The 144,179-nt window shown below is 35.1% G+C and overlaps 7 protein-coding genes and 1 long non-coding RNA gene across 11 annotated transcripts in view; 5 read left to right on the top strand and 3 right to left on the bottom strand.

Annotated features, from left to right (window-relative positions):
- LOC132044919 (G-type lectin S-receptor-like serine/threonine-protein kinase At4g27290) overlaps positions 1-5,825 on the top strand; it is a 9,249-nt gene extending 3,424 nt beyond the window's left edge. For 2 of the 3 annotated variants that reach the window (XM_059435456.1, XM_059435455.1), the window contains one exon: positions 5,378-5,825. In XM_059435456.1, the coding sequence (XP_059291439.1) occupies positions 5,378-5,674 (297 nt within the window). In that variant the 3' untranslated portion in view covers positions 5,675-5,825. Of the gene's footprint in view, positions 1-5,147; positions 5,233-5,377 lie in introns of those variants that run through there. The other variant, XM_059435457.1, reaches the window with a different exon arrangement.
- Positions 5,826-36,161: 30,336 nt separating this feature from the next.
- Positions 36,162-37,198, top strand: LOC132044924 (G-type lectin S-receptor-like serine/threonine-protein kinase At2g19130). The gene is made up of 3 exons (XM_059435461.1): positions 36,162-36,657; positions 36,862-37,014; positions 37,131-37,198. Exons 1-3 carry the CDS (start codon positions 36,162-36,164, stop codon positions 37,196-37,198), a joined length of 717 nt encoding a protein of 238 aa, XP_059291444.1.
- Positions 37,199-37,209: 11 nt separating this feature from the next.
- Positions 37,210-37,981, top strand: LOC132044920 (G-type lectin S-receptor-like serine/threonine-protein kinase At4g03230). 2 transcript variants are annotated; one of them, XR_009412306.1, is made up of 3 exons: positions 37,210-37,344; positions 37,423-37,632; positions 37,737-37,981. XR_009412306.1 is itself a non-coding variant. In XM_059435458.1 (3 exons), the coding sequence occupies exons 1-3, from the start codon at positions 37,219-37,221 to the stop codon at positions 37,833-37,835; spliced, it is 309 nt and encodes a 102-aa protein (XP_059291441.1). In that variant the 5' UTR covers positions 37,210-37,218; the 3' UTR covers positions 37,836-37,981. The 2 variants fall into 2 exon arrangements, 1 of the variants encoding a protein (XP_059291441.1); XM_059435458.1 differs by having other exon boundaries at positions 37,423-37,506.
- A 10,131-nt stretch (positions 37,982-48,112) lies between these two features.
- LOC132044918 (cytochrome b561 and DOMON domain-containing protein At3g25290-like) lies at positions 48,113-54,298 on the bottom strand. Its single transcript, XM_059435454.1, has 4 exons — positions 53,825-54,298; positions 52,349-52,798; positions 50,633-50,896; positions 48,113-49,233 (listed from the first exon to the last, which is right to left on the bottom strand). The coding sequence occupies exons 1-4, from the start codon at positions 54,026-54,028 to the stop codon at positions 48,943-48,945; spliced, it is 1,209 nt and encodes a 402-aa protein (XP_059291437.1). The 5' UTR covers positions 54,029-54,298; the 3' UTR covers positions 48,113-48,942.
- A 10,742-nt stretch (positions 54,299-65,040) lies between these two features.
- On the bottom strand, positions 65,041-67,926 carry LOC132044923 (xyloglucan endotransglucosylase/hydrolase 2-like). Its single transcript, XM_059435460.1, has 5 exons — positions 67,895-67,926; positions 66,366-66,597; positions 65,647-65,700; positions 65,178-65,296; positions 65,041-65,095 (listed from the first exon to the last, which is right to left on the bottom strand). Exons 1-5 carry the CDS (start codon positions 67,924-67,926, stop codon positions 65,041-65,043), a joined length of 492 nt encoding a protein of 163 aa, XP_059291443.1.
- Positions 67,927-67,943: 17 nt separating this feature from the next.
- On the bottom strand, positions 67,944-107,537 carry LOC132044922 (protein NUCLEOLAR FACTOR 1). The gene is made up of 26 exons (XM_059435459.1): positions 107,300-107,537; positions 91,940-92,147; positions 91,730-91,830; positions 90,758-90,881; positions 89,781-89,869; positions 84,946-85,135; positions 83,748-83,883; positions 82,355-82,478; positions 81,031-81,131; positions 80,786-80,917; positions 79,112-79,192; positions 77,865-78,046; positions 77,065-77,137; positions 76,564-76,623; positions 76,411-76,449; positions 76,233-76,321; positions 75,974-76,038; positions 75,788-75,834; positions 74,627-74,686; positions 72,232-72,303; positions 70,081-70,110; positions 69,887-69,981; positions 69,665-69,770; positions 68,662-68,724; positions 68,506-68,568; positions 67,944-68,369 (listed from the first exon to the last, which is right to left on the bottom strand). Exons 1-26 carry the CDS (start codon positions 107,535-107,537, stop codon positions 68,295-68,297), a joined length of 2,643 nt encoding a protein of 880 aa, XP_059291442.1. The 3' UTR covers positions 67,944-68,294.
- Positions 107,538-117,829: 10,292 nt separating this feature from the next.
- Positions 117,830-120,048, top strand: LOC132044921 (uncharacterized). The gene is made up of 2 exons (XR_009412308.1): positions 117,830-117,903; positions 118,497-120,048. It is a non-coding gene; the product is annotated as an uncharacterized LOC132044921 (long non-coding RNA).
- Positions 120,049-128,844: 8,796 nt separating this feature from the next.
- On the top strand, positions 128,845-132,562 carry LOC132044925 (xyloglucan endotransglucosylase protein 1-like). The gene is made up of 3 exons (XM_059435463.1): positions 128,845-129,159; positions 130,915-131,108; positions 131,915-132,562. The coding sequence occupies exons 1-3, from the start codon at positions 128,890-128,892 to the stop codon at positions 132,294-132,296; spliced, it is 846 nt and encodes a 281-aa protein (XP_059291446.1). The 5' UTR covers positions 128,845-128,889; the 3' UTR covers positions 132,297-132,562.
- The last annotated feature ends 11,617 nt before the right edge of the window (positions 132,563-144,179 follow it).

Genomic DNA, 144,179 nt, shown 5'->3' with positions numbered 1-144,179 from the left:
CACTAGGTTTTAAAGATGAGCCAGATTGTACTGCTTTATCCTAGATAACCTCTACTTTCGTACTTGGTGAATGTTCTCATCTCTATAATAGTAAGAACAAAAGGCAGAAATGTCGGCAACACTTTCAAGTGGTTGTACTCAACATATATATTTTTGCGTTAGAATGTATTAGACCTTAGCAATCAAGTAGAGGAGTAATTCGATTATTCCTGATGCCTTCAAATGTATAATATTTTAAATTCTTATTAGCACTATAATTTTTCTTTCTTATTCAAACTGTTAGCGCCCGACCTGGGCACCCGTACGTACCAAAAGCCCAAAAGTAGTAACTCAAGTATCTAGAAAAAATTGGGCAGAGTTTCCTCTGTTTTTCTTACTAACCAAAATTAACACACGCAAAATTACCAACAAAGGCCCTCAGCCAACATATCCACACATATATAGGCGAGCCGGGCAAGGCCGCCGTGGCGGGGGAACCTCCTAACATATCACATATACATACACTTGTACGACATAGCTATAACCCACATACATGTCTACAGGCCTCTAACATACAGAACAGAATCAGAAGACGGGACAGGGCCCCGCCGTACCCAATTGACCATATGTACAAAGCAGACGAAACAACAAAAGATGTATACCAAAAATATCAGCTCCGGATCAAAAGGAGCGCTCTCCAACAGCAGAACGGATATCCTACGCTGGTGGCGTGTCACGCGGTGCGTCTGTACCTGCGGGCATGTAGCGCAGCCCCCGAAGAACAGGGGGTCAGTACGGAAGTGTACCGAGTATGCAAAGCGGAAAAGTAACAAGTATAACCGTAGTCAAGAATAAGAGTACAGACATATAAGAGACAAAGCTATAGCCAGGATTCGAAGTACAAAAAGTAGTACCTTGTCCGAGACCTCAGAAAACATAGTGCCAAAGGATAAGTAATGCACATCAGATCATGTAACATCATATGAACATATGTCGTGTCCCGGCCCTCTGATAAGGGACTCGGTAGGTGAAATCATGCATAGCAAAATCATATATCATATGTACGATGATATAAAAGTGTCCGCCCTTTATTAAGGGACTCGGTAATATGGAATCATGCATGTCGAAACACGTATCATGTATACATAACGTGTCCCGCCCTCTACTTGCGGGTCTCGGTGAATGATAATCATGTGCCGTCCTGGCCACCATCCGTATCATCATATCATAATCATACAAACAACGTGTCCCGCCCGCAAAGTACGAGGGACTCGGTGAATAATCTGAAGAAGTGCGCGCGAGAACATGTCCCGGCCCGGGCTCGGTGAAAAGACATATCATAACTTGCACGAACAGAGTAATACAGAAACATATGCATATAAGTCCAGACTTAATAGACAAATCAATAATAAGTCATAATTCGTACCTTTCGGATGTCGTAACGGATTATGTCAAAACGAATTTTGAGATTTGTTAAATGACAAGCAAATATATCACAGGGCTTACGGAATATTCAGAATGATCGTTCTTTAACAAATGGAACACTTCAAATGACATATCGCTACAAAGAAATCGGACGACGATCATAATGTATATGTAGGCCCTTTTTGGGGATGGCACGATCACTTATATCGAATCATGTTTCTGGGATCATAACACTTATCAAAATATATCATAGATTCGTCGTATCTATCATTTGACAACGGTACAATGATCACAAGATTCCTTTAAGTATTGCATAGAAATAAGTCAATTAAAACCATAGTAAGAGGTCTCGGGTCAGTGGGCCCACCTCGGGAAAATCGAGGTGGTGAACTCAAATTATGGATCATAAACCTTATGGAATCATTCATGAGAGTTTGGGACAATCCGAGTCCATTTGTGAAGTTTACACACACGTAAGCCACTTTGATGACAATTTATGAAGAACCTATTTCAATTGCGCTGAAGGAAATGGGGCCAATTTCAATCTCGGGTTTCGAGTGACAGAGTCATATCTAAGGCTCGCGTCCAAGCCTAATACGTTTAGAACATGCCAAAGAATGAAAGGGGAGACTTTACATACCTTCCTTGCCCTTTACGCTTGCTAGAACTCCAATCTCGTTTCGTCAAAAATCTTCTCTTCCAACTTTCACTCGCCACAAACGTCGCTTTCTCGCCAAACTAATTATACCACGTTGACAAGCGTCTTGAACTTACTAGGAATTCAAGGAGAACAAGATTTTTGGATGCAAGTTGATGGACTTGGAATTTTTTTTTTTTCTTTCTCTAGCTATGGCCGACGGCCTCTTTAATTTTTTTGCTCTAGATTTCTTTGGTTTTCTCTTGAAGTTTCTAAGGGTGAACTCCTCTTATATTAATTAGTCACATGCTTAGCATATGACTAATTCCATGGGTCAGACGTGCCACTTGGCCGGCCACCCTTCACTTTGGGCTTCAATTTTTTTTTTTTTTTTTTTTCCCAATTCATTATAACTCTTGTTTTGCAATTCCCGAAATAAATTTTCAAAATTTCAATTTTTCCCTTAGGCCTTCTCCATTGTTTCCCGCATTCAAGTTTCCATAACCGGCATATACATATTAAGAGAAATCCAACATGACCTTATTCCTTACAAACCAAAGTTAACTCCAAGCTTTCCAAATACGCAAAAATGCCGGATGTAACATCCTCCCCCTTTAGAACATTCGTCCTCGAATGTTGAATCAACCTCGTGGTAAATCAGGATAGGTCGGGGAGGTCCTCTTACCAACTACCTACTTGTCCAAACTATGCAGGAAAAAAACATTGAGGAAATAAACAAGGAAAGGAGTTGCAAATAATTAACAAAACTGCAAAACAAAAGCTTGAAGTAGTAATCAACAGAATGTAGAAAAAGGTAGACGCGATTGATTCACCAGTGCATATGCGTTTTAACAAACTGTATTTGTTTAAAGCCACCTTGTTGAAACTTTTATCACTAACTTAAATCTCAAAGTGTTTGTTTCCAATTTGATTGGACAAAGCCATGCATGGCTGATGATTTCTTTCGAGTTCTTTCAAGATAACTTTTCCAGGAACTTAGTGATTATACGTTAGCTGTCCAGAGGCAATATAACACTAAACAAACAATGGCAGGATCCATTAATCGAATTTGATTGGAGGGAATTTGATATGTAATATTTCTCACTCATACCTGTTGTCTGTTTGTCGAAGTCAGACAGCTTTGAAACTTGCTTTCTGTGTATCTTTTTAATTTTATCACTAAATTAAGTTTCAATTGTTTGTTTACAGTGTGATTTGTAAAAAGCCGTGTCTGGATGGTTTCTTTCAAGATCTTTTTAAGAAAACTTCTCCAGGAACTTTGTAATGATACATTTTGGCTGTCCAGAGACGATAACACTAAACAAAACATGGCATGATCAACAACAACATACCCAGTGTAATCCCGCAAGTCGCGTCTGGGAACGATAGGGTGTAGGCGGACTTACCCTTACCTTTGTGGGGCAGAGAAGCTGTTTCTGAAAGATGCTCGCTCAAATGAAAAGAAAAGAAAAAGAAAGGAAGAGAAAGAGAATTTGAAGCAGGTTTGGAAGAAAAAATTATGACAGCAAAATAGCAAGATACTAGGAAATAAGCAACAGATAGTAATAGACATAGAAAGAAGATAGTAAAACGTGGCACGATCTATTGATCCAATTTGTGTGAAGGGATATTAAATCTATCAATATATATATAAAAAAAAGTTTCTGACTTACCTGTTGTCTGCTTGTTGAAGACAGACAGCATTGAAACTTCACTGCTTTCTTTGTATATCTTTAGATAAAGAGACATGGAAGGAAGTTTCACCAAGTCTCCTTTTTGCCCTTCTCTGCAGTCTGTCTGCCCTGTATATGCAACAGGTATAAATTAATTTTCTTCCCACTACATGCAAAGAAAATTTAACCTGAAAAATATAGTACTTCTCTATTCCTTTTTATTTGTCCCTTATACTAAAACTAGAATTTCGTTTTTACTTGTCCATTTTAGCAAATCAAGAGAGATTTTTTTCCAATACTACCCTTATTATTAAGTAACTACATAAAGTACTAATAGTCAAACTTAGATTTTTAAAACGTAATTAACAAGGTTAATTTGATAAAATAGACCCTTAGTAAATACTTTCTTATGGGGAATATCAAGTCAACATGCGCCATGGTAAAAAGGAACGGAGGGAATAATATGGATCGAGGGGAGTAATATGCATAGTCCCAAGACATTAGAGTCTTTTGTAACTTTGATTTGCTGCACTTGAGCTAAGGGTCTTCCAGGAACAACCTCTCTACCTCCACGAGGTAGGGGTAAGGTCTGCGTACACTCTATCCTCCCCAGACCCCACTTGTGGGATTACACTGGGTATCTTCTTGTTGTTGTTGTTGTATTTTACCCTTAATGATATGATTCTATGGCCACATAAATAAAATGTGATGGCATATTAAGATCACAGTTCTAAAAGTATTCTTTCTTTTCTAATCTCAGATATGTGAACAAAGAATGAAATGGTTGGAGAAGGGAAAAGCTTGGAGACTCTTAAATTTGTCATTTTAATTGGCCGCCTCTATAGTTCCTCCACCTAACTTGAAACAATCAACATAAGTCAAGAATAAGAAAATTTGACAATCTTAGGAATAAAAAGATCATGTTACTGAATTAGGAGTTTGACATATAGAAGAAAACAAGACTTGAGGAAAGTAAAATGTCAAAGAAGATTGCTTGACTGCTTTAATTTAGTTGACTCCAAAGAAGAAAAAATCTCCTTCCATCAACACTTCCACACATACCGTGCAAGATGGACCACTCTGTCAATTATTGGATTGGAAGAAATGTTATGACATCATATTGGGCATTGCACGAGATCTTGCTTATCTTCACCACGATTTTCGACTACGGATCATTCATAGAGATTTAAAAACTAGTAACATTTTACTAGACGAGGCTATGAATCCGAAAATTTCGGATTTTGGCTTAGCAAGGATTGTTGAAGGAACCGAAGCAAATACAAGGAAAGTGGTGGGGACCTAGTAAGTAGGATATCCCTAATTCATATCGTTTATTTCTTGCAAATGATCCTAACAATAGGTGTTTGGATTTTCATGTCGCTTTTGGTAAAATTCTTATACTTTATTACACTTGTCCATATGTTGTAATCTAGTGGCTATATGTCTCCTGAATATGCATTAGGTTGATTGTTTTCCATCAAGTCAGACGTATTCAGTTTCGGAGTAGTCGTTCTTGACATAATCAGTGGAAGAAAGTATACGTGATTTTACAAATCAGAAGAAGCCTTAAAACTTGTTAGGTTATGTAAGTGAAGAAACTCAAACTTATTTACTTTTGTCCTTTTTGCTAGTCTTGATATCTAATTGGAAGTTATCATCACAGGCATGGAGATTGTGGATAGAAGATAGGGTGATACAATTAGCAGAGAAGTCATTACTTGAATCATGCAATAAAAGTGAAGAGATAAAGTTTATCAATGCGGCACTCTTGTGCGTACAAGAAGATTCAAATGACCGCCCTAACATGTCAGATATCATTGTAATGTTGGTAGGAGAAAATATGTGTCTTCCTAGACGTAATCGGCCAGCTTTTGTAATGAGAACACACACTTCTAGCACATCGTCTTCTTCCTCCAAAGTCTCTAACAATCAAGTGACAATGTCTCTAACAATCAAGTGACAATCACAATAGAAGGAGGACGATAGTCAAAGGCGGAGCCAGTATTTTTATTTTATGGATTCTAGACTACAATATATTTTGCATACTGCGTTATGAAGATCATTTGTACATAATAAATGTATTTTAACACAAATACAGAGTTTGAACTAAAGTTATTATATTGGGGAATCTTAGTAGCTCAATTGGTTAGCTGTCTGAACTTTCACCTCGTTGGTGAGGGTTCGATATACATTTACCTTCTTTTTGCATTTACCTTCCTTTTTTTTAAAAAAAAAAAAATCAATAATCAAGCATAGATCATATATGAGATAAATTCTTCCTATATGCATATAAAACATATACATATTTACAAAATCACAGAACTTAGGATTTTAATTAGAATTAGATTTTGATTGAACTGCATTTTTTATCCATTTTTTTTAAATAAAAGAAAAATATCTCTATGAGATCACGTAGTTAGGATAAGTTGCATCAGTTTGATGTGAATGTATGTATGTATGTGTATGTATATGATGTACGTGTGAGGGGATGGGTTAATACATGATTCTTTAAGTCGCGTAATAAAATTTTGTTTTTCTTAATTATGTAATTGCGGTGTAAATCTATTTAATCACTTTTTCTCATTTTTCAATTTTTTTCTTTTCTTCATTGACTTCTCTTTTCTATTCATCAATCTCCAACTCACATTCTTCATCCCCTAAATAAGTTATATTCCAGAAAAGTCACATTAATTACTTCCAATTTATTCTTGATTATTTCTGCTTCTTCTTTCTTTCTCCTTTTTCGGGAGTGTAATCATTTTTGTAATTGCAATTTTTAAAAAAATATTTTAAATCATTAGCTATATTGGATTGAGCACTTCTCATGTAGTTTGCAATATATATGTCAATTTTATCTTAACAGTTATGATAAATCTTTGCTCAAATTCATATCGAAAATTAAGTATTATGACCCTGATACTTCAAACCTTTCCACAAATTGGAACGGAAGGACCAACTTTTTGGACAAAATGACAGAAAAAAATTGCAATAGATAATCTAAAAGAATATAAATAACAATCACTTCTCCTCTGTCCTCTAGATTTTGTTTGTTCTTTCTTTTTTTTCTCCCTCTTTTCTCTTGTTACTTCTTTTATAGTAAATTTTTTTCTTTTTTCTCTCATTTTTAGTAGAATCCAAAGTTACAAAAAGAAAAAAATACTCAACTTCAGGATACTTGCTATGATTATTTGTATCCTATCGTCAAAAGAGAAAAAAAAAGTATTTTTTTATCCTACAAATAATATGCAATCCAATCTTAAGAAGAAATGAAACCATATTTACTATGTACAATGTAGGAATCACAAGCAGCAGTGGAGGCTTCATACTTTTTGTTAACCACTTTTATTGACCCAATTGTCACGTCCTTAGTCTTCAACTAAGCGCACGTGCGGCACTTGACAAGTCGCTCACGTTCTTGCACAACTTGCTCACGATCTTGCTATGCCAAGTCAGCCAAGTTTACTACACTCAAGATCGCTAAGGGAATAGTAATGAGAAAGACAAGAGAAATTTGTTAGAAGGAAACTTTTTATTATAGAAGACTTGATTGATTTTGCTTGATGGTTTTTTACAAATGTATGCCCTCTATTTATACTACTCACCTAGGGGCTAATGGGTAAATAATAATTGTTACACAAGTCCCTCTATATTTACAAGTAGGTCCTCTCTAGAATTCTCTACATGCCTAGAATATTCTAAGGCTTCTCAAGAAAGTCTTCCTAAATATTTTATAAGAATCTAGAGTCTCTCCAAGAAACTCTCCATGGCTCTAGAATCTTCCCACAAATGCTAGCATCTTTGCCATGTAAGCATCCACATGTCTAAAATATGTGCTTATGTGGCAAGATGACTTGGAAGGTCATCACATTCTCCCCCACCTGATGTTGCGACGACCGCGGCGCATTGCTGCAACATAAACTCTCGAATCTTGTCCTTAAATTGCCACAAGTCTTCGTATCGCTCCCATGTGGCCTCCTCCGTGATTGCCCCTTCCAAAGGGACCAAAAACATGGTGGTGGCTTTCTGCCCTTGTCTTCGCCTGGCCTGGTAATCAATGATAGCCTCAATCTCCCGATCATGAGAGACGGTAATAGTAATTGGCGCCCAACTCGACTGACCTCGGCTGGGATCATCCTTGTCTTCATGGTATGGCTTGAGCACGCTAGCATGGAAGACGGGGTGAATCTTAAGATGAGGCGGTAACTCTAACTTATATGAGATCTTGCCCACCTTGGCAACGATCCTAAACGGACCCTCATACTTCCGTACCAAGTTCTGGTGCATGTCCCGTAGTGTCTTAAACTGCCTCGGATTAAACTTCACCAAAACCGTGTCCCCAACCTTATAATCTGTGGGACGACGCTTGCGGTCGGCAAACTTCTTCATCTTCTTTGCTGCCTTGTCCAAGTAGGACTTAGCAAGGTCAAGCTGCTCCTCGAACCCCTTGGCCATATGGTAAGCCCCCAAACTCTTCCTCGAACGCCGCGGTAGTGAATGTGGAGTTTGTGGTTGTTGGCCTGTGGCTAGCTCAAATGGTGTCCGACCCGTGGACTCACTCCGTCGGTGTTATGCCAGGAGAACTGGGCTAGGTCTAAGAGCCTTGCCCAATCCTTCTGATGTGCACTCACATAATGCCTCAAATAGCACTCCAATAAAGCATTGACCCGTTCTGTTTGTCCATCCGTTTGCGGGTGGAAACTAGTGGAAAAGTGCAGCTCCGTGCCAAGTATGTCGAACAACTCCCTCCAAAAGTTCCCAGTGAAGCGGGGGTCTCGATCACTGATGATATGCCTTGGTAAGCCCCAATATTTCACCACGTTCTTGAAGAATAGTTTGGCGGCTTCCTTAGCTGTACATCCTGGTGAAGCGAGCATGAAAGTGGCATACTTCGAAAATCTATCCACTACCACCATGATAGTTCCATAACCGTCGGACTTCGGTAAACAGGTGATAAAGTCCATAGTCACGCTCTCCCATGGACGCTCTGCTATTGGTAGTGGCTCCAAAAGTCCTCCGGGCTGCCTTTGCTCAACCTTGTCTTGTTGGCACACAAGACAAGTCTGCACATAACACTCTATGTCCTCACGCATGCGCGGCCAATAATAGACCGACTCAACCAAGGCTCTAGTGCGGCGTTGACACAGGGTGACCGGCCCATAAGGTGTCGTGGCTCTCCTTCATAATACGTCGCCTAACATCTCCAAACTTCGGCACGTATACTCTCCGACCTGTGGTGAGCAATATACCGTCTTCCACCCAAAAGCGCCTCGTCTTCCCCTGGGTGGCTAACTCCATAAGTTGCTTAGCTGTGGGATCATGTTGCATACCTTCCTTTATAGCCTCTCGGATATCCCAACTTGCTGAAGTAATGGCAGCAAGCTCGGCCTTTCTACTCAAGGCATCGGCTACAACGTTACCCTTACCCGGCTTATACTCCAACACATAGTCGAACTCAGCTAAGAAATCTTGCCACCTAGCCTGTTTTGGTGTGAGCTTCTTCTGTGTCTGAAAGTAGCTAGTGGCCACATTGTCAGTCTTGACCACGAACTTCGACCCCAGCAAATAATGTCTCCATGTGCGAAGACAATGCACAATGGCAGTCATCTCCTTCTCTTGCACCGTGTAACGCCGCTCCGTATCGTTCAACTTGCGGCTCTCGAACGCTATGGGATGCCTATCTTGCATCAGGACACCCCCAATGGCAAATTCAAAAGCATCTGTATGCACCTCGAACATTTTGCTAAAGTCGGGCAGCGCTAGAACTGGCTCCTCTGTCACGGCTGCCTTAAGGTAATCAAACGCCTTTTGGCGTTGCCCGTCCATCCCCATGATTTGTTCTTCTTTAACAACTCGGTCAGGGGTGCTGCCTTACCTGAATAGCCATTGATAAAACGCCGGTAGTAGTTAACAAGGCCAAGGAAGGATCTCAACTCGGTTACCTTTGTAGGTGCCTCCCACTCTTGGATAGCCCGTACCTTAGCCTCATCCATGCGTAGCTCGCCATTGCTAATGACATGGCCCAAGAAGTGCACCTTGGATTGTGCAAACTCGCACTTTTCCCTCTTGATGTATAGCTCGTTCTCTCGCAAGACTTGGAAAACCTTTCGTAAGTGTTCCACGTGCTCCCCCAGGTGTTGCTGTAGATGACTATATCATCCAAGTAGACTACCACGAATCCATCCGTAGGGATGAAAGATCTCATTCATGAGAGTGCAAAATGTAGCGGGTGCGTTGGTTAAGCCAAAGGGCATCACCAACCACTCGAAGGCTCCGTACCTTGTCACACAAGCTGTCTTTGGTTCGTCCCTTTCTGCAATCCGAACCTGGTAGTAACCCTTGCGAAGATCCACCTTGGTAAAGTACTTGGCTTGTCCAAGTCTATCAAATAAGTCGGCAATGAGCGGGATCGGGTACTTGTTCTTTACTGTGACCTTATTAAGTGCCCGATAGTCTATACACAGGCGCAATGATCCATCCTTCTTCTTTTGAAACAACACCGGTGCACCAAAGGGTGCCTTCGATGGGCGAATGTGGCCGGCATCTAGTAGCTCCTTTAGTTGTTTCCTAAGCTCCTCCAACTCAGGCGGTGCCATGCGATAAGGGGCGAATGCGGGTGGCTTGGCCCCTCGGCTCCAACTCAATCTTATGATCCACCTCACGTCTGGAGGCAAGCGCTAGGTAGCTCATCGGGCATGACATCCTTGTTTTCCTCGAGCAACTTCTCTATGCAAGGCGGCGTGTCTCCCGCGGCCCCTTGTATTCTTCCAAACTTGCAATGGTTGCCATGAATGTCGGCTCTCCTTTCTTAAGACCTTTGATTAGCTGCATAGCTAAAAGTTGTGTTTGGCCCCTTGTATGCGGCATGGTCACTGTAGGCACCATGCAAGCTCCTTCTCGCTCCAAGACCAAGAGACGTTTGAGGTAGGGGTCGATTATCGCATGGCAATGCCTAAAGAATTCTTGCCCCAGAACAATGTCAAAGATATCCATAGTAGTGGCGGTAAAATTTGTCGTACCTTTCCAGTCGCCCAATTTGACACTAACGCCATTAGCTACACCACGAGCATTTTCTGGCTTAGCATTCACGATCTTAACGAGGGTGTTAATTGGAGCGAGCTTCAACTCTAGTCTCCTCATTGCGGCCTCAGTCACAAAAATTGTGAGTCGCTCCAGTGTCCACTAAAGCACGAGCGAGCTTGTTGTTGATGGTGAGATCCACGTATTGATTTTTATTCTCGTCGGGTTGGATAGGTTGCTTCTTGCCGCCGCCACATATTCTTATCATACCTAACTGTGTGGTGCCTGAACTCTCTTCTTGCGTCTGCTCCTTTTGTTTACGGACTATTGCATTGAGGCTCTTGAAGTCGGGGCAATTTCTGAAGCCGTGTGGTCCTCTACATATGTAGCATCCCTTTTTGTCGATATGCGCCTTCTTCTCGGCATAGCCCTGATGACCACTTGACTTTTTGCCATCGAACTTGTTGGCATTTTGAGTCCTGGAGTAGTGTTGTTGAGAGTCCTTGTTCTTACCACGGTCTCCCCCACCTTTGGCATTGCCACCCCTTGACTCATTACCTTTTCCTTTGTCGTGTTTGTCATGCTTGAAATCCATCAAAGACTCGGCCTCCACTATGGCTTGGTCTATATCCCTGACTTGCCGGCGTTGCAACTCTTGCTTAGCCCAGTTCTGCAACCCGTCCATAAAGTGAAATAACAAGTCATCGCTCGTGAGGTTGGGAATTTGAAGCATAAGGGTGGTGAACTCCTTGACATAGTCGCGAATGCTCCCTGTCTGTTTCAACTCTCTAAGTTTGCGCCTTGCCTCGTACAAGACATTATTTGGGAAGAACTAAGCCCGAACTCATTCTTGAACTGATCCCACGTGTTGATTGTGCATAGACCTCTGTCAGCATCGGCGACCTTTCTTCTCCACCATAGCATGGCAGTCTCTGTTAGGTACAACACAGCGGTGTTGATCTTGGCCTCATCGTCCCTCACTTTGCCATGCCTGAAATAGTTCTCCAAGTGCCAAAGAAAGTTCTCCACCTCTTGTGCATCACGAACCCCTTTGAACACTGGTGGCTTGGGAGCCTCGATCTTAGCTTCCCTCGTCACAACAACATTGTTGGCTGCCTCGGTCACGCCAACATTGATCTGCTCTTCGAGTGCCACTATCTTTACCTTCATGGCATCGATAGTACTCAACGCCTCCATGAGTCTGCACTCTAAGGCAGTGATGGTTTGCTTTACCTCAATCTCAGCCTGCATATGCCCTTCCAAGTCATTTCGGATGCTTTCAATCTCTTCAAGAGTATGCCCCTCAAGAACGCTAAGAGTGCCCTCCACCTTGCCCAAACGTTGGCCAAATATGTCGATGGCGTCCATCCCCACGTTAACCTTCATAACCCACTCTTTACCGAGCGAGACGTCCTCGGACAGGACCTCCACGTCATCCTCGCTCGCCTCAGTGGTAGATGGTTCTTGGGATGTAAGCCCTTCATTTGGCACAACCTCTGGCAGCACCTCGTGGCTCTTGTTGGCGGCATTCCTCTTTTTGTTATGACTCTTCTTGCCAGCAGCATCCTGGATGACGTTGGCTTGGGTTTAGCAAATGTTGATTTCTCCTTCGTTTGCCATTCCCTTAATCACAACCTTCTCTCTGATACCACGTTGTCACGTCCTTAGTCTTCAACTAAGCGCGCGTGCGGCACTTGACAACTCGCTCACGTTCTTGCACAACTTGCTCACGATCTTGCTATGCCAAGTCAACCTAGTTTACTACACTCAAGATCGCTAAGGGAATAGTAATTGAGAAAGACAAGAGAAATTTGCTAGAAGGAAGCTTTTTATTATAGAAGACTTGATTGATTTTGCTTGATGGTTTTTTACAAATGTATGCCCCTCTATTTATACTACTCACCTAGGGGCTAATGAGTAAATAATAATTGTTACACAAGTCCCTCTATATTTACAAGTAGGTCCCCTCTCTAGAATTCTCTACATGCCTAGAATATTCTAAGGCTTCTCAAGAAAGTCTTCCTAAATATTTTATAAGAATCTAGAGTCTCTCCAAGAAAACTCTCCATGGCTCTAGAATCTTCCCACAAATGCTAGCATCTTTGCCATGTAAGCATCCACATGTCTAAAATATGTGCTTATGTGGCAAGATGACTTGGAAGGTCATCACACAATGTACTAAAGTTTACATTGGTTGGAACTCTTATCGAGTTCTTATAATATAAAATTCCTACAACAAAAAATCAACAAATGTCAAGAATTCATTAGTTTTTCCGCATAACTAAAAGATTCAAAGGAATATCTTTCAATTTTTTTAACATAACACGTTTAACGTAGTTAAGGTTCTTTCTAAAAACGAAGCCCCATATTCAATTCAGGTAGAATTACATATCGCGTGCATCAAACACTTCATACAAAAAATTAAAGGGCCAAAATACCTCATCTCTTGCCTGAGAAAGAAAAAAGGAAATAGTCTTCGTGGTCAGCCTATAACGACATGTTTATTGGGATAAGGCACTGTTACCCCCCTGAACTATGGTCACAGTTGCTATGACACCTTACCTTTTCAGGTGTCCTATTACCCCCCCCCCCCCCCCCCCCCCCACCAAACTTTTTTAAAACGGAATAATTACGACCCTAAGTGCTGACGTAGTAAGGAGAGTGAGAAGCATAAAAACTGACACGTGTCATTTTTTAATTGGGTACTTCACATTTAATTACACCTAATTAATTATCATTAGAGCTTAAAGTTTTTCCTAAACTGATTTTTTTTTTTTTAATGTGGAAAACTGATTATTTTTTTCTAGGAAAAATAGCTACAGTGCACCCTAACATTTGGCTGGATTATTTATGACACACTCAACCTTAATGGGTGACCTACTACCCTCCCCCCCCCCCTGCGTACCTATTTATAGTGTGTTTAATTGGCCATTAAAATGTCACCCCTAGTTTTTTAAAGTCAGGTGCACCCCACACACCTAAGAAAAGACTAATACACCCTTACCATTATAATATCTGCCCATTTCTTATTTTCTTTCCGTTCTTTAACACTTAGACGAAAAACACTCCAAAAAAACGAACCAACTCTCTTTCAAATCTTCACATCATCTGTGTATTTCTTGCACATTGTAGTCAAATCATCGAGTTTGGGGTTTGAATTTTGACACATTTTGCACTGAAGACACTAGATTTTGCCTCTTTCATAACTTAATGTATACAAAAATTTGGGGAAAATTAGAAACCCTAACGTACTAGATATAAGAAAAAAAAAATGAAAGAAGAGGAGAAATTTACTCAAGTTTGTAACTTACCTCTTGAATCCATCCTTTAATTCGAAGTTAGGGTTTCAATTTTTTAAGCTTCAATGGAGTTCCAATCGGGTAATGTGGTATTGAAATGGGTCAATAATAGATAAATTGAGGGAATTAAAAAAAATAGCCGTTCGGAGGGCCAGGTGGCAAAAAAAAGGGGGTCAGCCGAGTTTAATATGCACCTGTGCGTGTCCTCACGCTCATGTCTAGCTCACCACAAAAATGCCAATAAAACACACTATAAATAGGTACAGGGGGGAATAGGTCACCCGTAAAGGTTGAGTGTGTTATAAATAATTCGGCCAAACGTTAGGGTGCACTGTAGCTATTTTCCCTTTTTTCCATATATGAAAAAAGAATCTAGTTTTTCATATTTAGTTTTAAAAAACGGGTTTTCCACATTTTTTAAAAAAAAAAAAAAAAAGTTTTTCCAAATTTTATAAAAATTCAATTTTTTTCACATTTTGACAAGAAAAAGCACTTTTTCCAGATTTTTTTTTTTTAAATAATCCAGATTTTATTTGAAAAATAAAAGTGTCCTAAAAAAATAAATCATGAAAATCTAGATTTTTTTAGACTTTTAAAAAAAATCCAGTTTTCCATGGTTAAAAAAAAATCCCTTTTTTCCATATATTAAAAAATTCATGTTTTCAGATTTGTTTTTTTACCAAAAAAAAAAATCAAATTTTCATATTTTTTTAAATATTCATTTTTCATTTTTTTTAAAGAAAAATTCAATTTTTCAAATTTTAAAAAATTGCCACATAAACGAAAAAAATAAAAAAATAAAAAAATAAATATACATGTGGCAAAGATATCGAAAATCGAAAAACTGAACCGAACTTCAAAAATCGAAACCGAAGGAACCGAACCGAACTAATTTGGTTCGGTGTTCGGTGTCCACCTTCAAAAAATCGAAACCGAAATAGCCGAACCGAAGTTTGATAAAACCGAACCGAAGAATCAAACCCCACCGAAATTTAATACATTACCCAAAAAAAATTAAAATAGTCCAGGCCCCTTAAGTTTAAGCCCAAAAAAAAACCCAATTATAACAAGCCCTCTTTTGCTTTTGTATCCCTAATTTTCCACTTCAGTTGAGAAAATCAAATATCCTTAACAAAGGAAGGTGACTAAGATGTGTCTTTTAGGATTAATGTATGTCCTTTATGTGTTTTCTTAGTTATTCTTACTGTATGTATATAACACTTAGTAATCTTATATCATGGTTATGATTTTCTGTTCTTGTATATCCTGTTTGTTTGATTTTGATTTCAATTTATCAGTTTTATATTGTATTGCTTTTGAGACTATGAATTAGTATAAATGGAATCGCTTCTAATATCATATCAAAAAAACCGAATTGAAAAAATCGAAACTGAACCAAACTTCAAAAAACCAAAACCGAAAGAACCGAACCAAACTAGTTTGGTTCAGTATTCGGTGTCCACCTTCAAAAAACCAAAACCGAAATAGCCGAACTGAAGTTTGCTAAAACTGAACCGAAGAACCGAACGCCCACCCCTAGTTTCAGGGTGGTAACTATTCCGTTTTAAAAAAGTTCAGGGGGTTAATAGCACCCCTGAAAAGGTAATGTTTGTCGTAGCAACTGCGGCCAAAGTTCAGTGGGGTAATAGTGTCTTATCCCCATGGTTATTTATACAACTTCAAAAATAATAATGTCAATGACTGAATAATTAAACTAAGAATATAGGTCATCAAACTTTTTACCTTCATTCCTGGAATTTTAAGCACCTCCAAAAGCCTACTGCTTTGTGACATAGTCTCTCTTTGAGTTGCATGCATGTATAATGTTTGTTAAAATCTTTAAGTATTATGTTGAAAAAAAAAACTAATTAAAGGAACCAAAAAGGAACACAACAATCTAAAATTTGCAATAGCACCAAAATTTAACAGAATTGATACATTTTGAAACTATCCAAAAAAGGGCATGCCCATATGCCATAATATTATCTACTTGATCCACCGGAAGTTCTATCACCGGATGAACAATTTGGAAGTGAAAGACTACTGTAGGAAGAAAGGGAGTGGCAAGAGGAGGAGACCTTAGAGCCATATATATTTCTGCATTAATGTAGTGTTATTGCTTAATAACTTATCACTAAATTACTGAATTAATGATAATGACTTTTGGGTTTTCTAAACTGAAAAAGTTATGAGTATTTAAAAATTAAGATAATGTAATTACCAAATTTTTTTAGGTTTCTAATATATTATAAGTAGGAAAAATTAAGAAAAATGTCAAAAATTTGAGAAAAAAGATAAATGTCAATGAAGGCCATAGAGAGGTGTCACATCACACTTATGAACATTTTAAACTTTTTCTCTCTCATGGCTCTCGGCGCATGTTAAGCTAACGTATGCTGATCGGGTTTAGCCATGGCAAGGAAGAAAGCAAAGCAGCAAAATCAACCGCCGCCTGATGGTGGGGGACGAGGAAGAGGGCGGCGACGGCCTAGAAAGATGCCGCTTGCTACTTTTGTAAGCTCTGTGGATGCGGGTAAACAACCGGAGATTACTACACCTCTTCAAACACCGGAGAATACTGGGAGTGGATCGACCTCAATGGGGTTAACAATGGGCATTCAGAAGAAATTAGTACTCAATGAACCACCGTCACTTGAGAAATCAGACAAGTCGAGACCACTGAGCCCTAATTCGAACACTGTTACAGTGGATTCAAGTGCTATGCGAGTGGAAGTAACAACACAGGTGGTAGATGCAAATAACCCAGCTACAATTGAGAAGGAACAGGTAATTTTGGACCAAAATCCTAAACACCTTCGACAAATTTGTTTGCTAAAACGGGCTTACTGAGAATGGTTTGAAATTATCCTATCTGTCATCTCTAATTGTTAATGGTAAAGCCATTTCCAAACTGGATAAGGAGGAAGTGGAACAAGAGAACCTCAAATGGAAACAAGCCCTAATTGCTTATATTATGGGACAAGTCCCGGGATACAATGCTATGCATAGATATGTAGCTACACAATGGAATGGTGTTGCTGAACCGAAATTGTATTTGCATGAAGATGGTTATTATATAATCAAGTTCCATTCTATGGAAGATATGCAGTAAATCTTATATGCAGGACCTCACTCCATTAACAATAGACCAATTGTGTTGAAACCTTGGAACCCCAAATTTGATTTTACAAAGGAATTCTTGACAAATATTCCTTTATGGATCACATTGCCCAAACTGCCTATGAATTGTTGGCGAACAAAATCTCTTATTAGTATTGCTAGCACTCTTGGTAATCCCATTTTTGCTGATGAATCACTTGCAAAAAGACTCGGATATCCTTTGCAAGGATGTTGGTGGAAATTAATATTACAGCTCCTATGGCTGATGTGATAGATGTTATGGATCCGGATGGGATAATCTTTCAAAAAAGAGTGGACTATGAGTGGAGGCCTAAGTTTTGTGGCATTTGCCATACCATTGGACATGTGTGTCCCCCACCTAAACAACAACCTGTTAAAGCACCAAGAGCTCAACCTTAGAAGAAGCAGGTGAGGAGGGAACCACCAAAAAAAATGTTCCAGTTGGCAGTTTAAAGGTATTGTTCCTGGGATACAGACTTTTCAGAATCCTGGAGAGATGGCAAGTACTTCTGCAACTTATAAGGAAGAGCTGACTAGTTCAGTAATCCAAAATGAGGAAGCTGCTCCAACCCCTAGAGAGGCACCACTAGCTGGAACTCAGGAGCAGGGTATAGTAGAAGATATTAATGAGGAGGATCACAATGCTGAATATATGACAGAACCTAACTGGAGGGGAAAGAGAAAGTCCAAGGAGAATGTCAACTCTCTATCATTGGAACATTTTCCCGTTTTATCAGCTACACCAAGGAAGAATAATAATAAAGGTGGGGAAAGTGGAAATTGGGTTGGAAGTCAAAAAAGTCAGTTCCCCCAGACAAAAGTAAGGGGATTACTCCTAAATGACTTGGCTCTTTTGGAATGTCAGAGGAATAAATAAAAGCTACAAGCAGAGGGAGTTAAATATATATCTTAAAAAAAAAAATAGACTATCTGGGTTGATAGAAACAAGGGTTAAGGAGCATAAGGCTGTGAAGATTCAAAAAGCAGTGGTTCCAGGCTGTGAGGTGATAAGTAACTATCATGGGGCTCCAAATGGTCGAATTTGGCTTACTTGGAATCCACAATGGTATCATATTCTTTTGTTATATAGTGCACCACAATTAGTGCATTGTCAAGTTCAGGGGAGAACATATAGCTTTACATGTATACTAACAGTGGTTTATGGCTGCAACACTAATGAGCAAAGGAGGTGTTTATGTAGGGAGCTAAATATGCTATCGCAGGGGATCGATGGCTCATGGCTTATCTGTGGAGACTTCAATGCAATTTTATACTCTAAGGATAGATTGATGGGTTAGCCTGTGCAATTAGGAGAAACAAAAGAGTTTGTTGATTGTATCCAGGAAATTGAAGTTACTGAACTCATGTGGAGAGGGGAATATTACTCTTGGAACAACAAACAGCTGGAGAATGATAGAGTCTCAAGTCGAATTGATAGGGCTTTTGGAAATCATGATTGGATGATGCAATGGGGACATATTCCTACCGATTATGATGCACCAAATATGTCTGATCACTGTCCGATGCTACTATCCCTACATATATCTCACAAGCTTATTAAGGCCCCCTTTAGATTTTTTGATGTGTGGAAGGATCATAGTTTCTTTTTAACAATTGTAGAGCAGACAGGGGCAACAACTCTTGCATACCACAAGATGAAGAATGTTTGGTCCAAACTCAAGGCCTTACAAACTCCACTCAGGAAATTAAATAATGAGCACCATAGAGGGGTGGCAAAACAAATCGAACAGGCTAGACAAGAACTGAATCACACACAACATCTGATGAGGCAACAATGCACTGATGAACTTGTGGAAAAAGAAAAGGTTACACGGGTAAAGTTGGAGAAATGGGTGGGTATTGAAGAGAATATTATGAGACAGAAATCTAGGGCTAGGTGGATAAAACTTGGGGACGCAAATACCAAGTATTTCTCTACGGTTATAAAAGAAAGATGTCACAGGAAACAGATCCTAGAACTGTACTCAATTGCTGGGACTAAATTGCAAACTCCATCAGACATTAAACAAGAAATAATTCAATTCTATAAGGGACTCATGGGGTTGATTAATAATACTTTGCCAGCAGTGAATGTACTTATCATGAGACAAGGTCCAAGATTAACTCAACAGCAAAAGATAGAGCTATGTCTACCAGTAAGTGAATCAGAGATTTGGCAGGGGATTAGTGATGTTGACAATGAAAAGGCCCTTGGAATTGACGGCTATAATGTAGGGATTTTTAAGTCCACTTGGCCTATCATAAAACTGGATGTGATACAAGCTGTCAAGGAATTTTTTGACAAAGGGAAAATGTTTAAACCAGTAAATTGTACAAGCATCACCCTAGTGCCAAAACTCTCTAGTCCGAGGACTACCAAGGACTATAGACTTATCGCTTGTGGCACAGTTTTGTACAAGATCATATCCAAAATACTTGCATCCCGAATGCAAAAAGTGATTGCAAGTATTAACAGTGAAGCTCAAGGTAGTTTCATCCCAGGGAGGAAAATTGCAAACAACATCATATTAGCCCATAAATTGGTGAAAGGTTATGCCAAGAAACATGTATCCCCCAAGTGCATGATCAAGATAGACCTACAAAAAGCATACGATTCTATTGAGTGGATTTATATGGAACAAATGATGACTGAGGTAGGTTTCCCTATGCAATACAAAGATTGGGTGATGGAATGTGTTCGGACAGTAAGCTATAACATCCTTATAAATTGGGAGATCTCAGAACCATTCCCAGCAGCTAAAGGACTTAGATAAGGGGATCCGCTATCTCCTTTCTCGTTTGCCATATCAATGGAATATCTGAGCACGTTGTTGAATCAACCAATCTTCAAGTACCACCCTAGGTGTGCAAAGCTTGGGATCACTCACCTTAGTTTTACGGATGATTTGTTGTTGTTGCTAGAGGAGACTACGATTCTGTAGTGGCACTCCATAGATGTTTCACACAGTTTACTGAAGCTTCAGGACTACAGAATCTGGATAAAAGCTCGGTATATTATGGTGGGGTAGCAATGGAAGAGAGGGCCAAGATTTTGGGCTTCTTGAAGTATAGCGCTGGAGAGTTACCATTTAAATACCTTGAAATTCATTTATCTACAAAAAAGCAATATATGCTACAATGGCAGCCTCTGATTGACAAGATCACAGCAAAGATAGCATCTTGGACATCCAAAAAACTATCTTACGTTAGACGAACACAATTGGTACATACAACTATTTTTGGTATGCAAGCATATTGGGCACAGCTATTCATGATCCCTACCAAAGTAGTCAAGTTAATTGAAGCCTATTATAGAAGCTATATCTGGTCTGGAGGGAAGCTTTGATAGCCTGGGAAAAAGTGTGTACTTCAAAGTCAGCAGGGGGCTGAATCTTATCAACTTAGGCTTGTGGAATGAAGCAGCAATCACATCAACATGTCGATCTAGTTCAGAAGAAGGATAAATTGTGGATAAAGTGGATTCACACTTATTATATTAAATCTCAAGGTTTATGGAAGCACCAGTACTTAAGCAGGCTTGTTGGGTAATTAGGAAAATCCTGGAAACTAGAAATCACTTGGCCTTGGTTCCAGTACAACAAAAACTGGACAGTGCATCACTCGATCAATTTAATTGCAGTTTCTGGGGGTTATGCCAAGATTTCCTTGGGTAAATTTGATCTTTAAGAACAATGCAAGACCAAAAGCTATCTTTACAGTGTGGTTAATGGTACAAGGGAGATTGCTCACAGTTGATAGACTTGCAAAATAGGGAATTAAGGTTGACTCCTAGTGTATTCTATGTAATCAAGGTGATGAAGATAGAAACCATTTATTTGTTACATTTGATTTTACTATGAACTTGTGGAGCAGAATTTTAACATGGCTACATGGCCAACCTATCAGAGCTCACAACTGGGAACAACATTATCAATAGGCTCTCATGAATGCTAAAGGGAAGTCTAGAGAAGCTCGGCTATTCAAATTAGTGTATGCTGAAACTGTGAACAGCCTATGGATGGAAAGGAATATGCGGAGATTTGAATATATAAGCAACACCGTGGAGAGTATAGCTAAGTCTATTGCAGTTGTTTGTAATCTAAGAGCCCCTAAGAGAATCAGCTGTATATTACGGCATTTGTGTTTCTGAGTTGTCTGCCAAATGGATAGTGGCAATACAGGGTACTGATGTTTGATGATTTAGATAGCTTAGATGGGTATCCAGGCTATGGTTTTGTAAATGTTACACTTTTGGTATGAATAAAGTTCTTTATTTACCAAAAAAAAAAAGAGGTGTCACATCACCTTGTCTATGCCTAGCTTTATATTATACTAGGTAATTAAGCTTATGAATGGTGCTTCCCTAATATCCGAATAAGGAAAATTAAAATAAAGGAAAATTCTTGGAAAAAATAAAATTATTTAGAACAATATTTTTGGACATAAATTAGAGGGTTTGGCACTGTAATATGTCTCAAGAAGCTCTAACAAATAATTGCAAAAGTATTATTGTCATGCCCCAACTCGGGAACGTGCGAGCACCTACCATTTTCCCACCTCGGTAGGCAGACCCATCCCTTAACCAATACCCAAACAATAAATGAAATCAACACCCAATAATGATGTAAATAACTTCGACATAAATAATAATATAAATAAGTCTGACATAGAAGTAAAATAAGTGCGGAATAATACATGCCCAAATGAATCTGGTCTAAGTCGTACAAGAGCTACTACATAGATGAAGCCTGAATACTTAATCTCACAGGTAAATACTGTCTCAAGGATAGAAATAAGACAAGTAGTGAAAGAGTAGCGATCCGGGCTGCGGATCCTCCAAGTGCTCATCCTGGATGCTAGTGAACTAGGCCTCGGGATCAGTCACGAGGGGTAGAAGTCTCTCCAATAGCGTACTCTGCACTCATAAAAAGAGTACAGCAAGGTAGCATTAGTACAAAACATGGTACTGAGTAAGCATCATAGGCCGGCAATAGTTAGATCACGCATGCAAACAAGGAAATGGAAAGATAATCATGCTCACATATAGATACAAGTCAACAAGTCCAAGTGGTACAATCAATTACCAAACAATGTCTAAAATATTTCACGAATCCAAACATAACCAAATAATCACCCAATAACTCAAATATCAATGAAGATCAATATCAATCCAAATGACAATAAGAACATATCATGTGAAATGCATATGAAATGCAATGCAATGATACACACATGCTCTGGGAGGATGATGTCCACTACGACAAGCCATGACCCACGGGGACCGCTAAGTCCATGTACCACCATTCCATATCACACAAAATTCTCTAAAATCACCCCTCCATCAAATATCATCACGACCACTCGTATCACACAAAGATAGAGAGATAGCTACGCAAATATAGAAATGTCGCATGAATCATACTTACCTCCGTCATCACCATCTTCCAATATCAAGACCAAGACATGTATATATTATGGATACGAGAAAGTATGTCATGCAACGAGAATATCATAAATAACATATGGATTCCAACTAATTCGTAAGGATGTACCATCATAGTACAAGTATCACATGAATCCGTTCCTTCCAACCAGTTTCCCATAATACATGAAAACCACCAATTCATATAAGAAAAGCCTAGCATAAACCTAAGGATCCTACAAGCCACGTGCGCGAACACACAAGTCACACAAGAGTACTAACCTAAGAATTTCATCCCAAACTTCATACCTGAAGGTTCACACGATGTCTCCAACAATTCCCTAGTACTATATACGAGTCGCTAACTGAAGTCTAACCAAGGAGGTCAGCCATAACTATTACACCTCAAAATTTCGGGTTGTTGCACGGTAAATAGACTAACGCAAGTTAAGGTGTATATGGTATCCCTATAAGTAAGAAGGGATACTTAATGATTCTAATTAAGATTCCAAAGACATTTGAGGAGAGAGAAGAAAGCTTATTGGAGAAAGTTAAGGTAGAGAGTGTCTTACCCCGTGTACAAATGTACCAACAGGTATTCCTGGTAATTTACAGGATTATAAGTTGAACGGATCGAATCGACGAAATCTGAACTGAATTAGGAAATTCTGCAGAACACCAGTCACTGTCGACGGGTCGTCAACGCGTAGTACACCAGCGCCGCGCACCGTCCCCGTGTTTCGCAATCGCAGACGGCGTACGTGAGTCGATGGAGCAAGTCGACAGACCGTCAACATGTCGACGGGTCATCGACCCGCTCGTCGAACCGCTTCACTGGAACTTTCCAGTTTCAGATATAAATAGACGAACCATCCTCTTATTTTTTCAGATTTCACTCTCCCACAAGTCTTGAAGGCTCTAGAATATTCCCTCCATCATACTAACATAAATTCAAGGTAAATCAAGATTAAATACCAAAAATTAGTAGAATCAAGTGCAAGGATGCTCTCTAGGGTTTGTGGAAACCAAGAATCTCTTTTAGTGTCTGGGCTTTTCTCCAAGTGAAGTATTTTCATCCAAAGTCCACTCCTACATCATCAAAGGTGAGTTTCATGTTCATTTCATGTTATTAAGAGTATTGAGGGGTTGAAGGACTTAGGTTAGAGAAGAAAGTAGAATATAATATGGAGAAAATGGTATTTTGAGTAGTAAATTAATGTGAACTATGATTCTTAAGTATGAGATGAGTATAATCTTGTCATAAATGATGCTAATGACGATGAGGAAGTGTTATGTGAAGAATAAATATGATGTTGTAATATAGTTGTATGGATGATTTTGAAGGGAATTTGAGAAGTAAACAATGTTTAACTTGAAGACTCTATTGATTATGATATAATGAGTGTTCTTATTGATGTTTGGGAGTTGTTTATTGTATGGGGAAAGTTGTAGAAACAAAGGAGGTGTTGCCCAATTTTCGTTAGTCCTTAGTCGTTTTAGCCTAGACTTAAGCGTGTTCCTAATGATCTAAACTTAGTACAAATTCTCTTAAATGTAGAGTCGTGAGCTTGGAAGGGAAGCATTTAGTTGATAAAGTTAAGGAGACGTAAAGGTATGTAAGGCTAGTCCCCTTCTTTCAAAGGCATGACTCCTATATTATGATTTCTTCTCTATATTTCCATAACCTTCTTACATCCCAAAGGATAGAAGTTAAGGATTCTTAAGAGCTTCTTATAAGATAGAGATGAGATATGTTCTATGATAATAATGCTTTCATGAGTTTGATAAACCTATTTTTATGATTTCATTGATGTTACTTCTTGTTGTTGTCTCACCTCATGATATTAGTTCTTCCAAGGTGAGGCATAACGATGATGATTATTTCATAATGTAATCAGAGGTTCCCGACCTTACGTCACTCCGATAAAGTTATAGACTTTACTTGAGCTCCCATGCATGCCTCATATTATGTATGTGATTTACACCGTGCCTATATGGCCGGGCAGTCACCACTGCGACAGGCGTAGTGGGCAGTTATGATGATGATTACACCATGTCTATGTGGCATCGGCAGACACCGCTAGTGGGCGGCTTGAGATGTTTATCCCAGACGCAGGCTAATGATGATCACACCGACCAGGCAGTTTATATATATGTATGCATGATATGATGTTTCTTGTTAGCATGCATGATTCTGCCTTAAGAGGCAATCAGTTACAGGTTATCTCTTCAGCTCATGTTCTCTTATTTATTTATTATGTTGATTTACATGCCTTACATACTCAGTACATTGTTTGTACTGACGTCCTTTTCTTTTATGGACGCTTATTTATTTATTATGTGATTTACATGCCTTACATACTCAGTACATTGTTCGTATTGACGTCCTTTTCTTTTATGGACGCTGTGTTCATGCCCACAGGTAGATAGGGAGACGGTGCAGACGCTTAGGAGCCTACTCAGCAGATTTGCAGGAGCACTCCACTATTTCGGAGTCGCCGTTTCTTGGTATATTCTTTTATGTATATATTGGGGCATGGCGGGGACCTGTCCCGCCCTCATGATTCTAGTACTTCAGTTAGAGGCTCGTAGATACTTATGTGTGGGTTGTAGGTGCTATGTGACCTCTTCAAAGGTATACTCTGTGCATCATTTTTGTAGTCTCATGGACTTATGCATGTATACATGTTTTGGGAGATATTTGGAGATTGTTTCATGATAAGTCTTGCGTCGAGGTTTATATATGTCCAGGTTGAGTATGATAGAGAGCATAATGAGTGGTGCTCAGTAGTCAGCACCTGGTACCCGTCATGGCCCACTAGTTGGGTCGTGACTATAACCTACCTAGAGTGCCGAACAGGAATCCCAAACAAATCACGCGAGCGCCTTTCCCTTCCTCAATGCCTCAAAATACTCAAGGTCTATGTATAACGTAATCTAGATTAGAAAACATGAAGAACGATACCCATATTGCTAGGCTTCTAATTTGGTCAACTTAAGCCTATGGAATTTGGGAAAATGAGCCCATAAGGGCAAAACGGGAAATTCGAAAGTGAAACATGCAATTCAAGTCTAAGTAATCAAAAACCCACCAATCAATTTCTAAAACAACTCAATATTAAGCAAAAATCATATTTAAAGTGAAACCCCCAATTTTGGGTATGAACCCTAGCTCTCAATTTCATAAATTGGTTAGTAATACTGAAAGATTCATGATTATATAGCTGTTAGCCTTCAATTCCATACTAATATAAGTTTATTCCATCAACAAATCAAGGTTTGATAATCAAAAGTTCATTCAAGAAAGAAACCTCAAAAACCTTCTTTAATCTTTATGTTATCGGAAGACTTTAGCATGAATTCGGGAGTTTCTAAGGTGGATTATGAATCATAAATGAAGAATAGGGTTAGATGAACTTATCCCAATGAAGCATTGCCTCAGAATCTCTTGTTTTGCTATCAAAATAGCTCTAGAACCGAGAGTAATGAATGAGGAGTGATAGGGTTTTAAAAAGAATTTAAGGCACTTAAGTCCCGATCGATCACATACGACGGTCTGGTACCGTTATTTACGGCGGACCACGCCGCGGTGACATGACCGCTACGGCGGTCACTCATAATTAATCTACACTGCTATAGCGGCAGGGCCATCGCCCCGACGATACCGCTGTAGCGGTACTGGTACCGCTGCAGCGGTACTGGTGCCGCTGCGGCAGACATCAGTCACCAAAACAGTATTATTTTTTACCATTCTCAACCCAAAATCCGACTATAACCCGAGGCCCCACAGATACAAAACAAACATGGAAACACGCATAAAAAAGCGCTACGAACTCACCTGTGACCTCGGATTTCCTAACGGGTGTCTGTTTGACCAAGTCAACCCCCAATACCCCAAAACCAACTTTCCAACCCAAGTCCCAAAACGCACTTAATGTATTGGGAAATGAATCGAACATACCCGCAAGTCAAAAATGACCATCTGGACCTCTCGGAATCGATGAATTTTTAAAAAGGGTCCGTTTATCCAAAAGTCAACTTTGGGTCAAACATTTTTTGCTTTAAGGCTTATTATCACAAAACCAAGCTAATATTTACCTAATGACCTCGGAAATCGTACCACTTGTCCCCGCAAGTCTAGTATAAGCTAATGAAGCTCGAAAAAAGGTCAACAAGGTCAAAAGTACCGTAACGGCCAAACGGGTCGTTACATCAGATACCAATTAAAAAATTGCTCGTTCTCGAGCGACAAGGAAGCGGAACGAGGAAAAAGTACATGAATCAGCGAACAACTAGGGATATTTCTCGCGTATATCAGACTCGGTCTCCCAGGTAGCCTCCTCAACAGGACGATGCTTCCATTGAACCTTCACAGAAGCAATCTTCTTAGACCTCAACTTCTGAACCTGCCTATCCAAGATTGCTATAGGCTCCTCCTCATAGGTCATATTCTCATCGAGCAACACTGAATCCTAACGGAAAATGTAAGAACCATCAGAATGGTACTTCTTCAACATAGATACATGAAATACCGGATGAACACCGGACAGGCCTGGTGGCAAGGCCAACTCATAAGCAACATCTCTAACTCTACGGAGAATCTCAAATGGGCCAAGATACCTCGAACTCAACTTGCTCCTCTTCCCAAATCGCATGACACCCTTCATGGGTGAGTTCTTCAGAAGCACCTGCTCGCCCACCCCAAACTCTAAATCTCGAACATTCCGGTCCGCATACATCTTCTGTCGACTCTGAGTTGCTAGAAGCTTTTCCTGAATAAGCTTCACCCTGTCCATGGACTCTCTCAACAAATCTGTGCCCCACAGGCAAACCTCAAATGCATCAAACGACCTTGCTATAATTAGAAATAATTTAACTTTATGAGATGATTTATAGCCACACAAATATCTAAAGCTTGTTTTGGACCACACATTTCAAAAGTCTTCCTATATTTCTTAAACTTTGTGCCAAGTCAAACTAAGACAATCTTTTTTTTGGGGGGGGGGAGTAGGTGATTGGGTATATGTCAAGTTGCAACCTCACGGACAGTTGTCCCTCAAAGGTCACTTTTTTCAGAAATTGTCAACAAAGTTTTATGGACCTTTCCAGATCATTACTAGGATGGAGAGTTGTTGCATAAACCTGAGCAACCCCCCCCCCCCCCCCCACACACACACACACAACTTCAAAAGTCATACATTTCCCAATTGAAGAGGAAGTTGGGCAATCACACTGCCTCAGTCCACCTTGTACACTCTGACTCTGGCCATGTTGTGATGGCACCTGCGTCTATTTTGGCTCGGTGGATAGCTCGTAAAAGGGGAAATTAAGGCTGTTACTCAAGTTCTTGTCAAGTGGCTGAATGCAGCTCCAAAGGAAAGCACTTGGAAAGACTTACAAGATTTCAGATTCTTTAGGACAAGGATTGTGCAAGGGGAAGGCATTGTTATAGCTTCGAAACTATAACAAGTATTAAATTTGTTTACTGAATTAAGAATGTGTAACGGTAAATTTGGAAAAAGAATAGAATACTTCTTGATGGACTAAAACCTTAGTTATTTTGGACCGGAGGAAATATTTGTTTTGTCTCTTGACTATATAGAGATGTAAATAGGGATCCTGTGCTCACTTTTCAGATCGTAAATCAGAAAGCTAATTCATTTTTTCTCTCTTATTTCCACTCTCAATTCGAGTGTTTGTTCAGGAGCTACTGAGCTTGTTCCTTAGAATACTCTCTTTTCTTTTTTCATTTTTGGGCTTGTATCATTTTTCCGCATAATAATATGTACGTATTCTTCCCCTTTGATAATATGTACGTACTCTTCCCCTTTGACCTCTGGTTTGCACTTTAGACCAATAATAATAGAATTTGTGTTATTTATTACCAACACACCACTAGTATAATTTCACTCGTGTTTTTAGTTACACTATTTTTATCAGGTTATTGTTAATCATTATTACTAGGGGTAGAAATAATTTGGATAAAATTGAAACTTAAAATTTTATAAAAATATTTTGTTTGAATTTTCAGATTACGCTTTGGGTTTTGAATTTAATATTTAGAAATTTCAAATTTGAATTAAAGAATAAATTGCATAAAAGTTTTTGAGTAAATGAGCAAATATCAATCTTTTCATATATTGAGTGTGTAAAATGGGAACGCTCGAGAAACAAGTATTCCTACGTTGGGTTGACTTGAAATTAAGGTTTTGACTTATATACAAGGTAGTGTAAAAGAAATTTACACAATTAAGTATTTGCGCATGTTACAGTAGGTAATTTCTCTTATTTTTCACATCACTAAGTACATTCTTATAAATAATTAATTATAATATTTTTTAAGCGACATGATAATATAAAAATTCTATTAGCCATTAATATATACTCTTTCTGTCTTAATGTATGTGAAGGTATTTGATTAGGTACCGAGTTTAAGAAGAAAAAAAAACTTTTAAAACTTACGATTTAAAATAAGTCATAGAAATTTTGTGGCTATAAATTATCTTATTAAGAGTAAAATGGGAAGTGTAAAATTGAATATAAAAAGGGATATATTCACCATTGCGTGTGCTTTTGGTACAAAAATAAATAAATAAAGAAAATTTGAGTATGGAGTAGATTATATGTGCACTAATCTATCAACTAATTAACGTACCCCAAAGAATGTGGTGCAATGGAAGAGGTTGTTCCTCCCCAACCGTAAATTCCTGATTTGTTCTTAGTATGGAAAAAACCTTGATAGGGAGTGCTTCCCCACAAAAATGAACCCTACGCGGCCGGAATCCGAATATAGTCGGATTTCAATGTGTGAACCGACAGGGCAGATCTAGGGCCCGCCGAGGGTGTTCGGGTGAACACCCTCGGCAAATAATTATACCGCATACATAAGGTATTTTTTTTTTCATTTTTTATGTACATATATGGATTTTGAACACCACAAAAAACAAGCGAAGAGGTTGGTTCAGTGGTTTAGGCACCTTGAGGTTCCAAGTTCAAATCCCAGTCACTACATTTTTATTTTTCGAACCCCTCAGTGAAAATTCTAGATCCGTCACTATGTACCAAACACGGGGTGGGAAACTAAGAAAAACTAATTACCTTACTAGTTACTCACTAACTGCTAATTGCCTTGCTCAAATTAGCTTAGTCCAACTTCACTATCACACACTTCGTAACACAACTTGTCACTCTGACATTTGCAGAATTGCCCTTCTTTTGGGGTGGTCTTTAAATTTTGCCCCTCAAATTGCTGGTCTTTAAGTTTTGCCCTTCGCCTAAAATCTATGGGTTCCGGATTCGAACCCCCGCTCAGTCAAAAATTTTTTAAAAAAAATCGCAAGGCAGAGTTTGAATTTCACTCTACCCCCTCCGGCAGACTTTTAGTTATGCTTAACCAAAAGGCTGCCGGAGGGGGCAAACTTTTCCTTGAGGCGTATATTTTATTTCTTTTTACTTTTCAAGACAAACTTTTAGTTACGCCTTAAGGAAAAGTTCGCCTGGGGCATACTTTTAGTTATGCCTTAACTAAAAGTGACATAACTAAAAGTATGCCCCATAAGACATAACTAAAGGTATGCCCCATAAGTGCTAACTTTTCTTACAAGCATAACTAAAAGTTTGCTTATACAAGAAAGTCTACGTGCCTTATGGAAAAGTCATTCATGAGGATACATTCGTTGCATGCCAACTAAAAGTCGCCTTTACGGCATAACTAAACTATGCCTTAAGAAAAGCTCGGGCTACGGGCGTACTTTAGTTACGCCGATTCAAAGATAATCCTTTAGTTTTTCCTTAAGAAAACAGCGGATTCAGATACACGCCTCCTAAATTTCGCTTTTTGAAAAATTATTTTTTTATTTTACGTTCGACAGGGGTTCGATCTGCACCTCAAGTATTCGCCCACCCTTTCCAGCTAAGGGCAAAACTTGAAGACCACAAATATGAGGGCCAAAATTTAAAAACCACAAATATAAGGGGTAAAATTTAAAGACCACCCCAAAAGAAGGTAATCCGCGCAAAAAAATGTTTTCTCTTCTCTATGATAGATAGGTGAAGTATTCCAAAATAACCGGCCCAAGAAAATCGACACATAGGTCGAACAACCCCATACCAATCTCCATTTTAAGCATTTTTTGTCAGTGAGAGATTTGCCTGGATTCCAAAATTGATTTGTATCAAGCAAAAAAGAAAAGATGGAAAAAGAACTTCAGTTGATTGACCTGAAATATTGATGCCAAAAAAAGCTCATTATTGTGTTCCTGTTTAAAGAAACGCGAACATTTATCTGGACAGTCTCCATCAGCTGCCTAAAAATTACAGTTCTTAGTCAATTACACAACTGACGTGGCTTTCTCCGTTTTTACAAAATCAGAAATATGACAAGACACTTTTTTTGACTGCAGTAACTCCATGGAAGAAAAGTCTGAAAAGAAATTATTTAATATTATTCTGGTACGAAAAGTAGATTCAACAAAGAAAGTTCCATTTTTATTTTTAAACTACATAGAAGCATGGGATTGAACCATGCTTCGCCGTCCGTTTTCACTAAAAAAAAAAAAAGAAAGAAAAAGAAAGAAAAAAGTGTGGGCCCCAACTAAACATCAACCAATATTAAAAAAAAGTGTGGGCCCCAACTAAACACCAACCAATATGAAAAAAGAAAAAGTAGAACCCACCATCTCCAAACTCACGAAAAAAAAAAATGAACCCCATATGAACAAAATCAAGCAATATAAAAAAATGATTCCCATAAAAAATTTTAAAAAAAAAGTGGAACCCACCATATCCAAACTCACGGGAAAAAAAAGTGAACCCTATATTAACAAAATCAAGCAATATAAAAAAAAATGAATCCCATATTAAAAAACAAACAATGTCAAAAAAAATTATCCCATATTAAAAAATCAAACAATATTTATGTAATTTCCAAAGTATCTCATTAAATCAATAATGATGGATTCATTACCACATGCGTATCAATCCATTAGTGGGAGCAAATGAAAATATTGTACAGCAACATACTTAAAATACTTATATATTAAAATAAAATAGAGTTTAATTACTTTTTCATTTTTTCCTTACTCTAATAAATGTGAAAAGATATTAATGTCATAAAACAAAAAATAATATTAAATGGAGATCAAATAATTAATAAGATAAATTAGTAAAATTATAATTCTAATTGACGTTTCCTAAAAAAATCGTGCAAAAAAAAAACATGACAAGTAAAATGAGTTAAACCAAAAATATTTACCAAAAATTAAAAAATAGTAGTTCTTCATTTAAATAGAAAATCAAATTTCTACTTTGTTTCATTTTAAACATGTAAAATTAATATAATAATTTGAATTAGAATTAGAATTATCCAAATCAAAATTTGATAAAAAATAATAGGTATTGTTTAGGCCCAATCTACATAAATTAACAATAGAATATTTTACTATATAGAAGCATGGGATTGAACCATTCTTCGTCGTCCGTTTTCACTAAAAAAAAATAAAAAAAAATGTGGGCCCCAACTAAACATCAACCAATATTTTTTTTTAAAAAAGTGTGGGCCCCAACTAAACACCAACCAATATTAAAAAAAAAAAAAAAAAAAAAAGTGGAACCCACCATCTCCAAACTCACGGAAAAAAAAACTGAACCCCATATTAACAAAATCAAGCAATATAAAAAAAAATGAATCCCATAAAAAAATAAAAAAATAAAAAGAAGAAAAAAAAGTGAAACCCACCATCTCCAAACTCACGGAAAAAAAAAAGTGAACCCCATATTAACAAAATCGAGCAATATAAAAAAAATGAATCTCATATTAAAAAAACAAACAATGTCAAAAAAAAAGTGCATCCCATATTAAAAAATCAAACAATATTTATGTAATTTCCAAAGTATCTCATTAAATCAATAATGATGGATTCATTACCACATGCGTATCAATCCATTAGTGGAGCAAATGAAATTATTGTACAAAGAACATACTTAAAATACTTATATATTAAAATAAGATAGAGTTTAATTACTTTTTCATTTTTTCCTTACTCTAATAAATGTGAAAAGATATTAATGTCATAAAACAAAAAATAATATTAAATGGACAAGTGAAAATGAGTTAAACCAAAAATATTTACCAAAAATTAAAAAATAGTAATTCTTCATTTAAATAGAAAATCAAATTTCTACTTTGTTTCATTTTAAACATGTAAAATTAATATAATAATTTGAACTAGAATTATCCAAATCAAAATTTGATAAAAAATAATAGGTACTGTTTAGGCCCAATCTACATACATTAACAATAGAATATTTTACACCTTTAAATTAATCGAATTAAAATTCAAAGTATCATTTGATGCTTAAATATTGCTATTGTTTTATCTCAAAGAGAGAGAAAATGGTTTCTTTTTAAATAAGTCTATTAATAAATTTTTGTCAACTTTGTATTCGTAGCAAACACTAATATAATAAAGTTTTGGATACGGACAAACTACAATGTTCTATTAATCGTGTTTTGAACAATATATATATATATATATATATATATATATATATATATATATATTATATATATATATATATATATATATATATATATATTGCCATTTATAAGTAAGATCGTCGTCCGTCCTTTGGTCCCACTTTTTTATTTAAGGGCAAAAAAAATCCTTTGTGGTCCCACCCACTTTTTTATTTATGACATTTTATACTTTATATTACCAACTCTTTTAAAAAGTAGATAGAAATATTTTATTATATTTCTATTTTTCTACTATATGTAAAGACGGTTTACCCATCCATGCTTCATCGTCAGTCACTCTTAAAAAAAAAAATGCTTCTATATAGTTAAAAACAAAAAAAAAGGAAAAAAGTGAACCCCACCCTCTCCAAACTCATGGAAAAAAAAAAGTGGACCCCATATTAAAAAAAAAACCAATGTCAAAAAAAAAAAAAAACGTGCACCCCATATATTAAAAAATTAAACAATATTCATGTAATTCCCAAAGTATCCCCATCAAGTCAATAACAGTGGATTCATTGCTACATGCGTATTAACCCATTAATGGGAGCAAATGAAATTATTGCACAGCAAAAAACATGGACCCCATATTATTATTTTTCTTCAAAGTGTTTAGTAGGCAAATACATACAATTTCTTTTCATTTCTTATATTAGCCTAAGATCTAATCTAGATATTTAATTGCTGTATTTGCTATTCTGCCATGTCATTTATTTGTTATGATTACTAAAATAAATATATTTAAAATATTTATATTTTAAAATAAGATAGAATTTAATTACTTTTTCATTTTTATTCTTACTCTAATAAATGTGAAAAGAAATTAATATCAAATGGAGATCAAATAATGAATAAGATAAATTAGTCAAATTATAATTCTAATTCACGTTTCCTTAAAAAAATCATGCAAAAGATAACATGACAAGTAAAATGAACTAAACTGAGAATATTTACCAAAAATTAAAAAATAGCATTTCTTCGTTTAAATAGAAAATCAATTTCTACTTTGTTTCGTTTTAAGCATGTAAAATTAATTTAATAATTTGAATTAGAATTATCCAAATCAAAATTTGATAAAAAATAATAAGTATTTTACACCTTTAAATTAATCGAATTACAATTGAAAGTATCAACTGATGCTTAAATATTACTATTGTTTTATCTCAAAGAGAAGAAAATAGTTTCCTTTTAAACAAGTCTTCTCTTTTAAAAAGTATTAATGAATTTTCGTAGCAAACACGAATATAATAAAGTTTTAGATACTTGAGCACAAAACCCATGCTTCGTGTATATATATATATATATATATATATATATATATATATATATATATATATATATATATATATATATATATATATATAATCTAGTACTATCCAAACACAACTACATATATATGTATAACTATCAACTTAGAGTAAAGTGGAATGTATAAAAAGAAATTTTCTCTTAATAAAACCATTTTAACAACTGCTTTAATGGGTGAAGAAAATCAAACATGGATATATATATATATATATTATTACTATCCAAACACAACTACATATATATATAGATATACTATAATCTAAAGTGCACACAGGCCATCTAGTAGAATATGAAAAGTACCAAGTAGGACAAGGATGACTATAACGACATTCTTGCAATTGGAGAGTATTTTGTGTTCTTTGCATGTTCAACTTTGGCATCAACTTAGAGTAAAGTGGAATGTATAAAAAGAAATTTTCTCTTAATAAAACCATTTTAACAACTGCTTTAATGGGTGAAGAAAAATCAAACATGGATATATATATATATATATTATTACTATCCAAACACAACTACATATATATAGATATACTATAATCTAAAGTGTTGGGCCGTCCGCAGAACGGGCACAGGCCATCTAGTAGAATATGAAAAGTACCAAGTAGGACAAGGATGACTATAACGACATTCTTGCAATTGGAGAGTATTTTTGTGTTCTTTGCATGTTCAACTTTGGCATCAACTTAGAGTAAAGTGGAATGTATAAAAAGAAATTTTCTCTTAATAAAACCATTTTAACAACTGCTTTAATGGGTGAAGAAAAATCAAACATGGTTAGGAATAAGGATCAATCATAATAGAAGGTTGATATTGACAGTTGGAAGACTAAGAAAAGTAATTTACTACAATTAAAGTTTGAATTTAGATGAAAGATAATTTGACTCCCAAAAGAGAAGTCTCCTTTCATCAAGAGCTCTACCAAGGACTCTTGCTATCTTTTCTTTTAACACCATCCATTCTGCCAACAAATTGTGCAGCCATGGAAATGAAAAAGAGCTATTCAATTCTGATACTTCATGCTCTCCATCGGAGGGGACACCATTTCTTGGAATGAATCTCTTTCTTTTGGCCAAATAATTGTCTCTTCAGGTGGGATCTTTGAGCTTGGTTTCTTCAGACCTGGTAACTCTTCCAAATATTACATAGGCATATGGTACAAGAACGCTATTTTATCGCAAACTGTAGTTTGGGTAGCAAATAGGGATAAACCTCTTGATTATGATGCTGCCAATTTGACAATTATTCAAGGCAACCTGGTGCTTCTCGATAGACTTCAAGGCTTAGTTTGGTCAACAGATATTGCGAGGAGTATAACTTCAAATAATTCAGTCATAGCAGTTCTTCATGACGATGGAAATTTGATTTTGAGTGATATGTCAAATTCATCAACACCCTTACAACTTTGGCAAAGTTTTGACTACCCAACGCAGACATTTTTGCCTGGTGCTAAGCTTGGATATGACAAACGTACACAAAGAAAACAGGAACTGATTTCATGGAAGAATATGAACGATCCGGCACCAGGATTGTATTCTGTGGAACTGGACCCAAAGCATGTTCAATTTGTTATAAAATGGAATAGGACTACAGAGTATTGGGCAAGTGGTTCATGGAATGGCCAAAGATTCAGCTTAGTGCCTGAAATGAGGTTAAACTACATATTTAATTTCAGCTACACCGATAATGAGAATGAGTCATATTTTACATATTCCATTCTGGTCGTGCAATTGCGTCAAGATTGATAATGGATGTCTCAGGACAAATTAAGCATCTAACATGGTTGGATACTTCAATTTCTTGGAATCTATTCTGGAATCAACCAAGAGAAAAATGTGATGTTTATGCCAATTGTGGGGTGTTTGGAGTTTGCGATAATGCTAATGCATCCTGCAATTGCTGGAGCGGCTTCAAGCCAAGATCAGATACAGAATGGAATTCAAATGATTATTCAAGTGGTTGTGTAAGAGACCAAAAGGAGCAGTGTAATGAAATTACTAAAGACCATGATAGTTTTTGGATGGATTCAATCATGAGACCACCTGCTCCTCCAGATACTAATATCACTGTTAGGGAAGCCTCACGGTGTAGATCTACTTGTTTTAACAATTGCGCTTGCACTGCTTATACTTATGATGGTTCTGACACCTGTTCAATTTGGACCGGAGATCTGTTCAATCTACAACAACTCAGCAAAAGTGAAACAGAAAGGACTATCTTTGTCAAACGTGGCTCACCTGCAGGTTAGAATAGCATAGTTATTAACCTTAGCACTTAACAACAATGATTCTCCTTTTCCTTTGCCTGTGTTGAGGAGTTAGTTGAGCAAAGTAAAACTTAAGAGTGAACAGAACTGTTAAAATTCTGAGGTCTACTGAATATTTGCATCAAGTCCTTCAAGGTAGATGTTAAATATATCTGATTTGTTTTTGGCTTTCTAATTTCAGCTCAACCTAAAGTTATGATATCGATGAAGCTAAAACCTATACTTTCATCCATAACAGTTTTTATGGCTCTACTCATAGGCAGCTTTACCTACATTTACTATAGAAGAAGAATGGAAAAAAGAGAAGGTAATTCTGATATGAATCCAAGAGAAGGTAATTCTGATATGAATCAAACTCTGGAAGATATTTTTCTTTTCCAAAGGTCATTCTTAATCCAATTGAGGTAATGAGGTCCCTTTTTTCTTATTTTCCCCTTTCTATTCAGATAGCAGAGGAGGTACCCAAGGGGCACAAATATCTCACTGGCACAAGGTTGAAGGAGAAGCAAAAGTATTGATGAATGAAGCAAAAGTATTGATGAATGAAAACAGTGATGAAGTTATTGATGTTCCATACTTTCACTTGGAGACTATTTTGGCAGCTACAGACAACTTCTCAAATGCAAATAAGCTTGGACAAGGAGGATTTGGTCCTGTTTACAAGGTGAATATTTCATTCTTACACCTCTGTGGACTGGTACGGCTGCATTGACTATAGTAATGAGATGAAAAACGTTTGCAGGGTATCTTTCCAAGCAAAAAAGAAATTGCAGTGAAAAGGTTATCCAGCCATTCAGGACGAGGCATAGATGAATTTAAGAATGAAGTAACTCTTATTGCAAGCTTCAACATCGAAATCTAGTGAGGCTATTGGGCTATTGCATCAATGCAACCGAACAAATATTACTTTATGAATATATGCCGAATAAAAGTTTAGATACATTCATATTTGGTAAGTTTAGCATTAATAAGTTATTTATTCTCGAAGTCATATGTTTTTTATAATCATCTAATTTTATTGACATCACCGTAACTTTGTCATGGTAATGATGCTAGATGGAACACTTTGTCAATTATTGGATTGGACGAAACGTTATGACATCATATTGGGCATTGCACGGGGTCTTGCTTATCTTCACCATGATTCACGACTAAGGATTATTCATAGAGATTTGAAAACCAAAGAACATTTTATTAGATGAGGAGATGAATTCGAAAATTTCATATTTTGGCTTGGCGAGGATTGTTGAAGGAAAAGTAACAGAAGCAAATACGAATAAAGTAGTGGGAACCTAGTAAGTATATATTGTTATACCCTATTTTAACCTAAGTCAAAATAGTTTACAACATCCTGGTAATTCCGGGGTTATTTAAAGTTAAGAGTCGCCACCTAATTACTTACGGTGAATTAGGGCACCTAAGGTAATTAAAGTAATTATCTAAAGTTGATTTGTTTTTAAAGTCTATGAAACCAAAAGATCTAGGCAAGGATTCAACTAACCTAGAGGGAAGGTATTAGGCATCCTCTAAGTTCCATTAATAATGGTTAATCCGACCAGACTTAAATCTAATTAGGCTAAGTGTAAATGTAATATTATAGATGTTTAAAATAGTTTGTAAATATTGTTAAAATTATAGAAATATAATGTTATTAAAATAAGATTTATAGAAAATTATAAATAGAATAAAGTGAAGATTTATAAGTAACGTTTAATAAATATTTGACATAATTCAAGTGGCGAGGTATTAATTGGTTTTGCATTTCTAGTAGTATAAACAAAATAGCCGATGAGAGTTTTCTTTATTTTTTATTAACTATTCTTTAAGAATATGCATAATTAATTCAAAACTTAGAGAGTTATTTATAAAATATATTTGATTTTATGTTTGCGTATTAGTGATGTTTCGAAATTTCTAAGATGGTAATAAATAAGACATAACCCCTTTAATTCAAAATATGCCATTCAAAAATCAATTATTTTGAAAATAATATTAAGATACTATAAATAACTATAATATAAAGGAAGAAAATGAAACTTATGACATTAATTGTTAGTTCTTCCTACCCATTTACTAAGCTAAAACCCTTAATGTCACTAAGGTTTATCTAAATTAACACAACAAAAGAATGTTAGTCATACAATAAACATTAAATACACACAAAAAAAGATGGAGGAGTGGATATAATGAAATGGGCTCGGCCATTTCTTGGACATACTGTTTGGGTTTGGGCTTCAAATTTTTCTTTTCCATTCTTCTTTTTTGCCGCGGGGGCGGTATGTAGGAGGAACATGTTTTCGGGGGCTTTGGCCCAACGCCAAAATGCGGGAGGAGACAAGTCCGAGGGACTCGTATACGATAGTCATGCACAAAAATGAGAGAAAAGAGGTTAGCAGGCAGTCAATAAATAAGGTTAAACATATATAATATAAGTTCGAGACAAACCAATAGATCATGTATACATTATGTATATCTAGGTATATCTCGTGTATACATATATATATCAAAACCGAATAGCATATGGTGATAACATATGCATTATCAACCTTATATGTTATTTACCCGTTTAACAAATATATACAATATAAAGATAGACACACCAAAGTATGTATATCATATATATCGAATGTATATTCGTGTTTTAGACAAGGCAAGTATCAAAACCCACTAGGCATAATCAAATTCATTTGAACACCTAATCGTTGCATTCCGCTCTACTTATATGTAGGCAACATATGTAGAATTTAGTTGGAATACAAAATCATCGTAAATATCAAGATGTAACTGCCTTAAGTGTAGATAAGTCAACATTTTTAGCTAAATCACCTTTTAATGCTCGGTTGTCAATAGACTGCATTTTTTTTTTTTTTTATAATGGACAGCACCAATCATACATGAAACTAACACTTCAAACTACCTTAAACATGACCCAACATAAAGGCAAACCACTAAACAGCTAACGTAAGATCATACTAACCTTTGTACTAAACAAGAAACAAAACAACATCAAACGTAATAGTGGAAATAGTAAAACCAGAAGAACCAAAAGGAAGATGAGGATTATAACAGAGGACAAGCCACAATTTTATACATGTTTATTAAGTAATGAAGGTAAATTGTAGCAAAGACTCTTTTTTTAATTTGAGACGATAGACTGAAACAACATCCGACAAATTTGAAAACAATAAAAAAACAAGTAGCATTCAATCTAACCATACAACCATTTATTTCCTTATATGTGAATATTATTAAAAAAAAACATCAAGTACATTTCAACAAGGTCAACATTTTTATATCAACAAAGAGAAACAATAAAATAGCAAATGTTTAGATCAATGAAAGAAAAGTCAACAACCTTGTAATCTCTATTCAATCAAGTAAATGTCATCATGCTAAGCATTAATGGATACGAAATAATTTCAAAAGAATATAAGGGTTCCCTTTTTTACCTCCAACTGACACATTTTCTTTTGTTCAAAGAGATACATCAGGCTTAAAAACTGGGTCTAGACATCATAAAAGATCGGCAACCAACAAACATAATTATTAGTTGAACTAAATTGTAATCGTTTGTCTCAAGCTTAGCCATACCATTAAAACCGGGTAAAAGAATCCTGAGGACTAATCGTGATGTATTCGAAATTTGAGGTTAATTCAAATTGTTCACTTTAAATAAAAGGGGCTAGCTAATGCAAAGTGAAGGACATCAAAGATTACGACCAACAAGTATAGGTACCTAACTAGTTCGCATTTTAAGGCATATTCAAAAAGAGCAAAGCTATCTAACTATCATACGATTAAATTATATGAAATTAAACTTACACCGTGCATTAGTTGTTTTAACCTTTAAATTTAAGGATATTAAGATATATATCCAACACACATTAAGGCTAGACGTAACATGTAAGCATTTATAAGCTACATATAAACCAAACAAGCCGAATTCCTATAGTCAAACTTAACATTAACAAACATCAAACTAGACATCAACACAACGTCGAACAAATGAAATATCAACACAACATATGAACAAATAGGAAAGTACATAAGCTACTAAGGCATGATTTTACGTTAGAGACTCAAATTCATGTTTTTATTTCAAATAGGCGCCGATTCATCCGATTTACGCTCGATACGACGAACTCAAACTTAAAAGTCTTTCGAATCAAAACTACCGACCTTTTTGTTTGAAGAAGAGAAATCCCGTTTGTCTCCAAAATTTCCAATATAAATAAGGGTCGGACCAGATTGAAAGAAAGCTCAAGACTTTTCAATAGAAAATACTCGTTTCTCCCCGATCCGTCCCTTGTTTTCTCGTTGTAAAAAAAAATTTAAATGTCTTAGAGTTTTCAGTGGTCAGGAACTCTTTTTTTTTTTTCCATTTTTTCTCGGGACGAGGTCCCTTTTATAGGTAAAAGGCTCGGTTTTATTTTTTGAATCCCCGATTTTTGGCTCCAAACCAAAGTTGAAATAGCCGTTTGGATTCCAGATTCGAATCTCTAAAGTTGATTCGCTTCAGAAAAATTCAGAAAGGTATTTTGGCTATTTGTGTTGACCAGCTCAATGGAGATGAGAGAGAGAAAGGTGTTACACGAAAATGAACTGGCAAGGTCTGCCATGGTGAAAAAGGGACTGTATTTTGCTAAAATGGGGGAAGACGACGAGAAAGAGAGCAGAGGGAAAGAGAAAGAAGAGAGAAAAGGTCAGGAACTGTGCCTGTTGCATGAAAACGAAGCGTCCAAATTCTGTGATGTTAAAAGAGGGAAATTGTTTTCTTGCTAAAAGGGGGAGAGAGAGAGAGAGAGAGAGAGAGGAGAAAGAGAGAGAGAGAGAGAGAGATGAAAAGAAAATACGGTGAAGGTTTTTGATGGGATTTCGTTTGGATTTAATTAAAGAGGTGTGGATCGGGTAATGATAATGGGGATGGTTGTTTTGGTCGGGTGATGAAGGTAATGGGCTGGTCCGTTTGGGCCATTAATTGGCTGAAAATGTGGGTCTTTCCTCCTCTATTTAATTATTGATTTGGGCTTCTAATTTAACAACTAGTACAATATATGTATTATGTGAAGATAAATAATAATTAGTATGTAGAAGGTAAAGGATTTAATAAAGTAAAATTAATTTAACGAGTACAAATCTTAGAAATGAAACGATGACGAACCATTTAAAATTTGTGATAAAGTAACGAAAGTAATGTTGATAGTAGCATAGTGAAAATGAAAGTAATGATAAAAAATAAAAAATAGTAGCGAAAATAAAATATTTAGGTTTAATTAATTTAAAAGCCCAAGGAAATAAATTTGAATAAAGAAGGGACAAAATTGGGTGTCAACATATATCCTTTTCGACCGGAGACGATGTAAGAGTTTTCGGGCGAAGAAGTTGACGTAGAAGCCGATTTTGTTCCGACCAACAAGTATGACTTGGAAGAACTTGAGAAATACGGTTTAGGAGAAATGATGGAAAATATATGGGATGAAAAGAATTATGGCCGAACCCAATCTCGAATCGCCTACATGTCTCGGGTTTTGTGAGAATCAAGTTGTATGCAGTTCGAAAGAAGCGGGTCGATACTGACGCTACGCTTTTGCCCCAGTGTTGAATTATGGTGAGACTGGGATATAGGAAAGGACACAAGATTGTGAAAGGAGTTGCTTGAGTAGAGTTTAGCGGTGGATATGAAAGAAAGATTAACCTACGTATCACGTGTTTGTGGACATAGGCGGAGTTGAGTTCGAGAGTAGATCCGTGACCTTTGCTTGTGAGTTTGATATTCCTCTTCACAAGTTTGCCCCGCTTCATCGCGTAAGATAAAGTTCCACGTTGCGCTGCGTTTCTGTATGTAGATTGTACTTTCTGTCAAAACTGAAATTCATGTCAAAATTAGTAATAAAGTTAAAAGTGTAAAATTATAAAGAATGTAAAAATGATAATAAATATGAGTGTGAAAGTGAGGATGAAGCCGTGTGGCTTATAATGAGGCAGTGTGGCCAAATGTCGTCTCTGGTTGTCTTCAGGGACTTGAATGAATGCGCGATGTTTATGCTGAATATCTCCTATTGTATTCGAAGACTTTAATGATAATAAGGCCTCACTGTCTTCTCCGGACTCGATGATAAACAATGTCTGCGGAATTTAAAGTAAAATCGTTAAAGTAGGTAAAGTGGATGGTAAAGTAAAGTAGTAAAGTAGAGAGTAAAGTAAAAGTGTAGCCGTTCGGCTTATGCAGATGAGGCCGCGTAGCCATGTGATGTCTCCGGTTGTCTTCGGGGACTTGATGAAGATTTCCGTAAAGTCCAGGGTAAAGTGGTAAAGTGGATGATGTCTCCGGTTGTCTTCGGAGCCTTGATGATAATTCCTGTAAAGTTCAAGGTAAAGTTGTTAAAGTTGGTAAAGTGAATGATAAAGTAGAGAGTAAAGTCATAGTGTAGCCGTCTGGCTTATGCATGTGAGGTCGTGTAGCCGAATGATGCCCCCGGTTGTCTTCGGAGACTTAATGATGATCCCTCCGATTGTCTTCGGAGACTTAATGTTAATTCCTGCAAAGTTCAAGGTAAAGTGGTTAAAGTTGGTAAAGTGAATGATAAAGTAGAGAGTAAAGTTATAGTGTAGCCGTCTGGCTTATGCATGTGAGGCTGTGTAGCCGAATGATGCCCCCGATTGTCTTCGGAGACTTAATGATGATCCCTCCGGTTGTCTTCGGAGACTTAATGATAATCCCCGCAAAGTTCGTGATAAAGTGATTAAAGTAGGTAAAGTGAATGATAAAATGTAGATTCTCGTAAAATTGGTAAAATAAATGATAAAGTAGAGAGGGAGAAGTGATAGTATAGCCGCTTTGGTGATGATGTTGACGGTATCGTGATAAGCCAAACTAGCGATACGTAATCTCGATTTAATTCATCTTCAATCTCGGTAACCTACAAAACAGGTATAATTGTTAATAAAGTCATAAAGTTATTGTAATAAAGAATGAAAGAGAGATAAAGTTGGAAATAAAGCCGTTTGGCTTTTAAGGCGGGGTTTCTCGGCCATGTTTGATGGACTTGACCGTTGGTCTCGCGACCTTTAATTCCTGCACTCAAAGAAAAATTCTTAGTTTGGGAGGGGGAAGTTGATTCGTGTTGACTCGAATCTTGACGTTGTGGGCACTCCATTTGTTGTTTGTTTGGATCTTGTGGTCTCCGTTCAAACCTTGGTAGATGAACAGTAGTGAAACAATTGAAAGGAAGTATTTCATTTGAAAGGTAGGTATGTAAGTATATGTATAAGGAAACGTAACTATATTATATAAGTATATATATGCAAATGGATATATGTAAAGAAATATATATATGTAAATATATGCGTGGAAGTTGTAAAATATCTCTGCCAACCTCGGATTGTGACACAATTGAAAAGTCATTTGTCTATACTATTTCCTGTCTGGTAGTCTTAATCTTGTCGATGTCCAACCATTTTGTCTATATGCTTTCAAAATATGCCCCAGTTTTGGCTCAGAAGGGTGTACTAAACTTATGTTGTGGTGTGACCGAACCTTATATAGGTTGCCTACGTATCCTGCCAAAGGAATCAGGTCAGAACGTAGTTCGCAGGGTACCTAAAATGGTTTGAAATTGTCTAATAAAGGGACCGAACCCGATGTGGATTGCCTACGTATCCCACCAAGGGAATCAGGTCGGCGTAGTTCTGTTATGTAAATGGCTAAAGGTTTGTTGGATTTTATCTAAATGTGACTGACTCGTCTATTGATAGTCTACGAATCCCGCCGAGGGAATCGGGCCATGTATAGTTATTCTTAGATAATAAGGATTTTTGGATTTTCTGTTATAATGCAACCGAACCCTATGTGGGCTGCCTATGTATCCCACCATGGGAATCAGGTCAGCGTAGTTCGTATGGTGTTATTAAGGAAAGGTTGCAAACTGGGCTGTCTAATCGAATGTCGTACTTTGATTTTTCTTCTTAGCTAGCTTTGAGGTTTATGACATCACCTATCGGCTATTTCGTTTTTTTTTTTTTTTCAAATGGAATCTTGTCTTGTCCTCTAATTTCTTTGTTACTCTCTCGGGGTGTATGTTGTCTATTTGTTTATGTCACAATCATAGAGTTGGCAGATTTGATAAATAAAGTAGAAAATAATAATAGATGATTGAGGAAAATCATAAATGCATTCATAGTTTTTGCAATTTAAGCTTCCAAAAGATGAGGCGAAACAACAAAAGTTTTAGGGCACAATTTAAGCCTCAATTTTAAAATTGTGCTATCTCAAAAGTTCACTACATGTTCAAATCTACCAAGACTCCCGGCGAACCAGGGACGGAGTACAAGTCCAATTCTTCAGAGTCTCTCCTGGTTCGGCACCCCGGTGTAGCAATCTTCACTGGTACTTGTTTGGGATTGTCCCCACGGAAGCAACAAAAGTTGATGACATGCCCTATCCATCTTCCAATTGGCGCAATGGCCTCTTTCAAATTCTTAACTTCTTCGATAGTTATCATGTTCACGTTGGCGTTTTCGTGAGTAGGCAAAGGGATTGTTGTTCATATTGGGCCGAGCTCCAGTGAGCTGGATTGCTCCTTCCTTAATCAAGGCTTCAATTTTGTTTTTGAGCCCATAGCAATCTTCAGTGTCGTGCCCCACAACTCCAGAATGGTATGCACAGCGCTTGGAACCATCAAACCATTTTGGAATAGGATCGGGAATCTTCCCTCCAATAGGTTGTACCACGCCCGCCGCTTTCGCCTTTCAAATAATTGAGCCAAAGGTTCAGCGAACCGAGTGTAATTTCGGGTATTTTTGACGTCCGGGTTTGGACGGGCTTTATGTGTGGTATGTGGTCGATTTTGGTAAGTGGGAGCTTGAACAAAGTTGGTATGGACGTGGGTTTTGATAGTGAGGTGCTCGGGGTTGGTAGTAATTTGCTTGGGTATTGTAGACAGGGTAAGGAGTTAGTGGAGCTTGGTAGAGTTCAGTGTAGTGGTAAGGGTAGAAGGGTTGTTGTGGATAGTTATAGTATGTAATGGCTCGGTTTGGCGGGTTTAGAGGAGTGGTTGTAAGTGGTGGATTAGTGTTGGTGGGTAAAGGAATGTAAGGCGTATGACCTAGTGATTGATTTGGTGAGTTGACATGTGGTGGATTTGCAAGGGTGATTGAAGGAAAGTTGTTGTTGGTAGATGCGTTATTTTGAGGAGGAAAATATTCCGAAACTGGAAAATGATGCGGGTTTGGTGTGACGTTCATAGGTTCAGGAGGTGGACTTTGGAGTGTAACGGGTAAGTTGGTCATGTTTCTAACTCGATTTAGTTCTCCGCGTAGATCCGCGATCTCTTGAGTCAGGCGGGCGATATGTTCATCACGTTCGGAAGTCCCAGGAGAATCACTAGAGACCACGATGTTTTCCGAACCAGTTGGAATAGATGCGGCCGGATCAGACATAATAATTTCCTTTCCTTGAACCATCCAGCTACGTTGAGGTAACGAAGACGTCTTTGACCTTGTGAGATAAGGATGGTCGGCCATCTCGAGTGTCAACACGAATCAACTCTCTTTTTGGGAATAATAAAAAATAAAAAGAAACACAATAGTGCAAATGATGTCAGTTTAAGTAAAGTCATGATCACGTAAAGTCAAGTAGGTCATGTGGCAAATAGTTCATTAAAGTCAAACAAGTTGTCAAACAAATGTACATGGGTATATCAGACAATAACACGTCCTAATATGCAGGTGACCTCTTTGTGCCAGAGGTAGGTCTAACGTTTGTTTGAAGGGTAAAGTGTGCCATAATATGTCATCCCATTGTTTTTGATTAATTAAACCAATTCTATTTCCCAAAATAAAGTACAAAAGTAATTTAATATTATTACATATCAAACAAGTGATAAACACAAATTATATAAAGTAAACACAATTTCCTATGTCTAATTTCTAGCTCCAGTTTGTGGTGTCACTGGTCTTCGGCATTTGTTGTACTCCAATGCAGATCCATACCTGTCATAGAAATGTTAGTCAATCTCTCCCTCCTAAAGTTTAATTAATTAAAGCAAATAGTCAATATTTAGGCACAATTACCCTTCAAACATGCACATAAAGTATGATTTAGTGTCACTTGGGGTCGTGAACCCACTTGGACGTTTGGGTAAAGTCATCTAATGGGTTTAATACACCAAGGGTATTAAACCTCCTAGGTTATGAAATGTATGCTCCTATAACGGGTGTTGGTTTAGCTCTATCTTAGGCTGACTAAGAGTTGGCTTCCTATGACACAAGGTTCTCCCAAGTGGACAACTCGGGAGTGGAAAGTCCGTGGCTGTCAACTGCACCGCCGATCGACTAAATCCACAAGATCAATCCGACTAAAAGGTGTTTTAGTAGTGCACGGCCGCGAACCGCGAAACCGCTTTAAGTGTGTGAATTTGTGTGAATTTTCCAGAGGTGGAGGAAAGTGATACGGGATGACAGTTATCAAAACAGTAACATTTAAACAGTTTATATCAAACAAGCAATTAATAGCACGTAAAAAACAGTCAATAACAATAAAATTAAAGTAAGCACACAAAGCCTAATTAAAACTAAGCCTGTTATGGTTAGAACCTAAGTAGATCCCCAGCAGAGTCGCCAAGTCAAGCATACCCTATTTTAACCTAAGTCAAAATAGTTTACAACATCCGGGTAATTCCGGGGTTATTTAAAGTTAAGAGTCGCCACCTAATTATTTATGGTGAATTAGGGCACCTAAAGTTAATTAAAGTGATTACCTAAAGTTGATTTTATTTTAAAGTCTACGAAACCAAAAGATCTGAGTAAGGGTTCAACTAACCTAGAGGGAAGGTATTAGACATCCTCTAAGATCCATTAACAATGGTTAACCGACCGGACTTAAATTTAATTAGGCTAAGTGTTAATGTAACATTCTAAATGTTTAGGGAAATAATTGTTAAATATTGAAAAAAATCATATTCAGATATAAATTCTACACGGCCTGAAAGTAGATATGAAATATATTCACCCATCGTAAAGTAATTGTTAATCATTATTTTTTGAATTTAAAATATTAATATACATTTGAAATTTACAATTAAAAATCTAAATCCTATTTGAGTAGTAGCAAGATGCATTATACAATAGTTTACGACGAAAGAAATAACAGTAACAATTAACTTCTTTTTAAAGAAAAAAAAAATTATTACATAGGGGTAGGAGAAGGGGAAAATGGGGGGAGGGGATTACAATGTGGGGATTCGAACCTTCAACAACAAGATGAAAGTTCAGGTAGCAACCAATTGAACTGCTAGATCCCTACATAACAGTAACAAGTAAGTTGAATGTTTCAACTCGTAAGTTGTAGTTGAGAGAGCAGACTTTTATTAAAAAACATAGTATTCTACACGTAGTGCCATAAGGGCAATTTGAAGCGGTAGAAATGGACACAGATTGCCTAAATGCATTAAAGCTTATCAATGAGGAGGACGTGACGTCTGCTTAAACCTATTATTGAAGATTGTTGATATTTGTTGAAGGCCAACAAGGCTACGATTACACATAATTGGAGGGAGGCAAAGCACTGTGCCGATATTCTAGCAAATGAATAACACAATATAATCATGAAGAGGCTTTGATACTTTGAAATCATGCACTTAAAGACATGGATTCCTTCTCTTAACTAAACTTAAGTCGTATTTCTTACGAATGATTTTAAGATCTTTATTTAGTTTGTTTTTCACTGTATCAAAAAAATAAGGGCAATTTGAAATATTATATAAATTTTATCAATGGTCACTTCTATTACAAAAATATCAAAATGAGGGAAGTAAGTATAATATGTCAAATCACAAGAAATATTACAAAAATAAATTTGAATAAACCTAAGTTATTTTTTTCAACAAAAAAAATATATATATATTAATAATTGGAAAAGTGTCTGGTCATCAACCCCCTCCACCCTAAAAATAAAAAACATTGTATAGTTCAAACAGAATAGATATGACTAAGTTATACAACATATGTTATGGTGGTAGTTAACACATAATTAGTAAATATATAGTTTTGAAGTGCACAAACTAACTGAAACACCACCATCACTGCAAAAGATCATTTAAAAAAAAAACAAAAACAAAAAAAAAAAGATATGGCATCATAGATACCAAAATGAAAAAAAAAAAAAAAAAAAAAAAACACGTCATAAGAAGTACTAGACTTCTTTCTGCAACTAGTCTTGAAGTGAATGAATTGAGAAGTAAGAAAATGAGATGACTCTTTCTTACTATGTCGATTTGGACATTGTTCCAGCTGAGTTGTCTTTTTCCTTCTTCAATTGATCAACTTTGAATCGGAGCCAATTGATGATTTCAAAGATTAAGAAGATGAAAGTAAGAAAGGCAACAACTGTGATGTAGGCAGGTCTCCATATTTCTTCTTCTTGCATTATTTTGATCCCTTTGAATATGTTGACACAAATCACTACCAGTAATGCATAGCCAAGAGAAAGATGGTATATACTCCAGTATGTGTGAAGGTCATCGTTTTTGTGGGGCTTTAATCTCAATGCCAGCGTCTGTATATATTATTGTTAATCAAATGATTAGTGTACATTATATTTGTCAGTATTGACATTATTGAAAAATATAATTAAGTAAATAAAAGTGTGTCCTCTCAAATATCTTATAGTTTTTAGATGAGATTGTCACACACTTCAACATGATATCTGATATCAGAGGAGACAGAGGTCCTGAAATCTATTCCCACCGCCACTCATTATCATTATTAAAAAAAAAAATCATGTGCCTGACCGATGAAAAAAGTCAAGCCCACACGTGAGGGGATATTGAAAATATAATTAAGTAAATAAAAGTATATATATTCTCTCTAACAACTTAAGTTTTGAGATGAGATGGCCATACACTTCAACAATGATTAAGGTAAAATCAATAAAATTAACTAGGAGGAACGTAGAATGCATATTTCTAATAACATCTCTTTTTAATCTTATATTTTTTTTGAAAGAAATTGATAACGTAAAAGCATTTTTGTTTACACGATCAATATTCATAATAATGATTTTAATTGAGGGAAAAGAAAAAGATCATGAAATTCTCCCGTCGCTCCCACTTCAAATCCACGGTAGTCTTGTTGATTAGTAAATCAAATTTTGCCACCAATTATACAAGTTAATCATTTCAAAGGGCATGTAGAAATAGTAAGTATAAAGAATAGCAGTCGGGGCTCTTGAAGAGAGAGCTTTATTTATCTACACCGGTATTTATGCAAAATATATTAATTTATCATAATTAAGTGATGGATTCATGAGATGATAGTACATATTAATACATCAACATTCCCTCAACTTTATTAGTATGTTTTATTTAGATATTTGAGCTAAGGTATGTCCTAATTGAGTACCTAAACACATGATAAAGTGTTCCAATATGACACTTCCCGCTCAAATTTTTGAAAAGCTTATGCGCGTGTTTTCAAGCGCTAGCTCCATTATATGGATAAGTTAGCCACTTAAAATATGTTACATCTTTTAACTATACACATCAGCCTCAATAAGCCGTAAAACCTCAGATATGTTCCAATTGAGATTGATAATTAAAGAAAATGACATATTTTATGTGGTTAGTACTTACCACGTAATGGGTGCTTGAGAACATTCGCTGAAACTCTCTAAAATTCGAGTTTGAAGTGTCTAATAAAAACATTTTATCTTGTATTCAGGTGCTTAATTATAACAAGTCGTTATTCGAGTGATTAAATGAAATATAGTGAGAAGTCTAAGGGAATGCCGATGTTTTCCGCATATTAATTAACTACGATTAACGATAACGAGCATATGAAATATACATATATGCATTTTTTTTTTTAAATAATTTTGGGCACAATAAAAGGATATAGAAAATAAAAAGAAAATTAAGAATTGGTATAGAGAGAGAGAGAGAGAGAGAGTGTTTTACTTGTAGGGTGGCAAAGGTGAAGATGGAGATACCAAAAGCTCCATGTTTGGGAAAAGAGTAATATTTGGATGAAGTTCCAAGCCAGAGTCCAAGTGCCCAACCAGTTGCACCAATAATATATCCACATGTTTGGCATGCCTTGTGAGCTTGTTTCCATTGATCATGTTCATTCCAATGTATTGGTCCCTTTTTGAAATACCTAGCTATTATCACCCCAATAGGCAATATTACACCCCAACCAATAATGTTAAGTACTCCATGAGCCTGCAAATACAAAAATAATTAAGCAATACTTTTTTAATATGCAAGAGTGACCTACTACAAAATTTTAATTTTAGATATCTATGCGTTAATGCTTAAAAACACATGGAAATTATGATTTGTATACGAGAAATATACACAGGTAACAATTAATAATATTCCGTAATCCCAAATTAGGTCAGCTGTATTCAATTATATGAGTAGATGAAAGAAAAAAAAAACATGGTGAAATCAAATCTTAATTTTAAGCTACTTTTCTCAAAAGGGTTCAAAGCCTTCTAAGTATAATAACAACGTCAATTTTAAGCTAACAAATTAACGTTGTTCAGAAGTATTTATGGGGTCTTTAGCAAAGTACGTTCTAAAAGTTAGAATTTCTTTATTTTAGCTTCTAATATAAGCAAATTTGGAGGAAGCACTCATTACAATTTATGAGTAAGCTCATTCCATCTACTCCAATAGTTAGAAGGTTGCATGGATGCAATGAAAGGAAATACGAGTTTAACCTCTATATGCTGGCAGTATAAAATTAATAAATTATACTAGCAGGTCACCTATAATATTACTCTCTGTGTCTCAATTTATGTAGCATTATTCCAATTTCAAGAAGGTTGCATGGATGCAATGAAAGGAAATACGAGTTTAACCTCTATATGCTGGCAGTATAAAATTAATAAATTATACTAGCAGGTCACCTATAATATTACTTTCTGTGTCTCAATTTATGTAGCATTATTCCAATTTCAAGAGTCAAATTATTAAATTTGACTGTGAATTCGGACATGAATTCTTTAAAATATTTGAAATAAAATTTACATACTTGAAAACTATGTAAAAAGTTCTATAAGTAATAATATATAATTGATATAGTAATAATATATAATTGACAATTCAAAATATTTATAAGGTGGATGAACAAAATTGCGGTCAAATAGGAACCTGTTTGACTCTTGAAATTCGAAAGGTGTCACGTAAATTAATACGGAAGGAGTACCAGATAACTACATAACCGTGCATAATAAATGGGATCAATCACATGAAAAATAAGGTGTAACCTCTACATACCGTAAAATTATGTACAATCGGTGTATATAAAATAAATCCGGAAAATTTAATATAGTCATAACCATGCAAGAGGGAAAAAATAGAGTAATACAACAACAACATGCCCAGTGTGATCCCACAAGTGGGGTTTGGGGAAGGTAGGATGTACACAGACCTTACTCTGCTTTTTGTGGGGTAGAGAGGCTGTTTCCGATCGATCCTCGGCTCAAAGAAAGGAAAAGAGAAGAAAAGAAGAGAAAGGAAAGTGAAAGGAACAGAAAAGTAATTCGAAGCAGATACAAAAGTATAGCAGCAAAATAGCCAGATACAACGCAAATGTTCAACAGATGATAATATAATGCACGTCAAAGAGTAAGAAACTACACGAGTACTAAATAATATATTGCTTACAACTCTTGCTTGATGACGTCTACCAGCTCTAATAGTTATAGCTGTGCCAGTATGCAAATCAAAGGTCTCTTTTCCATCATAGTTACGGAGAAGTTTATCATGAATCTTGGGTTCCATTCCTATTGCAACTTTTCCAACTTGCCAAACATGATTAATTCTTGAATCATTAACTGTTTGAGGAAGATGTATAGTGGCTTCTATAATGTGATACTGAAGATGTTCCAAAGAAGTAAACTTCAAATTCCTTACATTCAAATCAATAAGAGAAGGTAAGAGCTTGCACCCTATCTTTATATATTGTGTGACATTGTACGTGTCACCAAGAAATGAACCATTTGTTTGTTTGATACCAATAAGTGCTTGGGTCCCCACCATTCTTGGTTCTGGTCCAAAGTTCAAACCCCAAGCTAGCCACCCTGTTTCACTTTCTAATCTAGCTCCCACCATTACCTGTTGGAGCAGAGGCGAATTTAGATTTTACAACCAGTGGATTAGTAGCATTTTAAACTTTATTGAGGGGTTTAAAAGGAATAAAAGAACATCACACTTGGGATTTTGAACATGCAACTGACCTAACTCGTGAACCATTTTTACCATTGTACTACCAACTTCTGCATGTCAAAAGGATTCAACAAATTTACGTATACACAAGAACAAAAACCCCTATTTGCGGTGTAACTTTCCAGAAGTAAGGTCTTAACAAGAAAATTCCTATCACTAATAAATAAATAAAATATTCCCTGTGTCCCAGTTTGTTTGACACTTTTCGCTTTTCGAGAGTCAAATTTCTTAATTTTGGCCGTGTGTTTGAAAATAGAATCTTTTAATCTTTTGAAATAAAATTTAAATATTTGAAAACTACGTAAAAAGTACCATAAGTCACCATAATTAATAACATAAAATATTTAAAAGACATATGAAAAATATACAGTCAAAGAACAACTCATTTGATTCTCGAAAAGCGAAAAGTGTCAAACAAATTGGGACAGAGGAAGTAATAAAAACTAGTTTCCAAAAAAAAAAAAAAAAAAAAAAAAAAAAAAAAAAAAACTAGAATGAAATAGGAAAATATAGAATTTAAGAGGGTCATAAGTATCAAAATTAAAATAAAGACAACTGCGCCAGGCTTGATATTTTGGTATTATCACCACAATAAAAAGCTTTGGGATTTTCCAAAGAAGATGAGATAAAACCTAATTAATAAAGGATTTCTAAATTTGGAACTCATTGGAAAGGGAAGTGCAAGAGAAATCATACAAAAATGATTGAATCTTCGAACGCCCCAAGAAAGATATGAGGTGCTCGATAGGAAATGTTCAAAATAGTTGAATAAGAGGAACACTACAAGTTGATCGAATGAATCTAACCTATATACAAAAAGACAAGCATACAATTTTTATGCATGCATCTATGGATCGAGCCAAAAGAAACAAGTTCAGTTGAACTCATAGAACCAGCTCTAGATCCGCCTCTAACCTGGAGAGTCTGAGTTGTGTTCTCGAAATTCCATCCAAACTCAACGCCACTGCTATGTTCGTATCTCTTGCATAATGTTAGATTTCTGCTCTGGGCTACAGACAAAAAGTCCTCAGTGCAGCGATGGGCATGAATTGTAAATGAAAATAAAGACAAAAGGAAGATTGAGTTTGAGACCAAAAATATTAAACAAGATAGAGACATCCTCAATTTCTTTTTTTCTTAACTTTTATTGGCTTTTAGTTTTTCTTGTTTCTACCTCAAGGTAAGGTATATATAAGAACTAAGTTAAAAGGGGAAAGAAGGAAATTTACTTGAACATATGCATCCATGAGTTTTCCATGGAGTGAGAAAATTGGAGTTTAAATGAAGTAATGTATATGTTCTGTTTCTTGCATCATTTTTTCACTTTTTTGGATAAGGTCTGAGATTTTTTTCTCAATTGGAACAAAGTATGAGAGGGTATTAACAAGGGTTGTGCTGGAGTGGTAATCTTTTATTCTTAATCAGAAGTCTCAGGTTCGAGCCTTGGTGATATAGAGTCGCCTTTGTTTGAGAGCATTTTACCCCTAAAATGAGACTTTTCAATGTGAATTCATAGTTAATTGAGCCCCAATACGAATACCAAACACTGAATGAGAAACTTATTATTAAAAAAAAAAAAAAAAAAAAAAAAGTAGAAGAAGGTGGAAAAATGGTAAAGCAGTGTTTCAATTACTATTACAAAGTTTTTCACTTTATTTACCAAAGTGAGATGCGGCGTCACCCTTTACTTTGTATTCCCCCTAGGATACTTATATAGGCTTATAAAGAACCAAATGTAGCAATGTGTTTCACGTATTTAGTGTATAGGAAGGAATTACACTCCAAGGACAAACTTAACTACGTGTGTGTTTTTACATAATACAGTCAAATTCTTCTCTACAATTGTCGTTCTTCTGCCTATAAAATTAGTCACATTCATTATAACGGTACACTGTTTGTTAAATTACTTCTCTATAACAGTCATACTCAAATAATGTGTAATAATATATATTTTGTAAGAAATATATTATGTAAAAGATAAAATATTAAAATATTTATGATAACCATCATTAATTAATGTCATGCACATAGCAAATGACAACAGGTTCAACTCAAGACAAGCATGGAATGCCATTCTCCATTGTTGGAGAAATACCTACCTACAGATGACAACCCCAATGTTAATAGTGAAAATTTAGAACTTGTTGAGGATTTTGGTAGTGTGTCATCACTTATAGCCCAAATAACATATCTTATAACACCAATCAAGCAATGGATGCTACCACTAACATGCCGTTTGATGCAAAACTTCCACTCCTTGAAATTTACACTGATGAAGAGATTATTGCACAAGTGATTGGAGTGAAAGAAAAAGAGACATCAGATACATAAGGTGACGCGAAAGTGTTGCTGAAGAGTCTGGGGTGAGATAGAAGAGTCAATTGTTAAGCTCTTAAACAAACTTTGAGGGAAAGCTATTAAATTCCTTTTTGCTGAAAGTATATATGGAAAAAATTCTTCATGAATTCAAGCGTTATATTATCACTAAGAGAATGGAATTTACGAAATAACCTACAATTGTAGAATTCTTACATCAAACTTGAAATATTTAAATTCTCAATTAATTTTAAATTCATATGTTCCTTAAATTTTAATCTTTTAACGGTATGGTACAACTAGTTATGGATTTATTAGTAATTTATTAGTTTTTCAATTTTTAGTTAATGAGATATGAAAATCAATTGATATTTTAAAATCAACAAGTATATTGTTTTTGTTTATAACATAAAAAGTATAGAAAAATAATTGTTTCCATACTTTTGTTTATAACATGCAATTTAGATCTAAACATTAAATGTCAATATACATATATAACGACACCTCAATATAACAGTCATGAAATTTTCAAGCAAACACTCCCACTGTAGAGAGATTTGACTATAATTGGTTCATGCTAGGTGAAATGGTAAAGTCATGGGCGGATCCACCCTTTAGGGTGGGGGTGGCATGGCACCCCCTAAATTGATAAAAAAAAATTATATACCTATGTTGCAATTTGCTTAAACTAGATTAAATATTCGATCCTGCCACCCCCAGTAGCAAATTAGACAAAGGTGTCATGGCTGGTAGATACAAGTTTGAATCTATCTTGAACATTTTTTGACTCTCGTTTTTCTTTTACGCTTTTTAGTTCCTTTGTACCAGGCATTTCCCTTTTCGGCTCTCTCAATTTTCTATTTATCTTTTTATTATTTATATTTTCTTTCCTCTATTCTATTATTTTATCTGTGATCTCTAGCGAGAACACACAAATTAGAAACTTCAAAATCCCTTAAATTAAGCATTTCTCTTAATCTCAAATCTCTGATCCTCAATAAGAATTTGGGATTGAGATCAAAATTCAACTTTTTTATAATTTCTTTTGTTGGTTACTCCCTACGTCCATGTTTACTTGTCTATATTTGACTTGGGACACTCTTAATAATCAATAAATAAAATGAGAAATGAATTGGAGTACTTAATAATAAGGGTAAAATAGGTATAAAATGGTAAATTATGTCTTGGGTTTTCAAACTATACAACTTACAAGTAAAAGTGGACATCTATTTTAGTATAGTGGATAAATAAAAATGGACGGAGGGAGTGTATTATAAAAATTCGTGCTTTTCTATAATTATTAAATTCAATTTAAATCAATTCACTACTTAAATTGTGTTGAAAATTTCGTAAGCATTGCTTAGAAACAATATGAAATTTATGATTTATTTTTTAAAACTTATAGTTTATCTAATTCTACATTTACTTATAGGATGTATTTTACCTATTGAAGAGTTTTTCTATAATTTTTCTTATTTTAATTGGTGTAATTTCGTTATTGAAGATGTTATTTTACTTTGTGCAAGTTCATTTTTTAATATACATAAAAGATGTAAGCTCCTTGGTGAAAATATTGATTTTACTTCTATTGTTAATGGGTGTGATTCCTTATTTAAGATGCTAATTATGTTCGTTTCTTGATTTTAGAGATGTAATTTTCATATTTGCAAATAAAAAACGGCCTATTAAGTTGACCCGAAAACTCAAAAGAGATGGATCCGACCCAAATATACGTTCCTACAAGATGTACATTGAAGAAAATTGTGGCACCCGTCACCTCCAAGTCCTAATCCTCCTCTGGGTAAAGTATCACTTTTGTGACTACTTGTATGATTGGCTTGGTCTTTACTTTACATTAGAAAAGGACTTAAAAAGCAGTACCTAACCATTTACTTGTATTTCTCTATGTTGCATCAAGATTGACTTGGTCTTCGATTATTGTTTAAAAAGGACTTAAAAAGAAGTCCCTAATCATTTACTTGTATTTCTCTATTTTTCATCAAGATTGGCTTGGCCTTCCATTAATTTTTTTTCAAAAAAGGAGGACTCGGAAAGAATCTGTCATCATTATTATACCCCTTTAGAGATAAACTGATATCGTTCTATAGGTTATATACCTATAAGAGGGTCTATAAGACCATTTTGTTTTTGTTGCAAATTGCTTTAGATCATCCCCAGTAAGATAACGAGGATTTAAGAAAATGAATTAATGTTTCTGCAAAAGAATAGGGGTTGAATTGTGCCTTAAAAATTATTAGTCGATGAGTTTAATCTTAGTCGACTAATTATAAATAAACTTTTCTGCACACACAAACTGTTAGATCAAAACCAATATAATACTGTAAATAATAAGACAAAAGGCAAAAGTAAATGACACAGCTTGTTGGATTCTTTTCTTTTGTAGCAATTCCTTTTTCTTGTGTGATTTGCTTTTATTTCAATCACAACAGCAATATTAACGACATGCATGGGCATGGCTTAACAAACGGAAATCCCTGAGCTACATCCCGGGACCCCTTTTTGGTATGTTCAAGTTACACATTTGGCCGGTCGGCCAAAGTAATTACATTCGTTAGCCAAATATACAATATATATATATATATATATACACAAAAAAAAAATATACATTTGTTGGCTATTATTTTGATGAGCGGCTATTTATATCAATTTTTTCTTTTGATAACGGCTCCGTAATGAGCCGCCACCACCCACCCCCCCCCACCCCCTCCTCCCACAAATCCTTTTTGTGAGGACTCTTCCCGATATAGCAGTAACTAGAGAAGATTTGTGGAGGAAGCCACTTTTAAGTTTCAATTGGGAATGCGGCCACTCAATTTCTTTTTCAATTATTTTTTGGTATTAGGGTTTAGAAATAGGGGAATGGGGTATATTGCATAATTTTAAAAGGTTTGGAGGTTTTAAGTTATACACTTAAGTCCATGTGACTTGTAATAAAATATACAAAGCCCCTCTTTCTCCTAAAATATGCATAAGTCTCCTTCTCTCTCTTCACTCTATCTCTATCAAGACCAATCTCTCCAGTTGATTTTTCTTCTCTCTAGAGCCCAGAAGCTCCTCAATCGTCATCCTCAAGCATGTTAATTAATTTTGCATCAGTGGCGAAGTATTTTAAGATCCATATTGCCTATTTAAAAGTATGGTTTGATTTTAAAAAAATCGATCTTGATAAAAATCTAGTGTTCATAAAGTTCTGCTTCTTTCTAAAACCTTTAAAGTTTTGCCTATTTTTCCGTCAAAATGTGTGTTATATATACTCATTTTGCTTGTTTCGATCTTTCTTTTTGTGTTTTTGCTTTTTGTAAATTATGGTCTATTAATAGACTTTTGGTCGATTATTCTTATTCTCTATCCGAAAAAGAGCATGGTTCAGATACAACCGCCACGGCCCTGTTTAGGATAGTTCAGATACATATGGTGCAGATACATGGTTTAGATACAGTTGAGAGTTGAGGGTGATGGTTCTTTGATGGTTCTTATATCAAGGTTCAACAAAGTCTGTATTGTTTATATATAGATCGTATAAATGCCTATGTGTAAAGGAAAAATACTCCCCCGTTCTGGTGATATGGTTCAAACCCATTCTACTATGGATCGTAAGGATAAAAAAGAAGAGGTGAAGAAGTTAGCCGAGATGTAAGAAGAAAAAGAAGTGCAGAAGCTGAGAGTGAGTCCTACTCAGACCCCATTGATGAGTTTAGTGTTGATGGTGATGACGGAGATAGAGTTGATAGTAGAGTTAAGAATGATGGTTATGTATTTGAGAATTGAGGTGTTTGATCAAGAAAGATAATGGAGGAGTTTGATCAAGAAAAGAGACAATGGAGGAGTTTGTTCAAGAAAAAAGACAATGGAGGAGTTTTGAACTTTTGGTCGGTTTTATATAGGGAAGGATGAATTTTTCAAGTTGTAAATTTAAGCTTTTTCTATTCTATTACCGTTGTAGTGAAATTTGTGGTCCGTCAATCGAAATAAAGCCAGGCGTGCTGGGTCAATTATTAGCCAAACCGGAAATAAACCACCTTAGTTTATAATAACTCACTGCCTAGGAAAATTTTAGACCATTTTGGTCGAAGATAAACCAGAGAAATAAAGGCGACCGTTGGAATGAAAAGCATGCTGAATTTGCACTAGTCCAATGGAGAAAAAAAAAGTAAAAAATAAAAAATCCCCAACCCCAAACCCCAAATTGCACACATCTAAGGAGTCGTGGATAGGTATACCACAAACCGACCATTGTCAATAGCTAACAGTTATCATTTAGGCTCGACTTCACGCATGGTCAATAATTATCCACATGTTATATATAAACCAAGGAAAATATTTGTCTAAAAATTCATAAATAAATAAAAGTACATTCCACTATTTAAACGTTATAATAACACTTTAATACATTATATGAGAGTCCCCATCCATTGAGCACATGATCAAAAGACTTTTAAGACAAGTAATGATACTTGAAAGGTCAATATTTGTCTAAAAAAAGTCATAAATAAATAAAATTAAAAAGGATATTAAACATTATAATAACACTTTAATACATCATCGGAGAGTCCCCATCCATTGAACACATGATCAAAATAGTTTAAAACAAGTAATGGTACTTAAAAGACTAATATTTTTCTAAAAAACCATAAATAAATAAAATAAATAAAAAGACTTGATACTATTTAAATATTAAAATAACACTTTAATATATCATATGAGAGTCCACATCCATTAGGCCCATGATCCAAAGAGTTTAACCACAAGCAATGGTTATCCTTAGAACAAGGTTGTGCTTTGAAAACAATAACTTGTTGTTAGACTAATTGGATAACAGTGTTATGATTACCATTACTTGTCCTAAAACACTTTTGATCATGTGTTCAGTGGATTAATACTCTCATATGATGTATTAAAGTATTATTATAATGTGTAAATAGCGGTAGTCCTCTTTTTATTTTATTTTATTAATTTATGGTTTTTTAGACAAATAATGGTCTTTTAAGTATCATTACTTGTCCTAAAACTCTTTTGATCATGTGTTCAATGAATGGGACTCTCATATGATGTATTAAAGTATTATTATAATGTTTAAATAGTGATATGTCCTTTTATTTATTTTATTTTTATTTATCTATGGCCTTTTTAGATAAAAATCTTATGGGAATGGGAATGAAAAATAAGAGATACTTTTTCTCAAAATATGGATAAACAGAAGTTTAGCTCCGAAAGAAGCACTTCATGAAGCATCCCGAAATTTAATTGATTTATTTATTCCCTTTTTACATATGGAGGAAAACAACTTATATTTACAGGACAATCAACATATGGTTCCTTTATCCCCTTTTACCTTTCATGATAAATTGGTGTGTTTTACTTTGCAATAACTCGGGATTTAATCCCCTAGAGATGATAAATCTTTGGCCTGTAAATTCAATGAATGAATAGATACTTTTTCTCGAAATATGGATAAACAGAAGTTTAGCTCCGAAAGAAGCACTTCATGAAGTATCCCGAAATTTAATGATTTATTTATTCCCTTTTTACATATGGAGGAAGACAACTTATATTTACAGGACAATCAACACACGGTTCCTTTATCCCCTTTTACCTTTCATGATAAATTGGCGTGTTTTACTTTGCAATAACTCTGGATTTAATCCCATAGAGATGATAAATCTTTGGCCTGTAAATTCAATGAATGAATATTACCTCTCGATGATCTTGAATCCGATCAATATCATGAATAACAATATCTAAACTATCAAATCAATTCGTCATCGAGAATTGAATAGTATAACATAGGAAATTCTTTTATCCATACCGCCCCAAACTTGGATTCCTGACCCAATCCAAAATTCCTTTATTATTTATTATTTTTTATCATCTGGTCTTTTTTTTCTCTTTTATCTATCTAGTTTACATCTTGTACAATCATCTGATGAAGTCTCATCAAATAGCTCTTCCAATGAGGGCTCTCATATGATTTATTAAAGTGTTATTATAATGTTTCAATAGTGGTATGTCCTTTTAAAAAAAAAATTATTTATGGCTCTTTTTAGACAAATATTGGCCTTTTAAGTACCATTACTTGTCCTAAAACTCTTTTGATCATGTGTTTAATGGATGGGGACTCTCATTTAATGGATGGGCACTATCATATGATGTATTAAAGTGTTATTATAATGTTTAATTAGTGGTATGTCCTTTTTAAAAAAAATTATTTATGGTTATTTAGACATAATATATCGGCCTTTTAAGTACGATTACTTATCCTAAAACTCTTCTGATCATGTGTTTAATGAATGGAGACTCTCATATGATATATTAAATTGCTATTATAATGTTTAAATAGTGGAATGTCCTTTTATTTTTTTAATTTATTTATGGCTATTTAGACAAATATTGGCCTTTTATGGACCATTACTTAGCCTAAAACTCTTTTAATCATGTGTTTAATGGATGAGGACTCTTATATGATGTATTAGAGTGTTATTATAATGTTTAAATAGTGGTATGTCCATTTTAAAAAAAATTATTATGGCTATTTAGACAAATATTGGCCTTTAAGTACCATTACTTGTCCTAAAACTCTTTTGATCTTGTGTTCAATTGATGGAGACTCTCATATGGTGTGTTAAAGTGTTATTATAATATTTAAATTGTGGAATGTACTTTTATTTATTTTATTTACTTATGGCTTTTTAGACAAATATTGTCCTTGGTCTATACATAACATATGGAAAATTATTGACTATCCGTGAAGTCGAGCCTAAATAATAACTGTTAGCTATTGACGATGATCAATTTATGGTATACCTATCCACGATCCCTAGATTTGTGCAATTTGCGGTTTGGGTTTTTATTTTCTTATTTTTTGTCCGTACACTCTTCGTCATCGATCATCCTGTCACCTTGCTCATAGAAATCCAATTCCAACATTTTGAGGCCTCCTCCTATTCACTCATGTAATCACCACCCATTGTAATATATTCTGCAATCGACGCCATAATAAATCTACAATGGACTACGGCTATGGTTTATGATTGCAATCGACGTCATAATAAATCGATAATAGACTACGGCTATGGTCTATGACTGCAATCGACGCCATACTAAGTCGCTGGGGACTGATTTTTCGATGAAAACCCAGAACTTTCGCTGGAAACGGTATCTGAAAAGTGGATAAATCAGGAGCTTTTGGAGGGAAATATTTTTTTTTTTTTGGGGGGTAATTAAAATGTTGGGGGTTAGGGGCCAAAGTGTAGTTTTCAAAACTTTGGGGCTGAAATTTGACACAAAGACATGTCTGACATGCTGACGTCATAAATGGTGGCCAAAGCACCAATTTTTGAAGACTTGAGGCTTTTTGGCTAACTCCCCCCAGTAACTATGTATCCCAAAATGCTCCCTGTATTTTTGTACCTTCAGTAACATTTTCCCAAATAAAGTTTTGATTTTTGATTATCTAACTTATAATCACATTGAAAATTTCCTTTTGAGTCTTGTTCTGGAGATTCCATCCAACTCTATTCCGTTGATATGTTCATATATCTTGCAATGGATATGGCGATAACAATTTCGATGCAGTTCAAAGATGCAGGACAGGAAAGATTGCTTTCTTCTTTTTCTCAAAAGTATTCTGGCAAATGTTACAACTTTCAAGTTTTAGGGTGTGTTTGGTAATGACGAAACATGCTTTTCATGGAAAATGTTTTCTCGGAAAAAAAGTGATTTTTCTATTCATTTTCTTGTGTATGGTACGCAAGTTAAAAAATGTCATTTCAAAAGCATTTGCATATATTCAAAGGAGATACTATGAGGTTTTTTTTTTTAATTAGGAGTGCAACATCTGATGATGGGGTAGGGGGTAGATGAGGCCATTGGGGTTGGGGGGGGGGAGGAGGTAGGCAAGGGAAGGGTGGGGATGGGTAGGCATAGTGATGGGGCCACGTGTGGTGGAAGGATAGTATAGTAGCTGATTGGGGATGCGTTGATGTGTTTTATTGAGCCGGAAAATGTTTTCCCTCAAAGGGAAACTTTTTCTCCATTTTTTCTTATTTTGAGGAAAACATTTTACACAGAAAAATATTTTGCAAGATATTTGTGCAGCCAAACAGAAAAAATAAGAAAAGATTTTCCATCATACCAAAGACACCATTAACTAGTAAGTTACTAGTCATAAAGCAACCTCTTCGTTGATGTTCTGATGATACGAAATGAAGAAGAAACTTATATGATGCATCTTCTTTCCATCTTTTATTTTTGATTTTTTAAATCTCCGATTAAGGTTTGCATAGGTAAGTGGTAAATTTATGTCAAGATGACAAGAGAAGAGGTCAAATTTCTCTTTATGATTATTTATCTTAAATATTCAGTTAATATAATTCGCACCTTGCTCCAAAAAGAGTGTGCAATAAAAGTGCTAGTAAACCATAAGGTAGCCATAATTAACTCGTCCCGAGCAATGCTAAAAGTCCCATGCCTTTCTTGATCGGAGCACTCAACAGGTGAATAATTGGATGTCTCATGTTTTTGGGATGCACTAGATACACAATAGCTTTTAGCATCGCGTGTTCTCTCGAACAACTTGTATCCCATTCAATCAACCACATCCATAGTCACCGAGAAGTATATTTTGCCTGCAACACCATACAATCCTCCTTTTACGTGTTTCGTAGGCATGCATAAAGTTACATTTTATGTTTTTGGAATTTGAATAATGTTACTAATATCACAACTTTAAAAGAAAACAAAATTGATTGAGCAACATTGCTCAAAAATTATGTTAATAAGAATTCTGAATTGGAAGCAAGAACCATCTTTCTTTCTTTTTTTTTGTTTTTTTGGTAAGTGAAGGCAAGAACCCATTCCTTGAGCTGCAGAAACAGTTGGACCCTTTTGAGAGAAAGACTCTCCCTTGGCCAAACACTTCTCTGTTGAAAATACTAAAATTCATGACTAGTTTTACCATACCGATAAAGAATTAAAATCTAAGAAACATGCATATCCATCAAAAATTAATTGAGAATTTAAATATTTCAAGTTTGACGTAAGAATTCTACAATTGTAGATTGTTTCGTAATTTCCAGTCTGATCTCTTAGTGATAATATAACGCTTGAATTGACGAAGAATTTTGTCCAAACTTTCAAAGAAAAGGGAATTCAATAGCCTTTCCCTTGAAGGTTGTCTAAGAGCATAACAGTTGACTCTTAACAATAGCTTTTTATATTTATACTTAATATATTTCTAACAAAATATTATTACACAATCTTTGAGTATGACTGTTATAGAGAGGTAATTCTACAAAGAGTGTACTGCTATAATGAATGGCACTGCTGTTATAGGTAGAATGTTGTTATAGAGAAGTAAAATATAACATGAAAAATTCAGAGAAAATCAGGCCATTATAATGAAATGTTTTTATAACGAATGGCAATTATAGAGAGGTTTGACCGTATGTAATCAAAAGTTATGTTATATTTTGATCTTTCTCTTGAGATATTTGGAAGAGAAGAGTAGTAGTTTATTCTAACCATCAACTGCTCAAGGGAGACTAATAGTGTTTACTGTTTACCACGGTTAAAGTGCTCTAGTTAATACACTAAATCTGGTCCATTAAAATATTAAAAGACACGTGCATCTCTTTGGTATTTTCATCATACTTTCAGTTTTACAGTTCCTTTGATTTTTCATCATTATTGAAACAAGCACCAGGCACGGGAAACAATTTCACTTACATATTGACATAGAAACAATGGTTTCCACAATAATGCACTACATATTGACATAGAAACAATGGTTTCAATAATTAACCACAATAAACTTCAGTGCATAAATTACTGAACCGCTCACAAACATCATTCCTGCTAAATTAACAGAATGTTAACACAGTAACTACGATTTATTCATTTTGCCATTAATTACAGAGTAATTGAGGGGAAATACTTGGGGGAAACGTTTCCTATCAGTACAATAGTTGTAAACCATGTATTTCTTTTGCACCCATTTGATCCTTGCTTGGCCAAATTTATCCAGAGCTTGGATAACTGAATCCTTGGATAAATCTGGCCAACAAGGATCAAATGGGATACATACATCACACTTGCATCTCGTGCGCACGAAAAATAGGATATATGCTATCAAGAAATTGTTTGACGCACATTTTATTAAACATACTTGAGATCTAGAATTAGTTCACGCATATTAGTGACATTTTCCATTTAACAAAATTCTTATATCTCTTGGGAGAAAAAACAAATAAAAAGTATGCTTACATGATGCTTCGAGGATTCCAAAGAATAGAGTAGGTATGGAAATACTTAGTGGGGTCGAACCAAAGATAAAATTGTTGCTCCTTATCTCCCTTGCCTTGTGTGTACACAATTGTGTGAAGAATATAGGGCTCTCAACTTACGTTGCCAAGAAACTCAAAGTCAATCTCGTCATGAGTTGGTCCCACTGAAGATAACTGCATTTTTCATTCACCATTGAGACAGATTATAAATACTTTTTGTATAGTTCTCAAATGTGTAAATTTTATTTTATAATATTTGAAGAATCTACAATCAAATTCATAGTCAAAATTAAGTATTTTGACCCTCGTACTCCGAACTACTTAACATAATTTGGAATATGGGGAGTACAAGGTTCTAATAGTTTAAATTATTGTTGTCATGTCTAAAATTTACACCGTTAGACTTGGTGTTAGTGCATATAACTTAAATTCATATTATAATAAGCTTATATCTATAAACTCCACACCATTACATTACTTAAGATACAACTAAAGGCTACCGTCCACGAAAAGTATGAATTAAGTAGTAACAGGGGCGGCTCAATGGAATTGACGGCCTAAAGCTAAAGCTTAATAAAAGGCCTCAAGTATATTCAATAAAACAACTATCACACATGCATCTCGTGCACTACACGTGCATCTTGTGCACCGCACGAGCATCCCGGGCGCTGCATAAACATCTCGTCTAAGCTAATTAGTAGCATAAAAAACCATGATCCAAAATCGATCGATTAAAGGCTTAGAACTCAAAAGTAGTTGCATCAAAAATATTCTATTGATATAAGTATCAGATCACGAGCTACTATATGTATTTATTAGATATGATTATATTAACTTACATAGTATGTAGTTGTTGTACCTACTGCAGAATTGCCAGGGACAAGCTTGATCTTCATTTCAATTTTCCCAAACATGTACTGTCTTTTTGACCAAATTCCAAAGCGTGAATTATTATCAAGAGACAGTGTAAGTAGTTGCCCATTGTCCAATATCTTAACTAGGTCATAGCCCCACGTAATATCGAATTCATGGTCGAAACGTCCGGCTAAAGATACGACCACCACCAAAGAACTGATCATGATCAGAAGCAAGAAAGAAATTATAGATGAAGTTTTCATCATGGCGTGTTTGATAGGGTTTTGAAACTTTTAAAGAAGCGAGTGTATTTTGTGTTTGAATGGTTAGAGCCTTACAGGCATTATATATATAGCGTTGGGGTCAACGACAGTGTAGAATAGGAACATAAGGAGACTGGAAGAGTTTGAAGAGCAGATAGGGGGAATAGGATTACGGAGGTGCCTCTAAAAAAATGTAAAAGAGAATAAAAATAAAAAACTGAAAATTAGGATGCTTTGAAAAAACCTTCCATTGTCAGTAGATATTAGTTAAACTCATGATAAGATACATTGACGGAGATTTTTAAACGTGATCCTCTGGTCTTATAACTTCACATTATATTACTATAAGTTTAGTTTTCATGGATTAACGAAAATGTGCAAAAGCTCTATTTGTCTCTGCCATTCTATGAGTCTCTTCCTTTTTGCGTATGGCATCGCCACTCCCTTTGGCAGCATCCACTAATTCGGAACTTACTTTGAAAGCCATATTTCAACCCGTTCAATTGCAATTTTACCATTTAAATGTATGTATGTAAGCATGTAATACATTTAGGACTACTACTTATTTTTACTAGAATGCATGAGCTAATTTATTCAAATTCTAAATAAAAAAATTTTTATGGATAATTAACAACTCTCCACTTACCATTAAAAGTTGGGAAGGGGTGTGTGTGTGGGGGATGGGGGGGGGGTGTGGAATAGGCCCTTAACTCATTGTGAATTTGGATTAGAAGAGTCCAGTGGATATTAAGACTGTATGGTTGAACGAACTAAAAGGGATACTTCTTTAGTCAAAAAAATGTAAAGACGGTAATTATTGAAGTGATCAGCTCTTCCTGCATGATGAAGTCATCAATGGTTAAAAAACTATACATAAATATAATCACACTACACTAGTTCAAAAAGAAAAGCAGAAAAAAAACCAATTAAAGGTCAAAACCAAGCGGAAATATTAATATTCAGCTCTGGTGTTGCTTTCATGCTGATTGGTAGTGGTTAGGAGATATTAATAACGATGAAGGGGATAATTAATTAATCATTTTATTAAGGGATAATTAATTAATCATTTTATTGAGAGACAGACTGAGACATTAAAGAAAATTGTCCTACATATATTATTGGAAATCCGACTTAACTGCAAACCCATCCAAATTAATGGAAGATAAGAATCTAATTAACCTGTTTGGACTTTTTGGATGAATTACTATTTGCTCTTCCTCAAGTACTTTACTGTAACTTTATAGTTTTACAACTTGTATTCCATCCTATCAACCACATCCATAGTTACCTAGAAGTGTGTTTTGCCTGCAATACTACATAAATAGTTGGTGAACCTCAGTTTCCAGACACGACCTCCTCTTTTTACATGTTTCATTGGCATAAAGTTACATTTTATGTTTCTGGAATTTGAATAATGTTTGCTAATATCACAATTTTAAAAGAAAACAAAATTGATTGAGCAACATTGCTCACAAAAATATGTTAGTTACGATATTGAAAGCAAGAACCATCTATTTTTTTATTTTTATTTTTCTTTCTTTTTTCCCTTGGGTAAGTGAAGGCAAGAAGCCATTCCTTGAGCTGCAGAAACAGTTGCACCCATTTGAGAGGCCAAACACTTCTCCGTTGAAATTTTTTGTGAGTTTCCTTTTAACAGAAGACAAAAACACCCTTGTCCGACGTGACCATCCTTTTCGAAGCAGCAGTACCAACAATCCTCTCGAGCTGAATTCATCAGAGAGTAGATTATGCGGTAAGAACACTACAAAGGAAATCAAACACTTGCAAAGAGGAAAAGGTTGAAGAATCGTGAGAGCAAGATATGAACTCATAATTGTATATGAGGAATTTGAAGCCTTACCCGAAGCTGGTCAAAGCGAGAAAATAGAACAGTGCAAGCAGACCCTTGTAGCATATTTACAACCTGCAGGAGAAATGAAAAGGATAACTTGGTAAGACTTGCGGTCGTGTGAACCACCATATAATCCTAATAGGATAGTGCAGTAGAGATGATCACCTCTGGGTAAAATTCTTTCCGCTCTGGAAGTGAATAAATGATCAAGTTCTGAATGCCACGTATCTAATTCCCAGGACAAGTCGAACACATAAAAAGTTATTATTATTATGCAAACATTAAATAAAGAAGGCTGATAATATCTTTTAGAGGAATCTAAGGATATATACGACTAATAATCGTGAAAGAAGGCAAGATCAATACCAATATTAACTACCAAATGGCTGTGTAATTGAGAAGAAAGTTGGCAACTACTGGACGATATTGTTACATATGTTACTATAAATATAGGAAAATTAAAAAATAATAACAATGACAAACCAGAAAACCGAGTCTATCATATTCAGCTACCAGATATCAAGAAATTACAATCCTTCACGAGACTATGTTGTAGCTCAATCTTACTATGTTGTAGCTCAATCTTACAAGTTTTTCTATTTCATTCCTTTTTTCGGGATGAGTTGTCTATTCCACTTCATTCTCGAACATGTCAAATATAAAACAAGTAGATTAGTTACCATGAATCTAAGTTAAGAAATGTTCTTAGAATAATCCCGTAGTGCTATTTTGTGAGTGGATATCGCCTTGATCATGCTCCTCTAAGCTCATTCATAGAATTTATTTTTATTTTTTTTGAGAATGGTAACAGATTCATAGAAAACTTTCATGAAACAGATCTATCAGCTGAAAGAAATCACTTCCAATTGGCAAAAAACAAACTAAGGACGAGTATTCTCTATCCCATTTGACAGAGATTTAGAGATTGTTCATGTCAGACTGATGGAGCCAGGAATAACTATTAAGAAAAAATTGTATAAGCTGATTGAAACTCCCAGTTACAGTGCCGCGGACTATCTACAAGTTACTCTACAGAATCAGATACACAATATATAGAGACTAAAAGCATTCAACATCATCACATGGCAAATGCCAGAGTATTCTTGTAAGCAGGAAAAAGAGTAGAGAAAGTAAGGCAGCGTGAATAGCACTCAAGAGAGAGAAGAACCTTGTATCGGTGATAGAAGTGAGCTCTTTCAGTGTAAAGCATGAATTTCTTCTTTCCATCGAAAAACCTCCCTCGTGCGCGAGATATATCACTCTGCTCGGTGTACCTAGAAACAAAGGCAAACAACTGAACCTTAAACCAGAACAGCATACTCATTGGATCACAAAATTCGATTTTATATACAGAAATGCAAAGAATTCTAAACACAAGATTGTTACTCACTCTCCTAGTAGACAAAAGGATGCCTCTTGTGACTTCAAAAAGTTCCTTATTCGGATAAACTCAAAGTAAGAACTAATAAATAGCATTATACCACCCTGCAGAACGCAAAAAAAAATGAGTTAAGGAAAGACAATCACTCATACAGCTGAATGCTTAGGAAAAATGATTTTTTTCCCGAGCTCAGGTGAACATACCTCAATGGAATCCTTTATCTTGGGGAAAACCTGGAATAACAGACTTCATCAGAGTAGATTTGACCAGATATCAATAGCAATTGTAAGACCAACTGCTTTGGTGGTGATATTAACTATACGAGATCACTAGATGCTCAAATTCTTTTACATGTACAGAACAAGAACAAATGTAAAATCCCATAACTAATGAGTAAATGAAAATTACTGAAAAAAGAAGACCTGGTATGTCTTTACATCGAATAAAATAGCACAAATGCAGGTCATAAATAGCTCAGGAAACAATAAAAGAAACGGGAGACAACAAGATTGAATTGGATAAGATCTTAGTCTAGATGCACCACCAGATGAAATTTAAACAAAGATTAGGGGCAGTGCCTTAAACAATATTTTAATATAGACAAGAAAAATGATTAGAGTATAAGATTGCAAAATAATCATTCATGCAGATACATGCCCATCTGGGAGGCAGAGAATCAAGTTGCTATCGACTTATCTCTAGCTTTATCACCAAAAAGGAAAACGAGTTGCATTTATGATATAAAATAATGTGATAAAATACAAGATCTAAGAAAATTAGAGCCTAAAGGATGAACCATTTGGCAGCTCTATAACAGCAGAAATAATGGAGGGTTAGACTGGATCAGGCAATGGGAAACTGTGCCCAAGTTAACTTGAAAAAATGTGATCATACAATTTAGGTGCTATTTGATTTGGATTTTATAGAGGTTATTTCTTATTATTCAGATTACTGATTATCCGATTAGATCGACATACTCACTTCCTTTCTCTAGCTTTATCACCAAAAAGGAAAATGAGTTGCATTTATGATATAAAATAATGTGATAAAATACAAGATCTAAGAAAATTAGAGCCTAAAGGATGAACCATTTGGCAGCTCTATAACAGCAGAAATAATGGAGGGTTAGACTGGATCAGGCAATGGGAAACTGTGCCCAAGTTAAACTTGAAAAAATGTGATCATACAATTTAGGTGCTATTTGATTTTTTTTTTTTCTTATTATTCAGATTACTGATTATCCGATTAGATCGACTATCATTTTTAACATTTTTATTGTCTGGGAAAGATTGCATTTTATAAAATAATGTGATAAAATACAAGATCTAAGAAAATTAGAGCTGAACCATTTGGAAAGATAACAGCAGAAATTGGAGGGATTTTCAGGCAATGGGAAACTGTGCCCAAGTTTTGAAAAAATGTGATTACAATTTAGGTATATTTGATTTGGATTTTATAGAGGTTATTTCTTATACACACTTATTATTCAGATTACTGATTATCCGATTAGATCGACATATTCACTTCCTTTGGAGTATTTTTACCTGCACTTCCATTTTTTTTTCCCTTTTATTTTTTGGTGGGGTGGGGGTTTACAACAACCAAGTAATGAGTTTGGTTAAGGAAAGGCTTTGATAAAACAATTGATTAAAGAAGGTGAAGAAAACAAGCAGGAATTATGACCCTGAAGCCTAGTAATGAGGGTATCATTTTTAACAATTTTTTTTTTTTTTGGCCACTGTAAAGGTGATATCATTTTTTAACATTTTTATTGTCTGGGAAATAGATTCCTTCTTGTTAAAGGTGAAGGAGCAGCAAGTTCTTGTCTGAGCTTCTGGAAAGATATCACAACAACCAGGGGCGGATTTACCTTGAGTGAAAGGATGTGACGTGACACCGCTTCCTCGGAAAATTTTATTACAAGTATATATACATACACACACTCTTACATAAGAAAATGAATATACAGAATAAAAATGACAGCTATACAGCAAGCCCCAAATAGTGTAATGGTCAGGCGCCTCATTTTCTGAGTTGTGGGATCTAACTGTTAATGTCTTCTAACTGAAAAACAATTATCTCATACCTTTTTTTTTGATAAGGAACAATTATCTCATATATATGGGAAAAAATCAGCAAACATAAAATGCTAATTTTTAAGTACTCATCATCCTCTGTAAAATTGCAATTTCTGCACATTATTTTTGTTCTTTTATAATGTGATATTTTTACAACTTGTTAACTTTTTCAGTTGTGACACCGCTTATGAAAAATTCTGCGTATGCCACTGACCACAACTATTTAAGCCAGTCATCCTGAAGATAAATGATCAATTGTGCAGAAGAATAACAAACCTTTTTTGTGAAATAATCAAACCGAGCATCATCAGCATCTTCTGCAGTCTTTACATCAAATCGCTCATAAATCTGCAAGTTCGAGAAATAGCAAAAAAACATAAGAGGAGAAGGGAATCTATAGTACTTCCACAAGTACATGATGATCAAATACATGTAAGCAGTTACCAAACAAAACAGAAGCCAGACAAAATTCAAACTTAAAAATGCATGAAGCATACAAATAGTGATGCAGATCTTGTGCTTAAACAACTTTACCGCAAACTGTTAAGCCATAATTAGATAAGCAAAAATATTCCCTCCCTAACTTTTCTAGCTTTTCAATTAGGTGGTCACGCAATTTTTACATTTTAAAAGAGCCAACTTATGGTAAGCCATTTCGATACTCGTAAGTTTGTGTCAAACGTCACGTGTGAAATAACTGACAACACGACGACAGGTGTTGCACGATATAAATGTCCCACATGAATTGCATTAGGTCTTCCAAATGGATTTACTTTGATCAGTCTCAAAATCAGGAAGGAGTTGAAACATCGTCTTCATATTTCTTGCTTTTATCAGGCTTGAGTTAGACATGTAGAGAAGGATCTTATGACACCGGTGAGTGGTGACTGCCTGTTTACCTAGTATCAGGTATTAGGACTAATTGGTTTTGAATGAAAGAGAGGTTCTATGGAGATGCTTGAAGGCTAAAGGTGTACCTGTGATATACATTAGAGCGATAAAAGACATGTATGATAGAGCCAAGACCAGGGTAAGGACAGTAGGAGGAGTCTCGGAGCACTTCCCTGTTCTGATGGGGTTACATCAGGGATCAGCTCTTAGCCCGTTTTTATTTGCCTTGGTGATGGATGGATTGACGCAACAAATACAAGGTGAGGTGCCTTGGTGTATGTTGTTCGCGGATCACATAATCTTGATTGACGAGACTCGCAGCGGAGTTAACGCTAAGTTGGAGGGTTGGAGACAGACGTTGGAGTCTAAAGGATTTAAGTTGAGTAGGACCAAGACAGAGTACTTGGAGTGCAGGTTCAGTGGCGTACCACATGAGGCTGACGAGGAAGTGAGGCTTGGTACCCAAGCCATCCAAAAGAAAGGAAGTTTCAAGTATCTTGGGTCTATTTTACAGGGAGATGAGGATATCGACAATGATGTTGCACATCGTATTGGTGCAGGGTGGATGAAATGGAGGCTCTCTTCTAGAGTGTTGTGTGACAAGAAAGTGTCATCAAAACTTAAAGGCAAGTTCTACAAAGTGGTGGTTAGACCGACTTTATTGTACGGGGCGGAGTGTTGGTCAGTCAAGAGCTCTTACGTTCAGAAGATGAAAGTCGCGAAAATGCGAATGCTACAGTGGATGTGTGGGCACACTAGGAGGGATAGGATTAGGAATGAAGATATCCGGGATAAGGTGGGAGTGGCATCGGTGGAGGACAAGATGCGGGAAGCGAGGTTGAGATGGTTTGGGCATGTGAAGAGGAGAGACACAGATGCCCCAATGCGGAAGTGTGAGAGGTTGGCTATGGACTGTTTCAGGAAAGGTAGAGGTAGGCCAAAGAAGTATTGGGGAGAGGTGATTAGATAGGACATGGCGCGGTTTTAGCTTACCGAGGACATGATCTTAGATAGGAGGTTGTGGAGGACCCAGATTAGGATAGAAGGCTAGGAGGTAATCTCGCTTTTTCTCTCGTCCTAGTAGTTGTAGTTTTGCTCATTCGTGTATTGTCATTTGATCTCTGCTTATACTTGTTGGGTCTTGCACTTCGATCATCTTATTTATCTATGGTAGCTACTGCTCCTTTCTTTCCAGACTGTTGTATCATGACTTTCTCGCTTTAATCCTCGTTTTCATATTGTTTTGATATGCTTGTCCCTATCTGACCTTTTGTCTTGTTCTCTCTTGAGCTGAGGGTCTTTCGGAAACAGTCTCCCTACCTTTCAAGGTGGGGGTAAGGTCTGTGTACACTCTACTCCCACCAGACCCCACATTGTGGGATTCTATTGGGTATGTTGTTGTTGTTGTTGGTTTTGAATGAAAGCAAATGTCATGGGGAACACAGTTTGAACATGCTATTGGAGTAGGCACAGACTCTAGGTTCACTTCTCACAACCATTCATTTTCAAATAGTATGTCCACGTGTTTGGCCAAGAAAAACAATTAGACTGGAGGGAAGAGGTAGTGTTTAACACATAAAATAAACATAAGTACCTTATCCCTATTAAACTAAATTTTAGATGAGGTGGTCATAATATCAACAAAATCAAAAAATGACATAACTACAGACCCAAAACTCGATGTATTCCTTGTGATAAACTCAAATTTTTACAGTGGAAATTTGTCGGGTTCATGCTAAATTATTAAATATAACTATAAGATCATTATTTTGTTACTCACCTGCCGTATTTGAAGTACTACCTTTGGTAAAACACCTTTATACTCGATTGCCAATTTGACCTGAAAATACAGCACTTAAATAAGCAATATCGCTCTTTTCTAAGCATTCTCAGATTTTAAACATGCTGAAATTTCATATTTAATGTATTAAGACACCACAGAGGATATTTCTAGCAACTTTTTCTTATTTTATGCTGAATTTTCGAAGAACAAGAGACTGGGAATTTCAAGGTAATGTATGCAACCCTTCAAAACTCAAATAAAGTAAGAACGACATATTAAACTCACATTAAACTGTTCATCTCCCACTAATTAGAAAATGTTGTATAATGGAAATTTCTTCATCATTTTGCATAAGTTAAGGCACATATATCGTCTTCATAGAACAATGTTAGTGTAATGAGGAATAAAAAATCAAGAGGATGTTTCAATCACATAGATAAAGGAAAAAACTAACTAAAATTACATCTTCAAAGTGCCCCCAGGGTTTTGGTCTAGTGATAAGAGCGCAGTGGTCATGTGTGGTTAACACACTTCACCGGTTTGGAGCCTGCTACAGACAAGCCCGGTAATTGAGGGTAAAGAGTAGAGGGTTAGGTTCATTATCCACTGAGTTTTGAACTGTGAATCACTGGTCCTCGAGGATTTCTCGGTTATCAAATATTACAGCTTTCAAAGTATAGCTGCAAATCACCAGTTAATGGGTGATTGATGAGTCCAGCCACTTCACATTAACATGATATGACAACTTGACAAGAAGGCTACCAACGTCGTAACATTTTGGGTCTGCAAATTAATTCTATCAGACTGGTCCGTAATTTGCTTTAACTAGTGGACCTATAATTTGGACCCTTTTTTCTTTTGTACATCAAAGTTAATTTGTGCCCTTCTGAAAAGCATATACCTCTCTTTTGCGCTAGATGCTCAAACTATGCCCAAAATACTTATTCCCCCCAGCCACCAACTTATGATACACCAAACACAAGGAGGTAATAACCGAGGAAAAGGGGATAACTAAGAACTGTCAAAAAGTAACAACATAACACTCTAAATCAGGAACGGAGCTCCAGATAGAAACACAACATAATCATGTCAAGGGTTATTACTATCCGAAAGATTCCAATCGTTGACACCAGAGAGAAGAGAGCAAAATGGACAGACCTTTCCTTTGTGGTTGAGGCAATGATGGTTGAATAACCCATTGATGTCTGCATAGGACAGAAAAATACTTTAGCTCTTAGGCCCTAATTATAAAGACAATTATCAAGAATGACACCAGAATTTAAAAATTATAGCATTAGCATCTATCTTTACAGCCTGCACACCACACAAAAGTCACAAACTTACCTGGATTTATGTGAGAAGATAATATTATTGATTGCCGGTAGAATGGCGCTTGACCGTCCAAATACCTACAAGCGACATTCACAAAACCAAATTATTAGCAAGAAACATCACTCATTTCAAGGGAGTGCAACATGTTCTCCATATTTATCCAATATTCGTATGGTGGCGCAATGTTTTACGTGAACCCACATTCAGAACACACAGATCAAGCCACCTTTTTTAGCAACAAGGCAAACAGAAGAGCAGCGTATGAGCATACCATTGCCTAATGCGCATAATATCTGTTCCATGCTGCTCGGAAGGTATCCGATTTAATTGTTCAACAATTGTATTCACGTGTGACCAATTCTGCGAATACAAAAAATATGAACAAAAGATAGTAAAGAGTAGACATGCATTAAATCAATCCTAGGGGTAAGGATGAACTTGCAACGTACCTGCATCAATATGACATCTGCGTGGTCAACAATTAGAACCTGCTCAAATGGTAATTATACCGTTAGTTGATAAAGGTAATGAGCATTGCTAAAATAGATAAAAGCACAAACCACAACCTTCCAAACTAATATAACTTTTCCAACAAAGATTACCTCTATAGAAGAAAGATAATCGACATTTTTATCCTTGTATAATTCTGCCTCCCCGATTTTCTGAAGGAATAAAATCAATAAAAAGTTAGTAACAGCTTAACTTAAAAACGGCTTTCATACTTCACATTAGAGCTGCATAGCGTTAGAATTAAGAGAATAAGCTTTGAGCAAATCTGTTGATATATTGAAACAGGGTATAGAAGTTAGAAGAACAGAGTTCTGAGATTATAGAAGGCTGCATGATGTTTACTTGGCCCGTATAGCATGTTACAGATTACGTCCCCCTCCCCAAAAAAATCAGTCAAGAGGTGACGATTTACAAGTTCCCTTTATTACTTAAACTTATGGCTTTGAATTTTAGAAAAATTCCTTTCATTTCTGTATTCTGGAAAAATATCCTGTAAATATAAGAGAGAATCAAGGATTTAATGAATGATCTAAACACCATAAAATGAAAAAGAGCAATGAGGATCAAGCAAGTGCCTTTATTAGGAAACTTACAGTGATTAGGCCAAGAGGGGAAGCAACAATCATGTCTGATGAGTAGAAGTCACCGTACAATTTTATGCTCCTCCTAAAATAACAACATGCATAAGATTTTCCTTTTGAAAAAGATGACGATAAAGATACTTTATATAAATTTCTCCATAATATTGATATTATACAGTGGAGTTGCTCATATCTATATACAAAATTGATTAACTTATAAGTGCTGCTCGCATATTCTACCCTACTCTGTAAGAACAGAATTAGCGTCTTGATTAGTCCATTTTCATGTATTTCATATATTCCATGTTGAACTATGTGCAACATCAATGAACTGGTAGTCAAAGCTTACTTAGACTAAAACCAAGTAAAAGCATCATTAGTCAAAGTCGAAGCATACAATCACAAGATGGCCCATGAACATACATGAAACTTTTGAAAATTGTGGGTTTCATTTAATCACTTTGTCGTTCTTTTTTATAAATTTGATTTTATTTAGCAAGATGTGTATCGAGGGCTACTATGACATGCAGCATACAACGTCCTAAACTAAACAAACCAGGAGGATATGAATGCACGGTGAGATAGAACGATTTAACTTTTCTCATAGGAACATGCTTGCATAATATGCTTGCATAATAAATAGGTACTTCACCAAGTTGTTTATGACTGAATAATGCGCAAATTATGTGTCCTTTGAATAATGCTTACCAGCAGTATGTAAAGCATCTAAGTTGAAAAGTACTCGGACAAAGAAATGCAGCTTTCATGGTGTAGTAATGTTTTAGTAATTTCACCAGAGTTGAGAAATATACCTAGTGAACTTAATTCCAATCATGAAATGATCATTGTTATTTCCCCCAAATAATGCTTGAAAATCAGATGGTTTTGAGGTCCTTTTTAGTTCAGGAATTTCTGTAGCATCTTCATCCTCCTTGTCTTCACTTACTCCATCTCCAAATTCTCTATAGAAACGTTCATGCTCCTCTACATTAGACTGAAGGAATCAACACTACATTAATTTATTTATTTTTTTGATCAGGTAAAAGATTGTAATTAAAACACTACATTAATAAAGTATGAAAAAGGTATATCTTCGTCTGAAACAGGCCTATATGAGGCCAAAATTAGCAGTATGATCTTTGGTTAAGTGGTGCCTAACTGAATAATGTTTTTTTAATCATAATTACGGGCTCCACTTTAAGATCTCTCTCTAGGTCTAACTATTTCACATCTAACAAGCCCAAAACGTTTTTCTGCGAATCTAAACATTCACCGCAAGCCCAAAAATGAAGACGCAGTGGGTCATTATACATTCTAGTCTTCTAACTGTAGCTACATTTTGCAAATCAAACATGTAATTCCTTTTACTGCAAATTCCTCACTACCAGCTTCATCGCATAAAAATATAAAATTATACCGTTACTGATTAAGAAAATACCTACTCACTAGCATATCACTGCTAATTTGATTAAGAAAAGTTTGCATATTAGTGCAAAACTAAAATAGCATACTTGATATATGTTACTCCCTCCGTTCCATAATAAGTGGTGTTTTTAGCTTATGCAAACCTCTTAAGAAATTGCTCACTCCTAGAAAAATATGAGTGTTTTTACTAGCATACCCCTAATTAGTGCCTAGTGAAAAAAAAAAAAAGCTACTTAATGATTCTTGATTATAAATAAGGGTAAGTTTGGAAGAACAAGATCAATTTCTTCTTGAAATCCTAAAACACCACTTATTTTGAAACAAAATGAAAAGCCTAAGACACCACTTATTATGGAACGGAGGGAGTATCTTACAGCGGTATGGTGTCTGTGGAAACTGGCAAGGTGCTTGGTCTCCATCACTAGTCTATATCTTACTACTAGGAAAAGTTTTGTGCACTTAGCAGCAACTAACTACAATTTCTGGGTTAAGCAGCAACAGCATGAGTAACAATACTCTTGCTCAGTTCCAACACGGTTAAATAGCATCTCATGGAACCTGCTGCTGAAATCTTGGGAAGGCATTGTTGAGTTTATTTTGCATAAGAATTCAGAAAATGCAAAAGCTCATGTACCTTGTATTTCGGAGGTGTCAAATCAATCAGCCGCTTGACTACCCGAAATGCAACACTTGCTAGAGGGAGAAGGATCAAAACCTGAACCAATCACAAGAAAATGACCAATATTATTACAACTTAACTAACCACAAGAAAGTGATCAACACTATAAGTGTCCACAGTGCTCCGTAAATGATGAGGGTACAAAAGCGGATGCCGAGAGATGCAAGATCATTGTACAAAAATTGATATAGTTCAAACAACGGATGTAACCACAAAAGTACGATCAAGTAAATTAAGCCAAACCATTTTCATATATATATATATATATATGAAAACTGATCACGCTCATATTAAAATCCAGAATATAAAACCGTGAGTGGACCTCAAAAGCGCTATTAATTCCTAAACTCAGGTGATACTCAACTGTACTTTTGCTATGTCTAAAGACAGTTGAGCAGGTCGTTAATGTCAGGGGTACAGAGAATAAACAACATCTTATGATAGAATGACTAGGTAGTGGGATTCGGAACCTCTAAAGGGAAAGAAGCTTATCCATAGGATCTGATCCACTGGCATAATCAGAACTTTTCAAAGATATATTAATATCCCTAGCTGAAATACAAGTAAAATATAAAAGCAGAAGAATGAACAATGATCATTGAATAAGTAGAAGAGCATATCAACAAGAGAGGTTGCTGTACTGGCAAGAGCACTACACTTCAAAACAAGACGTTGGAAGTTCGAGTCACTGAGAGAAGAAGTGGAAGAACCACCATTGGTCCCTCGTGAGAGCTTGGGAGTTAGGGTTTACCAAATCACGAAAAAGAATGTGGAAGGTCATATCACATGTATCTACACATTAACGGGGCCAATCAGTCCTAGAGGAAAAAGAAATTGTCCAGTTGAAAAGAGAATTTGCTAGGCTAATGGCTATACGGTATTTCTAATTCTTTGGAGATGGGAAATGCTGTGGTTTAACTTCTTAAAGGCTAACCAAACTATCAGGAGTGATGCACATAAAATGTGGGTCAGGGGTGGAATATGTTGAAGTGTCTCTTTCAAAGACTAAGAGCAGGATTGGATGGTTATAGTTGCACTTCAAGTAGTCTCCTCCTGAGTTGCAGACTCTTCACTTTCGATGCCGGACCCGTGTCGGATTCTCCAACAATACACTACTTTTGGGGAATCCAACACGAACCCATTGACATTTTTGAAAAGTCCGAACAACATGGGTCTCCTCTGCAATAATCCAACTCCACCGTAACTTTGAAGAGTAGAACTTCGTAGACAATACAAAAGATAATGCTAGCAAAGTGCAGGTACCAAGTATAGGACAGGATTTTCTTTTTTTAATGAAATCACACAATTCCCACTACCATATACAAATCTTATTTTAAGAACAGCCTCAATTTCACACATCAAAGCCCTGATTATCTATAAATTTGAAAACAAGACAAGGATGCACCTTCAACAAAACATACCAAGCTTGATATCCATCATTGATGTTGGGAAATATGTGGTGCGAGTGCGTCAAGGTTTTTGCTAATTTCTAGTGTATTTTGAAGAACCAACACAAAAGTACTCACATCCTTATTACACCCGATCGATGGGTACGTCAAGGCAAATGAAAATCCGTCTATTTCGCACAAATTTGTTTTCAGAAGAATAAGAATGAAAATAGGTAAATACCTTAGGGCGAGTAAACCCACGGTCAAGAAAGGATTCATTATTAAGGACATTTGCTTTCACATTCTCCTGAAGCTTCGCTAGTTTTGCCTCGTTCTTCTTTACAAGATCCCTGGTTCTGAAAATATGATTGAGCTGCATAACATGATTCCCTTAAATAACCAAGACATGTTTGAAATTTTGGGTATGAACCACATCACTCAAACTTGAACTAGTAAATTATGGTGAAAAGAAGTAGATGCTCTTACAGAATGCATAATATAAGCATCCATGGTACTTGAATCTTCTTCTTGACCTTTGAGATAGAAGGGTTTCTTGTTGTGGTGCAGAATATCCCGGTAGCTGTTGCCTACAAGAATAAAGAAAGTAATAGCAATTACGACACTAAAAAATAGCAGAACAGAAAACAGAGTAATACATGGACAGCAAGATAAATCCATCAGGTTAACCTGAATAAGTATAATATCCGATTCACCTTTATTACTCCTCCATTGAAGAAATACACATCCCATCTCATTCTTGTTTCCCTCCCTCAAAAATCGCCAAAACCAAATTCCCATAATCTAGATAATTTTGATGAATTACAAATCCTAATGTAAGCATGTGATACTGCAAGTAAGATCGTAACTTCTTGTAATTTTTTTACGCTTCGGTTTTATGAAATTTAAGCCTGAGGGAATGAACCAATCACCAAACCCTACATAATGCAACAATTGCAAGTTCTGAGAGCAACAACATTTAGTGTCACTGATGCATACATAAGGTGCAAATCATTAGAGATGGTTTCACTTATTGGTTAAGTTGGAAATATCACATCAGAATTAAAGCTGAATACGTTGTGAAGCATGTTTACTTTTTAGAGAAGAGTCAGCTTTAGTCTAGTGAAATTTTTTGCAGCATTATGAGTGGATGTTCACCGATCAAGAATAACAGCACTACAAGTGAATGCTGATGTTTAAATAGACCATGTGGCAGCTCAATCAGAGATTTTGTAGCCTTCTTATTCAGGGGGATTTTTTTTTTTCTGGTTTTGTTGTGTGTGTGTGTGGGGGGGGGGGGGGGGGGGGGGGGGTTGAGTTATAGTGTCGAACCCAGCTTAGGTCCGATTGTATTTTCATCACAAAATGACATAGTAGCTGATGCTGCAGCCTAAGAGATCTCTCTACCATTGATAATATCTTTTTTGCTCCGAATTTTCCACAAGATTAACTCAAACTAATTTTTGTACTTCGACTACTCCAAATCACACCTAATAGTAAACACTACTTCAGACAAGAATAAATAATGCTAGAAGTAAAACCACAACTATCAATGCGGAACCACATGGAACATGAGGAAATAAGTGACACGAAAACTTTGATTGATAAACTGAAAGAACATCCGGTTCTGGAGTCACACTAATGATCTACTCTAAAGGTTGCTGACTGTGACTGATATATCTTCCACACGTCGCAAATTAACAAAGAAACAGACACATAGTTCTGTCTACCAATCATCAGACCACAGGCAATAATCACTTGATAAGTAAAACACCAGTAAATGACCAAAACCAACTTGATGGCCTTTACTTACAGACGGAGAAAAATAATCTCTGCTTTGATGAATCAAAATCTGCGCCTCCAGACTTCTCATAGATACCTAACCAGTGCTTGTGTAGTGTTGGCTTCAAGCCATGAAACAAGAAGCTGTCTGGCTCCTGCAAAGTAGCAATGAAACTTCTTGTATGAGAAGATTGTTGTGGAAAAGCAATACATAAAATTTAAGTAAGTAAATCTATCGATAGCAAAGAGCAGTCCAGTTTGATATTCCAAGGTTTTCCTCTATTCAGCAATTCAAGCTAAAGACATTCCATAGCGAACCTTAATACAGTCACCGAGGGAATTCGACCTAAACTTATTCATCAAGCATCAAAAACATGGTACACATGTAACTCAATACAAATATAGGGAGCAACATTTTAGAAAATACAGTTCTTGGGTCGGTATCTTTAACAGACTTAAGTTTTTTATCCCCAAAAGAAAGACACGCACGCGCGCGCATGCACGAGTTTAGACTAATGGATATTTTATTTTTTTTTAATGACATGTGAACCCGCAGCCGCTACCCTTTGGGTGCTAAGTTGCTCGGACTCTCCAAAAATGCTGCCGCACCCGTGTCGGATCCTCCAAAAATGTACTACTTTTGGAGGATCCGACCGCATCATCTCTATCCATATTTTTGAAGAGTCCGAGTAACATAGTTTGGATGCGCACAGGGTAAACCCAGCTCCTGTGCAATAGCTCGCAAACAGACTAATGGATATTAAAAAGGAGAAATTCCAAAAAGAACTGCAGAGTAACCAGACAACTGCAATAAGTAACACTGCACCTGTAATTTTGAAGTTTGAAAACAAAAATAATTGGAATTAACAAGTATCTAACAGAAAGCCAAATGCAAGATGAATCAGAAAAGCCAGATGCAAGATGAAAATTGAATTACAATCCTAAAGAAACCCAGAACGAAGCGGAATCTCTATCAGTTGACATAGTTATCAGCCACCTGCAACAGCACTGTCCATGAACTTTTTTCTGTTCCTTTTGAAAAATACACAACTAAATCCTAGAAGAAGATGTTAAGCAGGATACCACTTTCAAACAATTTGGACGACAAAATACACTATAGATTTATCGCCCAAATTTGCCACTAAATTGGACGTTAGGTCTAGCAAAGATATAAGATGCTCCAGCAATCCAGATGTCAATTTTGCAACGATGTGAATTAAACTATTAAAGAAAATCAAAGACCACTATTTAATTATTTACCAGACTCATACTACTTGAACGTAGCTAATAGACCTTTTGCCCAAATCATAAGAGATGAAGGAATGAAGATCTACAACAGCTGAATATGGAGACAGGCCTGAGCACTATGAAGCAATCAACAATAGAATAAGGAAGATATAGCAATATGCAAACAAGACAGCTACCTTCAGAAAACACTCGCCTGTCCCCCTCCACTTGTGATTTGACATGGCTACCACCCATTTGTAAGTCCATTTCTTTTTCTCTAGCCTGTCGACCTCTTCTTTGGATAACTTGTGATCCAAATGAGAGTGAAATGAGCTGCATGCATGGAAAGAACATGTTAGGTTAAAATCATCATAACTTCTTCTAACTTACAAAATCTTTCATCAACCGTCAAAACTTTTTTTTATTTGATAAGGTTAAGGTTTTTTTTTTTTTTTTTTTTGCTGTGAGAGGGTAGCATTTTGTATTAAAACCAAAAAAAGGCAGTGAAGCCATAATTACAGAGAATGTGAGCAAACTAATCTATGCAAAAATTGCTCTATAAAGACTCCAATGATAGCATTAGAGCCTCAATATCCTCTATGTACTCCTGTTTACACAAAATGAAAAGCACAATACAACTAAGCTTTATCTTCTGGATTGGGTTACTCTTCCCTTCAAGTAAGATTTTATTAAGGAAAACAGTATGGAGCTGATACTTTAAAATTACTTTTTGGGGGGGCAGGGGGGAAGAAGAAATAAAAGGAAGCTAGACGTGATTACACCAAATTCCTAAATGTTCCTAGCAAGTCTAGCACATCATGTTAATTCAGAGAGTATTCCGTCCTTCCAGAAATACAAGTGCTACAGGCAGTTAAATTTTATAATCTGGACTTGCTCCATAGTGCCTTCGAAACATCTTTTGTTCCTTTCTTTCCAAATAGTCCATGTTATGCATAAAGGAATTGATCTCTAGAGTTTCTTCAATAAGCCACCTGGGTAAGCTGTTTCCCATCATTCAAGTACTTCATAATGTTTTCCTTAACAATTACTAGTATATCTCTACACCGGTTATATTTATCATTCAGTACCACTCGATTCAAGTAGAACTCATGAGCAATGAGACGCACATCTTAGTTCCTTGCCCCACCTAAGCACAACTTAAGAGAGGTGAAGTGCCCTCCCTAAATTTTTTTTAGCTTCAGGGCTTAAGCACGCCGTAAATGAGTCTTTGGCGACCCGGACCCTGATTTGTCCTAGAGGAGGAGACATGTGCATTATATCAGGAACATAGTCCAACATACTCATGAAACATAAACAAGTGAACACACACAAGTACTGGAACATGAAAGGAAAATTAAAAAAAAAGGCAACAAACTCAATCAAAACTAGTCAGACCTTGTGCTTGCACAAGCCCCTCTTGTAGGTTGACCATTTACTCTCAATTCTTGTTCTTCATCTGAACCAGAAGCCTCTGAATTGTCATCGTCAGTTTCAGTACCTCCAATCCGTTCCACAGGGTTTCCCAGACCACCTTGATGTAGACCAGCACCAGGTTCGCTAAGTCTAGAAGCATCACTATCACTGCCTATTTCCAAACATAACATTGAAAGGAAAAAAAGGATAAACTAATCAGTAGACGCTATTTCCACAAATAGATATATGCAAAAACGAACAACAACATACCCAGTATATTCCCACATAGTGGGGTCTAGGGAGGGTAGAGTGTACGCAGACCTTACCCCTACCTTCGGAGGTAGGAAGGCCGTTTCCGATAGACCCTCGGCTCAAGAAAAGGTGTCAAGACAACAGTAATAATAGGTAGTAATAGCAACATCTAATAAGATAAATGACGTTAAAGAAAGAAACAAGCAAGCTATATGAGAGATCTAGAATAAATAAGCGAGTGAACAAAGATAATAATACTCCTAATACGGAAAAGAAATCCTCCCAGCTGCCTACTAGCCCTCTACCCTGATACTCGACCTCCACACCCTCCTATCACCGGTCATGTCCTCGATAAGCTGAAGTAGCGTCATATCCTGCCGAATCACCTCTCCCCAGGCCTTCTTTGGCCTACCCCTCCCTCTCTTCAAGCCCACCGCCTAAGTTACTGGGACTCTTTACTTTCGGTGCCGCACCCGTGTCAACACGACATGGGTATGGGTGTGGGTGTAGGATCCATATCTGATCTAGTCAACCGCTTTGGGGTACTTTGACCAAAATCAACGGAGAAATTCCAAACAGATCCAATGATTTCTATAATCAAAACAAAAGTTGAGAAGGACTTAAAGAAAATGGAATACCTTGTATATTGAAATTTCTATGTCACTCCTTTTCCTTTTATCTCCTTCCGGGATTCTCCTCTTGATCAATATTTTCTCCCTATGTTTTCCACATAATATCTCATAATTTAGGTTTTATAGTTCTAATTTTAGATATTTCAATTATTTTTAATAATCCACACCCGTATCCATACACGGATCCTATCCCCGAATCTTAGAATTTAGATCATGAAGGATCCGACCTAGCAGATCCGCACCCGTATCGGACACCCGCGCCTCGAGTCCGGTAACTTAGTCCACCACCGTTATCTCACACTCCTCCTCACCGGCGCATCTTCGCCGCGCGTGGCCGAACCATCTCAACCTCCCTTCCCGCATCTTATCCCACGCGGGGGCCGGACCCACTTTGTCCCGAGTCACTTCATTACAAATCATATCTCTCCTGGTATGCCTACACATCCATCTTATCATCCACATCTCTGCTACCTTCATTTTTTGGACATGAGCTTTCTTAACTGGCCAGCATTCCGTCCCATACAACATAGTCGGTCTAACCACCACTGTGTAGAACTTTCCCTTTAGTATAGGCGGCATATTCTTATCGCACAACACCCGTAGCATCCATTTCATCCGTCCGGCCTCCATACGATGTGTGACATCGTCATCAATCTCACTATTCCCTTGGATGATCGACCCCAGATACTTGAAACTTTCTTTCTTCGGGATGACCTAAGTACCTAGCTGCACGTCCTCATCCTCTGCCTGAATCACCTCACTGAACTTGCACTTTAAGTACTCTGTCTTCGTCTTGCTTAACTTGAAACCTTTCGACTCCAGGGTCTGTCTCCAAACCTCTAGTCTCACGTTAACGCCGCTCCGCGACTCGTCAATAAGCACAATGTCACGTGCAAACAACATGCACCACGGCACCTCTACCTTCAACGTGCGCGTCGATTCCATCTCCAAAGCAAACAAAATCGGCCTAAGAGCTTAGCATCTTGACTAAGTGTTCCGAATCACCCTCCAACCGTCCTCATCTTGGCTCCAACATGTCCTTAATTTCGCTCAATGTAAGCTCCAATCATATATCAACTCCCAAACATCTCCATAGTACCTCCCTGTCGTAAGGCTTTTCACAACAAACACCGTGCAAGTCTTTCTTCTTATTCCTATCTTCACCAACCTCTCAAAGGGGGAATGGCTTCATTATCGAACGCCCGGCATGAATTCGAACTAGTTCTCCAAATAGACACTATCTTCCTCATTCTCGCTTCCACCACTCTCTCCATACTATTCATCATACGGCTCAATGACACAACTATAATAACATTCATATCATCATAACAATGGTGCTCCGTCTCCATGTCTTCGTGCATTTTCGCCATCCTAAAAATAACATTCAACAACCGCGTAAGCCACTCCAAATCCACCGCCCGCATTCTTCCAAAATTCTATCACGGAATTTCATGGTCATGACAAGCTATCTTACGCATAACCCCTCACCTCCTCACTCCGACAATGCCTACATGACCCAAAATTTTTTAGAGCTCCAATTTTAATAAGACATTCTTTCCCCCTCGTTCAATATTTCAAAAGAAGTCAGAAAGACCATTTACCTAATACTTACATCTTCCACCAAAACTTCAGCTCCCTCGTCTTTGATACACTTCACTTGATCCAGGTCCCGAACCTTCCTCTCTCTCGCTTTGGCTCACCCTGCCTTTTTCCCCAGTTCTTCATACAAGCGTCCAAACGCAGCAGTATTAGCCACCGTAACCGAGCACCCCAAAATAAAGTTCCACCACAAGTTGGAAAACTAGCTCATTCACTAATCACTGAAGGGAAAAAAATGCACACAAATTCACATATAACAAAACCGAGCTATATCTCTACTTTAAATTATCTCATTGTCTCCCTTTTTTTTAGCTCAGAAAGAAGGTTTGAAAGCAAAGAGACAGAGACAGAGGGGGAGGGGGAGAGAAAATAGGGGGTTTCTTTATCTATTACTTCCCATACTAATACTCCTATGACCTTGCGGCCATAGAATAGAAACATGAGATCTTCGGGAGCAAAATTAACAGTTTTTAGCTATATCTGTGAGAACGATTTAAAGCACTAGTAGGAATCTCTTTGGAAATAAAATAATGATTCATTCTCTACTGCTTAATTTTATTAGTGCAGCCAAGTATCATTTTTTGATAAGGAAGTTCATGAATCTTAAATTTGTCCCTTTTTTGATCAATAGCTAAATAATTAACCAAATTGTTTAAGACAAAAACATAAAAGAAGAAAAGAGAACTCTATTACTCCACCATGCAGTTTAGGGCCCGTTAGGTAATATATACCATTTCATTATTTGCAAATACTCACGCATATAGTATTTGAACTTCAAATGGAATACTGAAAATACCAATTTGCTGATTTGAAGGCGAAGTGACATCCATGGCCAAACATAACTTCAACTTCCAAGCACTTTTTTTTCAGTTTCAACGTCAAATACTCTCTTTTTCAACTTCAACTGAAATATTACCTAAACAGCTACTAAAACTCATAAGAAACTCTTCTTTTCTCTCCGCATAAAACAATTAAGACAAGAAAGACACTCCCAAATCTTACTTATCACATTGGTTCGTCAAGGAAAATACCAGCTATGTACACAAAATTTAGCATGTATTGTATATCAGTGACCCATAAACCCAACTGACACCAAGTGACAAAAGCCAGGAGCAGCAAGTCATTTTTTACTAGAAAAGTAAATACTAAACCCGCAGGAAATGATATTATTAGGATCGAGTTGAAAACCATAACTCTTTGTGTTGCATCAATAGGAAAAAGAATCCTAAAGTTATTGATCTAGCAGCAAGACATTTAACATACTCCTGTTCTTTGAGAAAACAAGAAACCCCAGTTGACATAAAGATATATCTCTCCATAAAAATAGTCCCTCTCGAATCAATATTTGGTCACCTACTTAATAAGTCTCCATTTTAAAGCTTATGCTGGAAAAAAAAACTATGATGAACTGACAAGAAAGGATAGAAGGTTGTGCTGGTGCCTGCAAATTGCAATCTAAGTTCTTCCTGAATACGAATGGCACGCTGAAGACCCAAAAACTGCTATGGTACTCTTCCCAGTCAAAAATTGCAAGCTTTGCCTCTCTTAATGGTCTTCACTACTCAAATATCAGGTATAATCTACTGAGGATGATAAACTTAGCTAAGAAGAAGTAGTGTTATCAAAGGCGCACTTAAGCCCTGAAGCGAGGCTCAAAGCATGTTGAGCGCTTCGCCTCGCTTTATGTGCGCTTCAGAGTCATCATCAAGGCTCTAAGACATACTTTTGCTTGCCAATGAGCCTCTCTTGAAAACGTGACAGTAGAAGACGATATTTAACTTTATCATAATTTCTTACAATTTTTTTGTCCATATATTTGTTATTCATGCTTATTATTAGTAGGCTTTGACTAAACATATATATATTTGTACTTTTGCACCATTGTGCCTTTTTTCATTAAAGCCCACGCTTTATTTGCGCTTAAAGCCCCAGGCTGACCTTAGAGCTTTTTTGCGCTTTTCGCTTTTGATAACACTGAGAAGAAGGAAAAGGTCCAACCTAGTTAGAGATCAGTTATAAAGTAAATGTTCAAAGAAAAATTCAGATCAGCTGTAGAGTTGACATTTATGAAAGACCATTAGTTTCCAGTCTCACTTATATGTGTTAAAAGTCCCAATCTCTCCCTAAACAACTTCGAAGCAGCAATAACCGTCTAAAGAAACTCAAAGACTATGGAATATAAGAGCAAATAAAGAACATGAAACATCCAGCAATAACTTTCAATAACTAAAGCATCAGGCAATAACTTTTTTTCTGATAAGGAAAACATCAAGGAATAACTTCCACAACAAATAAGAGTAAAATGCAAATTCCAACTAGTCTTTAAGGCCTTACCTTCATTGCCATCATCAGAGGCACCATGAGCTTCCTCAACATCGTCTCCACTTTCTTCTGAGTCTGTGTTATATTCTCCTCGTTTTGTCCTAAAATTGCACCCAATTCACCCATTATCATGAAATAATCCGAGTAGCTTCATGGTTCCAAAATACATGACAATAGGATCAACACGTGCTACAACCATTAGAATCCTTTGCTTCAAAGACAATAGGATCAACACGTGCTACAACCATTAGAATCCTTTGCTTCAAAGAAGGTTGTAACAATGCAAAAACAATTCAGCAATCATAAAGAACTTAATAAATGGAGCGGAATCATATTGTGGATCCATATAGCTAGCCTCGACTAGTTTGTGCTTGAGGCATAGTTATTGTTGACTACACACACAAGTACTGGAAACAACCCCCCACACCAAAAACCCCATACTTGCACAACCTCCAGCCCACTGAAAGCAGACCATTTGTTTACAAGTATTCATATTCAATCCAATACCTACGAGTTTAACCCCTGGAAGATCCCACGTGCTGATAGGCCTAGTTATTGTTGTTTTACATAGAACATAACTAATTATTTGCAAAATCATTATCCCTCATAAAAAAAACAGAGAGAGCACGAGGTCCTCATGAATCATGATGTGCAACAAGCCTAATCATTTCAGGTTGAACATACACCTCGAAGCAATAATAATCTTTCTTCATTTGTTTATCAAGCCTAATAGTTGGATAGGGTACATAGTATGAAAATCTATGAGTTCCTTCACATCAGAAAAGACTTCCTTGCATGAAGTAGTTCAAAAATGTCGACTTTGCTTTAATTTAAAGAATATAGAGCTCGGTAGTTCAACATAAAAAGCAAAACCAAATACACAAAATTAAAGTAACTAGTTGACACTTCAAGAAATCATGATCACAAGTATTTAATAGATACAATCATTTAAAACAATACTTACGAGAAGTCGCAATTTTTTTTATTACCTCAACGACTCCAACAAACTATCATACATTGTTGGCTCCTTATAAGCCATAACATCTTCTTCCTCATTTTGTGCTTCCACTTCTTCCTCCGAAGCTATCTCTGAGTTTTCTTCTCCTGAATCATCTATTAACCACCACCCACCCCCAAAAACAATAAAAAAATAAATTAAAAAAATGGAAACTTTTGGCAAATAACAGAACACAAACAAAGGAAAAATCGTTTTTATTTTTTTATTACACTCGTTATCCCATTCCATATATGGCTACTATTATTAGGCCAGCAGTTTCTTCAAGATCATTTTCAATTACAACTTTTTAAATATTTCTAATATTTCGAAACTAACTTCAATATTATTTCCAAAACTTCAAGTTGTCACAAGGTGGATCCAAGATTTGAACTTTATGGGTTCAGGATGCCACTGAACCCACTGATCATTTGAGTTATTGAGTTGGAAATTTAATATTTGTACATATTTAGTAGATTGCACATATAAACAGTTTGAGTCAAAGCTACTAGGTTCAGCTTAACCCATAGCTTATATTTTCCATCCGCTCCCCGTCACCAAGGGTGGCTTCAAGAAATTGGTGACCTAATGCTAAACCTCAATAAGAGGCCTTAAATTTGTTTAATAAATTCTATACGTATATATGTATTTGATTTTTATTTTTATTTTTTAGGCAAAAATCCCTTACCAACAAGCCAAATTTTTATCCATCGAAATTTTTGAAACTGACTAAAAAGGAAAGAATGTCACATAAATTGTCGAGGGAGTAAGACTTTTGGGGTCTCCAATTTTTGGGGCCTAACACAGTTGCTTTCCCATTGAGCCGGCCCTGCAACGGTCACTAGTAGTACCATTACACTAACACTAATTATTCCTTAGTAACATTGTTTACAATATACTGTAAATATATATATAGATTCTTTAGAAAACTATATTGAAATCAGTATTATGGTATGAATGAGTTTACCTGAGGCGCTTGGAGAGGGGTTTCTATTGAGCTTTTCTTCTCTACTATAGCGACCATTTTTCTTCACATTCTGATTCTTCCCTGAAGGCTTCTCTTCATACCTTTCCACACACAAAAGAAAGAAAGAAACAAAACAGATAAGTAAAAGCTAATTGCAACAAAGAATCTGATTTTGATTTTAAAGTGAAAGAGAAAGAAACAAAACAGAACCTCGTTTTCTGCCAAATCGTTGGTTGCCCATTATGCTGCAATTCAGTGACCAAAAGGGTTTTTTCCAGGGGTTTTGAGAGAGGGTTTAAGGATGTCTGAAAATTTTTGAAATGGACTTCAATTGGGCTGGGCGGGTTAGAGATGACTCGGGTCGGGTCGGGGAACTTGTATGCGGGTGTGGGCGGGTTAAGAGAGGTGTCCGAATTGGCTTATTTTAAGATATTTGTTTTAAAATTGAAAGATAAAGTTATTAAATTTGATTTGAAAGATAAGCACAAACAACATTAAACTCAAAATCACACTCTGTTCAGATTCAAAATTTATAAATAACTTAACAAGTAAAAAGATTACAAAAAGTGTGATATACACTGCACATTCATGAAATTGCACAGCCTTTTTTTTTTTTTTTAAATTGATATACCTAATATGCACAATATTTTTTCTTTATAAAGATCAAACCATGTGGATTGATATACCTAATATGCACAATATTTTTCTTTATAAAGATCAAACCATGTGGTGTGGATGAACTGATAAAAACATTTTGATTTTATTTGAGGATAAAATGGTGCAGATTGTGTTGGAGATATTATTTTGAATTGTAACAGAAATATTGAATTGATAAATGAAAGATAAAGTTTAAAATTTGAATTTCATTTTTAAATTGGATAAACTAACGAAATTTTCCAATTGGAAAATAAACTACGTTAGTTACTAATTTACCAAAGATAACATTATTGAAGTCTACTTTATTTGCTATTCTGTTTTGACATTTTTTTTTTTTTTTTTAAAAAAAAAAATTGAGTTGATCCATATCCGACTTGAAAAATGGAGATTTTTTTAATTTTAAATACATGAGGGGTATATGACTGATGACTGATAACTGATAAGCTTTTATAATATCTCAAGAATCCATTGATTAATAAATCTTGCATATTATTCAATAATTAAAAATTATACATACTAATATGTGGCTCTTTAAAAAAAAAAAAAAAAAAAAAAAAAAAAGTCTAGACTCTAAATCCACATCCTACCCAATTGGGGTCTTTGAATTTGAACTGATTACAACTTCTCATTATGATTTTAGTGTTTTATCACTATCCTAATAATATGCATCGATTTTAAATTTGAATTGATCCATATCAACCTAACAAATTAAGAAGACACTAAGCTTCATAAATATAAAAGAGGGTAGTGAGCTTGAAAATTAAGCCAAGAGATACGGTCATCTATCCTCATTTCCATTTTTACGTTTACATAAGAGAATTTATCAATATCTGCTCACATTGCATTTTATATAATTTCGAAATTCATACTATTTGTGCTTTCTCTATTGAAAATTGCAAGCATTAATTCCAAGGAAGTCAATTTGAACTATGCATTCTATTCTTTGAAAAATTCTTAATTGAATTTTTGTATGCTTTGGTTGCAGGAAATATTCGAAGCTGTGGAAAGAACGGGAAAATATTACACATTAAATCACGTAGGTACAATTTTTTTCTCGCATTTTTCTTAAATTATAAGATTTTGTAGAAGCTATACTCTTCTACATAAAGAGTGTAATTACGACGACTGCGTTAGAATTATGTCAAGCGGGTCTTCACATTCAAAAACTCGATGGGTCATAAATTATCATCTCTATTTCCATGCTTACGTAAGGATTCATTAGTATATGTTGATATTGTATTTTTATATAACTTTGACTTCTTAATATTTTTTATTTCTCTACTGAAAATTAAAAGCATTCCAAAGGTTTTGTTGAATGTAGAGGTGTATATAGATATTCTTATTACTTGGTTGCAGGAATTAGAGAAGCTACAAAGAGAAACAGGAAAAAAGATTATATATTGGATCAAGTATGTATGTTTTTTTTTTTTAATCCTTTTGCATGCCTTAATATTTTATAATTGTGTAGAAGTATGCTCTCTTACATGGATGATACAATTACGATAACTACTTTTAAAAAATAAATTGCAGCTTTATGAATTATGCACAGTTAAACCAGCAAGAGGATCCATGTTTACCAATGGATTTATCCCATATATATTTCTATTTCTTCAGGAATAAATATTTCTGCATGTCAATCATTTATTTTCCTTTTCATGGAGGGTGTTGAAAAGTTATGCCACCAAAACAGCTTATATAGAACTTTTTTTTTTTTTTTTTTTTGTTTCCGGTAAATCACGTAGAACTTCTTATTAGACTACAAACTAATAGGATTGAACTTAGAATCATTTTTTTTATTATTAACTAATAGATCAAAACAATTCCGGTGTGACCTCACATGCCGGTGCCAAGCGCGAAAAAAATGAGGTTTAAATTTGAATTGCAATAAAAAAAATCTGAAAGATAAGAATATATTACTTCTAAATTTTAAACCTAAATTAAAAGGTCTGGAATAATCTCTTCACTTAGAAGACAATTACACATATGAATAAATAAGTGAAATTTAAAAATATAATCAAATTTTATATTGAAAATAAAAGATAACATTTAAGATTGAATACCAACATAGTCATTAAACAATAACTTAGGTAATATTTTATTATATTTTTCTAGGATAAATTCGGTGTGTAATTTGCAGTTAGAATTTAAAATTATCATTTGAATAAGATACTATTCTACTGGTCTATCCTATTGAGAGTGTGTTTACAATTCAAACTTATAATATAATCTATCTAAAAGAGGAAGATTTCTCCTAATTGATTAACTAATTGATTACAAATAAAAGTTTTCAGTAAAAGGTTTTCAGCTTTTATTTTTTAATTTGAATCCTAATCGAAGTGTTTTATCACTAGAGATTAACATACATTTTGGCTCATTCTTCTCTCTACAGTAATAGCTTACAATTTCAAGAAGTTGACACAGACACTGTATGAGACATTATTGTAAAATATAACTTTAAAATTAGATTATTTGTGTCACGACCCAACCGGAGGGCCATGACAAGTTATCCGGTGCTAACCCACCCGGGCACCTCTTATCGTACATTCACATTTACATCTAGGTGAGCCACATGGCTAAGTCATACTTTTTATCCATCATTCATACTAATGTCATTGGGCAACAATATATCTATATCGTCATCAACAACTATGCCCATATCATTGTACATAAGCCGACAAGGCTAACAAAATGATATCCAAAATATGAGCCGACAAAGCCAAGTACATCTAACCATATACACATGTCTACGAGCCTCTAAGAAGAGTATGTCACATCATATAGGCGGGACAGGACCCCGCCATGCCCATAAGTATGTACACAAAAGAATAGATACCAAAAGCGGTAGCTCCGAATGAGATGGAGCTTCACTACGTAATCCCGGAGTAATAAAGCTATGGATCAAGCCTGTCTCCCTGGCCACCTGCGGGCATGACGCAGCGTCCACAAACAAAAGAACGTCAGTACAAATAATGTATTGAGTATGTAAAGCATAATCAACATCATTATAGAAGCATAAGAGTCAACATAAGAAATAGCATAAGATGAGAGGTAGTAGAACCATCGTCATAAACACTTACTTGCTTTTCATAGGGACCTTCCATTTCTAATGCGTGATTGTGTACATACATCCATATCCGTATCCGTATTCGTATCCATATTTATTTACATTTTTATATCCACATTCATATTCATAATCGTAATTATACTCGTATTCATAGCATACCCGATCATGGGGGATCGGTGTTTCACATACCCGACCATGGCAAGGCTCGGTGATTGTACATACCTGGCCCTACCAAGGCTCAGGGTTATCCGTACCCAACTGCAGTGGTGTGCGCGCGATACGTATCATACCCGGCCATATAAGCTCGGTGTTACATAATAGTCATACATAGACACATATACATAAGAGCTCATAAGCATCTTTGGCATCATTACTATCGTCGTTTCATTACATCTATCCTTAGAGGATTACTCATCATATAAGGAACTTAGTAGAATTATAACATAACGAGAATCATAAGCTTTAGTAGCTTTAAAGATAGAATCATTTGGAGGACATCATAGGCTCATAAAAGAATAGATATATGGCCAAGGAACCATGCCTTATTGAAAGAAGGGTTAGCCTTACATACCTTTTCGTTCAACTATTCTATCGCTTGAACGTTCACCTTCAATGCTCACGTTTCTACCTTCATTAGAGTTATGCTAACATTACAAAATCGATAGCTTAACATACTTGACTAAGGCTAGAGACAATTGGGCAGCATCTCCTTTGTTTACACAACTTCCTCCATATCATATATCAACTCCCAAACATCTATAATAACATTCACAACATCATAACAATAGTCTTCATTCACCTACATTATCCATATTTCTAAATCCACTTCAATTTATCCATATTCATGGTCATGACACACTATTACATTCACTCATATACAATGTCTATCCCATGTTTTTAACGCCATTTATAACATAATCATAATCACAATATATCAAGAATCATGACTCAATCCAAGCTACTATTCAAAAATATCACTATTCTCACATTCATGACCCATTTTCTATCTCCTTCTATAATCCAAGTCTTTCAACCTCTCAATACCTTAACAACATGGAAAGACCATAAAACTTACCTTAGATGGTGTAGGAATGGACTTTGGGTGGAAACACTTCACTTGAGCAAAACCCTAGACCTCCCCTTGGATTTCTTATCTTGGATGAACTTTAATGAGTTTCTTACTCTTGATTCTCTTGGTTTGATGAAGTTGATCATTAATATATCTTGAATTCTTGTGGGAGAGGTGTGGAGAAATATTCTAGAGAGTTCTTGAGAGAAGGGGAGTGAAGATGAAATGAAATGAAATGAACTTGGTCCCCTTATTAATATCTCACAATCTGTCCCGCTTGGATTTCACGGACCAACATACGGTCCGTATAATTTATACTGACCGTATGTTTGGCCGTACTTTTGGTCCAGTGAAGGTTGCCAATCTGGGCTTAATATACGGCCTAACATATGGCCAGTATGTTGGGCCGTATAATGCCTAGCTTTTCCGAACTCGTTCTCGTCGACTCGTTTGATCTTCAATCCTTATGGAACCTTCTTAACACTTGTTTAACACCTCATTAACAATCTAAGGGACGTTATAACTCTTCTCCAAAGCATCATTAAGTCATCATTAATTCGGTACTCGTAAATCCTTTCCGATACATAACGTATACCTTGCCTTCCTTGTCAAAATTTCTTCTCTTACTTCAGATGTCTTTGAGATCTCAATTACGGTCACCAAAGGCTATTCCTTACTTATCGAAACATCGTATACTTCGTGCCCTTTGTTAGTCTATTCACTATGCATTAACGGAAAATTTTCCGAGGTGTAACAATTTGCATCAAAAATTCTTCAACAACTAATTAAACTATGGTGATTTTGCCAATTTCATTTGCACTTGAATATGTTTGTGTGAGCGTTAGTTTTGTCTATAGACTACCTTATTTAAAACGATTTGCGTAAATGACAATATGTGATACTCTAATTTTTGTTCTTCATGATAAAGAAACATGTGTGGATCTAAATATCTTTGTAATTTACGAAGATATATAATTGTTTTTTGGGCTAATTTCTTAAAAGACAATACTTGTATCTCTTTTTTTTTTTTTCAAAAGTAATCTGTCATTTTAATTTTCTTAAACGCTTTGTGAGCTATAAAGTTAGATGTTTTTTTCTCACCTTTATTTTTATTGCTTATTATTTATTTATAATTATTTTTCTAAGCCTCCATTACACTCATATATTTATTGCATATTTATTTTTCTTAACCAATTTTTTTTTTTTTGAACTTTTGCTTCTTCTTCTTTTCAGATCTCCTATGAGTTGTTGGATAAATATAATTCATAAGACATTCTCAATACACTAATTAATTACCGAGGTTGGTCTTTGGAGTTCAAGTATTAGCCTGGAATCATCTTTACTGTTCTTCATAAATTCATATTTAAATCACTTTCTTAAGGAGTAGGAGACAATGAAGAATAGTTTGAAGAAGAAGTTAATTCCACGTCTTCAACAAAGAAGGAACATGTACTTTCACTAAAATATAAGCGCAAAGAATGTGAGAACACTTATTGAGTAGTGAATATTATAAAAGTGAAAAAATATGTGTAATATATAACGGAAGAAATTATGGCACTGAGACTAAAAATTACAATAATTTAATAGTAAATACATGATAAGATTCATTGTACTTTTCCACAGCAAGTTTATTGATTTGGTTTTCACGTTGATGATCCTTCTTTGATTTCTCGATTATTTTTCTCAAACGAAAGGGATAATCATTATTTGAAATTTCCAAGAAAAAGAAAGAATCGGAATGATGATGAAAAATTATGTGTTTTTTGTGAATATATATGATAACGAATTTCCACATATTTTACGCTTACAAATGCATAAATATTATTGTCAAAATTAATTTGTATATCTTATTTAAGTAATTCGTGCTTATTTTTTATTTAACACTTGACAAATATAAATTCAAATTTTTCTAATTAACAAGCAATTGAAACCTATATGTTCTTAAGTGCACACAAGCACATATGAATAATTTTTTATTTCCATTTATTTGAGAAGTGACATAAAATAAAATCTATTACTATTTGTTGGTCCATTATTATAAGAATAAGTTAAATAGTAAATGTTGGGAGAATCAGGCAAAATGTGGTTTTTTTTGTGGGGGGGGGGGGGGGGGGTTGCCGGGGGGAGAGGGGAATGGGGAAAGAGAGTCAGAGAGAGCGGGAATGGGAATGAGTTACTGCTCATATTCTACTCAAAATGTTTGCTCTAATACTTTTAACAAATAAACTCTCAGAGTATAAAATTTATTAGCATAAAAAATAAAAAATATTTCAAATTATATTAAAATAGAAAATTATATTATGAATAAGACCGTTTGATGGAAGACTTAATAAATAGAACCAAAATTTAAAAATATTGAATATAAAGAAATTCAAGTAACACATTAAAAAATTAAGAATTAAATTACTTTCTTATGTAGGTAACTCTAAAATATAGCATTTATAAGTTCTTTTGCTTTCCAAATCATATTTAGAAGTAAGTTACTTAACTAATAATTATGTCAAGTAAACCTTTTATTTTATAATGATATGATCTTTTTTATATGTTATAGATCAACAATTAATTAGGATTGTATAATGAACAGGGTTAATCATCACAAGATTTAGATTTTATTAAATTAATATAATCTAATGTGTTCAAATAAGAAAAATTATAATTAAAATCGCACAAATTATTAATTTATATCTGTCTGTGATATTTTTCTATTATATCAAGCAAATAACGTGATAATTTCTTATGATTAGTTTCATTTGACACCGATCGCGCATCGCGCCGGTACGGATACTAGTACAATAATAAGTCAAAAATTAAAAGTTAGGTATTCCCAACTTATAGCTTATAAGCTACTTTAAAAAGCCAATCCAAATACCCTCTAAAAGTATTTATGAAAAAAATCGATGAAATTGCACAGTTTACCCTTCAAATGTGTTGGTCTTTAATTTTTGACCTTCAAAATCAAACTGGACATAAGTTGTTTAAGGGCCAGACATAATTATGATACAAAAATATAAATTATGTCCGTTTAAAAAAGTTATTTGATAGGAGGGCCAAAAATTAAAAACCAGCACAAATTACTATTAGGCACGAAAGTGCAAATGCCCCCCAAATTATGGCCATTTTGAAAGGGGACAGGTCTATAAGAAGAAATTGCACGGTTCTCCATTCAAACATGTTGGTTTTTAATTATTTTTTCACTTCAAAATCGAATTTATGTCTAACAGAGAATAAGTCTTTAATGAGGAGAAGTATAATTTGTGGGATATTATGATACAAAAATATAAATTTATGCCCCGTGAATAAGTTGGTTGTTATGAGGGACAAAAATCAAAGACAAGTACAAAATAGGAGCAAAAGTGCAAATGACCCAATCTATAAATCTTCATTTATCTATCGGCGGCCGAGCCGTTCATGTTGGAACCGAAACACATGGATTGTTTGTCTTGTATGTATGCCGACATACAATGCCCTAGAGTATCTTTGTTTTTGCTTTATACTCCCTCCGTTTTATAATAAGTGATTTTTTAGGCTCATGGCACACCCTTTAAGAAATTACTCACTCTTAGAATATTAAGAGTGTTTTAACTAACTTATCCTATTCCAAATTTTACTACTTTCTAGAAGAAGAAAAAAAGGTAGTTAACGAATCTTGACTATTTTAAATAAGAGTAATCTTGGAAGAATTTGTCCAAAGTCTCCTTGAAATCCTAAAGCACCACTGATTTTGAAAAAATTGAAAAGTCTAAAAAAACACTTATCATGGAATGGAGGGAGTAATATTTTGCTTTAATCAAAGGGAAATAACTCTCTATGACTATTTAGGAAAAACAATTACCCGAAATGGCCCAATTGTACCCTCACTTCAAAAGCTTGTTGTATATTTATACCCTCACTACAATTGAAAAAATGTTGTAAATTGTTGTATACAATTGAATTTTCTTGTATATAAAAACCTCTTCAAAAGTTTCTTACCCTTGATTCTCTTGGTTTGATGAAGTTGATCATCAATATCTCTTGAATTCTTGTGGGAGAGGTGTGGAGAAATGTTCTAGAGAGTTCTTGAGAGACGGGGAATGAAGATGAAACGAAATGAAATGAACTTGGTCCCCTTATTAATATCTCACAATTTGTCCCGCTGATTATTGTACGGTCCGTACAATTTATACTGACCATATGTTTGGCCGTACTTTTGGTCCAGTGAAGATTTCCAATCTGGGCTGAGTATACGGCCTAACATACGGCCAGTATATTTTACACGGCTAGTATGTTGGGCCGTATAATGCCCAACTTTTCCGAACTCGTTCTCGTCGACTCATTTGATCTCCAATTCTTATGGAACCTTCTTAACACTTGTTTAACACCTCATTAACAATCTAAGGGACATTATAACTCTTCTCCAAAGCATCATTAAGTCATCATTAATTCGGTACTCGTAAATCCTTTCCGATACATAACGTATACCTTGCCTTCCTTGGCAAACTTTCTTCTCCTACTTCGGATATCTTTGAGATCTCAATTAGGGTCACCAAAATCTATTCCTTACTTATCGAAACATCATATGCTTCGTGCCCTTCGTTAGTCTATTCACTGTGCATTAACGAAAATTTTTTCGAGGTGTAACATTCTTTCCCCCTTAAGAACATTCGTCCTCGAATGTTAGGTTCTCGGGGATTTTATAAAAATTTCGCCAGAGTTTCCCCTGTAATATGGCACCACCATCCTGTCACAACAACCCATAATAATAATGTTAATAGCAATAGAGTTTGGCCATACACGACCCAAATGCATAAAAAGGAAAACATACATACCCCATGATCTTGATGTCTCATCTTGGATCTCTTCCAGGGGTTGAAATAAGTGGGGGTACTTGGACTTCATATTTTCTTCCGCTTCCCAGGTCATTTCTTCTCGGCTATTGTTTCTCCACAAAACCTTAACTGAGGCCACTTCTTTGTTTCTAAGCCTTCGTACTTTCCTATCTAATATGGCAATGGGTTTTCATAAGTCAACTTTTCGTTATAACATCATCTCGGCACGATCCTAGTAGGATCTCCAACACATTTATGAAGCATCGAGACATGAAAAGCGGGTGAATCTTCCAAATCGAAGGTAGATCTAACTTGTAAGCCACTTTGCCTACCTTGCGCACAATCTCATAAGGCCCAATGTCAACTAAGCTTCCCTTTTCTTGCCAAATCTCATAACGCCCTTCATTGGCGACACTTTTAAGAATACCCAATCTTTCACTGGAACTCTAAGTCCCTACGACTTTTTGACGACTTTGGGCATCTGATGAGCTTAACTTTCTCTATATACCAATCCACCCAATTGGGGATCTACACTTTCGCCTTATGAAGCCTCATACGGTGCCATTTGGAGGCTAGAATGATAACTATTGTTATAAGCAAATTTAATAAGTGGTAAAATCATCCCAATTACCTCCAAAATCCAAAGATGCATGCCCGTAGCATATCCTCGAGAGTCCGAATAGTACGCTCACGATGGCCGCGGTGAAATGCCGTGCTAAGGCTTTCTTGGAAAGATTTCCAAAAAATTAGTAAATCGAGTTCTCTCTATCGTCGTGAAGTCACACTATCTCTTTAACATAAAGCTTTGCATAATCTTCTGCCATATATGTAGTTCTGACTGGTAAGAAATGAGCTGACTTCGTGAGTCTATCCACAATCACCCTCACTACAATTGAAAAAATGTTGTAAATTGTTGTATACAATTGATTTTTCTTGTATATAAACACCTCTTATACATTATTATACACTTTAATAAAAGGTTGATATACTCCAGATGTATAAAGTTGTAGTATATTATTGTATAATGTTGTATATTGTGAAAAAGTGACTATGCAGGGTGTAATTTAAAAATATGGCTATGCAACTGTAATTTTGTATGCTAGATTGTACATTATTGAAATTTTCCCTTAATTGTTTTACAATTACAATAAAAATTTGGTTAGAATGCTATTTTTTTATCTGCTTCGCATTCATTTATGTTCTTTTCGCTTTTCTTTTCTTATCTTTGTTAGGGATTGCCCTAAATTTCCTACCTTATTTGTATTCAACCGTAATAGTGTTTTATTTCAAAATATTTTCTTGATGGAAAAGTTTTCTTGGTGGAAAAGATATCTTCCATATTTGTCCTTTCTTGGAGGAAAAGTTTCGGACTTCTATAAATTGAAGATCCGTCTCTCTCACACAAAACACACAGAAAAGCATCCACAATGTAGTCATTAAAAGAGTTTCGTTTAGGGGGAGATTATTCTCTCGTAGTTTTAATATTTTTTTATATTAGTTTTCAAATATGTAGGTCACTTGACCAAATCATATAATAATATTATGCTTATTTTAGAATAGTTTTCTTTGTTGTCTGATTTATCGTCATTCAAGGTTTGCAATTGTTAGCTTCCGCGTGACGTACTGATTATTTCGATCCCAACAATCTTCTCTTTTCCTTTCTTTTCTTTGGAGTCGAGGATCTTTCGGAAACAGCCTCTCTGTCCCACAAAGATAGGGGTAAAGTTTGTGTACGTCCTACCCTCTCCAAACCCCACTAGTGAATTACACTCCGTATATTATTGTATATTGTAATGGCCCGATTAAATTTTGTATATTTTCCTTTGAATTTGCTATTATTTTTAATATAGTATCTACAATTTTTATTTTTATTTATTTTTAAATTATTCATATTCTTAAAGATTAAAATATAAAAAACGTGTGGCTCACACCTTACCCCATATTAACTGAAAACATCAAACTCGTGAATTTAATTTCACTGAGATTAGAAGAGTTCTTTCATTGATTTTCCCCAAGGCTAGTAAATGTATAGTTTAATGATTTCGTAAACATATTTGATGATAATTGATTATATTTCACCATCAAAGGATGTGGTACAGTGAATGAGGCTGCTGCTCCCTTAACCAGAGGTTTCGGGTTCAAGCTCTGTATCTGAATTTTTTTTTGGTAGAGAGCGCTTCCCCCGAATGGGCTCTACGCGGCACTAATCCGCATTTAATCAAGCTTCAGTGCGGATACCGAAGACCGGGTGGAAACAAAAAATAAATAAATTATACTTCTATCAAAAAAAAAAAAAAAAAAAAAAAACGAACTGAATTTTGCCTTTTTCGGATCGTTTGTTTGGCTACGCAAGGAAAATTAATCTTAGCATATAATTTTGCATGGCTAAAATAAATGGTTTCTTTTTTTTACGAATCAAAGTGAAAATAGTTGAATCTCAGTTAATCATAACAACAAATGCTCAATTTTACAACACCTTATTTTTAATTTGCATTACTAATACAACTCTTGGATGACTAACAATGGTTTTGTTAAAAAAAGTTATATCTAATATGATGTTTTGTTTTCGATATCAAATCCTACTCTACTAATACTTCATAACTTGTGTGGGAGTTTACTTATTATTTTATTTAGAATGTAACTTAAAATAAGAATACATGTTTCTGTAATGCCGGTAAGATAAGAATATCTAAAGATAAAAATACTCTTGAAGTAGGCAATCCATACATAATAATTTTCATGTTAATTCGATGCATAGCACACTACAAGAAATATAGGCTTTTACCGCCTCATTTCTACCAAATCAGCTCACTGGGAAAACCCATGGCGGGAAAGAGGTTTCTATTGAAATGCTGGGAAATCTTCTAATTTTTCCGTGTGAAAACACTTCTATTTTTTTCTTTTCTCACTGATTACCGTGCGAATAGCCATTGGACATTTTCAAAGGAGAAATTTCAGTGGGGAAAATAGTGATTTTCTAGTAGTTTCAATTTCTATCATTCATCTATTCTATAATAATGAGTCAATGATCTATCGGAAACAACCTCTCTATGTCCTAGGGGTAAGGTCTGTGTACACTCTACTCTCCCTAAACACCACTTTATGAAACCCTCCCTAGACACCACTTTATGAAATTACACTCGGTATGTTGTTGTTGTCATCTATTCTATAATAAAATAGTGGTGGATGCAACTCTTAGGGGTCGTTTGGTGTGAAGGATAAGCAAAAATAGTCCCAGGTTAAAATTTTAGTGCCTTCTTATCCCATGTTTGGTTGGAATAAAAATCCGGGATAACTAATCCTGGGATTAGTTATCCCGAGATTGTAGCCTTATTTTATCCCACCTTGAGGGTGGAATAACTAATCACGGGATAACTTATTCCGGGATTAGTTATCCCGGGATAAGTTGTTTTCCAACCAAACGAGCTCTTAGATATAACGGGTTCATCCAAATTTAGTATTTTTAATGTGAAGCATAGATAACATGAAAATCTACTAATTTTTTTTTATCATAAATATTAGATCTAAATTAATAATTTTTAAGTAAAATGAGCTCCACGCTCCTTAAAGATCGATTCATCAAAATTTAAATTATGAATCCATCTCTATAATAAATTACATAAATGTTTGGCATTTGTGCAAACAGGTTCCTAATTATAGATGAGAAAGATGTCACACCAATCAAAATTTTCAATTAATTGATGAATTGCAAGTTGCACCAGAAGGAAAAGCAAATAATCATCCAAAAAGTCCGTACAAGTTGGGTTCTAATCTTCCACTAATTTGAATGGATTGCAGTTAAGTCATTTTCAATAATTAATGCATGTTAAGTCTAGCAATCTGTTTTAATGTTTATGTCTAAGATAAAATGATAAGTATACTGATGTGTCGTAGAAATACGGCACATTTGATGCCTTTTTATGCAAAGTTTTACTTGTTTTCAAGTAACTTGTAGTCGTTTGTGATGTCTTTTGTATTGTTGTAGGTGTTTTAGTCATGTGCTGGCGATTACGTGGAACATAGCAAGAAAAAGGGCCAAAATGTGAAGTTCAGAAGGTGGATACAGGGATCCCATTTTACGGTGTGGTTTACCGTCCATAAAAAATTATAACGACCTTATTCCTTGTCTCACACATCAACAGAACCCTGTTCAAGACAAGTCAAGATACGGTGAGAATTTACGGATCGTGAAATGTTTTACGGCCCATGAAATTCACCGTAAAAGCTGCAACAAAAACTATTGCATGAAGCGTCATTCTATGAATTGTATTCTGTTTTATGGTCCGTAAAAGTGAAGTGTGAAAAGTAGACCTAAGTTGAAGCCTTCAGAATTCTATGGTGGAATTGCAGATTTTAAAGACCGTATTATTGTTTTACGGCCCGTATTTCCGACGACGGGGCAGCTATGTCTTAAGTTATTTTTCATGTTTGGACCATTATAAATACAATTTTTAGGCTTTGTATTAATTATTCTGATTTTAAAACTTACTAGTGGAGCATTCCATACATAGAATATTGATAGTTGAAGCTTTTAAGAAGGAATCTTGCACTTTTTGTCTCCTTCTTCATTACATTTTGTAAGCTTTATGAATACTTTATCTATTATTGTCTTTTATATTATGAATATGAGTAGCTAATCCCATTAGCTAAGGTTGTGGGACCAAATGTATTAGTTGTATGATTGGGTTTTTGCATTCAAACTTCATTTATTATTAATGGGTTTTTCTATTAACTCTTTAAGCTTAAATGACTTTTAATGGTGGCCAACATTATTTGGACCTAAACACTTTTATTTTGCTTGGAAAAGAAAATAGAAGTTTGAAAAAGAGTTAAATAGCAAGAATTTGGGGCTTTAACCATCTAACAACTTGAGCTAGGAATAGGAAAGCTACTTGAAACTAAAAATGGGGGTTCACATATATAACATTCTAAGGCTTGGAAAAGCTTTAGTAATGAGATTTACCAATTTGTTGAAAGATTTTTGGTAAAGTAAAGTAACCCATTGTTTACTACACCCAAGCATATAAAGAAGTTGAATTAATACCCATTTGCATTACTTTCCTTTGGAACCACAACCGTAGTCCTCTTACCAATAGATTAAATTTCACAACAAATATTTCTCTAACAATTAGTGTGACAAAACTTCAAATCAAATATTATTTATACCCCTCTCCCTAGAAATATAGATTATTAGTTGAGCATTACACTTACTAAGTATATTTTTTCGTCATATTCCCTGTGGGATTCAACCCCAACCTCGTTGGGTTCTATATTTGACCAACAACCGCTTTACTCCTATTTTAAGGGTGTAATTTTGGCGTATCATATACACTTCATCATTACTATGAACTATTCACTGCCAGTCTATGCATGAAAGCAACACTAGACTCGAAGATTAATTAATAAAAAGTAACAGGCATGCTGCCTCAAGACAAATTTACTTAAAAAGAAAAAAAGAAAGATCTTGAAAATTGATATTTCTACTGAAAGAGCAAGAAGGGGGGGGGGGGGGGGGGGGTGAATTGTAACTTTTTCGCTTAGGCAGTTGACTATCTGAACAAACTAGTTAACTCTAAAGTAATGCAGAATTAAATGACACCAGATATTTTATACTAGTTCAGATTCAATATGAATCCTAATCCAGTCCCCTTGGGTGGCAAAAGTGTTCTCTGTAGCTCTTTTGTGAAAGGTTTGGTACAATGGTTGTTTGAATGGAGCTCTTACGTCTACATTCAAAACACTCGTAATCTTTTGATACAATGCCTCACAAACTATATTATATCTCTCCTTTCTTTTTATGTTCACACTATAGATCACTCAGAAATATAATGTTTATGAAAAGTAAAGCAGAGAACTTGAGAGAATGAGACAAAGGTATAAGTATCTTCTTCTATCGGAGTTTTGTATTTATATTCCTCAATTTTATAGTCGTTAGACTCTTCCATCAACAGAGATCCTTGTCATTTTTTTTTTACCCCTTTCCCCGTGAGCTCCCTCCTTTGCTCCCTTGGTGACTCGAACTCGCAAGAGAATTGATCCTTGTAAATTAGGAATATTGAGAATCCTAATTTCCAAGAATAAAGCAAGAGCTATTAATGTTGTACAACTTCTTTCCTTGTTCTTCATATGGCCAGTATTTTCCTTGTTGGAATGGTTCAACTTTGGTACTTGTTTCCTTGTTGATCCTAATATGATTAAACTTGAAATCTTCATGATTGACCCTGATTGATCTCTTGATTGATTCCCTTTCCTTTGACATAGCGTAAGATTTTATAATCTTACTTGATTGAAACCTTGGCTTGATCTGGTACTTTTTTCCCATAAATAAGCATGGGCTTATTTTCTTTGCACTTCGTGGTTGTTTCCCTTTGTAGCCGACTGAACTTTACTTGTAAAATGGGCTTTGTATGTCCAATGGGTTTGCTGCATCTTTGGGTTCCTTTGAGTATTGTACCTACATAAAAATAGTTTGTCGTCATTAAAATTATAGCACTAACAATCTCCCCCTTTTTGATGATGACAAAAAAATTACTCAAAGCAATGTAGTCAACTTCCCTGTAAGTGTACTCCCCCTGAACAGGTGTTCAGTAGTTGATTGTAGTCCGTGATAGTACTCCCCCTGAATAGTTGAGTGATCTCATCTTCCCCTTTGGCATCAATCAAAAAAGGAAACAAAGAAAACAACAACCAACAACAAATAACATAGCAGACTAATATAACCTAGTCATAAGGCTGAATAAACAGGCACAAAACAAGTCAAGATGGACTTAGGTCCAAAACAAACACATTGTCTAAAGCTACACAGAAACCAAAGCATTTTAATCTTTCTCTCCCTCAGGGTGCTTTCCCTGCTGCTGCTGCAAAGGGTAAAGAAATTAGGCTAAGTTGTTAACCATAACATCATCAAAGTCGCAGTCATCTTAGCAGGAAGACCATTTACACTCCCTTGAAGCTTAGTAGCCAACTTACCTGCTTCCTTTAACCCATTGTCAATTTTAATACGCAGGCAAGCCACATCAAAGACCAGCTTCTTTGGTGATATCTCTTACCTTATCCATTTGAAAATGAGTGGACACAAGAAGGTCTTTGAAGGTTTCGAGCTTGTCATCAATAGCAGATAATTTAGCAAGAATGTCACTAGAGTTGTCGAAAGAAAGGAGGTTCGAAGAAGAGGGCTTGGATTTATGCGAAACAGGAGGACAGGGGATTTCAGGATCTTTGTCCACATCTTTCTTAAGAACCCAAACATCCTCAATGTAAACATAACCCATGCTGACAAATGCTCTAGATTCATATCACTGTTTAACAGGAAGAGGGGGCTGGTCATCAAGATTGACATTGTGGGCTTCCATGATTCGAGTAATTAACACACCATAGGGCAAGTTTGTGGGATCAGAGGCATATTCTAGCATATGATTCATGACAAGGGAGGACAAATGGAGCTTGCATTTTTTAACTAAGCAGTAGGTAAGTAGAGTGTCACTTTGAATAAGAGTGGACAGAGAACCTACGCGAGGCATAATGGTGGTGGCAATGATTTGAGCAAGCACACGAGTTTCAAATGACAAGTTTTTAGGTCCTACATGGGTAGAAAGATTACCAAGAGTGTCAAGGGAGATAAACCTTTTAGCTTGCTCATAGGAAACTTCAAAGTCAGAGGGCCAGGAGTTGCGGGGTAAAGCAGAAAAACCAAAACTTTTGATATTAAACATTTTGTCAAAATCAGAGCAGTCAAGGAGAATACGAGTTCCAAATACAAGGGTTTCTACCTCATCATCCTTGGTAGCTCTAAGATTGGCATAAAACATATGAATGTGGTGTTCATAGACTCGAGTAAGAGCGTAAGAAAAGATGTTGACCTAGCCTTGGAAGTCAAAAAAATGTTACATATGACAGTGCAGAGAGGAGATAACATCAAAGTCCACAATTTGACCATGGGCAAAAGATTTACCTTTAAGAGAATGAAAGAGGTCCGAATTGGGGGTAGATCAAAAGTTTTGACGGCCAAGGAAGGCATTCTCATAGTCAAATTTGAACTTCTTAGAGGATTCGCCATAATCTTCATTAACATTGCCACGTTTACTAGAGGATCGAAAAGATAAAAAGTTGATAGAGTTTTGGGGAGAGGAATCGACAGAACCATCAGAATCTATCCTAACAGGGGACGTAGCTTTGCCTTTGTTCTTGTTTCTAGAGCTTTTGCGAGTAGAGATGTGGGAGGTTTTCTGAGTTTTGACCATGGTGGAGAAAGAGAGGAGTGTGAGAGGGATTGGAGAAGAATGACGGAGTTGAGTATGATAAAGGGTCAAAGAAGGTGGAAAGGTTTATGGGGAAGTGGAGAGGCATAGTGAGGGAAATGAAAAGACAGTGAAAAGATGTGGGAAAGGTAATTATGACAAACGTGAGAAATCATGTAAAAAGAAGGAAAATTGGAGGCGGGTAATTAAGGAAAAGCTGAACCAAAATTTTTTCTTCAACAAGTTACCAAAAAAATATGCAGCTATATAGGTCTAGCAATAATTCCTAAAGATTCTCTAAGCATGCAAAATCTTTCCTCTAGCAAGGGTTTAGTGAAAACATCAGCAAGTTGATTTTCAGTGGAAATAAATTATAATTCAATAACTCCTCTAAGAACATGATCTCTAATAAAATGATGTTTAATATCTATATGCTTTGCCCTAGAGTGATGCATAGGATTTTTAGATAGACATAGCACTAGAATTATCGCAAAAAATTTTAACAGGTTTAAACAACAAATTGTAATCACTTAATTGATGAACCATCCATAATAGTTGAGCACAACATTGCCCAATAGCAATATATTCAACTTCGGTGGTAGAAAGAGATACACATCCTTGTTTTTTGCTATTCCAGGAAATTAACAATTTTCCAAGTAGTTGACAAGAACCACTTGTGCTCTTACGATCATCTTTATCACCTGCAAAATCAGCATCATAAAATCCTTTTAATTTTAAGGGATTAGTTTTGGAATACCATAATCCATAGGAAATTTTTCTAAGTAAATATCTAATTATTTGTTTTACAAAGACTAAGATGAGATTCTTTAGGAGCTGACTAAAAACGAGCACATCTGCAAACACTAAACATAATATCCGGTCGACTAGCAGTAAGATAAAGTAAAGAACCAATCATCCCTCTATATTTAGTTTCATCAACATCTTTACCTGTATCATCTTTGTCAATGGAACATGTAGGACTCATCGGAGTTCTCATAGCTTTGGCATCACTTAGTCCAAACTTGTGAATGAGTTCTTTTGTATGCTTACTGTGAATATTCCATTGTCGGATTGACAAATTTGAAGTCCCAAGAAAAAAGTTAATTCTCCCATCATACTCATTTTGAATTCACTTTGTATGAGATCAGAGAATTCCTTACACAAAAAAGGGTTAGAACTTCCAAAAATAATATCATCTACATAAATTTGTATAATAAGATTTCCAGAGGAAGCTCTTTTGATGAAAAGAGTTGCATCAATTTTTCCTCTAGAAAATCCATGTTAGACTAAGAAAGTGCTTAATCGATCATACCAAGCTCTAGGAGCTTACTTAAGACCATATAAAGCCTTAGTTATTTTGAACACGTGATAGGGGTATTTGGGATTTTCAAAACCTGGTGGTTGTTTTACAAATACCTCCTCATCAATGAATCCATTTAGAAAAGCACTTTTAACATCCATTTGAAATAATTTAAAACCTTTAAAAGCAGCATAAGCAAGTAAAATTCGAATTGATTCTAACCGAGCAACTGGGGAAAATGTTTAATCATAGTCGACTCCTTCCTGTTGCGAGTATCCTTGAGCAACCAGTCGTGCTTTGTTTCTCACAACTTCTCTTGCTTCATTTAGCTTGTTTCTAAAGACCCATTTTGTTCCTATCACTGATGCTTTTTCAGGCTTGGGAACTAGATTCCATACTTTATTTTTGTCGAACTGATCTAGTTCTTCCTTCATTGCCTTGATCCAATGATCATCCTTTAGAGCTTCATCTACTTTCTTTGGCTCAAGTTGAGATATAAGAGCCAAATTTACATTATTCTTGCAGGATGCTCGTGTCTTCATTCCTTCATTTATTTCTCCAATAACGAATTTATTGGGATAGTCTGGCTCACTCCTCCATTCGTTTGGAACGGGCCCAACTGTAAGATTAGTCGACTCATCAGTTGAAGTAGTCTCTTTTGGAGAACTGTTTTGATCAGTTGAAGGAGTAATCATAGTGACTGGAGGTTGACAGTTTTCTTCATCTGCAAATTTTTCTTTCTCGACTAAGCGATTAGTATCATAAAAAATAACATGAATTGATTCTTCAATTGACAAAGTGCGTTTATTGAACACTCTATAAGATCTGCTAGTATTTGAATATCCAACAAAAATACCTTCATCGCTTCTAGGGTCGAACTTACCGATGTTGTCTTTTCCATTGTTGTGCACAAAACATTTGCATCCAAATGGATGAAAATAACTAATATTGGGTTTCTTACAACTCCATAGTTCATAAGGAGTTTTCTTTAGAATAGGTCGAATCAAACACCTGTTTAACGCATGGCATGCTGTGCTTACAGCTTCTGCCCAAAAGTGATGTGGTAGGTTGTGCTCTATAATCATGGTTCTTGCCATGTCTTGTAGGGTTCTGTTCTTTCTTTCAACAACACCATTTTGCTGAGGAGATCTTGGTGAGGAGAAGTTATGTGTATAGCCCTGTTCATTGCAAAAGTCCTCAAATGCTTTATTTTCAAACTCTCTTCCATGATCACTTCTTATTGAAGTAATGTAGTATCTTTTGTCGCACTGAACTTTCTCACAAAAAAACTTAAAATTCTTTAGAGTATCATCTTTATGTGCAAGAAATATAACCCAAGTGAAATGAGAGAAATCATCAACAATAACAAAAGCATACCTTTTTTCTCCGATGCTAGCAGTTCTAGTAGGACCAATAAGGTCCATATGTAAAAGCTACAGGGGCTTAGAAGTAGACACAATATCTTTGGAATTAAAACAACTTCTAGTTTGCTTACCTATTTTGACAAGCATCGCATATATGATCTTTTGAGTAATTTAATTTTGGGCAAACCTAAGACCAGATCATGTTTAGCTAATTTCTCAATTAGTCGCATACTGGCATGCCCAAGTTTCTTGTGCCATATCAAAGGATCTTCTCCCATTGATGCCAAACAGATGTGTCCAGCTGGACTCTTGACTGAGTCTAGCACATACACATTCTTTTTTCTACTTCCAAGAAGGACTTGTTTTTCAGTTGTATCTCCTATGACGCAAGCTGTCTTTCTAAATCTTACCTCAAGATCAGAATCACATAGTTGACTGATGCTTAGGAGTTGTATTTGAGTCCTTTAACAAGATAAACGTTAGTGATATCACAAGAATTATTGAAAGAAATAGTTCGTATACCAATTACTGTTCCTGTGGAATTGTCACCAAAGGTTACTAGTCCTCCGTCAAAGTATGCGACTGATTTGAACAAGCTTTTGTCGTCTGTCATGTGACTGGAACACGCACTATCTAGATACCATTTACCTTTTGATTTCTTCTTGTGGTGTTCCTGCAAAACAAAGTAGTTACTTTCTTTTAGGTACCCAAGCTTCCTTGGGTCCTTGAGGGTTAGCCTTTTGATGATCAATTTTAGGTTTCCATATCCAACCTGGAGAAGATGTGTGACGAAATCGACATTGAAAAAATTTGTGACCCATTTTTCCATAACAAAAACATTTTTGGAAGAGTGTTCTTTAGTGATTGACTAGTTAGTTAACTTATTAATGGAATAATTTCTTCTTTGAGACATCCTTTCAGTTGACTTACAAGATTTAGTCGACTGACCTGTCTTTACACAATAGGTCGACATAGCCTTAGATTTACTAGAGGCATTTTCATCACTGACAGGCCTTTTTCCAGTAGACTTGTTGCTACGAGTCGACTGGTTAGACCTGACTAAACTATGACTGGTAGATTTGCGCAACCCATTTAGTTGAAATTTCAAATCTTGAACTTCTTCTTGAAGAAAGTCCCTTTCTATTTCGACTACTTCTAGCTTAAGTTCCCAGTCACTTTTTTCTCTTTTAAGTTTCCTATATTCATTAAAGACTTTATTTAAATCTTCTAGAGTTTGATCAAGCAATTCTTGAGTTTCACTATAGTTAGAACAGGGATAAGGTCTTACCTTCTAGTTTCACCAATGGCCATGAAACAAATGTTCTCTATTCCTTCATCATCATCTTCAGAACCCTCAGCTTCACTCTAACTGCTAAAAGCTCTTTGCTTTTGATAGTTTTTGAAGGGTTTTCTTTTTGCCTCAGAACACTCAAATTCAATATGGCCATATTTTCCACATTCATAACATTTTCCGTTATTCCTTTGTTGAAGAGTGGAAGTCTTACCTTTCTTGAAATTTGAAATTCCTTTTCTATTGTTCCTTGATCTTCTCATGGCTTCTACCACATGTCTAGAAATCATGGCTACTTCTTCTTCTTTAAAATCATCATCAGATTCTTCAACTTGAGATTTGAAAGCAACCACTTTTTTCTTTTCATCCTTCTGATATCTTTGAATATGATTCTTTTCAAAGGCTATCAGATTTCCTCTCAGTTCATCATAAGTAAAGTTGTCCAAATTTCCATCTTCCAAGACAATCGCCTTGGTTTCCCAAGTCTTTGGTAAACTTCTAACAAGTTTTCTAACCTGTTGAGAGTTGGTATAAGTTGCTCCAAGGGATTTGAGTTCTCCAATGATCTTGCTAAATCTAGTGAACATTGACTCAATGTTCTCATCATCCTTCATTATAAAAGCTTCATGATCATGTCTCAGCGCATCAATTTTGTTTCCCTTACTTTTGATGTTCCTTCATAGGTGACCTCAAGCTTATCCCATATTTCTTTAGCAGTGTCACAGTTGGATATTTTTGCGTACTCTTCTCCACTGACTGCACAGTAAAGCAAGGCTATTGCCCTAGCATTTGTTTGCAGTGTTTCCTGTTGTTCTTTAGTAACATTATGTGATTCCAAATCAATTTTTGGTGTGCCTTTGTCCTTCTTATTACCAGTATCAACATTTGGAACAGTTTAGGCCCTTTCTTGATCATAATCCAAGCTTGATAATCTGTTGACAACACAAAGGTTTTAAACCTTTCCTTCCAGTGACAATAGTGTTCACCATTGAAGTATGGTGGTCTTGTTGTGGAGTGCCATCTTACAAGATTGCTCCAGGAATTTGATATCCAGTCATTTGATATTTTCTCACATACGATTAAGCAACTAAATGTGAGACCTTACTCTAATACCAATTGAAAGTGCAAGAGGGGAGGGGCGGGAAGGGGGGGGGGGGGATTGTAACTTTTTCGCTTAGGCAGTCGATTATCTGAACAAACTAGTCGATTCTAAAGTAATGTAGAAATTAAATAACACCAGATATTTTATACTGGTTCAGATTCAATATGAATCCTAATCCAGTCCCCTTGGGTGGCAAAAGTGTTCTCTGCAGCTCTTTTGTGAAAGGTTTGGTACAATGGTTGTTTGAATGGAGCTCTTACGTCTACATTCAAAACACTCGTAATCTTTTGATACAATGCCTTACAAACTATACTATATCTCTCCTTTCTTTTTATGTTCACACTATAGATCACTCAGAAATACAATGTTTATGAAAAGTAAAGCAGAGAACTTGAGAGAATGAGACAAAGGTATAAGTTTCTTCGTCTCTGGAGTTTTGTATTTATATTCCTCAATTTTATAGCCGTTAGACTCTTCCAGCAGAGATATCAACCCAAGAGAATTGATCCTTGTAAATTAGGAATATTGAGAATCCTAATTTCCAAGAATAAAGCAAGAGCTATTAATGTTGTACGACTTCTTTCCTTGTTCTTTATATGGCCAGTATTTTCCTTGTTGGAATGGTTCAACTTTGGTACTGGTTTCCTTGTTGATCCTAATATGATTAAACTTGAAATCTTCATGATTGACACTGATTGATCTCTTGACTGATTCCCTTTCATTTGACATAGCGTAAGATTCTGTAATCTTACTTGATTGAAACCTTGGCTTGATCTGATACTTTGTTCCCATAAATAAGTATGGGCTTATTTTCTTTGTACTTCGTGGTTGTTTCCCTTTGTAGCCGACTGAGTTTTCCTTGTAAAATGGGCTTTGTATGTCCAATGGGCTTGCTGCATTTTTGGGTTCCTTTGAGTATTATACCTACATAAAAATAATTTGTCATCATTAAAATCATAGCACTAACATTTACTTGGTCACCCTTTTTTTCTTCAATTTTTTTCTTCTTTTTTGGGCAGACAGAGCTAATAAGAGTAGGGAAAGCCATTGCTAGTTTAGAAGTAGTTATGAAAGTATAATATTTGAACCAGTGTATTGTAATTTTAGTTATGATTTTCTAACCATTGAATTTGTCCTGCAAGGAGAGTTGATCACGTTAGGAGTATTTACCGTATTTACATTTTCAATACTAAAGAAGTATCTCCTTTATTTTGTTTAACCATTCATGTTGGGCTCGAGTAATATAAATATATATATATAAAAGGAGGACATAGGCCCGCCACGTAACGCTCTTAAAAATCAAGAATTGCATTTATCTTTTTCCACAATTTTTTCCAACTTTTCCTAATTCCCAGCCTAATTTTTTTTTTTATTTAAAAACAAGGCACCTCTACATAGAAAAGCCAAAAGTCACGTCTTAAATCCCAAAATTCCCTTTATTTGGTTCTATCGTCAGTCGTCACTACCAATTCCTTCTCCCCCGAAACAGTACTGCCGCTTTATCCTCTTAATTAGGATTTAGTCCTTCCTCTCTTACCCATTTTTCTTTCCATGTCAATTTGCGGCACTTTTTCCTTTTCATTCGATCACGATTAAATCCTCCAATGCTTTTCGTTACCCGACCATGGCCGTCGTTTTTACCCTTTTTGTGCTATACCACTGTGGCATACTACTATTCATTCAAGAAGTATGGTGTTGTTCCTGATTTTAAGGTTAATGAAAGTTGAATACTACCCTCCCAAGGAAAATTTGATTCTCCAGAATGAGGCTCAAACAGATTTGTATGTCATAGTCTCAGGAACATTGGTAAGTTAAAATATTGGGGACAATTACTTGAAACCTTAGATTTGCTGTTCATGTTATTAATCAATTATGTATTACTACAGGGTCTACTAGCAGATATTGATGGACATGAACAAGTAAGTATAACACTCAACAATCCTTGTATCCATTTCAAATATAGAATTCATATACATTAGCCTTACTTATTTTTTGTGAAACCTATCCACAAACAGATCCCTGGCGAAAGCTACTCGCGAAGGTAAATACCCTCTTTCTCTGCTTTTGAGATTTGTTTGGTTAGTATTTCCTGTTTCTATGTATCCATTATTCTCAAATTCTGCCTGAAATTTAGATTCGTTGCAGCGCTTATAAATTATATTAGTTAAGGAAATCTACTGCTCTAAACTTACACTCTATGCTCTCATTTTTAAGTCAGGGCCTATCATACATATCCTACTATAGCCCCTGCTTCTCACTCAGCATATACCTTCTTATTTATCTTTTTTCCTTGATTTTTTGTGGATTAGACTTTTTTCTTCCCTAATATTTATGTTTAAACTTATTTTTTAAAATCTAAAAAATGGTTAAATGCGTTACTTAATTGAATGAAGAAGATTCCTCGGAACATGAAATATGAAAAGACTTTAGTCCTCTCAAGTCTCTGCCTTAGAATTGTAACGGTAGAAAGTTGATTATTAGTTATATCATTGGATTTAATTAATGTTTAAAATGGATCTCATCGAATCAAAGGAGCAGAAGAAAGTCATGAGGGGAGGAGAATTCTTCTAGGATTCTGAATACCAGGCATAAAAAGGTCTCTTCCTTTCGTCAGCTTTCCTCCATTTTGAGTTGTAGTTTAGTTTTTGAACTTTGGGAAGAGAGAAAATACAGAAGGAACATAAAAATAGGATCTTTAGGTGGTGAAGTCTCAGCACAGCATAAGAAGGTAGTTTTATCCAAGAATGATGGGTTTTCATATTTCATTCTTATGAGAGATGGGGTCATTCTCCTTCTTACTCTAATGGCTTTGGGTATGCTTTCTTGGTAAGTTTGAGAACGTTCTTTCATGGATTTTTTAAAATAATTTTCAGCTCATTTATTAGTCTTTTTTTTTTTTTTTTTTTTTTCTATTTTTGCTTATTGAAAAATATTCCTTGCAACTATTTCTCATTTTTCCCGTCTTTTTTGTACTTTCCTATTGCAGAACTAGATTTTGTGGATTGAAAACTTCTGAGCGTTAATTCTTTCATGTTACTGTATCATTATTTATTGTTATTAGCAACTACTCCTTCTAAAGTTGTTGAAAGCTAACAAATGCCTGAAAAGAGTAAAAACCATGTGAGAAGCTGTTGATATTTGCAGGCTTTTGGGATTAAGTTAAGCAAGAGAGATAAATTACGAGAAAGATCAGAAATTTAAGGGGCTGGCGCTCAACCTCTTAGTGGTGTGACTGGAGCTGTCTCTTATTATTATGTCATAAACTAACATGGCTCCCACTCTGTGGTATGCAATTGTCACTGGTCGATACATCTTTGTAATTTTTTTAAGCTATTTCACGATTATATATATATTGTTCTTGGTTCAACGGTTTGTTCATTTTCATGTGTTTGCAGTTCATATCCAATCTCATTTTCATGTGTTTGCAGTTCAAATCCAATCTCTCTTCTAGATTACTGATTTTGTTGGTTAAGCAATCACTACTTAATTCAAATCACATTTTAGCCTCTGTTGAAGTTTTTTGAATTATTGATTCTTTTTAAATGGTAAGTTTGATGAAATATTCTGACTGGATACAAAAAATTTATTATCATAAAATGGCTATCATGAGGGTGATAAAAGCTGTTGAGAAGGGTACAATACCAAACATTTCCAACCTCCAGTTAATAATTTAAAATAGTTGAGAATTTTGTGTGTTGTAGATAATTGGAAACTCACATGTCAACTATTTTAGAGGATTCAACTCTACTGACAATTTAGATGAGTACAAGTTCTAATCTTTATATGAGGAAAAAAGGACATAAAATCTTTTCCAGAGAATAATGTAATTGAGTTTCCAGTGAATTTAAGTGTAATTCAAATTTCTTTTTTAATGTTAGGCTTGTACATGCTTTGCCCCGTGCAAATGCCAAATTCTAAAGTACAAGTATGATATTTGTATAGCTTGTACTCAATGAGGTATACAATATATCGGACTGTGGGAAGTACTCAGGTTGTATTCAATCAGATATACAATATATCGGAATGTGGGAAGTATTTTTTTGCACCAAACAAAAGGAAAAACCGGTGATGTTGCGTTTGCTCATGTGCATAGACGGGTTTGTTTAAATTTCTACTTCAGCTTTATATTTTATATTTATTTGTGCTGATACATGAGCACACTTTGTTGGTTTTTAAGGTGAGTATGTTGAAGTTTCTAATCTTTTATTGTGCTTTATAGTATTTTAGCGAGTTAATAGGTGCGCAGGAATTAAATTCGTCTTCTGATGAGAAAAAGTTGTGCTTTGTGACCCCCGATAAGTGTTGTTGATGTTCGAGGTTAAAGAACTGATGCATTACTTTTTGCGTCTTTTGTGAGTTGCATGAAGGAAGCTTCAAACAAAGTGTAGTTGTATCAAATATAGAAGTTTCTGTGAAACCTCTTTTCTAAGTTCTTGTCATTGCAGTTGTATCAAAGATTATAAGTTTCTGTGAAGCCTCTTTTCTAAGTTCATGTCATTGCTAAAATTTATGTCAAAGGGTAGAGATTGAAAGGCATGTGAATTGATAAAGAAAAGAATTCAGCATACAGAGTTTGGAGTTATGTGAACCAGCCTGTGTCGGTTGAAATTTTCATAATGATATTCTTGAAATCAAGCAGCTGAAGAGTATACAACTGTAAGCCTTTGTCATTCCTTTTTTCCTATTTGGGAGAAACATGTTTAATTTGATTCATTTCTTAATCATAATATGAAAAATTCAAGCATGCATTTGTTCATCATGTGAAAATCCAAGCATGCAATGTCTTGGAAGATTGTTGATAGGCTTCAAATATAGAGACTTAATGTGAATCCTACTTGTGTGCTTTGTCAAGCTGCACCTGCATGAATCAAGAGTCACTTCTTTGGGGAATGTGCATTTGCTAAGTACTTGTGAGCCAGGCTACTAATTGATGCAGATACGAGTTGTTACTGCTACATGGAACCAACACTTCTACTGGATCATACAACATGTTAGGGGGAAGACAAAAATAGCAAAGACCAATCAAATTGACCTTTGCAGAATTCATTAATGCACTGTGGAGAGAGAGAAACTATAGAATATTCGATAATACAGCAAGAGACCGTGAAAGACTTGCAAGAGAGATAGTGTGCATATGCAATTTTAGTGTTATGGGGATCTGAAATTAGCTACTGCAGAAGCTTATTTTCTACTTAATTTGTTTAGCTCTTTTTTCTGCTGTAAAGTTAAATTCAGGAGCTTAGATACCAGCTTTTGTATAGGACGCGGAGTTGGAGTTATCCGAACTTGCTATGTTTTTGTATTTGTTCATTTGGTGATTAATTAAAACGTTTAATTACCAACATAAACTAACCCAATAAGTGTAATTGTGTCTTATTAGATGATAATCCGTTTTATATTTTAAGGATTTAATAAAGTTTGATTTGGATATTTTGTTTCTCTGTAATCTATAGATAAAGTGGTATTTTTGGGATGGGGTGGTCTCTATAAACCGATACTTTCGAATTATAAACATTTTTTTAATCAAATTAGTGAAGTTTATAATTGTGACTATCAGGAAAAATATTTTTTAAGCTCTAAGCTAACATTAAATCTGGAATAGGTGATGTGCAAAGTTTTGAATTTTTGATATATGTGACAATGTCGAATCTCCTCATTTATGTTCGAAAAATTCTTATAAATATCATTACTTTTTACAAGAAATGAACCTTAAGTTACTTATTATCTATTCGGATCTTACCGCGAAGGATCCGTAAGCTTAACGTGATCATTTATGACCACGCCCTAGTTCTGATATCATTGCAAGTAGGCTCACTAAAGTGGGTAAAGTCCCACCTATCAAAGTTTTTTCATTTCAGCCCCAAAATGTTGATTAAGGATGGATGAACTTTAATCATCCCCATATAACACACAATTATCGATGATTAATGAAGAAGTATCAATTCGAATACTATAAGAACTTCCAACCACAAAAATACTGAAAGAGATAGCTAATGGTTTTTCATATGATATTTTTTAGGCTTTTAATTAGCTATAACGACTTAATTGTCTTTGATCTTCCAAGTCCATTATTTGATTTCGATGTCTAAACAAACTATTTAGCCAAACCATTTAAAGAGTGGTTCCCGCACAAACATTTGGTGTTATGGCAAGTGATTTTGACATTTTAACAAAAGTATTTATGTTAAAATGTATATGACGTTAACCTTTTACGCCTAATTAGGTGATGCAGACACATTAAAAAAAAGGGGACAACCTGGCGCATTAAACTCCCGCTGTTCGCAGAGTCTGAGGAAGGGCCCCCATATACATTACTCATATTCAATGTTTCCCCATATAAAAATGCCGATATTTGTCTTTACAATTTTTTTTATTCCCTTAGTCACAATAACGTAGTTTTGTTTCAAGAAAAGCAGAAAATTTATCTAAATATATTTTGAATTAATTCATTAAATGGCTATTCAAATCGTACAAATACCTCAATAAAGTAACTTTTGAATATTTGTTGGACAAGAAAGTTATTCGACTATATCCATGCCTCTTACAAAATAACACAAGCCGGAAATTTCAATTCTTTTACCGAAAGTTGGCAATTGGAAACCCATTTGATCTTTATATATCCACATTTCGTCTTTTTTTCCTTCTGAATAACAAAACATAGTACCCTTGCTATGAAGGATAAAAATAAATAGTCCTGGGATAAGAATTTAGCAATTCCTTATTCCTTGTTTGGTTAGTAATCATGGGATAAATTATCCCATGAGTAAAAATAGTGCTGGGATAACTTATACCTGCCATAGGCTGGAATAAGTTATCCCGGGATAAGGAAGAAACCTCTTCTTTTTAAAAATTATCCAATGTATAATACTTTTAGTCCAACATACCAAACAGTTAATAAAAAATAACTCCAGAATAACTAAACTCATCATATCTTATCCCAACGTAATTAATCCCAAAGATAACTTATCACAGCGTAATTTGTTTTTGAACCAAACGACCCCTAAGGGACATCTTGGTGGTTGGATGGATGACCACACATATACTCTCGATGTGAAGATCCAATTTAACCTCCTCCACACCCCCCCTCCCCAACACACACAACCCTTAATTATAAGTGGAGAGTTGTTAATTATCCATTAAAAAAAATACAATATGAATAAAATTGTTTCATAAATTCTAGTTCTATAAAAATAAGCAGTTCTAAATTATATTTTGTTTTCCAATAAAAAAAGATGAAATGAAATACCCGTTAGAGATTTGTTTTAGTAAGGTTTGAAGACAAGTAAGTTGTATCAAATCGTGGAAACTCCTCAGTGTGTCCGGGTTTGCTTGTCAATAATAAATACGATAATGTAGCAATAATACAAGTCAAAAGCAAGAAAGACATAAAATGCATTCAAAATAATATGTGTTCTTCCATATGAGATATGGGAGAGAACGGTGGCTAGGGTTAAAACTATGAAAAAGATGATCCCTCTTCCTTCTTCCCTGAGCTATCTTTATACAAGTCAAAATTAGACTTTTCACCCCTAAAGCATGGGTGAGGTCGCCCGTCTGTGGCACCAATGTTCATTCTTCGTAATACGACACTCTGATCGAGGCTGACTGACGTGACTTGGGTTGGTGGGAATGGAAAACAGCTGTGAAGATCCCTCAGACCCTCCGAGTATGTGGCTGCTCATGAGTATCCGGGCGCGCGTTCTACCCAATACATATTCACGTGTCTCTTATCTAATAAGAAATGTTAGCACATTTTGAATTCGGCTACGAGTAGCCTCGTACGTAAGTTCTTTTTCACCTCATCTTTTATCTAAAATTGAAGTCGCTATAGTTTTCACGGCACATAAAAAGCTTAATTTTAATGCTTCCAAAGTCCCCATTAGTAAAGTTCTCGGAGAAAAATCCTTTTTATTTCATAAAAATAATGGTTAGCGTCTTCATCAAAAACTCCTCACGATGATCGATGAGGTATATATGAAAAAAAGCTATCACCAAAAATTGCTTAGAAAAATTTAACAAAAAGATTGACAAGAAAGCAGAACGATAAGAGCACCGGCGGCTCTTGAATAAGGCAAAAAAAAAAAAAAAAACAAGGGCTTTAGGCCCAAAATTTTAAGGACCCCATTTTTCACTAATAGTGAATTTATGAATTAATTTTCTTTTAAAAAAAATTGAGTATTTCAAATAAAGATAATACTAATAAAAAAGGAAAAATTCAGGATATATTCGAACAACTCGAAACATATGAAATAAATTTATTGTTTTTAAATGTAAATATTTCTTTTAAAATAGTGTTAACGATTCCTATAACAGTTGCATATGCGGAAAGATGTTTTTTAAAAATAAAATTGATGAAAATCAAAATCCAAGATCAACAAAGTATGTAATTTTTAAAAAGTTTTTATTAATTGACGCGGGATATACGTATGATGCACTTGCAACGCACGGAGTGCACGTTTTAGTTAATATATTAGAGACATTTTATTAAAGTTTAGTTTTAGGCCACCAATTTTATTTAGCCGCCCTGGGTAAAACTACATTACAATAATGCATCATAAGATAAATCACTTTGAGAGTTGTAAAATAAGCTGCTTTCTAGCAAAAAATTACATAAGTTATAAGGATTTTTATATTCCATTCATATTCCATTTATCACTTAAATTTGGCCTCATTAGCACAATTATCACAAACTCTTCAAGAAGGGAAAAGAATTGTAATTATGTCTAATATTCAAACGTCATCGATCACATAGTACATTGAATTCTGGAACTCCATCCAAAACTGATCCATTTTTATTCATTGGTTAATTAATGACTACTGTTGCCTTCAGCCAAAGTGTTTACCTTGAAAAAGAAAGGACAGCTAGTTTGGGGTTTTAAAAACGGAGAAGGGCCAAATATACCCCTGTACTATTGGAAAAGGACCAAATATACCCCTCGTTATACTTTCGGTTCAAATATACCCCTACCGTTATACTTTGGGTTCAAATATACCCCTGCCTTACACTTTCGGTCTAAATATACCCCTCCTCCGTTAAAATTATCCAAGGTGAACACCGAATCTGACGTGGCATTGATAACTCGGTGAGGTGGACACCACGTGGCATGCCACCTCACCACTCCAACCCACGTAGCCCTCTCTTCTTTCTTCCACCACTACCGCCTCCTCCCCCTCCACAACCTTTGCCACTTCTAAGTTGTAACCGAGGGGTTTTTAACCAAATTTTTAAAGCTAATAGGCAAGAAATTATATTTAGCAATGCAAGAAAGTTGGAAAGTGAAATTCTTGAAAAGAACAATTGGAAACTGAATAAGAAAAATACGGTGGAAGAAGTTCGGTATCTGCTAACGGATAACCAAGGATCACAGTCCCAATTATGATTGTTAAGACCTCAAATCCATAAATACAACAACTTGTTGCAAGAGATCAAACTACATCTAGCTACACTTTTATTGCTTATTACTCTCCTTATCCATCATGTCTTCTCTTAAATCTTGGTTTTCGTACACAGTGATTGGTGGGAATGATCCACAAGCAACATCCATTATTCAGTAAGGAAATAAAAATATAACATAAACCATCAATTCTTACCAGTGTATCCATCAGTTTACTCAAAAAAATCATTTAGTCAATAAAGCAGAAACAAAAGAAAGATGGGCTCCATAAGTTTTAAAAATTATAAAAAAAAAAACCCAATTAATGGTGGTGGTTTGGTGGACTGGGCAAATTTTAATGGAGGAGGGGTATATTTGGATCGAGTAAAGAGAGGGGGTGTGGTGGAAGAAGATAAGAGGGTATATTTAGTTCTTTGTAAGTGAGATATTTGGCCATAATATTTATTTTATTAAAAGTATACACATTTGTGATAAAGAAATCTATCCATATAACATCTTAAGGCATATATTTGAATTTAGCTCAAATTATCCCAAAATATATATTTGAAATTCAAGATTAAATTAAAGTTGACAAGTGTTTCCAACAATATCCTTAATATTACATTTTAATAAGTTATCCTTATTTAATAGTAAGTTAATTAATACATGATACATTCATATTAATATTAAGGATATTGTTGGAAACACTTGTCAACTTTAATTTAATCTTGAATTTCTTAAGTTATAATTATTTTGGGATAATTTTTTGAGCTAAATTCACTGTTAATTTGGAGATATGCCTTAAGATGTTATATGGATAGATTTCTTTATCACAAATGTGTATACTTTTGATAGAGATTTTTAAAACCCCAAACTAGCTGTCCTTTCTTTTTCAAGGTAAACACTTTGGCTGAAGGCAACAGTAGTCATTAATTAACCAATGAATAAAAATGGATCAGTTTTGGATGGAGTTCCAGAATTCAATGTACTATGTGATCGATGACGTTTGAATATTAGCATAATAAGGGCCCGTTTGGCCATAAATACCAAATTTTTTTTCACTTTTTTTGGAATTTTTGAAGTTGGAGTTGGAGTTGTGTTTGACCATAATTTTTGAAATTGTAGTTTTTGGTGAAATATAATATAAAAAAATGAAAAAAGTTGAAATTTTTTGGAAAACAAGTTTTTCTTGTTTTAAGTATTCCGGAATATAACTCCAGAAAAAAGTGAATAATTTTTATGGCCAAACGCCCACTAAGGATAACTTATTAAACTGTATCTTGTATTTTTTCTTATTCTTAATAGGCATGAAATAACTAAAGTGAAGGTTAAAATGGAACGGAAAGAGTATTATACAAGTGGGAAACCCCAAATAACAGCAGCAAATTAATTACCAAATTACCCATGAAAATTTGAACGACTTTTTTACACCTCAAGCAAATAATACAAAAATCCCACTTTGTGGAGTTAACTGGGTATATTGTTTTAAGCAATTACTAAGAAACTCTACTAAGATATACATTCTAAATGATATACATATTATTTTCTCTGATGTTTTTTTCTTCTTCTACACAAACGTAATAGTTAAGTGGAGGGAATCTTCCAAATGACAGAATTATATATTTCCAAAAGTATTGTAGGCATCACACAGCTGTGGTTCGCCAATTATATATCAAATTGGTCTTTCTGTAACACACTCATATCCACCATATCAAATAGGTTTTATATATAATAAGTTCCATCCATGCAATGCAAATTGTTAACTTTCACGTCATAATATTAGCTGTCAAATGGCCCCTTAATTAATTCTCCAAAGCCACGTCAACATTAAAACATATCCACCTTCCTCGTTCGCAAGCATGCCCTTTTCCCTAATCACTTCAACGCTCACTTGCTCAGCATTATTTTTTGTTCGGCCAAACCCATCGAATCACTTCAACGCTCACTTGTTCAGCATTATTTTTTTAAGTTTAAATTGTGACATCAATTAAATTGTCAACTCATTTTAATTGTAAATTCACTAATTTGTAAATTCATATATATATGAAGAGATGGCACCTCCTTTGGTGTTGGTTTTGCTCCGATAATATTGAGATATGTTTAAATGGAATAAAGGTACGCGTAAATATAGAAGAAATAATTATTGAGATATGTATATGTTACGCGTAAATATAAACATAGACAGGCGCGTGCACACATACATACATACGTATAAGTATTGATCAGACAGAAATTTGGTAGCTATAGTAGGAAAATACGGATATAAAATCTCTAATCGTTCAAATGTATCACAATGATGTTTTGTGAATGATGTCGATTACTAATACTTATAGTCTAGTGATATTAATGACAGTCTTCTGACACGGTATGTGTGAGTTCAATGCTCAATATCTATCCTTCCGGTCCTCAGGGGTAGCTCAATGGAATTGGTGGCCTAAAACCAAATCGTAATAAGAGGTTTCAAGTATATTTAATAAAACTAGCTTTTGCGTTCGTCAGACAAGCATCTCGTGCGCCTTACGTGCACCCTGTCAATTAGTAAAAATATTTTAAAATCAACATTTATATTGTTGTTAAATATGTGTGTAAATATAATTATCATGACTGCTTTTATTCATCCGTGTCGGTATCAAGATGATAACATGAAACAGTACTACTCTATCAATATCGTTTTCCTTTTCATTTTTAATTAATTGAACGAATCTCTATTGAAATGCATATATAATTATGTTTCCAGTAATTTAAGGGCTTGTTTGGAAAGCCACTTGGTAATTGGAATTAGTGTAATTATTAGGGTAGTAATAACACAATCTAGTAATGACACAGTAGTGTAATTACATCGATCTGTTTGTTTGTCATAACGTAATTACAGTTTAATTACAAGCGTGCTGTTTGGTTGCACAAGTGTAATTACACAGTTAGTTTAATTTAAAAATAAAATTTAATTATAAAAAATTTAAAATTAATATTTAAAGAATATTTGCCTTTATAAATGATATTAAATTAGTTATTTAATAACACATTGTTTCTACAAAATATATTAATTAATAATCATATATTTGTAACTAATATTGTAGATATATATTTTTCAAATTAATAATATTTAATTTTAATTAATTATAAAACTTAAAAGAAGACTTTTTTTGTGAGAACGTTATGGATTGGGTGTTTGACAAAAAAATAATATTTATAAATATAATGCCATAACATTATTCAAATGTTTGACACAAAAAATCCATCAAATGTAAGTGAAAAATAAACAACATGCAATGTGACAACAAATAACTTAAAATTGAAAATATAACCTAAATTCAAAATTCAAAAGAAAAAGTTTAACATAATACTCTTATGTCAAATTCCAACATTACATAAGTAAATTACAATATAACTTAAATAAATAATTCAAAAGAAAGAAAAAATATGAGTCTATAACCTCATTCACAACGAAATTCTACTTTAATAACGTCACTCTTTATATGCCAAGTTTGTTAATGACTCATTCTTTCCACTATTAAGAGGTGCGGTTTCAAAAATTAAAATAATCACACGGTTATGCTAAAATGAATAAAATAAAAAAAATACGAACAATTACATGGAACCACAAGAAGTAAAGGTTGGGAATGAGAAGAAAGGAAATGAAAAATAAATAATATAAAAAGAAAAATACATTTTAAAAAATAAAAATAATTCAAAAGTAAAAATAAAAAAGAAATTAAAATAATAGACATAAAAAAATTATAAATCAAAAGAAATTACAATAATAGAAATAAAAAATAAATCAATAATAAAAAGAAATTAAAAAAAACAAAAAAAAAAACTAAAAAGTAACCTTGTAATTACAGGGTGTAATTTCACCCAATTCTCAATCCCCCTTTGAGAATTGGAGAGTGTAATTACACCCTCTCAATTACACCCAATTCCTACCTAACTGTGTAATTACTTGTTACTTGATCAAATAAACAGGCCAAATTGCGTAATTACGCCAATTCTAATTACCTGGGTGGCTTTCCAAACAGGCCCTAAGGTGATTAGGCCTGATTTATTGACGTTGTCATTTCACCAAAAGCATGAACTCCAAAAAATAATAATTTCAAGTGGGGTCTCGAAAACTTCAAACCATGAAACGTGACAGATACATATATACATACGGTAAGCCCTATTCCCTACCAAAACAAATAAAAAAGCTAATTGCACCAACGAATTAATTAAGAGGGTTTAAAATATGAAGAAAGCAATGGGATTCAATATATATATATATATAAAATGAACCTTAAATATGGTGTCATTTTTTCGATAAAGGGAATTCAAATGAACCCCGGTACCCTAACTTCGACCATGAATTAAGGGGTTAATTTTATATGTTAGTGCATTGATACTTATATTATTAATGACATTTAACTTGTTATGGTATATCAATTTTATTTTTATCATGGTACAAATTATTTATATTCCCTGGTTTTTTAGTATCGATACTATGATGTACAATTACCTTATAAATTTTATATTATTAATGACATTTAACTTGTTATGGTATATCAATTTTATTTTTATCATGCTACAAATTATTTATATTCCCTGGTTTCTTAGTATCGATACTATGATGTACAATTATCTTATAAATTTTATGCTTTGTCAGTGCATAAAACTTTAAACTGTCAAAGAAATAGTTTCACTTATTTGGGAGCCAAGAAAATCAATGAAAAGGAAAACCAACCCCCTACTCCCATTCCCCCTCCCACCCAAAAGAAAGAAAAAAAAAAAAAAAAAGTTTCTTCCAACATCTTCCACACTGTCACCCCCAACACTATATATAATGCCTCTAACCTTGTCCATGCACTTCAAACACAAAATACATACCCTTCTTTAAAAGTTTCAAAACCAATATCCAGACACCATAATGAAAACTTCAACTCGTATATTTTCTTTCTTTCTGATGATCAGTTCCTTGGTGGTGGTGGTTTTGGCCGGAAGATTCGATCAAGAATTCGATATTACCTGGGGCTATGACCGGGTGAAGATACTGGAGAACGGGCAACTTCTTACTCTTTCCCTCGATAAAATTTCTGGCTCTGGATTTAAGTCAAAAAAACAGTACATGTTTGGAAAGATCGACATGAAGATCAAACTTGTCCCCGGCAATTCTGCAGGCACTGCTACTACATACTATGTAAGTTAATATAATCATGCGTAATAAATACATATAATAGCTCATGATCTGATACTTATATCAACAAAATACTTTTGATGCAATAAACTTTTGAGTTCTAAGATTTTAATTGATCGATTTTGGATCATTGTTTCTTATGCCACTAATTAGCTTATATGGGATGTACGTGCGGCACGGGATGCACGTGTGATGCTCATCTTATTAAATACACTTGAGATCTCTTATTTAGATTTGACTTTAGGTCACCAATTCTATTGAGCCGCCTCTATTACTAGCTAATTCATATTTTTCATGGACGGTAACCATTAGTTGGATTTTAAGTAATGTAATGGTGTGGAGTTTGATTTACATTGATACTCCTCCATTTCAAAATAAGTATCTCTTTCACACCCCTTAAGAAATTGCTCACTCCTAGAAAATTAAGAGTGTTTTTACCAACTTACCCCTAATTAATGCTTAGAAAAAAAAAAGTTATTCAATGATTCTTGATAATAAATAAGGGTAAGTTTGGAAGAATAGAATTTTTTTTTTTTTGAAATCCTAAAGTGTCACTTATTTTGGAACAAAATAAAAAGCCTAAAAGGACGCTTATTTTGGAATGGAGGGAGTAGTTTATAGATTTAAACTTATTAGGGGTGTACAAAAACCGTAAACCGACCTCCATTTCCGAATTAACCGAGAAAAAAATCCGACTAGTGGTTTGGTTTGACTTGGTTTGGTGTTGGAAAAAAAAACACGACCATAATTTTTGGTTTGGTTTTAACTAAAAAAAGTCAAACCGAACCAAACCAACCCGACATTACATGTATTCAATTTTTAAAATATTTTATACATAAAAATATTTATTTGTAAAGTAATTTATAAATATTTTTTAAATTTTTTCGTAATTTTTTATCTATTATCATATTATTCAAGCTTGAACTTAAAATTTTGAATGTCAATAAGTTTTATATCCTATGGATGTTACAAATAAAGTCCAAACCAAAACCAACTCAACACTAATCCTAACAAAAGAAATTCAATTTACCACTAGAAATGAAATAATGTTGGATATCTATTCTTTAGTTTTGCATAATTGATTTAGAGAGTAAAAATACATAACTTAAGTTTTTTTTCTTTGTCATATAATTAATACTTATTTTAGCATGACTTAGTATTTTTAGATTATGGTCATTTTCTATTATGGCTTGTTAATTAGCAATATTTATTTTAACCGATTATATTAGCTTTTGTTGAATATTTTAATACAATGTCCTCAACATTTTGTGTTATTTTCTTAAGAAACACCTTAATTATATAATTGTATCTTACTAGGAAAAAAATATTTAAAGTAAAAGTTATATGTTTTGTATCAAGACTTTCCGGAAAAAAAAACGAAAAATTCAAAAATAAAAACCCGAACAACTAAAAGGACGCTTATTTTGGTTTGGTTTGGTGTATAAATTTTAAAACGACGCAATTGGTTTGGTTTGGTGTTTAAAAAATAGATTTAAACTTATTATAATATGAATTTAAGTTATATGCACTAACACTATACATTTTAGACATGACAACAATAATTTAAACTATTAGAACCTAGCACTCCCCCTATCTCAAATTATGTGAAGCAATTCGAAGTATAAGGATCAAAAATACTTAATTTTGACTATTAATTCGTACGTAGATTCTTTAAATATTATAAAATAAAATTTTATATATTTGAGAACTATATCAATCGTATTTATAATTTGTCTCAATGGTGAATGAAAAATGCAGTTATCTTCATTGGGACCAACTCATGACGAGATTGACTTTGAGTTTCTTGGCAATGTAAGTGGAGAGCCATATATTCTTCATACAAATGTGTACACACATGGCAAGGGAGATAAGGAGCAACAGTTTTATCTTTGGTTTGACCCCACTAAGGATTTCCACACCTACTCTATTCTTTGGAATCCTCGAAGCATCATGTAAGCATACTTTTTATTTGTTTTTGCTCCCAAGAGATATAAGAATCAATTACTAATCTTGCGTGAACCAATTATAGGCCTCAAGTGTACTGAATAAAATGTGCGTCACACCTTTTCTTGATACATTAATTCCATTTTCTTGCATGTTTGATGCATGTATCCCATTTTTCGTGATGTTTGTTATTTTTACCATGCTTGAACATTAATGCCCATAAAATACTTGTTAAAATATTAAAAGTTTCATGTAATTTTATTTGGATCAATTATGCTTTTCCTCTCCCTAGCTATCATTAACCTATCTTGATTATTCAATATCATAAATTTTTTAAGATGGGAGATCACCACGAGTAACACAAACTTTAAAATTTTTAATTAGGGGTGGATATTAGATGAGTTCCCTCCAGCATTAATAAGAGGTTTTGGCCGGGTTCAAGCCCTTCGAATGAAAAAAATCATGATAAATGGTGTTTTTTCCTTAGATGGGCCGTACGTGTCACCAATCTAGATTAGTTGATGGATTTGGAAAACCAGATAGTTATACAAAAAACACTTTCAGATTAAATGGTAAATAGTAGTATTACCTAAATTAAATGTTTTATTATTCTATGTATTGCTATACTTATATGTACAATAAATTATGAAAAAAAAAAAATAAAGTTAAGCAACTAAAATGACTATATTAAAACTAATTAGTAAGAAAGGGATTTAGAAAATTTTACTTTAATAGTGCAATTTTTTCTGATTAGACGCATGCCTGCTAATTACTCATCTTGTTCTAATTTTTTTTTCCTTCAAATTTATACTAGATTTTCAGTAGACGGGACACCAATTAGGCAATTCAAGAATCTTGAAGCTATTAATGGAATACCTTATCCAAAGAACCAACCAATGTGGTTATACTCTAGCCTATGGAATGCTGAGGGTTGGGCAACAAGGGGAGGACTTGTGAAGACTGATTGGAGCAAAGCTCCTTTCATTGCTTCTTACAGAAACTTCAATGCCCAAACATGTGTTTCTTCTTCTTCTTGCTCCAATAATTCCACAACCAATTCTTGGATAAATGAATCTTTGGATAACTCTGGCCAAGCAAGGATTAAATGGGTGCAAAAGAACTACATGGTTTACAACTATTGCACTGATACTAAACGTTTTCCTCAAGGATTTCCCCTTGAATGCTCTCTAAATTAATGCCAAAAAATTTAGTTATCGTGCTATAATTCTTTTTTCGTCATTGTGTGACACGGTGGTTAATTACGGATTTCAGCTATTGAAACGGTCTCTTATAGAAACATTAAATAAGGTAGAATGCAATAGACAATGTGGTCTAGCCATTCTTAGGCGACCTTGTGAATGCATAAGCTTGGTGCATTGGACTGTCCTTTGAGGTGTAGATGCAGTGTGATGTATGAAATTCAGAGTCAGTCGTACCTGTTTGTACACCAAAACAACAATATTATTCAAGCCTGAAAGTTTTGAAAGTGTATTAAAAAAATAAACTTTTGTGTTGTGCATCATGTGCGTCACACATGCATTTAGTGCGTCGCCCGTGCATTTCGTGATAATTTATAAAGTACTTAAATGTTTCACGTGTGCGATTAGGTCCCTAAAAATACATATGCAAAGGATGTCACCCCAATCAGCATTTTCTGTTAACAGATAAGTTGCGAGCTGCACCAGAGGAAGAACAAATAGTAATCATCCAAAAAGTCCAAACAGGTTAAATAGATTCTTATCTTCCATTAATTTGGATGGGTTTGCGGTTAAGCCGATTTTTCAATAATAAAAGCAGGACAATTTTCTTTAATGTCTCATGTCTGTCTCTCAATAAAATGATAAGTATCCACTTCATCATTATTAATATCTCCTAACCACTGCCAGTCTCCATGAAAGCAACACCAAAGCTGAAGATTAATATTTCCACTTGGTCACGGCCTTCTTCATGTAGTGTAGTTATAATTATATATGATTTTTTAACCATTGATGAATTCATCATGCAAGAAGAGTTGACAACTTCAATAATTACCGTCTTTACATTTTTTGTACTAAAGAAGTATCCCTTTTAGTTTGTTCAACCATACAGTCTTAGCTTAATATCCACTGGACTCTTCTAATCCAAATTCACAATGGTTAAAGGGCATGTTTGGCCATGGATAATTTTCACTTTTTACCAAAATTTTATTCATGTTTGGATATAAAATTGTTACAACTTTTCGATTTTCAATTCTTTTAATTTACCGAGAGTTGGCAATTGGAAACTCAGTCTTAATATATCCACACTTCATTTTTTATTTGTTTTCTTCTGAATAATAAAATATAGTGTTCTAAGGGACTTCTTGGTGGTTGGATGGATGGCCACACATATACTCTCAATGTGAAGGTCCAAATTTTTCGTTGGGGATTTCCGGGAAAAAAGTCCCAAGTCCCAACCTTTAATTGTAAGTGGAGAGTTGTTAATTATCCATTAAAAGAATAAAAATAGAATTTGAATAAAATTATTTCATACATTCTAGTAAAAATAATAGGGAAAACATCATTAATTGTCCACAAAATACAAAATCTTTACCCGCTTATGTCCCCTCCCAAACTATTATCGCTTCTATCAGTGGCGGACCCAGGATTCAGTGGTCTTGGGTGCTCACCTTAAAATCGACAAAAAATAAATTGCTTTGAGTAGGGTTCAAATTTGGCTACTAAAGCTTACAACCTTTTAACCAGAGCACCAAGATCTTTTATTGCCTCATGGGTGCGATTTATTATTTTATATCAAAACTTCAATATTTTCTATATGTCTACGTAGAGTATCCGCCACAGTTAATGGGTACTCGAGCACCAAAACTTAACACATGGGTCCGCCCCTGGCTTCTACCCTCACTAGCATGAAATATTTACCCGACATACCCCTCGGCCAAACCCTTTCCTCTCCGTGATACCATCGCAGTGTATTTATATATCATGATGGTATCATGGAGGACTAAGAGAAGGACTGAAACAGCCCTCCATGATACCATCTCAGTATATTTATGTACCATGAGTAGTACCATGGTCATGAGTAGTGTCTCAAGTGTGTCATTTTTAATAAATGAACATTGATCATTCATAATATCGTCTCGGTATATTTATATACCATCTATATCTATATATAATATAAAGTTAGGCATAGACAAGGTGATGTGGCACCTCTCTATGGCCTCCATTCCTATTTATCTTTTTTCTCCTTTTTTTGACAATTTCTCTAACTTTTCTATTTTTTATTATTAAAAAAAAAGTGTCAATTACTACTCCTTCATTTACTTCATATTCTTTAATGTAAAAATTTAGTGATCTTTATTTCCATACTCCCACAACTTTTGGAAGTGCAAAAGTCCTCATAATGTTTGTTATTTCATTTATCATTACATCATTATAAGTGCTGCATTCTGCAGATAAAAGGTTGCCATCTTCGATTCTGTTAATGTGTCTTTTTTTTTTTTTTTTAATCTGCGTTAGTTTCATGATAGTAGGTTGTTTCCAGGTTTTATGTGTTGCATTGCATGATGCTTTCCTCTATTTTTATATGTTAAGTTCTTATATTTTCTTATTTTTATGATGCTTTCTCTCTTTAGTTTTTGCCATTGCTGCGGTTGTTTTTTTTAAAAGGTAATGTCATGAATCTGATATATCTTTGGTTTATTGTAGTCTCAGGTGACTATAGTAGTTGCGGAAGTTCACATTCATTATGATGCTTATGAATCAAAAGACATATACGTACCGAGAACGAAAGGCAGGTATAACTTCTTCTTTTTTGTTGGTTTCTTTGTGATCTTTTTTATTAATTTCTTGCATAGCCCTGCAAGTAATCTTCTATATATTATATAAAGCTAGGCTTTGAAGAGGTGATACATCTCTATGGCCGAGAAGATCATGCATCTTTTTCCATTTTAAAATTAATGTGTTGTATATTAAAAAATTCAAAACCACTCTTTAATTACGTTAGTTATATCTCTTAATTTTCTTAATTACACTTTTTTCTCTTCGTCTATCATCTAACTGGTGGAAACGTCTATCATCTAACTGGTGGAAAATATTGTTTAAGATTTTCTGGGATTATAAAGGTTATATTTATTAATAATAAAAAAAGGGGGAGATTCACACTCTTTTTCATGAAAAAAATGAAACACAAACTACCCATTAAAGCTCCTGTCTGTTTGCTTTCCATATGAGATACAAACTTGATTTTATAGATCTTTGATCTTCGTTTCAAACCATTCACCTCCCCCATTCAATAAATTTTGTAGCTTGGTATAGGCTCAAAGTAGGAATGAGGGGAGACTGTTAATTAAACTTCGAAGCATATGTGTAGATATAATTTTAGGAGTATGAGAGTTATTTATAGTATATATGATTTGTATAAATTTGGTCTTATTTCAAAAAATGATCTTAATTTTCCTCATTTTTCTTTTATCCTATTGGTATTATAAATGTTATCTTTGATGTCCTTACTAAAATGTTCTTCATATACATAATTATGAATTTTATAAAAGGGAAGAGGAGATTTTGAAATTGCATTACAACTTTCACTATAAACATAATTACGAGGAGGAGGAGGAGATCAATTTTAGTTTGGTCATAAGCAGTAGCATTCAAATTAGTAACGGATTTGTTTCATTTCTCCAACTGTTAAAAGTAATTACTATACAATTATGGGTATTGAATTATATTATACGATTATGAGTATTAAATTGTAATGTAATTTGTCATTTATCCTTTGTCCCTTTCAATTCTTTACCTTATCCCAAAACCAAATTCCAATTCAGCTTTATATATATTGCGGTCACTTGATTTATCTGAACTACATTTTGATGAGTTTCCAAATTATTTTTGTCTTAACAATATTCTTACTACCTATTATTAAGATATTAAATATTTCAAGAAATGTACCCTCACGGCCTCACCTATACATATCAAAATAAATGTATGCATGTAAATAAAATTAAATATTAGATCAAGGTGATGATATCATAAATATCTCCGTATCAACTTCTATTAGGTGGTGAACAAGTTTGGCAAGCTTTTATTTAATGAAATTGATTCACTGTTAATTTATAATTTGTATATACTTTTTACTTTCATTTCATTTTGTTGTTGTTTTTTGGTACGTATTTAACAAGATATTGGTCATATACGGTGTGTTGCGTGGTGTCAAAACATTTTTCTCATCTTTCTTGTCACTGTGTGAATAATATGGCTTGTGTCGGATTAGTATAGGGAGATCACGTGGGTCATGACACTTTTGTAAAATTAATTATTATTTTGAACTCTTTTATCATTTTACCCAATTAAAAGAATAATGTTTTTAATTCTTTCTCTTCACTATTTAAGATGTATACTATGTAACTCAAGATTAGATCGGAAGAGGTAAAAAGATTTATTCGCCTCTTTAACGTTTTTGCACGGTAATTGCAAAAAGAAAAAAAGAAAAAAAACATACGACTATACGAGCACTCTTGGAGACAGCATACTTATAGAGGAGGGGTAAGGTGGGAATAGGAAGAAAAAGGAACCAAAATTAGTGAATTGGAAACGAAAGAAAAAGATAAACAGTCAAAGAAAAAATTTACAAGGAAAACCAATAGGGAAAGAGTATATGACTTGAATGTAATCCTCTTTCTTTACTTTTCATTTCATATTTATTTTATTTAAAAGATCTAGAAAATATTTTTTTACTAATATTTAGATTAAAAGAAAAAGACCAAAGGATTTACTACGAAAATAGAAATGAAATGTATTAAAGAATATATATTTTGGCTTATTAGTTGAGAATAAATTCTCTCTCATTTGTTCGATGTTAAATTTATTAAGTTTGGTTTTGTTTTATCATTTGGTATCAATCTTGATAATATAGTTCGAACAGTTGATAATATTACAATTGGAGAACAAAGAGAATATGACATTGATCAGAGAGTAAAGATTATTTTCTTAGTTAGAAAATTTATAATTTCCTTTAATCACTGCGCGAAGCGCGGGCCAATTCTCTAGTGATGGTATCATGGAGGACTAAGAGAAGGACTGAAGCATCTTTCATGATACCATCTCAGTATATTTATAGACCATGATGGTATCATGGAGGACTAAGAGAAGGACCGAAGCATCTTTCATGATACCATCTCAGTATATTTATATACCATGTTGGTATCATAACTAGGGGGCATCTCGGGTAAATATTTTTAATTTTTCTGGGGGTACAAAAGTAATGATGATATGGATGGGTAATTTTTTATTTGAGGGGGCATGCTTGATCTTTCCCCAAAATTATATCCACCCACGGTCTAGTAAAGATAAGTAGTCCTAAATGTATTACATGCTTAGATATATACATTTAAATGGTAAAATTGCAACTGAAAAACTAAACTTATAGGGATAACCGCGTTTTTAGTCCCCGAGTTATTCAGTCCCTGTGTTATCCGACTGAATTAACCTTCAATTAAGCAATACGAGCTATTTTGATCTAATAACTGACGAAACTGATTAAACCAAACTGACTATTAATTGAATATAGCAGACCCATGTTGAACATATTTGAATATATCTATTAATTTGTTTGTTAAATGAAATGATGAGCGTTAATTCTTTGGCTGCAAACTTCATTGATTGTCTATGTAAATGTTTGTGTTAAACCAAAGCACATTTAGTTGTTAGCTTTTCAATTGGAGCCAAATGTTTGGGAAAATGCAGTAGTATTTCTTATTGTTGAATTGTCAAGTCATTAACCTTACTAACAATCAACAGACATTTTCGTTTAATGAGTTCTGTTAGTTATTGGATGAAAATAGCCCATATTGCTTAATTGAAGATTAAAATTGTTCAGTCGGATAATACATGGACTAAAACTGCAATATAACATAACTCAAGGACTAAAAAATGTGTTGCCCCAAACTTATAATATAATGTGAAGTTATAAGATCAGAGGATCACACCATGAACGAGGGCACGACTATTGGAAATGGCTTTGAGAATCAGTAGTTTATATTTATATATATATATATATATATATATATATATATATATATATATATATATATTTATATATATATATAAAATAAAAGCATGAATAATTTTCGCTTAATGTTGAATGACGAAAATATCCTTTAAATGTTTATCGACTTTTATGCCCTTAATTATTTACATTAAGTTTTATAATAACTAATAAGTAAAGGACACAATTGAAAATGCACATTAGGATAAAGAGTTTGTATTGGTAAAGGAATTTAACTGCACGTGGAAGAAGTAGATACTAGAATTACAATGGAACAATTGCTTATTGTGTAAGAGATAGTGATGAGTAACGATTGGTGAAGTAAATTTTTATTGGATTTTGATTCTACTTGAAAGTCATGCAATTTGATTTCATTCAGAAAACTCAACGCCAATAACTTTTATAAATAGAACAATAACGCCTAAAACAAACTCCTCGCGGTCTCAATTACCTTGCCAGTGTTTGTTAGAAAATTGATATATGTTTTTTTAGCTTCAAGATTCAAGAAAATTGATATCTTTTCTTGCACTTCTTTGCTCTTTTTCTTTTTCAATCTTTAAATAATGTGTGTGTGTTTTTTTTTTGCCTTTGTCTTAGAAAGTTTAATTCTCTGTTTTTTTTTGCTTTCCAATCTTATTTAAGGTGTATTTCTAATTTTTTATGTAACGACCCGTTTGGTCGTTATAGTCTTTTCGGCATTTCCGCTTCTTTCCGAGCTTGGTTAGCCCATTTTGACCCGAGGGGACCATTGCCACGCTTTCCGAGGTGTCTAGATTTGATTCGGGTCACTTGTTGTGAAATTGGGCTTTAAGCGAAAAATAGTTGACTCAAAAGTTGACTTTTGGGTAAACGGACCTTTTTGGGAAATCCGTCGATTCCGAGAGTTCCGGATGGTCGTTTAGAATTTGTGTTTATATCTGGTTCGGTTCCCAATGCACTCAGATGCATTTTGGGACTTGGGTTAGGAAATTGGAATTGAGGTATAGGGGGTTGACTAGGTCAACGAGACCTCCGTTGGAAATTTCAAGGCCACGAGTGCATTCGTAGCGTGTTTTTATGTGGGTCCGTGCATGTGGTTTGTGAGCAGATGACCCCGGGAGTTGGTCGGGATTTTGATTGAGACTTAAAAAATTATTTGGGAATGCACCGGTGTCCGCCGCGACACCCGTCAAAGAAGACCGGCCGGCTGTTGCGGGATGGTCGGGGCGGCGGCCAAGTGTTTTTCGCCGACGGTCCCGACAGCCAGGGAAGGCGGGCGGTGACGGGGCATGACGCCGCGACGTCGAACGTTATTTCATTAAGTGTGTATCAAAAAGCACTTAGTCTATCATTTATTCCCATTACGAAAATTGAGCTCTTGGTGACTGTTTTAGAAGAATCTTGGAGAAAACTCTTGGTGGTAAGTCTTGCTAACCTCGTACTAATTCCTTGTTCCTAATCATCATAGATTCCTCTTTCTTTATTAGTTCCTTAGTAATGGAAGATAAAAGTGGATTTAATGAATATTCTACTTAGGCTTTTAAATGATGAAATTAATTGGGTTTATGCTAGATTATGTGTATCTAGAGATGTTAATCATATATCTTCCATTATTAGTGTTGAAATCCTTGAATCAAAGAGTTAGAGTTTATACCTAAAATTGGGGGTTTTGCTTGAAATTCGAAATTAGGTGAATCCTTGAGTTAATTTAGCAATTAGTTGTTGGATTTTGATCACTTAGTGCTTAATTTGATATTTTACTTCCGAATTTTCCATTTTGACCTTGTAGGCCCCGTTTTTCCAAATTCTAGGGTTGGTTTTGACCTAGTTTGAATGATAGCAATATAGATATCTTTCTTCATGATTTCTAATCTAAATTTCGAATATGCCTAGACTTCTTTGATCTTGAGGCTCAGCAGAAGGGAAAAGCGAATGAGTGATTATTGGTGTTTGTTATTCGGCCATCCAGGTAGGTTATGGCTTACCCTTGGTGAGACTTCGTATAGCGAAGCATATATTTAGATTATATTGTCGGAGAAAGCATGTAAACCTTTGGGTATGAAGTTGGGTTGGATATTGCCTTAGGTTGGGCCCTGTTGTGTGATTGGGGCTAGCCACCCCATTGTGTTGTGACTTGATTGTCTTATTGTGTTGGTTTGATGCCACGTGTTGTTAGTAGATATTGGGAACTGTTGTTCCATCTTGCTTGTGATATTGTAGTATTTCTCGAGTGGATGTTGATACGAGGATAGAGTTCTATATGACTTGTGTAGTCTTTTATGATATTGTTGGCGTACCCATGTTGGTACTTGTGACACTGATATATTGTTGGCGTACCCATGTTGGTACTTGTGACATTGATATGTTGTTGGCGTACCTATGTTGGTACTTGTGATATTGATCTGATTCTTGATGTTGGCACATGCATTGCACACATTCTCATGATATACTGTTGATACATTGTTGGTACTTGATGAAACACTGTGATGAGCTGGCTCAATTATTAAATGAGAGTCCGATATCCGATGTTAGTCTTGGAATCATGGATTGAGTGAGTGTATAGATTCCGCGGGTCCCCCAGGGTGGTGCCGATGAGAACCCCCCGTGGGCAAACATTCGGGGTCTCGTCTGTCTGTTGGGCAAAGATCCGGGACGAGTGGCACTTAATCTTCGAGAGTCAACTTCGGTTGTGCTACCGAGATGTGGAGGTATTCCGTCCGGAGTACATGTGTACACAGCATTGCATGGCATTGAATTTCCATTCATACATTATTGCATTGCATTGCATTGCATCGTGGCTTATATTGAGATGGTTTGGTGCTTTACTCGAGATGTTGGTTCTGGATTGGATTTATTGAGACTTGGCACATTTGGGTTTAGATACTCTACTTAAGCGATGATGTGTACTTGTTTTCGATAATATTTGACTTATACTTGTTGATCTATCTGCCTATCTTGCTTTATTGTCTGGATGATGTTAACTATACTTAGTCGGTCTATGATACCTATCAGTATTGTGATTTTGTACTGATCTGCACTTGCTGCATTCTTTTATGAATGCAGAGTTCCAGGTTGGGTCTTCTTTCGTCTCCCGTGGCTGATAGTCGCCATCAGCCTAGCATCGAGTTTCCAGGGTGAGCACGAGTCCTCCTCTGCCTTGAAGACTCCTCTTATTATGTCTTACTTTTCTATTATGAGACATAGACAGTATTGATGTATATTTATATTCCAAACTTGTATATTTTCACTTATGTGTATTTATATTCCATTTCCTTATTACTTGTATATTTTCACTTAGATGCTCTTGTATGGCTTTATTTCCATTGGACGAGGGTTCCCGAGGGAAAGGTATTTCCTTATTTCCGTATTATTCTATTATATATTATTGTAATACTTACGTGATTATTCTCTCCCGCTTGATTGATTATTTATTTATGTCTTTATTTCCATTGGATTGAGGGTTCGTTACCAAGGTGTGGAGTCGCGATTAGACTCAATTGCTGTGTGGAGCCGCGATTAGACTCGTTTATTGAGAGAGTTCATGAGAAATGGGAAAATAGTTCAGAGGGTTACAGGGTCTCCAGGTTTTAGCGTTAGGTTGCTCGAAAGTGACAAAGTGCAATTATGGCTTAACAATAGTGGGTTGCTCGATGATATGATCGGGTTGACTTCAGTTTCGTCACGGCTTTATGATGGTGTGCGTGACACTAGTGAACCAATGGCGGTCGACGATTTAGCAATGGTAGAGTATTAGACTTCAGTATGTGAGAACAAGAGTAAGTTCAGTGATGACCAACGAATGTGGGCAAACGTATTGTAATCGCGGGTAATAAAGAAAATAAGTTGACAATAAAGACATAAAGGAATCTTTTGTGCAAGTGCGTAGCGAAGTAAGACTTCATAGACTATCTTGGATATGAGTACTTTTGTGATATTGGGAAAGGAAAAATTGGTATCTGACATAGTTGTCAGGATAAGGTTGCAATTAATGCTAGGGTGAATTTCATGTTTGGTTGTGAAAGGTAAAAGGGGTTCGGCATGGCAGAATGGTACCGATGGAGGTGGTTGTCTGAGTTATGGTCATTATAGAGTATTGAATCTTGTGGGAAGTTACTGGTTGCCACACTTCGATCTGAGGAGAAGAATTGATATTGTTTATGGTTCATTCGGCTCAGAGGGATGATTAGTTTAGAGGATCGAGTGGATTTAAGTGTTGTTGGTTGATAGTGATAGAGTGATTTGAGATGGAATACGAGAACTGAAGGGTTACAATGAGGCATCTTGGTATTGGGTTCAGGAGATTGAGGTTTGTAAGACTTGAGGTAAGGTAACATGAGTACGTGAGTTGTGTTTGACTGCTGGGGCATTATATCATGATGTATAGTAAAAAAGTGACCGATGAGGTTGATCGGGATCTGCGAGGTTAAGGGCAGCAAGAAAATCGTGGGAACAAGAGTTATGATATGAGAGCTTGGTTGCTATTGTATAGTGCAGAGTGGGCTTGAGAGTTTATGGATGAGTTGGTATGTTTGGTTATGTCATAGTCTATTAGAGATTAGTGGTGGACTAAGGTTGGGAACCTTGTATTCATCGTGTAAAGATTGACTAAACCCCGTTATTAGTGGTGTTATTACGCGGCATATGTGATTGAATAAAAAGGATAGTCGTGCCAGTGTTTAGAGGTGTTCAGATTCGATAATTGAGGTAAGAGGTGATTTTCGAGGACTAGTAACGTTAAGGATTTGAGTAAGGGATTAGTGAACATCAATACTTTAAATGGTAGATCGATGATATGTTAACTAAGTTGAGTTCGGGATAATATTTCGAAAATTGAGTAAGGCAATTCGGGAAAGGACGCGTCAGTGAAATACATAAGGATATTAATGATACTGTTGTGTGATACGCCGGATTTAGAGAGTGTTCAGTTCAGAGTGGTAAGCGTTAAGGAAATGTTAATGTGTAGAGTGTGTGGTATGATCCTATCTCCCGGATTGATTCGGCTAGCTTGTAGAACTTATGATTATGCGATATTCGATTGAGTAGATTCGGGGATTGACTACGATATTGATGATTGTGAATTGGTTAGAAATTGGGAAATTGATGAGTAAAAAAAAAAAGAATAGTTGATTGTGGATCAATAAGAAAAAGGTACATCTTGGGAATTTCTTGGGTTAGTATGGATTGTGGTGTCGTTTTCTTGCATATTCCACTTGAGATGTGATTGTTGCATGAGCGTAAGAAGGAAATCTATAGGAATGGACTATGTGGTATGACAAAGTTCCGTGAGGTTCGTGATTAGCGACTAGTAAGAGGCAAAATTCAGTGAACCAACGTCTTAAGATTTATAAGAAGTGGCGTGGTGGTACACCGTTGGAAAAGTTAGTAACATTCTACAGTGAACGAGTCAGTGTGCTTTAAGAGAAAGGATCATGGAATGCCTATTATGTGATGCTGGAGTATATTTTCGAGGTAAGACGCTACTTGTGGTAATACAGTATAATTGCAAGTAATATTGACAGGACAGTTTGGGTAAGAGCTTTTGGTTATTAGAGATATAGGGGTAATTGAGTGAGATTTCGAGCGGTAGTGTAAGATTGGATACTTTCGGAGAATTTACGGGCATATCGAGGTGGTACTATGAGGATTTGATGGTTATATAATTACTATATGAGGCCTCAGTTTTTGCGTCGAAAAGTTCGGGTTTGTATCGGAATTGAGTATCGGGTAAAGGTTGAGAAATGTGAAGATTGAAAGCGTAAGGTATAGCTCTTCGATACTAAGTTGATAACTTGGATAGGACTCAAAATGTGGAGTCGAAAGCGATAGACAGGATTTGTTATGCGTGGTATGGCTGTGATTAGTTTCGAAATTCGGAGTCGGTTCTAATGACTATTGGTAATATTTGAGAGTTGTGCATTCATTTAGGGTCTGCACGGTTCGAGTTAAGCGTAATGGTCTATGGTTATATTTGCAGAAAGATATTTAAAGATTCGATGCATTTCAGCTCAGATTCGGGGTATGACAGGTTTACCGAGCCTTGTTAGTGTTTCCTAGTGGATTTGATGATATTTTCGAGAACG

Source organism: Lycium ferocissimum, unplaced genomic scaffold (genome assembly GCF_029784015.1).
Source record: "Lycium ferocissimum isolate CSIRO_LF1 unplaced genomic scaffold, AGI_CSIRO_Lferr_CH_V1 ctg546, whole genome shotgun sequence".
Taxonomy (NCBI): Eukaryota; Viridiplantae; Streptophyta; class Magnoliopsida; order Solanales; family Solanaceae; genus Lycium; species Lycium ferocissimum.
The sequence above is the reverse complement of the archived record's forward strand: the minus strand, read 5'-3'. Positions and strand labels throughout refer to the sequence as shown.

Coding starts and splice junctions, on each gene's coding strand:
- LOC132044924 (XM_059435461.1), top strand. CDS start 36,162: ATGGATGTCTCAGGACAAATTAAGCATCTAACATGGTTGGATACTTCA. Junction 36,658..36,861: donor CAAACGTGGCTCACCTGCAG/GTTAGAATAGCA, acceptor TTCTAATTTCAG/CTCAACCTAAAGTTATGATA. Junction 37,015..37,130: donor TGATATGAATCCAAGAGAAG/GTAATTCTGATA, acceptor CTATTCAGATAG/CAGAGGAGGTACCCAAGGGG.
- LOC132044918 (XM_059435454.1), bottom strand. CDS start 54,028: ATGTCTCTATCTTGTTTAATATTTTTGGTCTCAAACTCAATCTTCCTT. Junction 52,799..53,824: donor ACACAACTCAGACTCTCCAG/GTTAGAGGCGGA, acceptor CTGCTCCAACAG/GTAATGGTGGGAGCTAGATT. Junction 50,897..52,348: donor GACGTCATCAAGCAAGAGTT/GTAAGCAATATA, acceptor TTGTATTTGCAG/GCTCATGGAGTACTTAACAT.
- LOC132044920 (XM_059435458.1), top strand. CDS start 37,219: ATGAATGAAAACAGTGATGAAGTTATTGATGTTCCATACTTTCACTTG. Junction 37,345..37,422: donor GATTTGGTCCTGTTTACAAG/GTGAATATTTCA, acceptor AAACGTTTGCAG/GGTATCTTTCCAAGCAAAAA. Junction 37,507..37,736: donor TAGATGAATTTAAGAATGAA/GTAACTCTTATT, acceptor TAATGATGCTAG/ATGGAACACTTTGTCAATTA.
- LOC132044925 (XM_059435463.1), top strand. CDS start 128,890: ATGAAAACTTCAACTCGTATATTTTCTTTCTTTCTGATGATCAGTTCC. Junction 129,160..130,914: donor GCACTGCTACTACATACTAT/GTAAGTTAATAT, acceptor TGAAAAATGCAG/TTATCTTCATTGGGACCAAC. Junction 131,109..131,914: donor TGGAATCCTCGAAGCATCAT/GTAAGCATACTT, acceptor AATTTATACTAG/ATTTTCAGTAGACGGGACAC.
- LOC132044923 (XM_059435460.1), bottom strand. CDS start 67,926: ATGGATGTGGTTGATAGGATGGAATACAAGTT. Junction 66,598..67,894: donor GATAGGATGGAATACAAGTT/GTAAAACTATAA, acceptor GATCATGATCAG/TTCTTTGGTGGTGGTCGTAT. Junction 65,297..65,646: donor ACTTTGAGTTTCTTGGCAAC/GTAAGTTGAGAG, acceptor CTTGTTGGCCAG/ATTTATCCAAGGATTCAGTT.
- LOC132044922 (XM_059435459.1), bottom strand. CDS start 107,537: ATGAAGATTTCAAGTTTAATCATATTAGGATCAACAAGGAAACAAGTA. Junction 81,132..82,354: donor GAGATTATTTTTCTCCGTCT/GTAAGTAAAGGC, acceptor TTATTCTTGTAG/GCAACAGCTACCGGGATATT. Junction 75,835..75,973: donor ATCTTCTCACATAAATCCAG/GTAAGTTTGTGA, acceptor TGTCCTATGCAG/ACATCAATGGGTTATTCAAC.